This window comes from Ursus arctos, unplaced genomic scaffold (assembly GCF_023065955.2).
Source record: "Ursus arctos isolate Adak ecotype North America unplaced genomic scaffold, UrsArc2.0 scaffold_5, whole genome shotgun sequence".
Lineage (NCBI taxonomy): Eukaryota > Metazoa > Chordata > Mammalia > Carnivora > Ursidae > Ursus > Ursus arctos.
In genome coordinates, this window is record NW_026623067.1 from 84,526,184 (window position 1) to 84,670,362 (window position 144,179).

The window sequence follows — 144,179 nt, forward strand, 5'->3', positions numbered from 1 at the left end:
AACACAGGAGATTCCTGGGTGACAGGACAGCAGGTAACGTGAGTTTCATGTTCACGTTGGATCCCTTTCCTCACCAAGCCCTACAGTAATAAGGTAGAAGTAAACCCAGCTGGATGCTACACCCACAGTGGGTATGCATCACAACTGAGTAACACTGAACTTAGGGAACTCAAATTTTTATAAAGGTTGCAACCCGATCTATAGAACCTTTGTCCCAAAGGGAGATTTTATCTTTATTACACTGGACGGCAAAATATCAGTCCTCTTGTTTAGAGGCAAACACAGCTCTCTCTCCCTTCCAAGGCTATTTGCTATAAAACATTCTTGAAAACAATCCAGGACAAAAGGCTGACAATAGCTCTAATCATAAGATATGCAGAAATGCTAACGACCCATGTATAGTTGCCCCTGAACAAAAATCTCAACCGGGGAACCCACATCTCACATGATATATCATGGGAAGCTCTCTTTAAGAGAACTCATCTGAGAATATGATGTGGATGCCCTGAAGTAGGCTAGAATATCGGACCATAGTCTGACTCCTGGATGGAAAACCTAGTCCCTGAGAGCGAGCTAGGAGGTCATTTTCATGATAAAGTGGAAAAGAATAGTTGTTGACTTGGGAATCAGCCAGGACCTTGTCAAGGTCAAGGACAACTTGAACAGTGATCAGCCTGGACTGAATGCCCATACTTCCCAGAGTTCCCACATAATCTCATCAAATGGAAAAACATCTGTAAGATTCAATTTTTCTGCCTCCTTCACAGGAGTACCAAATTGTGTTTTGTTTTAAGAAAATAGAGAAATGACAAAATTTAGCTGCAGTGAGCTAAAATGAATATTCATTCTATAAAACTGAGAATCAGTATTATAAAATCATGAAAGCTATCATTCTCTCAACAAGTTTAGTTCTGTATTTTTCGACATATACCATTTTTTAAAATACATGTATAGCTTCAATGCCAATATAATTGTATTTATGTGCTGAGAAGCTTCATAAAAAGATCAATAAGGGAAGCAAAGGCAACTCTAATTTATCTACAAAGCCTTATCAAAAAAATGCAATATTATTATATAATAAATATATTTTTTTAAATTTCTGAGCAGTGAATAGTATTTGTACTAGCAGTTGAAACAAATATGACAAAATAACACTGTAAAGGAAATATCTATAGAAACATAAATAATCTGGAAGGATCATGTAATAACCAAATTTCCAAAGTAAGAAATATATTCAGTTAAATGAATAAATTGATTCTAAATGATTAGGTATACATTTCTAAGGCAGTAATTTCTCTAAATTATCCTTTTATAAAAATTATAAATTATTGGCCTGGATAATTATTGTAAATTGTCAACTCATCAGTTAGGTCTTGGTAAATGGCAATAATTACAATGATAACCAAAATGAGAGACCAAATTTGTGAGGCCATGTTTCATTTGAAGGACTGAAGATAAATATGGCAATAAAGTGTCTTGTCTTCATCACATTTATCCATGAAACCATTTGGTATATGAAATATGTTATTGCCCTGTCAGCATAGCGCAGCATGAAGTGGATATCTGGCAACTTTTCAATTAACCCAGCCAATGCAGTAAACCAAACCAGATAATTCAGGTTAAAAAAAAAAAAAAAAAAAAAAAAAAACACTTCTGAATTATCAGATCTGGCTGTCTACATTAGGGACTAATTGAAAGCAGAAAGGACTGCTTGTCAAACACAGTCACTTAAAATTATTACAACTGATTAAACAGATCCCTCATTGCCTAAATTACAAGACAAGTTAAATTTTAATAGCTATAAGGGGAACCTAAGGCAGGATCTTTATAATAAAATGGATTGGCTATTTAATGTCAAATACCAAGCACTCAATCTTATAATCAGCTGATTCAAGTGAGTAGTTCTAATATTTAAGTGAATAAAATAACCAGGCCATTATTGTGGGCAGTAAGAAGATGAAATCAGATAAAATTATACCTTTATAAACTTCAGTACTGAACTACTTTCACCATAACTGCTCTGTGATTTTACTAGAAAGAATAGTAATGGTTACTGATCATACTGTTCAACAGGTTATTGGATCTTAAAGTGATTTATAATACAGAATTTCCTAGAATAATTCATTAAATTCCTTATGAATTTGTTAAAATTAAGTAACTTTATGTTAAGTAAATACAGCTCTCAGTTACTATTATGACTTTTTTTAAGACTACAGTTTAGTAATAAGCCTAGTTTTAGTAATAAGCATTCTTTTAAATCATCTATCTTAACTCCACTTGGACTGATGCACCATTCACTCCCGTTCTTATTCTCGAAAACATCCAAATTTATAGTCTAGTATTTCACTGTTAGGTAATCTTTATAACTATTAAGATAAAAGATAATAATCCCAGACAATAATCTGTTTTTTCATAACTATGAATTCTGTGATTTACGGTTTTTCCAGAACCAATTATATAGGATTGTACAATTGTTGCTTCACACATCCAAAAGGCTAGGCTGTTTATTTACCTGATGATAGTATATTCTGAACAATTTCATGGTTTTTGTAATCTGATAACATTATTGACATTTAGAGCACATTCTCTGTGACTACAATATGAGTTAACCCTTATTTACACTTGAAGCACTAATTGATTTTAATTTATAGTGGACTAAATTAGATGCAGATCTGCTAAAACACAATTTCTTATTTTCTTTTTGAATTTCTATTTATGGCTTGGTTCTCTCTAACATGACACTCTATAGAAATGATCCTGTTAGTTGAGCAGTTAAGTGGAATCTCATTGATTTGTAATCTAAATGAAACTAAAAAGAGACCTATAGTTTCCAGTGCTACTAAATGTCTTCCAGTTGCACAGTAATACAAGTAAGTTAGCAACACTGGAGGCTTTCATGTGTGAGACAACAGAATGTTAAATGCCCTATATTCTTCATTCAATTAGGAAAACTGATTCAGTAGTTTTGCCTGATAGATAAGATTCTTCCTCTGATCTGAATCTTTCATCAATGAATGCCAACTCTGTAACTTGGTGATCAGGAGATTTCTCAAATGGTTGTACTCTTCTATCAATAAACTAAATCTAGTAATCTCATAGAGTCTTCCCAAATCTACCAAAATGATTTGAAATAACATATATTTTTCTGAACAATACAGTAACAATTAAATTAACGTGAGGGAAAAAACAAGATTCTTCATACCAAGCTCACATTACTCAAATTAAGATGTCTTATTTTGATAATAAAAGATAATAAATTTTGGAAAAGTATTTAATACACAATACAATTAATAAGACTTTAGAATACAAAATTGACTTTATTTTAAAAAGAATGGGTTTGCTCTCTGAGACAGTAAAAGTGACAACCCTGACGTATACTTCAAAATGAAAATTTATCAAATAAAGTTACTAAAGTGAGCACCTTTACATGAAAGCACATTTTGAAGTAATGCAATGGACCAGGTTTTTTTGCAAGTACATGAGTAGAAAATACATGTACCATATTACTTCCATGTCTTTCTTTTTTATAATTTCTTTATATATTAAAACAAAATTTTATATAGAAGAGACATGATATTCAACTTGACACTGGATTACTATATATTCTTCAAAAATTAAATTATTCAATATAAAAAGTCATCGTTTTTTACATTATACCATTACATAATTATGAAGGCAGCAACAGTTTTTAGAATTTCAATTCTATCAGATTAATCTTAGAGAAAATAAATGAATGCTTTACTTTCTCAAACTCTGGGATTTTTATAAACTCATCCTGAAATGTAAAGAAATAATTAATCTATTTTAATTCTTGCAAATCTTAGTGGACACTCTAGTCATATTTCACACAGTACATATTATACATACATAAAAGAAGGGTCAGTAACTGGTTTGGGGTCTTTGCTATGGCATCAGGGGCATCATTGGATGTAATCTTCTGTCATTTGTTCTTATAACATTAACTCCCAGGATTGTTAGAAATTCACCACATCCAAGACTAATGAAAAGCCCACCAAAGATTATGTTATAGGACCAAGTACATATACTTCAATGTAAATACCATTTATTATGTGATGAGTAACCTGTCTGAAAAAGGTGCAGCTGCACTGGACAACGGGAGCTAGTACATTCCATTAGAGGCTGCATAACCAACTAGAGATGACAGGGGAAAGAATCCCAAGCTGATGGCTTCACTGGCATGAGCTAGTGCATACCCAGTCAGCCTCATCCTTGTGACATGTCCCAGTTCAGCATGACAGGGACACCAGAAGCTGTTCCTGGAAGTCACAAGATATTTATCATGCTATTAATGTATATGCTCTTTTGTTCTCAGATCTGTAGATATTTTTTAAATTCTAAGTGAGCTTAAACTGGGTGAAGCCTGTTATGTTTGATGTGTTCAGCTATTTGAAATCAAGGACACTCACTGCTTCTCACAGAGCAGAGGAGGACTGAAAAAAACTAACTCCTGTAACATGAAAATAATATCATCCATAAAATATCAAGTTTCTATCCAACTACATAAAGTCCAAGATAACAAGAGACAATATGTACTTAAACACCCAATTAAATTAATAACCTGCTCTACTGGTCTAATACTCTGGAACTTGTCTTTTCAGATTATATTTAATGTGTTTATAGAACCAAACTGATTATTTTTTTGGATGCTATTTCATTCTTAAATTTCCTTTTGGGTTAGCGGGATTTGGGGAAAATGCCTTTGCTAATTTCTAAAAAGTGTCTGAATTAATTCAAAAGTCAATTCAAATACTTTGCGAGATTTACTATGTACAGATTTTATACCTGTTACTGAGGATATATAATTCATGTTTCTCAAGAGCTTAGCTTCAACGAATGGCAATTTTTGAATGTGTGTGCATGTGTGATTTCTGCTACTATAGCTCATAGCCTATGAAATCTACAATTCCATGAAAAAATATAGGGTGAGATGACTAAATATATTTTTATTGTTCAAATACTGATTGATTTAAAATAAGGTAATTTCTCTTAGTTTTATTGAGTTTGCTTTAGAACACTTCAATCTGTTCATTTTCCTATGTATATTATTACAGGTACCCTTCCCAAGAACAAATGAAGAAACAAGCTTACTTGAAAATCAATATTCTGTTAATTCTAGCAAGGATGTATTAGGTTAAATATTAAATATTAAATTAAATGTTTATCTCATCAGGTTTTTATGGTCAAACCTAATATGCATATTTCATGAAACTGATAGAACTCAAAAACTGAGGTCTCTACATGTAAGAAAGCACAACACAATGTAGCTGCATATTTGGGTAGAATTCAAAGACAGGATAAAAATTAATAAAAATTTGACATTATACCTAATAGATGTAAACTTTTTCATAAACCTTCCTTAGCTACTAAAAACAAAAATCCTCCTTAACTTCACGACACCATTCTCTATGAAAATGGTCCCATTAACTAAGTTTTATTTTATAAAGATGAAGCTCCATGCTCTACCTTTGCAACATAAATCAAAGTATATATAAGGTCCTTAAAAACACTATAATCACGATGCAGTGAGTACAAGCTATGATCCAAAAAAGTCAGTTACCTGGAAATTACTATCATCTTACAGTTAGAACACAAGTTAGAACTCTATTATTAGAAAATACAATTCATTATTAAGTTACACACTTGACCTTTATGTGTCTCTTTGGGTTATTCTCAGAATATATTAGTTGTATGTAGTTATTTGAAGTTTTATAGAAAACAGAATAACGCAAGACATGTGAAATTTACAATCTAACATTGCATTTTTGGCTCTCTCTTATGCATCATCTTTGGGATTTAATTTACTTATCAGATGGTACCAAATCAGAGTTCGAACAATATTATTCCAGAAGGAGTGAATTATATTATGCAACTATAATTCTGACAGTAGAGAAAGAATTATTTCTAAATAATTAATGGCATTTTCCCCCTTTCTTTCTTTATCTCAAAGATTGCTCAAGTCATGTTCCCTGAAGGTTTCACTGTTCCATGGAGACAAAGCTGACAGGTGATGGCTAGATATTTTTAATTAGTAGAAACCCCAAAGTAAAGAGCTTTCCAAAGAGTAGCAGCTAGCCCCAGTAAACAATATTTGACACCTGCTTTTTTAAATTACAATGAACACCTGCCATTTGCCACTCAGAATGCTTACTGCTCACTAATTTCAAGTAGAAACTAAAAAGTTAGAGATTTTAAATAATCTTAACTCTATAATCTTAACTTTTATTTGTCATAATTAAATTTTATTCCACAAGTAGTATACAAATCTATTCTCTTACCAAAAAATTAAAATTTTACATTAAGGCTAAGATCTCATTTGACCACCAACTTTGATCTTATTTTGAATATTAACTTAAAAGGTTAGAGGCCTAAAACTTGCCATTTGACTAAAATGATGTTTCTTATAGGGAAAATCATGAATAATTTACCCTGTATCTCCCTAAGACTTTGTTTATAGATGGTTATCCATCCCTTCTCTCAATAAATACTTACAGGGTAGACAGACTATAAGCTAATTAAGAAAAATGCATAATAAGTTAGAAGATAAGTACTATACATTTCTAAGAAAAAGTAATTACGAGTTCCTCTTATGAGAAAGATTACACTTTAAAGAATGGACAGGGATGGCTTTATAGGAAAGTTTTATTAGAAGAAACAATGAGACCAAAGTGAGGAAGCCTACCATGGACATTTGGAAAGAGAGCATGCCAGGTAGAGGCAAGAGTAAATATAAAAGCCTTATGATAGAAATCCTGGCATGTTTGAGGAAAAGCAAAACAGCAAGGGTGGCTGCATAAGGGTGAGGCAGTTGGAAAGGAACTGGTAGGCCTGGCTACAAAATTTGCATGGCCCAATGCAAAATGAAAATGTCAGGTTCCTTGTTTAAAAGCCTGGAAAGGAGAAGAAAAAGATTCTACAGATTTCAAGCGATACATAGCATTAATAACGTGTGAAACCTATGCTATCTGTGGAGCATCTGTAATTATAATGCTAGAAACTAACATGCATAAAAATACTGCGTCTATTAGACTAGATATGGGCAAAGTGGTCATACTGACATGTTACATCAACGTCTACTGACAGTTCTCTCCATTTGCTTAAATTTTAGCAGTTTAGCCTTCTGTAAAATACCCCAATTATTTTGGGGGCCAACAGCGTATACTTCCCATTTTTTATGATTACAGAAATTTCTAGTGTTCCTCAAGGCCATTTTGACACTTCTAATTTTTTTTTCTAGTCATGGCAATTCATAAATACCATTTCAGGAATCTCAAGCTCTGTAGTAATCTATAAGTGAGGGTCCCAATACAATACTGACTATGCCCAGTGTACTTCCGAGTTTAATAAAATCACTCATGCATGTTTTCAAAATGTGTGTTCTATCTCTCCACGGGACTAAAACTCACATCTAGGAAGCAAAAGAAGGGTTAGTTTTGAAAAATTAATATTGTATTATACTCATAATCCCATTCCTTTATTAAGATCATCCTACATGATATATTCCCTCTAAGGACGCTCTTGAAGCAAACTTGACATGATTTTTATGTCACTTTCTGAAGGGATGATCATTTCTATTAACATTAGCTCAATTAATTCCTTTTTTTCTCAGTCAGGCTTTAGCAAAGAGAAGTTCCCCAGTCTAGTCTTTAATTCTAGGTTTCTGATGCTTTCATAAAAATATTACTGATCTTAGACTTAAAGTCATTGTATTTGATTGAATTCCAAAAGCTTGCTTCTCTCCATTCTTGCAAATAGCTTTCAGAGCAGAATGTCCTTAAACTAGATCCTTGTAGATCCAATCAAGAAGATTTCTAGAGACTATCTAAAGTGGTAGGTTTGGGGCAATTTAACCTCTAAAACTGTTGTTTCTTCAAGTATCATATATTAATACTTTGCGGTCATCACATCACAGTACCAATGAGTTCCTGACAGAGAATTCTCCGCATAGCCAACACTCAAGAGATGTCCATTGGTGGGGCGCCTGGGTGGCACAGTGGTTGAGCGTCTGCCTTCGGCTCAGGGCGTGATCCTGGCGTTACGGGATCGAGCCCCACGTCAGGCTCCTCCGCTATGAGCCTGCTTCTTCCTCTCCCACTCCCCCTGCTTGTGTTCCCTCTCTCGCTGACTGTCTCTATCTCTGTCGAATAAATAAATAAAATCTTTAAAAAAAAAAAAAAAGAGATGTCCATTGGTCATGACCATGGCCTAAGTGTCAGACCAAAAAAAAAAAAAAAAAAAAAGGCAAATTTTGGATTCTAGGAACTGGCTTGTTTATATGTCATTATCTTAGTAATAATTACTAAGGAGCCTTAGATTTTGGCAGGAGACCAGGAACTATTGTAATTGTTGGGCTAGTTCTCTAACCCTTTTTCTGATAACACCTTCTTTCCCTAAATTTTCTAAATGTTCTTTCATTTCTGTTTCCCTTGAAAACAAGAAGTATTTTGTTCTAGAACCTTCAATGGCTGTTATCACCTATGGATTATAAAGTATAAATCATCTTTCTCATTATGGTTTTCAGGGACTCCATGGGTAGACCTGCATTTTGCCTTCCAGATTTATATCCCATATGGTTTAGCCCAAATATACAGATGGTCAGCCATTTCCAAGTCTTCTACTTCTGTTCACACTGTTTCCCATTGATTGTGCTGATTGAAAGTATAATTTCCCAAAGGCCCATCCCAAATTAAAATTGTTGATAAAGCCTTTCTCAGTTCCCCATTTTTCAATTATGTAATGAACAACTTTAGAACATTTACTATGTGATACTCATTGTTCCAAACACTTAATCCTCCTGCTAATATGTCACAGATACTATCACCTCCCCATTTTATAGATGAAGAGACTCAGACACAAAAAGGTTAAGTTACTTGCTTAGAGGTAATGAAACTTTCCTGCTTCAATTCTAAGCTCTTAAATAGATGTCCTGTTATTCCTCAAAATAAAACTTTCCTAACTTGTACTTCTTTTTGCTCCCTTAGAGTACTTACTTAATTTTCCTTGAATTATAGGAAATAATAAAACTCCTACTCCAATGGTATTTGAAGCACATGAAATCAGAAACTGTATCTTATACTTAGTGGTATTTCCCACAGCATTTAATTCAGTTTTACTGAATCAAAATGAATAAACAAATCAAAGGTAACTTTCAAGTTTTATACATTCATTATTTTCTATAATTTCATAGAAGTTTTTCAATACAATGGTGTTTGGGGTTTGTTTTATGTTGCTTATTTTGCTTGATGATTTGTTCAGGAAAGTGTTACTGTACAATATTAGACATTGTGCTAAGGTGCTTTGTATTTATTACACAATAATACTATTATTATTATTGTTTATGTACAGAAAGACATGTCAGAGAAGTAATATGCCTATTGTATATGCAGATGTGTATATATTTTATAATATGTAACTTCATAATATTAATGATAATAGATAACATTTCTTAAAAAGACATTAATGTAATATTACATACACTATAAACAGAGAGGTAGAAATTCCAATAAAAACTCTACTAAGCCCTGCTACAAGAAAATATATTGCTGGAGATAGAGATTTTCTTTTTCACAAACGGTGAGTGAAAATTTAAAATAAAAAATGTACTATTATTAATGGACAATTAACATACCACTTCACATGTGTATAGGTTTTCATACTCTAGAAAACAATTTTAGTGATAGTAAGCTCACCTTTGAGACCTCTATTCTGACAGCCAGAAAAAGATTTTGAGTTACTAACAGTGCCAACTCTATAAAAAAATGAGGAATCTTGACTGCCAGTCCCAAGATCTTTCCAAGTAATTCTCCATCCACAAAAATAATTTACAGAAATTTCTAGGGAAATAATTCATTTCCCTTTTATTCTGAAGAAAGCAACATTCCTGCTGGGTGGCTGACAGCAGGTGTTAATTCTGCAAGTACTAATTTAACATAGCAGGTGTCAAATACACTGGGTATTAACTGCATGGTTGCTACAAAGTGATGACAATCACTAAATGAGCTCCGATTAGGTGGCCACTGGCACTTGCAGGCCTTCTGCTCAATTTTATTACTCACCTGAGCTTCATCCATTGGGTTAACATCCCATGGAAGCCTGTCACTCAAGAGTTTAAAAGTAATGAACATCTACTTCAGGGATATGGACATTTTCTCCATCTCCATCATTTCCTCTTTTCAGTCACATATGATGTGACATATCGGGGTAATTATAATCATTTTAATTTTTTAAAATGATGAATAATACTGTAGGAAAATTGCCAGCAGCTGCTTCAAAATTAACTTCTTTCCCAAAATATTGCCAACCACCTGCTCCCATCCCATTCCACTCCCCACTACTTATAAGTAATCTGGAAAAATATGCACACATACACACACTTAAAACTTGCCATAATTTATGAGAAAAATAATTTCATGGGAGAATAATTTAAATTTATGCCTTGTCTTTTAATCTATATTTTTGGTGTTGGTGAAATTTTTTTTCTAATCTACTGTTTAGTTTTTAATATATAACTTCTAGATATTTTCCACAATTGATGACATTTTTATACAATGGTCATGCTAATAATATCTCACATTTTATTTAATTACTTAGTTGTGTTATCAAGAGTAGTTAACTTTTATGCTTCCACATGTTCAAGCTTTGGTTATTCTTTTCCAATAATATATTTGTTGTTAAAAAGTCCACTCTCTGTATTCTTTTTTAAGCCCCTCTCACAAGTCTCTCATTTTTGTACTCCATCCTCACCCAGCAACTTATATTTACTTTGTTTTGTCCTCTTCTTTAAGAATGGCTAGAACCAGAGAAGACAAAGACCACTGCTGTTGGTAGATGGGATAGGCATGTCTGAAATGTTACTAAGTTCTGGAGGAAGTCAACAAATGACTGAGATATGATATTTTCAAATTACTTTCTTTTAACATAAAGAAATTTTATTGTTCAGGTTCATTTGACCTAGCCCTTCAGGTTCATTTGACCTAGCCCAACCTTTGAGTATTAAGCTGCAGCTGATATAACAATATATGGTGTAAATTAATTGAGTTTTCATCTAAATCACCAGGTTCAGATTCTTTGAAACATCTTCTTGCAGATAAAATCTATGCAAAGCCTGTCAGCTGTCAGCTTTTTACTATTCTTGTATAGTTGGTTAACAACCGTGTTCAGAGGCTGAGTGAAAGCTGAATTTGTCAGGCTTTTGTGAAACAAAGAACTCAAATTCACAAGCCTTTCCGTGAGAATAAAGCCACCTACAGGGATGTTTTATACCAGTTTGATCTCAAAGAAGTGAGATGGGGTGCTGAGAGAGGTGCCAAAGACAGGTAAGGGCAGAAGTCAGTGGTAAGAATATCAACGTCCAGGGGAGCAAATCCCAATGTTACCTTTTATTTTTCTTTAATCAACCAATATGCAGTTTATGACCCAGTGCATGACAGCCCATTTGTGATGCTCTTTAGAGAGGTCTTACTTCATGAGAGGAAAGTAAGCCTGATGTCTTTGAAATGGAGATCTAAAAATGTAATGAGAATGTACTCTTCAGATCATAAATGTATTTTATGTAAGATCCTCTTTCATCACGGAGAGCTTATTGTATAGACAAAAAAGAGTGCTATGGAACCCTTATTTTAAAGGACTTCTAAACATAGCTACCCTGTCCCCTCCCCAGACTGTGAAATGAGATGAATTAGCTAGCCGAGGCTTCTTTAGCAGTGGTTATCACATTTATGGAATCATGCCATTATAGCAGGCTTTCTAAATCAAAACGGGAAGCTGAGCCTTGACTGCAGTGTTGGCAAATGGCATATGTGGGCCAAGAAAAGCCTCTAGATAAACTGACTGACTTAGACATTGTTAGCAACTATGCTTTTATATAATAGCTACATAATTTATTTAATATACATTAAATATAATGTTTAATACTTTAATATGTACTAAATATAACATTTAATATATAAATATATGATTTCTATAATATAAATATATTTATTTATATATGTATATATATAAATAAAATCATTCAAACTGTTTAGTCCATGAGGTTTGGATTCATTTATCATGGAACTGGGATGATGCCATAGTGCTGAAGGTCAACTAAGTCAGGCTTCGGCCAGTAATTATGATTTCATCAATAATATCTAGCTGTTATCTATGATAGGAAGTAAGAGAATATACTTCCATAGGGGTTTCATGTAAATACTTTGGTCCCCAGCAAACTATACTCTCTAATATTCAATGAGATACTGAACAAATAATATTTTTGTGAAAAATGCACACTTCCTCTTAATGTAAAAACTGAATCTTAAATGCGGAAATCACCAAAATTCCATCTTCTGCATACAGGATCTGAAATTAGCCACTTCATGAGAAAACACATAATTACTTCTACCTCCTCTAAAACATTTATTTTATTTTCTCTTATTTCCCAAAGCAAGCTCTCATTTGCTGATTTTACTTATTTCACACTAAGTCAAATCTTACTCAAATGCCAACGAAATCTTAGATAAAATTCCAGATTACAGTCAAGGCAATTATTCCTATATAGACATAGAAGTCAGACTCATCAAAACACACAAAGACACAAGGAGACACACTATAGCACACACTTCCTTTGTCAATTTGCATACAGATTTAGGCATAGACAATGATTTCTCTTACTATAATATGGAAAATCAATAGCATAACAAAGAGACCCTTGAAAACAACTGACCCCACAATTTACCTGGTTCGTTTCTTCAATTTCAGAGAAGTAAGTAATTATACAATCCAAGACAGGTTGCTACTTTGTCTTTCCCGGAATATCGTCACAAGTTCCTCAAATCTTTTTTTTTTTCTTATTTCATCATTCATAAATAGTGAAATTTGTCTTTGTGTCCAATTTGGAACAAATTCTAAAATTACATAGAAGATTGTCGGGATGTGTGATGCCCTGATATGGACATCATGATAATGAGTGTGCAAGTATGATAAGAGTTTGCAATTTTTTTATAAGCAATGATATAACCCTTACCTATCCGTGGAAAGGATGTAAGTTAGCTTTGGCATACAGAGTAAAATGACTAAAAGGAAAAACATTTTTTAAAAATGATACTTATTTTTAAGAGTTAACTGCTATAGTTCTCCACTACTGAAAGTAATCTCTTTCTGTAAGCTCACTGAAGTCATTATCACTTTATTCTTATACCACTAATGTTTACACATAAGTAGAACACTCCCCTGCGAGCTCTGTGAAAACAGGATCATTGTCTAATCAATCTCTGTATCCTTCACAGTCTCCGAACCCAATCTCTATTCTCTATATTACAGACTTTCCACAAATATTCAATACAGTTTTAAGCTCTACAGAAGATGGGCAAGTAAGAAAAGACAGGCAGGTAAGAAAAGAAAAGCTGTATAGAAGACAAGCAGGCAGGTAAGACAGGCAGGTAAGAAAAAGAAAAGATGGGCTTAGATCGTTCTCATTAAAAACAACAACAAAAATAGCATGAAAGTTAATGTGTAAAACAAATATTTTCCTCACATTGAGTTCTAGAAGAGCTATGTCAAATGGGTACTCAGGTAAGGGGGAATGGAACTAAATGAATAAAATATTTAATTATTATTTCCCAAGACAAAATACACTTTTCAGGTAGATCCTTTTCACAAACATTTCATTATAAAAGTCAAGGACAACTAAAAACTTAACTCAGGGATACCATTTTGGTGAGTTAACTATTGATAAGGACAAAACTTTGAGAATATAGAAAGCCTGCGCCTCTTAAATGTCAGTCTCAGAAAACTTGTGACAAAGGTTCAAAGTCAATGTATGGATCAATTATTTGCTGGGCTCATTTAACACAATATTCTATTTTGTTGCTAGATACACAGGTTGCAGATACTTGATTCATTCATTTTCCTTGCATTTAGATTTTCGATGAACATTTGCCAACCACTTAAGCTGAGAAATATGAGCTCATGATGGAAATAAATTGCAAATTCCAAGAGCTATGAGGAGATCCAGGAGCATGTACCCTTAGACATAAGAGTAAAGAATTCCAAGGAGTAAATAAGAGACAATTTAGCAGCTCATGTGCATAAGATAACTATCCCAACTATCTACCAACACCCTTTTCCTCAAGGCAGTAAAATTTAGCTTTTCGGACTCAAAGACTCTTTGGAGGACTTAATAAAATAATGGGCCATTAACTTAGGAAAATACACACACAAAATATTCCATATACTTTGATACCTTATGCTTTTCTTGGCTTACTCCACTCTAGCCATGGTAGCTAGCCTCTTTAACGCTCTCTGAACAATCAGAACCACTTCGCGACTTTGCAGTGACAATTCTACTGCCAGGAATGATCCTCCTGGAGTTATCTTCGTGGTGTGCTCTCTCACTTCCTTCAAGTCCCTGCTCAAATGCCCCCTTCTCATATGGACAACCTCAAAAGATCTATTTAAAACTTCATTCTCTTCGCCATCCCCCACTCGCCAGACATACCCTTATTTTGTTCTATATTTTGTAGCACGGTGTAAATGTTATACATTTTAATTGTGATTTTTTTACTATTTTGTATTCCCTAACTGAAAATCAGATCCACAAGGTCAGGAATTTTTATATAGTTTTCTGTTAATTCCTGTATCCTTGGTACATAGTAGATAACCCTAAATATGTATTGGATGAATGAATACTATTTCAAGCAGGCAGTAAATTATGGTGCTAAAGATTTTTTAAGCAAATGGATCTGGATGAATCTTGGTGTAGCCCTTTAGTGAGTCTCTGGGTAAGCAGCTTTATATCTTTTGGCTTTTATTTGTGCTAAGTTACAGAAGGATATTAAGAAAGCCTACAGTTATTTAGGGTTCAGAAAGAGAATGCTGTCTCTTTCCACATACTCCCTCAAGTCTCTTTCAACTTGTATAGAAAACTGATCATCCTAAGACAAATCATATATTTTTGTGCAGTATAATATGACAAGCACAGAAAGGCAGAGTCATTAACACTTGAAGAGAAAGAAAATTACTTAGATAAAGAGATTAAGCCAATCTAAATTACTAAATTGTGAGGACAAAAAAAGATGAAAGTAAATAGAATAAGTAGAGGGCAGTTCCCAGGGAGAGAAATTAAGATGTTATCAGTGAATAAAAAGTTTCAGAGAGGTTCGAACTGTGAAAATTACTAAGAAATGTTGTTGGAGGTTATGAACTGCACCATTTTTTAATGTGTTCTGAGTAAGGACTGGAATGATTGTCTTTTTCCTCGTAGCTGATTGAACTGAATGGTTTGAATGTTGTCCAGCTAATAATGGACAGATACTGACTCCAGAATGCATGTGAGTTACACATACAAAACCTATATAAAAAGCCTAGTACATTGCATGGTCTACTATTACTATTTAATAAATCCTGGTTACGAAGAGGGTAAAAATTATTCATCACATTCCACTGCAACGAGGGCACCAATTTATTCATTTAACACTTATTAAATGCCTATTAGCTTCTGGAAACTATGCTTGTTGTTAAGGATATACTACAGAAAAAGACAGTTGCGGCTCTGAATTTATATATTTTACCTCTGACGTATTTAATTGAGGATTAGAACATGTTTAGAAGTTGAGCGACAAGACTCACGGTAGAGAGACAAGAGTGAGAAGTACAGAGAAATAAAAAGAAAACATTCAAGAAAAGCCCCAGAGAAGGTAAGAGAAGGAACAATCATGAACTTAAGTGGTTTCATCTGAAGGAAGAGACTCATTTGACACTTTGTAATGAAGTTTTTGAATCTTTATTTGAATTATTTGTCTAGGGCTCTGAAGAAGAATTCAACTCTGCAATTTCAGATACAAAGAGTGAAATACTTACTTTAGGTTACTAAAAGAGCAAAACCAGCCAACCAACAAAAACAGACTATTAAAATTTCATCAAGTAGGAGCTGATCTTTAAATTCGTCCTCTACTCAGTAGGAGTCTTGCCCCTATAGACTATGACTGGGGACAGGGGGAGATCCAGAACCTGAAGGCAGAACAAGGGAAAATTCACCGGGGACTTAACAATTAGTGCTACTTTGGTGTATCACCGAGAGCTTTGGAGCTCTTGATTCAAAATGCAGTTCTGTAAAAATTATTATAAAAACAAAAAACAAAAACAAAATGCAGTTCTGTGGAGACTAAGGAGAAACTTGTTCAAGACTGAGCTTGCCTGAATAAATGTAGTGTTTATTCAGGCCATCGGCACTTGTAGTCCTCAGGCAAGGAATTCCCTGGTTGGACAAGAAATTCTTTTACCCCCATTTTACTCCAGATGACACCTAAAGGTGCAATCAGTCTCTGCACATTGCCCAACAGAGGGCACATTTGAATGAAACAGCCCTCCCTGTAACACTGGTCCCCAGAGTTGATATTGCAACTTTTGCTTCCCAAGGGAAGTTTATGGAAAAAAAGAGAGATATCGAGCAAGAAGGCCTACTTCTTTGTGTACTGCTTTAGAAGATAATCTGTAATTATATAATAATAAGTAAATTAAAAAAAAAAAGTCTCCTGAACAGCCCTGGCCCGTAAATTCTCATGGGCTCAGCAAGATAGGTAGTAAAGTTATTTTATTTATACAAGAAATACTTAAATAAATTTCTGTAAAAAAAGATCCTTAGATAAAAGTCCTTTTGTTCAGCATCCCCAGCCTGATTCCCTTCCTTACTCCACAGAGGAAAGTATTTTTGTGAAATTGCTCTGTAATTTTTCTGTTTTTGTTATATGCATTTGGTTCATTTAGTACCCAAATTATAAATATTGTATTTTATGGGAGAATTTCACTACTATTTTTAATGTAAAAATACTATTCTGAGACCATCTATTTAATGTAATATCTTGGGGATTTTTCCAAAGACCCTACTTCCTTATCTGAGTAGTTTTGCCTTAGTATACACGTACATTACCATGGCTTATTTGGTCATCTCCTTTGATGGATTTTTAGATTGGTTTGGTTTCTATTTGTTTGTTTTGGAGCTGAAATAAAACATTATTAGATAGGGCTCTTGTGGCATGTTGGAGGTCATTCTCTTAGCCTTTTCAGAAAACACAGAAATGATTTTTATACCCTTATGATTGGAGTATTTGGACTAACTGAAACTGCCAGTAGCTTTTTTCTGTAGATCAAATCCTCAGCAAAGCCAAGAATGAAGATTCACAAGATCAGATGTTAAAAAGAAAATGTCAAAGTAGTAGAGAAAAAGAGGGCACATGCCACACAGTTACTTCAACTGACAGACTAATTTGTGTGTGTGAGTTGGGGACCTTTCTTGAAACTCCTAGTAACAGAGAATGTGTTAAAAGAAGTTAATTTGTGTCAGTGAAGCTGATGGGGGCTTGTTTCACTACAGAATTAGTATAAAAAGAAAGTGTAAAAATTAGAAGGAAAAAGGTGACCTATGGCTGGCAAAGCCCAAGACATGTGCGACTACTTTATTTTAGGAAAATTGATAGATATTGAGAAGATGGTTTTGGACTAAAAGCACAAACCAAGAAAGGTTAAAATTCCCAACAACTACTTAAGCCTTACACTCTCTTTTCACATGCAAAATGAAGGGTTTGATGAAAATTATAGTATCCTAATTCTATGCTTTCTAAATAAATTTCATCAAATTCATATTTTCTTTAAAATAGCAATAATAAAACCTCTGATTTAAATTTGATATTCGATAATTTTATAACCCTTTAGGAAAACAAGCAATTAGGAAAATCAGATGAGAACTGCAGAGATTCTTTGCAGGTTATCTGGCAATGACCTGACTGGGACTGAGAACTTGTCATTCCCCCCTTTGAGGGGAAGGGATTTGCCCACATTCAGTCTGTCCACAGGAGCTAAAGACCCCTAATGTCTGCAAGTATCCGGCAGATGGCATTTCCTTGTAGTCTCTTCAAAACTGGCAACTAGGCTAAACTTGATGAAAGCCCAAAATATTTACTCTCTGAAAACAAACCTGATTTTACTCTTGCCCCCATAAAAAAGTGAAAGTAATAAAGGAGGTTCCCATAGCTAGTATACACTCCCAAATAAAGTCCCACATAACACATTTATCTCTGCAATCAACAATGAATGCCCCTCCAGTCTGCCACCAGTTGATCCTTCTGTCTGGCACCTCTACCAAATAACCTGTACGACTATTCACAGCAATATATTAAAGCTCCTCTCCGAAATTATTACTGAAACTAGCCTCCTGTGTACTTTCTACTTTTATACAATATTAATCACTTTTTACTTTCTTACAAATTCCTAAATTCTAACTCACATAGAAATATCAAAATATTTGTATAATGCTTTTTTATAATTAGTTTTTCATTCATATTCAATATTCATCAGACCATCCATAATTTAACTCAGTAAGCCACCAAAAGGATCTTGGGACTTGCTCTTATGGGAATATATTTTAAATATTTATGTATTTATCAGATAAGCCAAGAAAGTAAGGAAACTGCCACATACTTTAGGTATGTGTGTATATATGTACGTGTTGAGAGATGTAGTGGTCTATTTGGAAAGGGGAGAGCTGTAGTATGAATGAAAAGCTATAAGAAAAAGTTTAAATTATTCATACAGTTAAAACTCTATTATATCTTCCAGGTCTTTGATGATTGTTACATTATGTGAAAGCATTGTCTTCTTGAAAATGAACAGTCTTTGAGCCAGTTTATAAATTGCATACATTGAAGCCAACACCAATACAAAGAGAACAGATTACCCTGTCTTTCTCCCCTGTCCTGCTTTTACTTAAATAGTCATTCAGGTGGAAAAATGCCAGCCTTCCTGCCCTGGGGCTTGTTGAGTTCACCCACAGATGTCTGGCTCAGATTACAAGTACATACAATGGCACTGATGCCAGGCTGAGCCTGGGAATTTCCTTGACCTCATAGTGAAATATAAAAATTTGATCACATGAAACAGGTCTAGAATGGCTTTTGCTAATTTTAAAGTAGATCTTACCTTTCCTAAAAGGAATCTTCCTTTAAAAAAAAATCTGTTCATCACTGTAGCATTTTTGGGTAGGGAAAAAATATTAAAGGGTGGTGGAAGAATGACTTGTAATGGCAATAGGCAGAACACTCTATTAATCTGACATTGATGGGGAATGATCTGTACACATATGTTAATTTTACAGATAATTGAAGCTTAACTTTTCAAGCACTGAAAGTAACCATTTTAATAGAAATATTTCTAAAACATATTACATACATTTATGCTTTCTAACGCAGAATGAATTTAATATAATTTTACCCTTCCATTAAAGCTCAAAGTGTCTACCTACATGAATGCCAATCTGTTCTGTAATATGATACTGGATAGGATCAGTGTGTCTTGGAGAGCTACAGAACAGGTCACACTTAAGTGTTTTCCAGTTTTTCTGTGTCCTCAACCTGTCAGCTGTAACTTTTACTATTGCCTATGTGCCTAAATAGTAATCTGCAAGCTTGAGTCTAATTGACTTTTTTCATTTTTGCTGAATCTTGGGAAATTAGATAACTAGCCTTATTAGAAAAGATTAGGACTTTGGGAAACAAACTGAGGGCTTCAGGGGGGAGGAGGGTGGGGGGTTGGGATAGGCCGGTGATGGGTATTAAGGAGGGCACATATTACATGGTGCACTGGGTGTTATATGCAAATAATGAATCATGGAACACTACATCAAAAACTGGGGATGTACTGTATGGTGACTAATATAACAAAATAAAAATTATTAAAATTCAAAAAAAAAGAAAAGAAAAGATCAGGAATTATGCAGATATCTTAACAAAAGTACAATATTTCTTTAAAGGAATATCATGAGTTACATATTCATTCATAGATTCACACAACACATATTTATTGGATTCTTTCCCCCTTCCAGATGTGAAAGATAAAAAGAAGAAAATGACATATGTCATCAAGAAAGGGGAACCTGTACTAATAAAATTAAAGGAAAGGAAATACAAAATTTCAATAGTGAGGTTATAGTATGGGTCAAGAACTTCCGATGAAATCACAAAAACCATTAAATAAACATAAAGCAAGTAATATTTTTCTATTTAACAGATGAAGATGATAAAACTTGAGTTTAAATAAGTTGCCAGTGTCCTAAGTGGCAGAGCCAAGATTTGAAACTTAGTGTCTCTGAACCTAAAACATATGAACTTTCCCTTATACTACGCCCGCTCCCTAAGTACCATTTCTCTTCCTTTTTCTCCCCACTTTCCTTCCAGTAACACTCAAAAGAGTATGAAAAGCGGTACCAAAGTGGTGAGATAATTTGCTCAAAGCAGCAATGCTTCTGACAGTCTATCTTTACTTCTTTCCTTTTTTTTTTTTTTTTAAAGATTTTATTTCTTTATTTGACAGAGAGAGACAGCCAGTGAGAGAGGGAACACAAGCAGGGGGAGTGGGAGAGGAAGAAGCAGGCTCCCAGCAGAGGAGCTTGATGCGGGGCTGATCCCAGAACCCTGGGATCACACCCTGAGCGGAAGGCAGACGCTTAACGACTGAGCCACCCAAGCGCCCCTTTACTTCTTTCCTTATAGCACTACACTGACTTGCTCTCACTTATAAATCTAAACTTATTCAATGACTTTTTCTTCCACATCTGGGGTTGTTCATAGCCAAATCATATAGAATTAAAACAGAAAGAAAACTGAAATCTGGATAAGTGAGACGGCACTGACTTCTGTAGGGCAATCTTCTGCCCAACTGGTTGATTATTTATTAACTTTAGGAAGGCAGAAACAGAAAAAGCATACAATGGCAATGCGCTAAACAGAAGGAATGCAGCAGGGTCAATAAATTCCAGGTACAGTGTGCACGCAATCAAGCTTGTAAGGGACCTGGATCGAGCCACATGGATGTTGAGGAGTTACTCTAAGCAGCATGTTCTGTGGAGCTTCCTGTGGTGAGCTACTCAGCCCAGGGAATAAAAGGCAAGGCAGTTTAGAGAGAGCAGAACCCTAATGTCAGGGGCAACTACTTATATTTAAAAAACAGACCCTGAATCTAGGGACTACAGAAAAAGATTAGCAACTGAGAATCGGTATTTTTGGCTATGACACATTTTCTCTGCACTGTTTCCATTATTCTCCAGGCTTAGTTTGCTTACCTTCTTTTTTATAGTAAACATTGTTTGTCTTGATAAAGCATGAATAATAATATTCAAAAACCCAATTTTATAACATTTGTACATGAAACACATCCAAATCTGGGTTTTTCCTAAACCAATTCAAAACATGTTCTAGAATAATTTATGCTTCAAAAAGCAAAGCAAATTACCTAGCATATAAATCATTAAGATTTACATAATGGTTTTGCCTTCAAGAATAGAGCAAGGAATATACACAATTCTGAGCTCAACATCTGGAGCATCAAGAGTCTTCTAAAATTTCCCAACCTTTCTTTATGTTTAGTAGAATGGATGAAAGAAAGTTTCTCTTGATCTGACATTCAGATCTAATGGATATGATCCCAGTATAAAAGCCAACAAATGAGAGAACAATGAGACAATCAGGGAACACTAAGAGGTTGCTAAGGTTCGCCATTAAGTCAACTGATCTTCAGGGACTCTTCATTTCTCGTCAGGTTAAGATGAGGCACCACATATCACCATCATCCAAACTAAACACAGGCATGATAGCCATGTTTGTTAGGAGACACTGTGCAATCACAGGAAACAACACCAAGATTTGATAATTACCTATTGTTCTGTTCCAATTTACTTGAAACAAAGTTCTTTAGAGCAGAGCCAACGAACATTGCTCGCAAAAACAACAGAAATGAGATATCAATCAAACATATTCTGATGCCTCTAGTGAAAGAATGATATGAATAATAAAGTGATTAATAGGAGACAACAAACCTTTCAGTCCCTGTCAGCATTTGTATGCAGCATGCTTGAATAATTTAATGAATTAATATATCCTCCATGAAAGCCTGGAAGCCAGAATTATCTTCAGCAGGGTCACACCTTATTTTCAAGAGTTTCCAAGCTCTGTGTTAATTCCCTGAATTGGTATGCGAACCAGAATTGTTGATTTAATATTCATTGCAGAACTGAAGTCTAAACATTAAAACATATCACAACCTAGTGGACTTTCAGTGAAGCACTAGACAGACAATGTCAGTTTTGATTGAGTTCTTCTTCTATCAGAGGCAATTTAGCACATGCCACCTCACTTAAACAACAACAACAAAATCCTTGTCACCCTGACTGTAATGAAATCTTAGAAGAAAAGCTGTACAAAGAAAACAGAAGATAATACAAAATAAGTTTATCAGAGAAACGTCAAGGAGGCAACCATGATTGTGAAAGGACATTCTTCTTCTTCTACATAATCTTTGAGCCACGCAAAACTTACTGCCAAAAAAGATAACTTAATAATAATGAATCAGGTTGCTTTCTTGCAAGAGATATGCCAGTATTAAAATAGTGTCTGGCAGCTAAGTACTGAAAACATGGCAGCACATTAAAACTGGCCATAAAAACAGTAAATGGTCTTAGAGAGACATTTAAGGAGACAAGCAACAGCATCTAAATTGCCATATGTTAAGATAAGTATTTGAGTGGGCAAGTCAAGGGAGTCTAGCTGAATCCTGTGAAGGCAACCAGCTCTGAATGGGACCTAAGGGAAGGAACTAGATATAACGGAAGGCAGGGATTTCATAATCCAGGTTCTCTGTGCTTCTTCAGCAGTTTCTATTTTAAAACTTTCATTACTATCTTCTACTTCCTGTTAAGTTGCTGTAACTCTGGTTAAGAAAAGTACAGAAGAGTAGGTCTGAGTTCTGGTCTAATTGTTTTATACTAGTCCCTGATCCTTCATAAGAATCAATTTTCTCTCCATTCACACAGTTTACAGGCCATGACTGTACAGTGATACGGAAGGATGCCCTCTGTAGTTGAATGCTAGGAAAGAAAAAAGAAAAAAAGAGAAAAACTTTCCCCCTCAGATTCCCATGCTAACTCTTTCTGAGATGTTTGATAGCTTCCAACTGCTTTGGAAGTTGAAGACAAGTCTTGGCCAGCTTATGAGAATCTCTGCCAATTTTGCAGAGACATCTTTTGGTGGAAAATATTGGGAACTTAGAGAGTACCCCTATTTCTCATGCCCTCTTTGCACTACCAGAAAGCTCTACATACCCCCCCTCCCACCAAAACACTATTTCTTAGAGCTCTCTGAAAACAGTTCATTCCTTCCCTCATGCAACCCCATCAGTCAGGCTGCAGATCCACGTCCCTGCTGACAATCCACCATCTCCTACTAAACAAACAAATCTTTGCCTACTGAATTTCATATGATTTGATAACACTATCCAAACCCCTACTTGTGACTATAACCTTTAGACGATATACTCATATTTATTTAATATCTGGTTTACAATTTTCCTTCCTTCTAAATTCAACTTTTGGCACCATTGGAGATAAGGTCTCCACTGTTGTGGGAGTCTGATTTCATAGTAATGGTCCACCCTTCAGTCTACTCCATCCATCTTCTTTTGTGATTTCATCCTGGGCCTTTCCTCGTCTAAGACATGTGAAAGTTATAGTTTTCTAGTGCAGGAATAGAGAAGTCAAAGTGTAGAAGAGAGGATAAATGAAAGGATTTGTATGTTAAGACTGATGGGATAATATGGAGAAGTGACAGTGACTGATCGGTACTTGGTAAGTGGAAGAGTCAGTCAGATTAGAATAGGGTGTAAAAAAGTGAGGAGTCAGGGACTGGAGGTATTAAAGAAATGGAGAACAGAGGTAGAAAGAATAAGTGTGTGGGAGTAATGGCAAGAACAGGTAATTTTGGTCAAGGATTCATGGGTAAAGACAAAATTAAGAATACCAGGAAGTAATTTTTAATTCAAGTCTCTTCAATTTAATTGCATCTATTTGTCACTGTATTTGAAATGCAGAGAAAAGATGTTCTTTTTGTGATATTGATCCTACTCTACAACCTTTCCAGAAATAGTACAAAGGATTCAAGCTTTATTTTTTAAAATTACTTGAATCCACTCTTTTCTGGAGGGATTTCTACCCTCAAGCCACCAACTAGTTCAAGTTTTCTTACCATAATTATCAAATTCAAAAATAATTTCCTTCTTCTTCTATTCAAACTCAACAAAACAGTATGCTTCATCTTCACCTTTCTTCTTCCCCAACAGCCATTAAAATTTTTCTTCTTCAAAGTACTCAATGATCTCTTATATTACTTTAATTCATCTGTTTCACTTGTGAGTCTCTTCCCCAAGGTCACTTCTTCAACTTTTCTGAGCATTTCTTGTCAGCATTCATGCTGGTTGACATCACAGCTTGAGTAATACCTATATGAAGTAGAATTTACCATAAAGAGTTGTAGGAAAAATTTTCTCTTTCCTGTCTCTCCCCCAAAACTGTGTATACTTGGAAGTAATGTCCTATTTATTATTGTATCCCTTTGTAAAATGGCCTAGTTGCCTTAAAGCTTAGCAAAGAAGTTGCCTGATGAATATTTCATTAACTTCCACTTAATTTTAACCCTATCACTTACATATATTTCCAGATATTTTACTCAAATAAAATGAAATTGTATGACCCTATTTATGCAACAGAAATCAGCCATGCACATTATAGAGGAAAGTTGTTTTTAATTTTTCCAGAGCTCATATCAATAACCTATGTGAACAATTTATTGCTATTATTAAGTTGTAGAAAATGCACAAATCATAAGTGTAAAAGCCAGTAAATTATCCTGTCCAAAGGTAGTCAGTAACCTAACTTTAAACACAATACATCCGGCTCAGTTACACAAAAAATTTGGTAGATCATTTAGATACATATTAAACTTTATATCCTAGTACTAGAAAATAAATCCTCTCCTCCAATACACCAAAATATTCATAATTTCAAACACTCAAAATTGATCCTTTATTAACTGACAGAAAAATCAATAAATTCTATAAAGAAATTTCACAAAAAATATCAAATCAATGTGCAATAAAAATAGAAATTATTTAACACAAAAAATTTTTAAAGATCTATCTACTTGGAACTTTATAAATATGCATTTAATATTTAAATATAGAAATGTATATATAAGCATATATATATATTTAAGTTCTATAATGATAGGAACAATTGCTTTCTGATATAAATAAATAAAAGAAAATTTTTTCTAAAGATGACATTAAACTATCATCAAGGGAGAGTAGGTGGGGTGAAAAGGTGATGAAGAACAAGATATATATATTGTATCTTTCCACCAACCACTTACCATTTATAAGAAAATGTATTAATACATGGAGAATCTGGTGGATATTTAACAAAGTGATCAAAGGCCTCCTGAACGTAAGACACTGAAAAGGCAAATCACGACTAATATTCCTGCAGAAATTGCATAATCTGGATCAGATCAGGGATCAGATCAGAGGAGACATGAGAAAAACAAATTAGGATATTCTACAAAATAATTGCTATATATTTTTCAAAAATGTAATCGCCAAAAAGAAAAAAAAGTCCAATTTCTGGAAAACCTGAAAAGTGACTAAAAGCAGATATTTTATATTTTCCTTATAGAACATAAGATAATTTTTATATCTCTATATTTCATGGAGATTAAATTGCATTTTATTTTATATTTTCCTTATAGAACATAAGATAATTTTTATATCTCTATATTTCATGGAGATTAAATTGCATATACTTTTCACTAAATCCAGTATGTGTAAGAGCAAGTACAAAGAAAAGCACTAACTGGACTAAAGATATAATGATTGGAACTCCTCAGGGAATAACTTGATTTACAGCTGAAGAATATGCAGTTTAACAAATAATATTTTGATGGGGGTGCCTGGGTGGCTCAGTCGGTTAAGCATCCAAATCTTGATTTTGGCTCAGGTCACGGTCTCAGGCTTGTAAGATGGAGCACCACATCAGGCTCTGCACTCCCTCAGAGTCAGCTTGAGATTCTCACCCTCCCTCTTCCCCTGCCCCTCCCCCCTCTCTAAAATAAATAAATAATATCTTTAAAAAACAAATAATATTTTGAACTGTAAAGACAGTGAGACATTTGCTATACATAATGAATGAATAGATTTTTTAATATAACTAAATGTATTTTCATTTTTTGGTCTTCAGTTTCTTCATTTTTTATTTTATTTATTTATTTTTTAAGATTTATTTATTTGTTTGTTTGTTTGACAGAGAGAGAGGCAGCCAGCGAGAGAGGGAACACAAGCAGGAGGAGTAGGAGAGGAAGAAGCAGGCTTCCCAGTGGAGCAGGAAGCCCGATGTGGGGCTCAATCCCAGGACCCTGGGATCATGCCCTGGCCGAAGGCAGACCCTTAACGACTGAGCGACCCAGGCATCCCTGATTTCTTCATTTTTTTAAATTGAAATTTGTATTGAGATAATTTTAGATTCATAAACAATTATAAGAAATAGAGAGCCCACATACATTTTATCCAGTTTTCAACAATGGTAATATTTTACAAAACTATAATATTAAAACCAAGATATTTACATCAATACAGTCTTCCAATCTGATTCAGATTTCTCCAGTTTTACTTGTACTCATTTGTGTATGATATTTATTTCTAAACTAAAGTTATAAAGGCAAAATGTTGAACAGCTCCAATATCACAAAGACTCCTCCTTTTTTCTTCTTTAATTGTGCTTCTCCCATGCCCTTCCTGCCCGTTCCCACCCACTGGCAACCACTAAACTGTCCTCCACTTCTAAAAGTTTTTCATTTCAAAAATGTTAGATAAGTGGAATCATGCATTATATATTCCCTTTGAGACTGGCATTTTTCACTCAGTAGAATGCCAAAGAGATTCATCCAAGTTGCTAGTATATCTAGTTCGTTCCTTTTTATTGCTGAGTTTTATTACATGGTGTATGTGCACATACACACTGTTTGCTTAACCATTCACCTATTGAACATCTGGGAACATTAGAGCTTTTTGGCTATTACAAATAAAGTTGCAACCAACATTTATGCATCAGTCTTTGTGTGAACGCAAATTTTATTTCTCTGGAATAAACACCCAAGAGTACAGTTGTTGTGCTGTATGGTAGTTGTGTGTTTGGTTTTTTATAACAAATGATAAACTGTTTTATGGATTGGCTGCACCATTTACATTCCCATGAGCAATGTATGAGTGATCCAATTTCTTCCTGTTCTCACCCATTTGTTATCATCATTTTTAAAAAAATTATTCTGGGAAGTATGTAGTGACATCTCATTGTGATTTTAATTTTCCTTTCCTTGCTAGCTAATGATGCTGAATATCTTCTTCAGTGAAATGTCTGTTCATGTCTTTTGTCTATTTCCAAATTACACTTTTTGTTTACTTAATTTCCACTGCAGAATTTTGAGAATCCTTTGTATATTATAGATAACAATCCTATGGTGGATATTCGCAAAAATTTCCCCCAGAACGTAGCTTTTCTTTCAGATTCTTCACATGGACAATTTTTTTTAAAAGATTTTATTTATTTATTTGACAGAGACTGCCAGCGAGAGAGGGAACACAAGGAGGGGGAGTGGGAGAGGAAGAAGCAGGCTCCCAGCGGAGGAGCCTGATGTGGGGCTCGATCCCAGGACCCCGGGATCACGCCCTGAGCCAAAGGCAGACGCTCAACGACTGCGCCACCCAGGCGCCCCTTCACATGGTCATTTTTTATGCAACTTTATTGAAGTTTAATTTCTATAGAAAGAACTAAATATATTTAATGTCTATAACTTGAGGAATTTCACCACATGCAAATACCTGTGATACTAGCACCACAATCAACGTAATAAACATAGCCAACACCTCTCAAATTATCCTTATTTGCCTTTACTTTTATTTCCTCTTTTTTTCTTTGTTTTGTTTTCTGTGGGGCAACAGCACTTAATGTGACATGTTCCCTCAATAAATTTTGAAGTATGCAATACCACATTGTTAACTATAGGCACTATACTGTATAACATACCTCTAAAATTTATTTATTTAGGATAAATGAAATTTTATAAACATGGAACTCCCTGTTTCCCCATCCCTCAATTCCTGGCAATCGCTATTGTGTTCTCTGCTTCTGCACTGTGATTTCCTATGCAACTGATAGGGCAAACCAAATGTTTATTTTTGTTATTACTTTGTATGCTTTTATTTTTATCTAACAATATTTCTTTTTTACTTGGATATAGCATAGTGCAGTCAAGAACTTTTTGTATTTAGTTATGCAATAAAATTTGTATTGTTAATAATGATGATGATAGTGATGTTTTGACAAACCTAAAAATGGGCCATGCAAAACTATTCACAGATTTGTAAGTAAAACTGATGTGCTTTTAGTGATTATCTTTTGTGGTATGTTCAACCCATAAAATATGTTTTATTTTATAGTTAGATATACTAAACTGACTGAAAGTTGGTGAGTAATGGTTTATCTAGCTTTCACTAATTATCAGCTCTGTTTCTTTTTCATATACAATCATTTATGCATGAAGAAGAAGTGAAAAAAACCTCCCTTGGCAACTTCTCTCTGAACCACTTCTCCCAATTAGGTCTACGTTGTTCAAGGCACTGTGTTTTTATGGTGAGGTCTTTTGTTGATAAAATGAAAGCCTGCATTTACTACAAGTGTTCTTCTTGGAGGACGGCAGGCCAAAAAATCACTGCTAGTTGGAACAAGAATTTCCTGCCTATCCTCCATTTATGATAAAGGCTAAATCTTTGATGAACACTGTGTCAGTGACAGTGTTGGCATTTAGCAGCTGTGGTCTCCTGTGTGGTAGAGACAGGGAAGATAAACTTCTTCCACTTTAAGGAAGAAAAGGGCAATTAAAGCATTGTTGTGTGTCTTCACTTACCCTGTTGTTTCATACATATTTGCAGATGGGTAAGTACTGTAAATTTCTTCACATAAGTTTCATGTATAATACCATTAGGTGACAAGGAGTCTCCCACATATGAACTAAAATTCCTGGAGCACTTCCATGCTAAACAAAACTTTGTGTCAATGTCAGCTGTTCAAATGTACTTAAATCTTTCCAGAAAGCAGAAAGATGATAATGTGAAATCATGTAAGTGCTTGGGGATCTCCCATAGTCATAAATCATAACTAGAAAACAAAGCAAGCCCTGGGCAAAATTGCATAATAGAGGAAAATGTCTCTTTGTTACTCCCCCAACTTTCTCAGTATGTCTCTTGTCTATTTCTGAGTTTCTGTGTAAAGTCTAACGATCTCATTGTTCTTTTTAATGGAACAGGGACCCAACTCTGGCTTCCCATGAGTATAGTGCTACTGATCAACAAGGCACTTCCTCTGTTCTATAGAACAATGATAATTTTCCTAACTTTAGTTACAGTTCCTCAGGAAGTATGCAGCTAAAATGAAAACACATACACAATAATTACTAAATTAGTAAGAATTATAAACCTAGCCATAGTGCAGTACATCTTATAACTGCTGATGGGTAACTAACATATTTAAAATATAACATGAGCATCTACAAGGAGCCAGTAACTCTAAGAGCTGTTAACAATTAAATAGATAAATATTGAATCTGTTTTTGAGGAGGTGCTATTAAGATAACAAAACTATGTCTATCTAACTAAAAAGTATTCTCTATTTTTCTAAAATATGTAGGAATGTTTCTTAAGTTTCAACAGATGATTTTTTGACACCCCCATGCAATGAATACAGAAAAAAACAGGAGTAATGTGAAAACGATTGCTGCTAATGAAAAACAATGTTGATTCTGACAAAGAGCATACAGTAGTGATTCTTTTTAAAATGTAATTGTTTCTGCTTCTGAGCCTCTACTTCTCTAAAGTTTAAGTTTTCTTTTAAAAAAGACAAATAGCTGAACTCTGTGTACAAAGCATAAGATAATATGGATAAGTTCTAAATGTATATTGTAAATTCACATTCACTACTAAGATGTACAGAAATGTAACATTAATTTCCTATAACAAATTCAACTTAGCTGAGAAGCACCTAATTCTGTTGATATCTAAAAACTCTTACCCTCAGCCCCCCATTCTCTCTATATAAGTTCTAGGAGAGCAGGGACATAGTTTTATTTCTACATATTATAGCAGATGCTCAATAAAGAACTGTATAATAAAGCATTAAAATTTGCCATTTTATAACAATCCTTACTAGTTGATAAGGACTCATTTCTGCTTTAAACTTAGACTGTTTTAAGTATATATTCATTAAAATGTAAGCTTTAACCTGTGGCTTTCCCATTTTGAAGATGGTCTTCTGCCAGTCCTCTAAATGGCAAGCAGAGAACAAGCATGTGATACTGGGTTTACCCTCAGCATATCTAGGATTATATTTTCCACAGTCCTCATGCCCCAGGCTGAACTTGCATTATCCCTCTTCTACAATTCATAGCATTAAATCTATCTTCCAATAAACTAGATTCTAGCATTATAGAGCCTGTCTGAATATTCCAAATTGAGTCTTTGGAAATCCAATACATGTATACCTATATGCAGTGTTCATCTCAAAAGTGTTTTATCTCAAATCAAAGTATCAACTATAAGCTAAAACATCTCTTCATCACTTTGACTTTTTTACTCTAGGTTCTGTCTACTACCTCCCGAAGGGTAGGGAAATACATTTGTTGAATGGCAACAAACATTAGGAGAAATAAAAGTACAGTGAATAAAAATCTTCAAATATTATCCCATGACAAAAATGTAATGGAACATTGTAGTAGTGATCAAAAAGACTAGGAAACATAAATTAAAATTTCTAATGATAAAGAGATACAGAGACTGCTGAAGAGAGAGAAAATAACTGGGAATTTTAGAGAAGTAAAATACTGCGGGCCTCTTCAAATGCAAGTATCTGATGCAAATAATCAATAAAGTGTAATGTATTTGAAAGAATTCAACTTAACAAATAAAGACCACAACTACTGGTACTTGGATATTGTTCTTATACTTTCAACTTCCCTGAAATATGCCTTTTCCATTTAAAAAAAGCACACACACAAATTTTTTTCTAATATTAGTTTTTCCAATTATCTTGAAGTGAGTAAAATAGATTTTTGAAAGAATCTGATTTTATTTTCTAAAACATTGCTTCCCTCATGGACAGCTGCAGGTTGTTTTTTTCTCCCCCCTTTTAAGAGCACTGAAGAAGAAGAAGAGTGTTGTTATTATTTACAATGTATATATAATGAAATCATATGTGTTACAATTTTTATTTTTTTAACGATTTATTTATTTGAGAGAGACAGAGAATGCAGAGAGGGGAGTAGAATGGGCTGAGCATGGAGCCAGACGTGGGACTCGATCCCACAAACCTGAGATCATGACCCAAGGTGAAATCAAGAATTGGATGCTTAACTTCTGAGCCACCCAGGCACGCCCTACAATTTTAAGATTTTATTTATTTTAGAGAGAGAGCGCAAGCGTGGGGGGGGGGGGGGAGGCGGAGGGAGAGGCAGAGAATTTCAAGCAGCCTCCACATTGAGCACAGAGCCCACATGGGGCTTGATTTCATGATCCTGAGATCACGACCTGAGCAAAAACCAAGAGTTGGATGCTTAACTGACTGAGCACCCAGGCGCCACTACAATTTTGTTTTTAACTATTAGGAACCTTAAGAATGGTTTGCTCCTTGTGTCTGTCTCTACTCATATGTTAACTGAAAGAGTAACTAATATGTCAGGCTCCATCACATACAGCTAGAGAAAACATCCTAGGATGGGAAGGCCTCTTACTAATTCTAAGCCACACTACATTGTTGAACACTTATTGCGCTCTTAAAATAATCTGTAATCACTCTTCCCATATCTTCCAGAAAATAAGATTTATATTATGATGCTTTCCTGGCTTTTGAAGATGAAATATTTACTAAACCAACCTTAACAAAAACTTATTAAGAGAAATAGCTGTACAAAACAAAACATTAACATTTTGTTTCAACTCCTCCCAAGCTATGAGTTCCTTTCTGAAAAGGGAAATAAATTAAAATTTTCAACAAAAATGCACTTCAACTTGCAAATAGCCACTGCATAGTCCATTGCAATGATTAAAGCAAAGTTACATGGAAAGGATCAACAGTGGGATAAGAAATTGCAAATTTTGAAAAAAAAGGCGTTATTTGCTAGACGTCTGAAAAACATTCTGCTGTAAAATATACCCTGGCAATACTACAACCTATAATTCTACCATTGACTTAAAAGTATTATACTTTCATTAGGCAAATGATCCATGGAAAGTGAGCCCTTAAAACAATTCTGAACTAGCAATAGGCAAAAGACACGCCAAGTGTGTATCTGGATTGAAGTCCTCTTTTAGGTACTTCATAATTTTTCTGATTGCTGTATGTGACCAGAAATTTTGGGAATATTTAGTCACTGAGAATAAGGAAAGAAAACAACCAAATAAAGGCAAAGAGAAAACCAATATAATGTACAACAATGTACCACTTTCCTCTACGTGAATAATCCACTAATTATGAAAGTTTCTAAGATTTTCAGGACCAAAAGAGTCAATTTTCTCATTTTTCAGGACTTATTTAACAACACTGATTTGCTATCTGTTATAGGGTGTACCTCATTATCTTTCAAATTTGCATAATCACAGAATGCTTGATTAAGGAATGGAAGCTTTGAGTGTAATGGAAATGCATGCATGATTAGCTGTAGGAGGGGATCTGTAATTATGTGATGTATAAATATACATCTATATACTTTAAACCTTCATAATAAACACAACAAAGTCCTGACATTTATTTTAAAATTCTTCTAGTCATAACTTGAAAAAAAAAAAAAAAACAATAGTATGTTTAAAAAAACCATGAAAGGTCTTGATCACAATTTTCCAGAGGTTAAAAATCACAGTATGATATAAAATTAATATTCACTACCAAACATATCGGTGATTTTGGGAAAAATAGGTGGAGCTTTTGGTTCCCCAGGTAGTTTTGCGCTAGAAGACCTACATTCCCAATTCATTAGGCATGCAGAAAGAGTACTGGTAAGATGTTTGTCTGAAATCTCTTCACTCCACTCCATTTAACTGAATTGGAAACTGGCACGTCCTTTATACACTTCCCTTCTTCCATCACTCCCCACTGTCTTCTCTAACTCTGCCCACAAACACATACCACACCATGATTGCTTCCAAATCAATGTGAACTCCCACCTCACCAGTTGGTAAGGAATGAATTACCAATTGGCATATTTGCATAGAACAAGAATGATAAACTGCTTTGAAATCTACTTCCATAGCAGACTTAAAAAGTCAATTAGCTAAACTCAAATTTCAACCAAACTCTAAATACCTTAAGAATCATGATGACAGAATCAGAAATTTATTTTTATGAGTCAAACTATTTTTTCCATGTCCCAGATGACTAGTATTGATGATCTACTTATCTGGATTCAGTCCAGAAACATATTTTATATTTATAAATATTTGTTTCCATAAAATGTGTGATGTAGCATTTATTTTTTTTTTCTATTACTATGCTGAGAAAAAAATTGACAACCACTGATAATGAAAACCTTTTTCCTAAATTATTCTGAAGCATTTCACCTGTGGTAGTTTAAAATAAACATTTAAAATAAATGTATTAATTTAGGCAATGGAAATAATACATATGTAACAAAATGATTTCTTATATATCTTTATAGATTTCCTTTTGAAAAAGGAAAAATTACTGTACATATTTAATTAACTCACTGCTCTATTACCATGAAACACATATTACTTAGTTTTCAGCAGTCCAATATTTTACTGAAGAAAACTTAATAGGAAACAGCCTTAAGTATCATCTTCATTTCCCACCTCACTAAAGGGCTCTTGTAATTTGCAAAAGTGAGAGTGAATTTCTTGCTAGTTCATTTATGTGATTCTCTGGAGTGAGTTGATGCCTATGGTTTATGAAAAACCTTATGTGAAAGATCTACAACCAAAATGAAGAAAGTAAGAATAAAACATCTCAAGTTAACAAATGCAATGCTAACTAGATCTGTAATCTTACACATTTCTGTTTACTTGAAGGGAAAAAATTTTAAAATAAGCAGTGCATAAACTTAGTTTTATTACATCTGTAGTAATCATATTTTCTAATGTTAATACTGAAAAGTAGGAAGAGGAGGAAAGTAGGAGGAGGAAAAGTTGAAGAAGAAAGTAAAAGTGTATGAGAATATTACCACCAATAATGACAAAAACAGTACAAAACACAAAAACTTCAGTTTACTTTAGTATGTATTTTCTTATTTTTGGGTGATTTTTCTGTCAGGTTCTAAATAAAATCTTTTTTATGCATGCAGGCATTTAATCTCCATGTCATCTACATATGGAATCACTGTTATTCCTATATTACAGGTAAGAATGCTGTGACTTTGGTAAGAAAACTTACAGCTATCCAGCTCACTTAATTGCAGAGTTTGAATTAATACCTATTTCTGTCAGAGTCTAATGTTTGTGCTCTTGAACTCTATTTTTCTGTTGTTCATTTTTGGATGGTGTCAGTCTACTAAAATTCATTTTAGTAAATAAAGCATAAATTACTTATGATGTAAATACTTGTGCATTTTACTTTCAGATAAATCTTGGAAACAACTCAGTTGTTCAAATTTCTGCTATTTTTTTCGTCCTCAAATAGCAAGTGTGCATAAAAATAAAATCAGAAGAGTTAAAAGTGAATGACTTAAATTACAGGGAACTGATTTCACTTCCATAATTAATGCAAATGTTTTATCAACTATTACTTTCGCAAAATAATATTTTATTTTAATACATATCAGCTTTGCAAAACTGTCTCCTGTCTAAATTAACGGGCTTTTAAAATGTCTTCCAATGTTTTTGCTAATAAACCTAAGATCCCTTAAAACAATGGTAACTGAAGGGAAAAACATATATATAATTAAAAGCCCTTATTGTTTGGGAGTTAAAATAATTATTCAAAATAAAAATTGTTACCTATTAAGACCATATGCTGTGTAAAATATTCCTGTTGATGTCAACAGGAGTTTCAATGAGGATGTGGGCAACATATGGACCTGGCATTTTGTTAATTAAAAACAATGTTTTGCTACATTGATGTGTGTTCCAAAGAGGGATTCCTAGAGCAAAACACCAAGTTGCTGAGTTCACTGTTTTAGGAGATCAGTGGTTATACAGTTTAATGTTAGATTTGAAACACAAAGATGTAACTTTAAGTTATTCACCTGGTGACATAGCATACAAACATTCTGTTCTTAAGAACAATAGAAAATTTAGTTGAAATTTCTTATTTAGATAAGTGGAATTAATTTCAAATAATTTGCCAGTCTACTGAAAATTGCATGCTAAACTGCAAAGATTATAAATGAGTGAACATTTATAAGAAACATTTTTTTCATCTTTTAAAGTATATGCAGAATTCCTTGCAGTACATTTATTGAAAAAATAGTCCAATTCTCCATGTCTCTTGCTATCCACAATGAACTGATTCCACAAGAGGAATCGATTTCTCTACATAATGACTTAGAGATAGACTTTTGACTTGCTTTGGTTAACAGAGTGGTAAAAGTGAAGATCTTCCAGTATCAAAATTAGGTCTAATAACTTCACTGCTTTCTGTCTTCTTTTTCTTCTTGTGGATTCCTACCTGATCTACACTTCCAGAGGGAACATATGGAGCAGATCTAATCCAGCCCAGTTGTCCCAGCTGAAAACCCAGAAACAGGAAAGAACCTAGCAAATTTCAGGAAAGCTTCACAGCTAACAGGCATATGTGTGGGTGAAAACCAACCAGACATGGCCCAGCAAGCTTGTGTGTGAAATTACAAATGCTTAGTGTTAAGTCACTGAATTTTGAGGTGGTATTGTTATACAGCACTATAATAACAATATACTCCTACAATATTACTTCCTCTCTCTCACATAAATGGTACATCACTTCTTGAATTAGCATCCATTTTCAAAAACCAGAGAATAGAAATTCACAAAGACCACTTGTCATGCAGAATCCAAAGCAAAAAATATGGCCCAGAGTGCTTAGAGCTACCCTGAGACAGCAGAATATAGTTGTTTATAGTTAGATATAGATAGTTACTTAGGTTTCAATCTAAACATCAGCATTTACATACTGCCTCTATCAGTGCACGCCGAGTGGCCCTTCTGCTCCCTCCTAAAATAGAACCCAATTGCTCTTGTTGCTACTGTTACTCCTGACTAAACAGAAATAGTTCCATGCACCTTTTTCAAAGAGAAACTGATGTTTAAATGACTCATGTTAGGTTTTAGATTTTACCAATACAGATCATTGATCTTAAAGCCAAAAGACATTTTCTCTATTACTCCTTGTTAACTTTTGGGTACCACTGCAAAGAGAAAGATATGAGTGGAGGATATGAGGTTTGAGTGCAAAAATATGAGTGAAAGACATAGGCTTGTGTTGTATTTGACAGAAGCAACTGCGAAAATGTATGTTTTTTGAAAGGCTTGTACTACATGTGAATGTGGAATGTCATTAAAAGTTAGCCTAACTAGGAACAAACATCTGTAAGTCATCCAGAAAACAAACAAAAAGATACGAGAGAAATTGCTTTTGCTCTTATAGTACTCAAAATAATCAATATTTTCTATTCTGTGTAGATACATATCATTCATTTGTATTGAAGCAGCAAGAGACACCTTAAAAGACTACATGTGATAAATGTATTTTTTAGGTATTATGAATGGAAAATGCATGTGTATCATTCTACTTTCCAAAGTTGTCTTTTTTTTTATAAAGCTGTTTTTTTTAAAGATTTTATTTATTTATTTGTCAGAGAGAGAGAGAAAGAGAACAAGCAGGGGGAGTGGCAGGCAGAGGGAGAAGCAGGGTCCCGTGCTAAGGAAGAAGCCCATATAGGACTTGATCCCAGGGCCCTGGGATAATGACCTGAGCTGAGGGCAGACGCTTAACTGACTGAACCCCCCAGGCATCCCAGCCACAGAGTAAGTTTCAACTGTTCAATGTAGTGTGTAGCTTTTACTGAAATTCAGGGACCCCTAGATAGGTGATCTGTATAAGACTGTGAGCATGGGGAGCCAACTGCCTGGCACTGTATGGAAAAGAAATGCTGCCATTTTTGTCCCTTCAAACTTCTTGTTCAGTGCAAGATTCTCAATGCACTGAAACTTACCAAAAATAAGAATCTGAAACAAAGTTATGCCTGAATCCTATCTGCCTTGACCATAAGAAGAGAGCAAAGACTGAGAATGAAAGTGAAAGGGAACCAAAGGTATCCCAATAGATGAAAATTGTTTGAAAGGTAAGGTACAAAGGATTTGTTGGGACTGCTGTTAGTAATCAAAGTTAGCAATATATGTCAAGACAAAATTTTCTAGTTATTCTAGACTGATCAACTGACCTTTGTATTCTCTTTCTTACTATCTTTCTTCCTTTTTTCTTTTCCCTTTTTCCTTTCCTCTCCTTTACTTTCTGTTACCTGGAGTTTAACTAGGAGGGAGTCATTTTCATCCATAGTATGTGCTTGTGCTCAGTTCTCCCCTAAAACCATTTAGATCAGACAGGTCAAAGAATCAAAAAAATATTCTTTCAAAACATTTGCCAAGATGTATTAATCTCTCATTGACCCTCAATTTTCAGTGTACTACAGCACTTTCATGGTGTGATGTGTTCCTGGACTCCATGCCCTTGTAAGACTTGAGCATACAGGAAGAAATTTCCCATACAGCTGGCAAGCAGCCAACACAAAAACAGGTCTTCTGGGACACCCAAAAGAGTCTCAGAAAGGAGCTATTACTTTGTCTTAGAAAATTCCAAACTTAAAATTGCCTTTTTTGCATATCTTTTTTGTTGTGACATTGTTGAGAAACTAGATGTCAGCAAACTCTGGCTATTGTGGTTACCTTATTCTGAGTAAAAGTATGCTTATTCAACAGTGTAGAATTCATTACTCTCTATTTGTTAATACACAAAACATATATGTCATTCAAATCTTAGCTCAAATCTAACTAAATTTTAATGATCTCCTTATAATGTGATTACTTTTCTCTCAGATAATCAAATTGAGTGAAATGTGAAACATACAATACCAAAGTCTATCTTTTCTAGATGCAGATTATATATACTGAACACTTCAACTCTCAAGTAGGGGAGTATAATGCCTGCTGAAAGGCAAAAGAAATAAGTTAAGGCTAATCTACGCCTTCGACCTATTTCTTGTGTTTGTAAGAGAAAAGTAAATATATATCCTAAAGCATCTTAAAAAATCTACCAAACCAATTTGCCAAGGAATCAAAATTCTATAATTAACTTTCATGCAATTAATTAGGCAGAGTCCTCTCTTCTGTCACAAATCCCCCTTTGACTTTAACAAATGTACAAACTTTGACTTGACTTGGCCAAAATAAAAAGGTTTCAAAATATGATTCAGTTCCATGTATTCATATATTACTGTTTACTTGAAAGAGGTGACAGATGTATTCGAAAGAACACGTTTGTGATTGAAATTCTGGCCTTAATTGTCAAAACTCTGAATTCTTCAGCAAGTTTTTCAGTTGCTCTGAGTCTCATTTACGTAGAGAAAATCTCAATCTTAAAAGGTAAATTCATGAGTAATGTGTTATATGGCTAGCATAATTGAATAATCCATACAAGTCGATTGGCACTCAATAAGGCATCAATAAATGCTAATTCCCCTCCTTTCCTAATCAGAAATTCCTGAGTAGAAATTATAAGAAGTCTATCTAAAACAATGCCATTATCCAGAAACACATGGAAAATCTAGAAATCCAAGATGGTAAAAAAATGAGGGAAATGAGATGCAGATAAGTAACAAGATTTTTTGTGCCTAGTTTAATAAACCACATGACTGCAATTTGGAGGAAGAACCACAAAAAGTGCCACTTGAGAAGGCAAATGGAATCTCAGGAAAGTGTCTTGGAACCAGTGCCTAATAAAACTTTCAGTCTTTTTTTTATTATAATTTCTTCTGTTATAAATTCACATAATTTCAGATCTACAACTATGTTAAGAACAAAAAAATTATATGTGGATTTATTAATGTTATTCACTACCCACAACAATATAGGACTTAAAAAAATTTATTTTATTCTAGAAATTGCAGCAAAATTCAAAATGTGTCTTTGCTGGTTTTTTATTTTAACTTTATTTTTTCAATTTTGAATGTTAAATTTATGAGTCATTCAGTTTACAGTAAAATAAAACGTTCTTTTTCTTCTTTCTGACTTTGATAGTGTTCTTTTTCAGATGATTTTGAACATGTAGAAGTATATTAAGAAGATGCTAACATTATTTATGAAATGAATTAGTTCTCATATAACTGTGGATCAGAATGAAAGTATCCAATAATGTATATACTTATGAGAGGAGGAGTATATTATATTATATCATGCATCTCATATATTTATTCTTAGATGCAATATACGACAAATATCTAAAAATATAATTAACTTTATAAACCATAAACTTATGTTTAAAAGGAACATGACTTTAAATTATAATGAACAAGAATATTAACACTCATGTAATATTTAATTTTATTAGACACATAAAGCAACATTTAAATATAATTATATTAATAAAGAATACACAAACTCCTTCAAAAAGAAGGACTGTGGTTTCAAAACTTTAATTTTTATCATATTTTGAACTCCGAACTCACAAAAATGTGAGACATGTTCTTTAGGTTTCTCACCCTAGTTCATGAAAACCAAATTGGCTGCGCTTGTGATAAGAAACACAAAGACAGCATTATACTGATTCAGGTTTTTTGTTTGAAATAGAATCCGACTGAGTTATAGCTTATCATAAAAAGGAAATTCGTTTAAATGTTACTTCTCAGACCCTTGCACAGGGGTAAATCCTAACACCAGGAATAAATCAGGACCAGAACTAAAGGAGCATCAAGATTCTTTCTCCCTATTTCTGTTCCCTGCAACTCTCTGGGTACTTTTTTCACTCTTCTGTCACTTTTTCAAGAACAAAGTTTTATGTTTCCCATTCTACATAGCTAGGCACAACTGACCACAGCTTCTAAGTTTACATCCCCTCCATTCCACAGATATACTAGATTATGATTTGAATATCTTTGTTCTTTAATTTCCAGAACAAAGAACTGTACTGGTCCTGGATGATGGGTCTATCCTGGACCAGTCAGTTGTACCTGTGAGAGTGGTATCACATTTTATCAATCTGTATTCTCCTATCTTAACTACGTGTTTGGAGATTCCAGAGCTGCTGGTGTGCTTGTGAGAGGGACTAGAACTGTGTAGTTTCCTGAATACCTAGCCAAGCCAACCAGAAAGATTACAGGTGGATACCAGTGATAAGGAGAAAACCAGGTATTTTGTAGCAGGGGCCCGGTCAGGAAAAGGAGAATTTAGAAAAGCAGAAGCAGTGGCAGAAGGAAAGAGGAAAAAGTAAAGGAAGGAAAGGGAAAGGGAAGGAAAGGAAAAGGGAAAAGTAAAGGAAGAAGGGTTACGGAATGTCGGCCTCTCACTTGAGCATTTCAGACAAAATTTTTTCCAGTGTACTAAATAAAGCCAGTGTTAACAAGCACTGCTCTTCGATATGTGCACCAAAGTGAACACTGGCCTAGAATATGTCATCCTTATTATAAAAAATCAAATGATTTTCTTTTATAAATTTTCATAATAGCATAGATGTTTTCCCATCATGAGCCTGATAGAAAAACAAATGGAAGAAAATTAATTTCTCATAGATTACCTCTCCCAAATTGTGAATATGAGAGACTGGATAAAAACTGGCCACATAGAATTTGCTTTATGTTTTAGATGTAGATCTCAAATGGTGTTAGAATAGAATTCTCAGCATACCATTAGCATAACTTTCATTTCCCTGTGGGCTTCCAGCTGAAAATAAACTCCAGTCAGTTTCCTTATCTCTGTTACCAATAGAAGAGAAAAGATAGCTAATCTTTCAGTACAATTAGGTATAGAGAAAAGATCAAGGCTTGTTCTAAAAGAACCAGATACCTCCTGCCAGAAATTTTATCTTTAAGGGTTATCAGGAATTGTCTTAAAGTCTATCCTCAAATATAAGAATTAGAGAACTCTCTGGGCTGCCTCTGAGGAGACATAAATGGAGTGGCCTGAGAATAGGATAAGTTGTGAAAAACAGCACTGGTCCTACCACAATTACCCTGAATTAAGAAAAGATAAATACAATGTGTGAACCGGTGTTAAATAGCATGTGCTCCATTTTCCCACTGAAGATCAGCCAGGCTTAATGTAGGGTATATCCTGAGGGATGAGTGAAATTATCCTGTAACACTAGTCTTTAGTCCAATTATCCTAGAGCAGTGGCTCCCATAATTTAGCATGCATCCCAATCACTTTGAAGGCTTATAAAAACAGAGCTTGCTGGGTGCCACTCCATGTTTTCTGATTCTAACAAGTTCCCAGGTGAAGATGATGATGCTGGTTCTGGCTCCACACTTTGAGAATAATTATACTAAAACCAAGATGCTCTTGAGCGGTTCAAATAATAAAAGATTTGTTTTTCAAGATTTGTAGTGTGTGCTCCTTCCCTCATGTGGGAAAGCCAAATAGTAATTATAAGAACAACAATAACAATAATGGAGTAAGAATACTCCTTATGTAACTAGAGATCAAGATTGAAGTGTGTTGCTTTTGCACTAAGGTTGGTAAAGGACTATTATTTTAATAGGTATACCTTTTTTGAAGAAAATTAAGAGCTCTAAAAGCATAGATGTAATATCTATACCAACACAAAAATACAAACAGTATATAGAACTATTAATTTGCATATTATATTATTCCTTGGAAATTATATTGCAAATCACAATTCAAACTCCAGGTGGGGAACTTGCTAAAAATCAGATTCTCATGTGTACCCCTAAATGTTAATTATATGACTCATCTCTGGGCTCCAGAATCTCCTTGTTTAATAGACATCCACATGACTCCTGTGTAGGGAGTTAGCAGACCATATTCTGCGATAAATTGTCCCTAGATAACACTGTGAGTTAACAGACTCTGGTTATTCTTCTGTTTTACTAATGTGGAAATATAGTCAGAGAAATAATTAATTATTCAATGTCTCAAGGTTGATAAGTGTTAATTTGAGAACTCTTTTGGACTTTTTGACTTCCATGCTTCTATTCACACATCACAGTGTATTTTTTTTTTTAATGGATTTTTTATTTTCACTTTTGGGGGCTTGAACAGGTAGCATGCAGTCCCCTGAGATTTAGAACTGCAAAGTGCTAAGACATTGTACTATTGTAACTTCATTTTCAAAAGTCTTGTTTTAATGTTATTTTATCCAATTTAAGTTCCAATCTATTCGGAAATCCATGTCTCCTACTATCCTTTATATCTTCTTTTCTCATTACCATATCACATTATCTTAAAAATATGGGTGAAACTAGTATTCATAATGTTCAAGGGTATAAAGAAATCTAACCAATACTGATACAGCATATTATTTATTTGTTGTTACTTTGTTGATATCATTAGCTACTTAGGAATCCCAGACACCAGTGGTCTTCCCAACAGGCTTACAATCAAAAAAGGAAAGAGCATTTTAAGTTCATATACTACTTAGGAATCCCAGACACCAGTGGTCTTCCCAACAGGCTTACAATCAAAAAAGGAAAGAGCATTTTAAGTTCATATAGAATGTAACTGATTCTGTCTATACACATTGAGTAAAACTGCACAGGGAAACACATGGTTAAGCAAAGTCTTAACACTAAAAGAATTTATTAAAATAGAATGAAATGTGAACTGTTTTCTATCTACTCAGAAAAAAAAAAATTAAGTTACATGAAATAGACCTGGGAAAATGCCAGTGGGAAGTACTAAATTTACTTAATAAATACATATCACTTCTATCAAACTATTAAGAAGAGGGGGCTTGCAAGATTTCCAGGGTTTTCATCAGTTCTGTATTTATGATTTGAAATACACTTCATCATATAAAAATGTTTGGAAAATGTAGTCATTTTATTCTAATATGGCATATTAAGTTTCACAAGGAATTAATTCCAAAGTTTAGTCCACTTGCTCTCTTGACTCTTAGGAAAGAAGTTGATCTACATTTAACCCCATTCAGAAATAAACTTTCTATTTTCTTTTCAGCAGCTCAGAGTTCAATGTCATGCATATTCATTTATTCTAGAACTTTTGTTATCAACTGAAACTATGAGTGCAAGAGAAACACTTTCCAGCTCTCACCAAGGATATGGGGTGGATCAAACAGAGCTGTTAAATGATCATTAAACTCTTATATCCCTGTAAGCTCCCTCTGACTGGCTAATGGAAAAAAGCTGGTGAAAAACATTTTTCTCTGTTGTCAAGCCAGCACTATATATTATGAACACTGTTTCAACTGGACTTCTTAGCAGTTTCATAAAAGAAAGCTATAGGATTTTTTTTTCTATATGTCTTAGTTTATGTGCTGCTTAATTGTAATGGAATAGTAAGAGTTTCCTTCTGGCTTGCTCAATGATTTCCCTCTTCTTGAATTTCTATTTTCCATATGTGTTTAATATGTCAAACAATCACAGGTAAGAACCAAAAACCATATTCACCACATGCAAAAAAACAAAAAAATTATGTGCAGACTCCAATCGATATCCATGGCTTGCACACTATGTGTGGATTTTGTGCTTCCCAACTCTAAGCAGACAAACTGGATATGCTTTAATCAGTTTTGTTTTCATAGACTTTAGATCCCCTTTTTTAATTAGCATAATGAACAAATAACTTCTTCCATCTCATCCTTGTCTCCAAGAAGAGTCATTAAACTGATTGCATTTATCTTGTTAAAGAGGAACTTTCATTCCACCCTAACCCTGATTTAGCTTCATAAAGCTGAACACTTAAGGAAGTAGAAACACAAAAAATGCCCAGTTTTTGAACTTTTCAGTTCTAAATCCTTTTGTGAGCTAAAAGAATTTTCCTTACTAAGCAATGCAGTGAGTCTATATAAAAACCTCCATGGAATAAAATGTCAGTTTATAAATCCTCTGACTTTCTAGTTTATGTGAAGCTCTTAGTCTTTCTGTTTCCATCCAACAGTAAGATTGTTACCTCTTGAGGTAGGCTGAATGGAATAAATTACTAGAAAACATTTCCTAGAATAAAACCATGGTTTTATTGTTGTCATAGTTGGTAATCACAGAGTGATTAAAACTGTCCATCCCTATTCCTTATCACGGTTACTAAAATACTGTCTTGCTTTTAGTGTCAACACTGAACACCTATGATACCTAATGAATGCAAATTCTTATTTACATTATACGCTATAGTCATATGATTCCTAAGATTCTGGCAATGACCTTTACTGTTCAATGATATTTCTTACTTAACGCATGGCCTAAAAAATCACTCTAATAATAACTTATACTTTAACTTTAATTAGGCAAATTGTTTTTCTACCTACTCTAGTAGTGTGGCCTAATTCAACTTTTTAATTTCGTATATTACACAAAGCTATTGTACATAGCAAGAGAATTATCATATAAACTCTTTCCTTCCTTTAATGGTATGAATAAAGGGTTACCATTAACCAAATATTTGTGATGAAGAAAATTCAGACTTTTGAAGGGTATCTCTAATTTCCCTGCTCTAACATTTAATTCATTCAAGTTCTTTATTTTTTAAGTTCTTTATTTTTGAAAACATGGTAATATATAGTTTATGCACATACAAAGTTGATCAGCTAAGGTGAAGATTAAGAGACAACTTTAGTAGCTATGTAAACTTGTTTTTCTTGCTAAGAGCTTTTTTTTCTTAGTCATTTTAGATTTTTGAAAATAATTTTTCAAGCTTCTAGAGTTTCATGTGAATTTACTGTTATGTGAGAAATAAACTGTCTTTTTAGTTTAACAAATTTTATCTTCTTAGGGCTTGAAAATAAAATCATATCAGCCTGGCTAGTAAACCTTCAGCTTATGCAGTCAATTCAATTTAATAAACATTTATGTTTAGATCATGATACTTAATGATGTAGGGAATCTCAAGGTGTAAAAAGTATGATCCTAATTTCAAGGCATTTATAATCTTGGAAATAATTAGAAATGTCTCAGTCTAATGATAATGATAATGAGCAACAGTTAGAGACTGTTAATTTGAACAACCACAAAATCTCCTGTTACATAATCATCTATGTCATGGCCAAAATTCAGAAAGTTATTCTGAAAAGGGCCTTCATTGAGTTAAATATGAACAGTACATAGGCTTATAGATTTTGTTTACTTCGTTATAAGAAATGGATAGAGGAAGATATTTTTTCCCCTATGTTGAGAGTGTTGCCACTTATCTTGTTCAATATCCCCATTCAATGTCCCTTTTCACAAGTCTTTTAAACATGAGGGTCTTTGAAAGAACTAATATATTTCCTTATACTGATAGTGACAAAACCAATATGCTTTGCTTTCTTTTTGTGGACTTGAGTCAGCAAGGGGGGGTTAATTATTTAATAATTATTAAAAAAATAAATTATTTTTAAATGACTTTTTAATTATTTTAGTCTGAAGCAGTGATTTTTTAAAAAAGATTTTATTTATTTATTTGACAGAGAGAGAGGGCAAGCACAAGCAGGGGGAGCTGCAGACAGAGGGAGAGGGAGAAGCAGGTTCCACTGGGATCATGACCTGAGCCAAAGGAAGACTCTTAACCAACTGAGCCCACCCAGGCGCCCTGAAGCAGAGATTTTTAAAATGAGCACACAGATGGCCACTGAGACTCTTACAGGAGGTCTACGAGGTCAAAATTAAGTTTCTAACATTACTAAAACATCATTTGCCTTTTTTATTGTGTTAACTTTGCATTGATATTACCAAAACAATAGTGATTTAACAGGGTAGAAATTAGGGTGAGACAAGTGATACACTCACCCTGGGTGCAAAATTTAAGGGAAAACCAAAAAGCTCAGTAGTCACAACAAATAATATATTAGTGCAATATTTTAAAAGCCAAAATTTATGCAAAAATTGATGATAAAAAATAAAATTTTAAAATAAAGAACAATGCCATGCTGAGCTACATTGGGGCTGGGGTAAAAAAGTTTCAATGTTTTGATATTTTTAAACTACATTAAAATTCTGGAAAAAAATCAACAATTAAAAATACATAAAAACATAAATAAATATATACATATACAATTAAAATATATGAAACACACAAAACACAAACACTTTATTTTGCGTCTGGTTCCAATATAGCGTGTCAAGGCACTGGTGATTAAAATTTCTGCGTGTCTTAATACGAATCAAGGCAGTGGCACAAAATTGTATTAGTAATCATTGCATTCTTCACCATCAGGTACTTATAGTAAAAGGAAAAACTTTTATTAAAAATTAATATCTTCAATGAGGCAGAGTAAATCTTAGTTCTTAAATACACATGTTTTTAATAATCTGCATAACAAACTGGAAGTATTCATAAAGCACTACATACCACAGTACCACTGATGTATCCAAGGGGTAAAAAAGTTTTGAAATTGTTTGAGTTGTAAGCTGAACTAGCCACTTTTCTCATTAAATTCCATTTTAACTCAGAAGGGTGGCTAATCAAAAAACTAGAATTATTCAGAGTTGGATATTTGGCAGAAAATTATTTTTTTCTTTTTTTTTGGCAGAAAATTTCTTGAAGATAAATGAAATGAGCCAGTCACATCAAGGAGACAAAAAAAAATGACAAGATTTTTTCCCAATGATAAAATTTGAGCCTCCATACATACAGCATTTTGGAAAAATTTTATCTGCCACAATTTTGTAATAGATTCCATCAAAAAGTGGGAAAGTTGTATACCATTGAGCCAATATTTTCAGAAAGAGAGATTTAAATAACTGCCCACAGTGTGAGACAAACCATTTAATTTTAATTTAACAGGGTATACAAAGTTCATTCATATGGTTTCAGATTCCATATTGTAACTAGTCTTTGAGAGACTACTACTTGGACAACTTGGGTATAATATCAAAGAAAAATGTCCACGGTTACCCAAAAACGTTATTAAAAACCCTTCTCTTCTTAGTTATATATCTGTATGAGGCTACATTTTTATCACATACTTCAACCAAAACAAAATATTCTAATAGGTTGAATGCAGAAACAAATAGAAGAATCCAGTTAGTTGTTCCCTATAAAACAAGATATGGAAGAGATCTGTAAAATCCATGATATCTTTTCTTATATATTTTTGAAACTATGATTACTTTTCATAAAATATGCAACACATTTATGTTACCATGTAATGGTTTATTATTATGTTTAAGGAAACTGATTAAAATATTTAAAAAATTTTTCAGTTCTATTTTTTAATATAAAATATTGTATTTCCCTATGGCCATTGGCAAGACAGAATTGCAAATCCAGAGCGCTAGGGTTGTAAGAACTTGATGTAAAATGTAGGTAGAAAAGTTGGTAGGATAAAATTTACAAAGATACTGTTACAATATACTAAAAAATTTTATTTATTAAACAAATAAGTGACATACTGAGAAGTTTCAGAAATGCAACTCTCTTGGCCACTTGGGACACAGAAAGAAAGTGGAAGCAGGAAAACAAGTAAATGACCGCAAGAATCAAGGTAAGAGATCACTGAGGCCTGGACCAAGTCAGTATCAGCAAGGAATGATAGAAGGATTATATATCCAAGAGATATTTATGAGATAAAGTCTTGGGAATGATTTTACACCAAATTGTATACAGTTAATGAGGAAGAAAAGTGTTTGGTGAAGAGTTTGATCAACTGGGTAGATGGAGATCATATCTCAAATGAAAATACAAGATGGGGTCACATTTGGGTGGCTAAAAAGTAAGCTTTTGATTATGATGAACTTGAAAAGACTACGAGACAATCATAAAAGTAAAGCAGGCAAATATATATTTATATTTGATATCCCAAGGGGAGATCTGGATTTGGAAGCAAGCAATTAGAAGTCATTAGGAAAAAGTAGCTGTCACAGGCATGGAAGTGATTAAGATTACCAAGGGGAAATTTGTAGATTAAGAAAAACACTGAGGTCAAAACTCTACACATTACCAACATATATACTCTTTAAAAATAAAAACAGTAATTGTTTTCACTCTAAAATACCAGCCCAAAGAGCATGTAGTCAAAAGGTCTGCAACATGAAATAAATTCTTACAAATCACTCTAATTTAATTCCTATTCAAGGAGGGGGGCTTTTTTCTCCCCATAGTGGGCCAATATAAATTTTGCCATGCAAAACTTTGTGATTCTTTTGAAAAAAATTAACAAAAACAATTTCCTTGTTTTATTCTTGTCTTTTTGTTTTTCTATTTCTTCTTTCTCCTTTTGTTTCAGCACTAGGGACACACAAATGGACTTCAGCTACAGTTGACATGAGCAGTACCTGTCTGAAGCCTGTTAATGTGTATTTTCTCCCTAGAATCTCATTGTTAGTTTTCAACATAATGCCTTTGAAGTTTCAGAATCACTGTTTCAGAGAGTCATTGCTGTATCTTTACTCACAGAAATTCTATTTACATTTTAATACTTTGTGAGTAGGCTTGGTTTAGATTTGAACCACTAGTTCGTAAACTTCTCCTTTGTGACTTCTACCATATTTTTAAACTTATTTCAGTTTATGTTTTCTGACTGCCCCTATAAGATATGATCCCAGTCTAACATGTTTTATTCATTCTTTTAAGTTGGTTTCCCCTAGAAAATGGAATCTGAGATGTATATATTCATTTATGTGGTTTATTAGACAATGCTCTCAGAAACTATTCCTGTATGGGTAGAAGGAAACAGGTTTGAGGAGAGGGAGAAACTGAAATGTAATAAAATTATAACAAAGACCCTAGCCCATCCCATGAGATGCAAAGGAACTAGGAGAGACTTGCAGTTGTTTCAAACTGAAGCAATGGTAGTGACCATTTGTCTCCTCTACATCACTAGTCATTAGATTTGGGAAATTCCCAGGAAGAGTATAACCTCAAGTAAGACAGCCATTATCAGCAAAAGCCAATCCCTGGGAAGTGAATATGCTGTGAATGACACTAAAGACCCCAGCAATAGCTAAAAATGAGTGCCTTGGTCCTAAAGGCAGTGTCTGAACAGATAATTACATAATCTACTACAGCATTAACAGCAAAAGTTGATTTGTCTGTTCATCTTTGTAGACACACTCACTCATTTACTATGAAAGTAATGCTCAAGAAATACCTTTCCAAAGTTCTGCTTAAGACAAGAAAAAAATGTAAAGATGGGAGGAAGGAAGAGTTTTTAGAAAATAAAACAGATTTTAGAGAAAACAGTCTAGAAGAGAAAGACTCACAAAAGTTATACAACTCATCTAGGCCCTTCTTTTGCCCATCTTGAAGGCAGTATATATATTTCTATCAATTAAAGTGCTTAACATTCTTAAGAGTTTGTAATAATTTTTGACAAAACACTAGAAAAACAAAAGTATTGCAAAAATAAATTTTCAGGGAAAACAGGTATTTCAAAATCTGATTTTATTCCAAAGAGTATTTTGAAAGTAATGTTTGCAACTGAGAAAGCGGTTGGCTGCTCTAAATATAGAGGATGCTTTTACATGACTGTTGTGTTTCACAATATTTATTGCTTTCCAAGATTTGACAAGTTTGCTTCATTTAAGCACTGGTTACCAAATTTAAGTGAGGTTTGAATATATATATTCATTAGCATTTTTACTTATTCAATAAATCAATAAAAATAATGTAAATACTATGAGTAAAGTTCTGCATTGGGTTCTGGTGATATAATTGTGCAACTGACAGACATAGGTTACAAAGTCCCTGCCTCCATTGCAATGATTCCCAAACTATCACCGCCTGATATTTTTGTATGATGCAGTAACAATATATTACCAGAGAATTGAAATAGAAATACACGGCCAAATTCTTTATTATTACACCCATCAAATGTGAGATTACTCTGTCATATTGCCAAAAGAGTTTCTAAACACTTATTTTCAATTTCTTTACTTATTTCATCTCAGATTAGTAAGAATTTGTGGACTGGCAACAGGCCATGGATTGCAATTAGAGTAAGCCTGTTTTATGAAACATCCCATATTTCAGCACAGATGAGGATGCTGACCAATAAACTTCCAATTACAACAGAATGTAATAATAAACACCTAACCCAGACATTTGCAGCCAAGGGAGTCTGCCTGGAGGAAATGATAGCTAATACGAATGCTAAAGTTTACATGGAATTAGGAAAAAAGATAAATTGGCAGGTAAAGAAAGGTGGAGTTTTCTGCTTATAGGAAAAAACTTGTGCAGATATCCAGAAGACTGAAGGAATTAGCAAGATCAAATTCATAAAGGTTCTCACTGGCCCTGTTTTGGAGTTTGGATTTGTCATTAGGTCAAAGGAGAAGGAGAACTTTAAAGATGGAATGACATAATATATGGCTATTCACTGGAATAAATATGGGGTGGTATGTAGCATTTCTAGGAAAGACCACATTTCTGTTTTGATTAACAAAATGGATAACAGTTCCAGTGACTTGAATATAAAATTCGAAAGCAAACCATTCATAGAAGGAAGAAGATGAGTTTAATTTTAAACAGACTGAGTTAGAATCACCTCTGGGATATCTAAGTTGAAGTATAAAAAATTCAGTCTAAAGTATATGACTAAAGCTTAAGAGATGTTTAACCTACAGTTACAGCTATAAATTTTATCAATTTAAATGGGCTAAGAAAATAGAAGACATTACCAACTTAAGAGTATATACAGTGAAAAGAGAAAGAGGTCTGAGAAGACAAAAAGTTGGACAAAGAGCCTTCAAAGTTTTCGTACTTTCTACTTGAAAGGAACACAGTTTCTACACATATAGTACCTAAGTACAGTATTTCCAGGATACAGAAAAGAAAAACTTGATAAAAATGTGTATTACCATCTTAGCAGAATCCATACAATGGAGGTGCACTCACTTTCTGGAACAAACAGCAAAATAAAGTATCATTAGCCTTGACTAAATTAAGAAAAAGAGTCTAGGAAACTCCACTGCTACTGCCTGTTCTTGACATGATTCCAAAATAAAGCATCTGTTTTTAAATCAATGATTTTCAAGGAGAAAACAAAAGCTTTGTTCAGTGGAGACCTGTCAAAATCACTTGGAGACTTTCAAACACCGCGTGCTCACTGCAACTAATTCCCTACACCCCAGGCACCCACAAACCATTGAAATCTGATGTGCTAACTCCAAATATATGTTGTAGTAATGCTGGACTCATTTTCTTTCTGTAATAATATCTTTGAAATAGCAATTTAATTCAGCGTGAAATTTATTTATTATTATTATTTTTGCTATTCTTTATCCTCAGCACCAGGGATATGTGAAGAGTAAGAAATATTCCTTGCTAAATCCATAGAACTCAATAGTGGGGGGGGGCACAAACAGACAAAAACCACACAACAATGTGATTAAAAAATGGGCAAAGGGGGGTACCTGGATGGCTCAGTTGGGCCAGATCATGCCAAGCCCCTGCCTTGGGCTCAGGTCATGATCCTGGGTCCTGGGATGGAGCCCTGAGTCAGGCTTCCTGCTCACTGGGGAGCCTGCTTCTCCCTCTCCCTCTGATCCTCTCCTCCACTCACTCTTCTCTCAAATAAATAAACAAAATCTTAAAAAAAAGGGGGGGGGCAAAGAAACTGAGATTTTTTTTTTCAATGAAAATAACGAATGGCCAACAGGTACACAAAAAGATGCTCAACATCACTGATTATTAAGGAAATGCAACTCAAAACCACAAGGAGATATCAGTTCACACGTGTCAGAATGGCTAGTATCAAAAAGACACAAAACGAGAAGTGCTAATGAGAATACGGAGAAAAAGAAACCTTTGTGCACTACTGGTGAGAATGTAAATTGATACAGTCACTATGGAAAAAAGTGAGGAAATTCCTCAAAAAATAATTAAAAAAATGAAAATAGCATATGACAGAAATCCCACTTCTGGTTATATATCAAAAGGAAATAAAATCAGTACCCCAAAGAGCTATCTGCACCCCCATATTCACTGGAGCATTATTCACAATAGTAAACACATGGAAAGAGCCTAAGTATCCATGAACAGATGAAAAAAGAAAATTTTATATATATATATATATGATATATATATATCATATATATATATGAACGTATATATGTGTATATGTGATACACACAAAGGAATATTATTCAATCATAAAAAACAAGGAAATCTGCTATTTGTGATAAGATAGATGAACCTTGAAGGCATTATGCTAAGTCAAATAAATCACACAGAGAAGAATATCTACTATATGATTTCACTTATATGTAGAAACCTAAAAAAGCCAAACTCATAGAAACAGAGAGTAAATTAGTAGTTTCCAGGGGATGAGGATTGGGGAATATGGGGAGATGTTAGGTAAAGAGTACAGACTTTCAGTTATAGGATGAATAAGTTCTAGGGATCTAATGCACAGCACGGTGATTATAGTTAACTATACCGTATTGTTTACTTGAAAATTGCTAAGAGAGTAGCTCTTAAATCTACTCACATACGCACACAAAATGATAACTGTGAGATGATGAATATCTTAGGTAAATTTACTGTGGTAATAATTTTTACATATACACATATATCAAACCATCAGGTTGTGTACCTTAACCTACACAATGTTATATGTCTATCTATCTCAATACAAAGGGGGAAAAAAAGAAACACTGAAGAAGGAACTTCTTTTTTTCTTTGCTATGTACTTCTTTTAGAAAGATGCAGGCATTGGAATGCAATATAAATATTAACTTTGGGAGAAATACAATGATAACATGTTGTAATTGGAATGGTCGAGTAAGATTATGAATCAGAAAATCAGTAGTTTCTAGTTGTGATTCTGCCCCTCAATAGTTCTGTGATCTTGAACAAGGTTCTTAATGTCTTGGGATTCCAGGTTTCTTGAATGTTAAAAAAAGAGTTGTTGGACTGTTTACCTCTTTTTTTTTTTTTTTAGAAGAATTGAATTAGAGTAAAATATACAGATTTCTAGATTCCACCTTAGAGTAAGTATTCTCCATGACTGAGTCTCCCTAAAAAATTTTACTAGGTGATACCTGTAAAACCAATCCTGTAACAGTCCATTTGATCATCATTTGGGAACATCTGGAATAAATGACCACTGATTATGTATACCTAAGTCACTTCCACTACCCATAAGTTAGGGAACAAATGCAATCTCCTGGAATTTAGAAAAGGTTATGTAATTATATAAAATTCACCCTCACTTCATAATTGTGTTTCTAATTTTCTATATTATTTTCAAAATATTATGTTATTTTACAATTAAATTTATAATGAGTAAACCAAATAGCCCATTAAGGTTTGATATAAACAAAACATAACTAAATATTTTCCATTCTAATAACAAAGCAATATTTTGTACAAATAACCTTTAATTATAACTTTAATATTACATAGTCTCTACATTAAGTAAATTTATTCATCTCTTTCCGAGGAAAGGTGGCACCTTCTCATGGATAATCTTATAAATTTATACCTACTCTTTTAGCCATTCAAATCAGGCAATCCTTTGATGCATACAAAATCTATTATATATAAATCATTGTGCTAATGGCTTTATCATCAATGACTGTTCTCACCTTTTAAAAAGAAACATCATGAATACAAAGTTTTCCCCAAACTAAATGCTCACCATGAATTTGAAAAAAATAAAAAATGCTGTTTATGGACCCACAGGGAAAGATGTGCCAATATATTGCTTTGGCAGAGCACTATTCTAAACACAAACTTCTAAGAATTTAATTTATACAGGAAACACCCATTCATTCATTCCACAAGAAATTATCTAATTTGGGAGGAAATTATTATTATAGGATTAGTTTCCCTTCTTTCATTTCTTGGACTTAACATAGAATTTAATCAAAAAAATTAAGGACACGTGTATGTGTAATGTGCGTGTGAGTGAATGAGAAAAAGAAAAAGTGATACTCTGAATTTATATCTGGCTGACATGTGTATACTCTAAATCTTGTTTACAGACCATGTAAAACCACTAGAAATGCTTTCGGAATATTCAACAATTCTATGAATGATCAGCATCTCTTTCTCATTGAAGAAACATGATAACATCTCTTTTATGAACTCTGATTCAAAACAAGGGCAGAGTCAAACCAATTTATGAAATATATCCATTATCTAATGTGTCATGATGTTTAAACAAAAAGATTTTGGATTGAGCAGGAAGATGAATTCAATATTTTACTGTGGAAACTTTAGACAGTTTTCTATGATTTTTTTCATGAAACAGTAGAAAATAATTACAGTGCCATATACAATAATAATAGTGAAAACTTGATTTGAGTCTGTTCTACGCCATATACCATGTAAAACAGTACCCATTTGTTATCTCAATTAATAAACTTCACAGAAATTTTAGGAGATGGATACTACTGTTATTCCCTAAAGATGAGGAAATGGAGATTTAGGGAGATAAAGTAACAATTAGTAATCTGAGGAAATTACATTTGAATCTAAGCAATCCAGACCATTTAACCATTATATTAATTAACTTCTTCCTGGAGGAATGGATATTTATTAGCAAAAATTCATATGGAATCCTCTAAATGTCTACCCTTTACCACTAAAAATTTTAAGTCAGTGTCATCTAGTAAACACAGGTATCTGTGTAATCACATTTTTTCTCTCTAGGAAGAAAAATGTTCCATCAATAACATCAATATATAGGAATTAAACTTAAAATGCCAGTATATGCTGACAACAGGAGTACTGAAGTATGTTGTTTTATTTTGTTGTGTTACTTGGTTTGTTAGTTTTGTCTTTTAATAGTTATTTTTATGGCATAATAGCAGCCTAAAATAACACATTCTCTTAGTGGGGGCTACTGAGTTAAACTTTCAAATCCTGGGTTTTTTTGTTCATTTTTTTCTTGTAGAAAACATGACAGAAAACTCCCTGTAGTTTTGTTCTTATGCACAAACAACCGGTACGCTATTAAATAGGTGATTAAGATCTACAAAAGTTTTAAAAGTATATTATACGAGTGCATTTTTTTTTTTTATAGTTTTACTTTAGATTCCACCAAGAAATCTCCTGTGGCTCTTGTATTTCATAAAAATTTTGTCTTGAGTTGGCTATGGTTTTCAATTGCTGCTATTCTTGATTATAATTATAGATTAGTGTTATTTTGCCTTCACAATCAGCACTTTAATTTGTTGTAGGTTTGGTTAATTATAAAGTGATGCATATTTCCATTAACAACCTTTTTAGAAGCATAATTTTTTTTAAACGGGCTTTTAGGAAGTGTATGCATTGTGGTTCAAAGATGAATGATTCACACCTCTATTGCTAAAAGAAATGCAATTATAATTTTAAAACAGCACATTTGTACAGTGACACTCCACTGGAAAATAGTAGAGGATATATGGGAGAAGGTCCACTTAAGAAGGTTTCATTAAAAATTACTTGAGAATAACCTAAAAGCAAAAACTGTTTTGACTACTAATTGTTCATAAAAAAAATCAGAAATAGAATATGTCAAACTTATCTTAATTTAATTCATTTCTTTAAATGTATATCATACTTCCTTTCAAAAAAATATAACAGAATTTACATACATAATAAAGCTGGTGAAACGTAATTTCAATGTGAAATTAGTATCAAAGAAAATGTTCTAACCATACTTAATACAATTATTATAATTATCAATTAGTCTTGAGAATGCACCTTTATTTTGGAAAGGATATTAAGAACCATATCTTGTCCAGAATTGAGATTTTTTTAATTAGTTCACTTGTACAGTCTATCAATCTTATAGACAGTAACATTTTAATTATTTATGTGGTATAGCATTAATCAGCATAACAATTATTTCTCAACAATTAGAAATATACAAAATCGGGGCGCCTCGGTGGCACAGCGGTTAAGCGTCTGCCTTCGGCTCGGGCGTGATCCCGGCATTATGGGATTGAGCCCCATATCAGGCTCCTCCTCTATGAGCCTGCTTCTTCCTCTCCCACTCCCCCTGCTTGTGTTCCCTCTCTCACTGGCTGTCTCTATCTCTGTCAAATAAATAAATAAAATCTTTAAAAAAAAGAAATATACAAAATCTCTTTAAAAACTATAAATGTTTTTCAGTATTACTGCCAGGAGACAGTTGAGTATTGTACAGAATTTGTGAGAAAAATACTTGACATGTTTCAAATTGAGGATTTTACTACTTAAGAGATCAATTATAAATTCTTAGTTCAAAATTATATACCATCGTAGTAATTTTTATTTCCTTTATTAACTGCAAAGTTATACTACGAAAAATTGTATTTCTTGTTAATTTGGGTTTTTCAGTAAACTGCTATATGTTTTTCCAGTTTTCTTTTACCTATTTAAGGTTTGATCACTTTTATATTTAAAACTGAAATGTGTATATTAATACTTTTAATACTTTTTGTTACATTTGTTTTTGATATTTCCAATGTAACAATTTTGTATGTAGAACCCGTGTAAAAGCTAGTGAGCCTTCTCTTTGAAACTTCCATTGCTTTTATCCTCAGACAAGCTCCTTTCATCTAATGATCAGTTAAATATTTCCTTTCATTTTTTAACTATTTATTTCTTCTGAAATAATGTGATCTGTACTGAAAATCACACAACCACCAGTGTGTCTGGGCACAGATCAAGCAGAATAAACATGGACAACAGTATGAAAAAGGTCCCAGAGAGCCCCACTCCTGCCATATATTCACCAGGTCTTCCACTGTTAGTTAGGAAAAGGGCCTCGAGGGCTGCCTGCACGCAGGATCCCCCCTCACAGGGCTCAAGGAAGAGTCTATAAAAGCAGGTGCATAAAAGATTAAGATATTTTAACTGAATGATAATACTGGTGCTCTTCAGCAGACTATCAATATTGTATGAGAAGTGAAGTTCTAACTGCATTTGTACTTTACATGCAGCAAAAGATTATTCACATCAAATAATCTGATCAAATAACCCGTTTTTCTTTTGGTTTTAATTAGTGAAGTAAAAAACTCAGTTTATCCTATTATTAGTTCCTAAGGATTTTGTTGTTGCTGTTATTGCTATTTTGTGTGTGTGTGTGTGTATGTTTTTTATTTAGTTTTGCTTTGTTTTCCCCATGCCCAAGCATATTGGTATATTTGGCGGTATTAACTAATATTACAGAAAAATCCTTTTAGAGCAAGATGACAGACCGTTTTCCTACAACTGTAGGCTCTTTTCATCCCTAAAAAGAAAAAAGGAAGAAAAAAAGAAAAAAGAAAAGAAAAATGATAGACAACTCTGAAACCTGTAAATTTCCTCTGTCCTAAGCATTAGTCCAATCCTGATTATACCACTGAGGAAGGGAAGTTTGGGCAATGAGTCAAGCAAAGCAGGATTTTGTTAATCTCTATCTACCACTTAAATGGGAGATGGTGTTGAAAAAGTTACGTGATTTCATAAGCTTTACCGTTTATATCTGGAAACTAAATATAATAACAGTTTTTAAGTATTTTTATAAATATGTTACTGGGTCATTCGGTTCTTATCCCAGATGCACCAAAGAATTGAAGACCCAAGACCAAAAAGGAGAGAAAGAGTTTACTGAGTAGGCAGGTATAGTCACTTTGAAGAGTAAAAGTGGGCCATGCTGGAGTGAGAGTGGCAATAGCACAGAGAAGCTCTAGCTGTACCCTTTTAAGCCTGTTTTGTGTACAGGTAAGTCTGGCTTTGATTGACATTTTTGATTAACAGCTGGTGGTTATATACATTTTAGCTTCTGCATATGCACCTACCCATAATGCACTATTATAATTGTATTTATTTATGTATTATATATTTATGAGTGTCTAATGAGCTTTTGCTGTGACCTTAAGGGCAAGTTGCACCTTTTGTGCACATGCTCAGCGCTTGGAAGTCCCCTTGTGGCTTTTGAGGCCGCTCTGTGCCTAGGCTTTTCCCGTTCTATCAGCCCTCAGAGGTGACTCTGAAAGTGTGGCTGTTAACCTGGGGGGTGGCTCCCAGGGTGTGGCCCATGGCACTCACGTCTAACTAACTGCCAACAAATATATGGGTATGGGTGTGTGTGTTTCATTTATTTAATGTCAGTTGTGATCTATTCTACCCATGAGTGTAGACACTACATATATTGTATAATATATGCATGTGTATACACACATACACTGCATTCTATATATATTGTATATATAGTATATATAATGTATATACGCTCTAGGTATTTTTTATATCTATATGTATATATATATATACACATATATATATTAGAACTGGGGACTTAGTTAAATGATTATTACTATTATTTTTATTAAAAACCTCACAGGGCCCCTGGGTGGCTCAGTCGGTTAAGTGCCCAATTGGATTTTGGCTCACATCATGATCTCAGAGTCATGAGATAGAGACCCATATTTGGCTCTGCATAGCGAGGAGTCTGCTTCAAAGTTTTTCTCTCTCTCTCTGCCTCTGCCAGCTCACGCACGCTCACACACTCACTCTCTCTAAAATAAATAAATAAATAAACCTTAAAAAACAACCAAAAAAAAAAACCCCTCACCTTCCCTTAATTGAGATTAGAGTTTACACAAGTCCCTTACATTTTAGCATGGGCCAAAAGATGGCATGATGAAGGTAGGATCAACTTTTTCATAAGAAATTTCCTGCCCAGTGCACCCTAATTTCCACAATGCTCTCCCAGCAATGCTGTCTCAAATAACATGATAGCTGAGGAAAAAAAGGATGTCACTGTAATGAAAGAGGACTATTATTAAATCAGCATTTAATTTCTTCCACAGGTTTCCCTTATAATCCTCAAAACAAGACTTCACTGGAAGAGATTATAGCTTCCCTGAATAAACCTAATTAAAGAGGGGAGGGATGGCTATCAAAAGCTTTATAGAAATCAATGAACTTTAGGATACTGGTTGTTTCAAAATTGCAGAGTATTTTCCATAATTCCTTTTGGAAAGAAAGCTTGGTAACAGTGTGATTCACTTTCCTATAAACCAGCATACATGCATGGATCATTTCATGGAGAATATCTTTTAGACATTTTATGCACTAGAATCCAGAACACCTGATACAGTAGTTCATGACACCAGCTGTAGCACATACAAATACCTCTATTTGCAATATCACTGCACTGGAAATCCAGATTTCTATAATTTGGTAATATGCAAGCGTGTGAAACCATAATGATCAGATATATTGTTACTTATGTCCTTACACTTTGAGAAAATTCTCTTCATTAGGTCTTGTTTTTGCTTTCTTCAAAGTTTTCATTATAACGTCACCTTTATACCATGATACTGAGTTTTGAATATCTAACTACATATATCCCCTGAAGGAGATTCCACTATACTAAGCCCAAGATTTATGGACCCAACTCCCCATTATATTTGAGTATCACTGGGTGTAGTTAAAGACACTACAGTTGCCCTGTGTCAAAGCAAAAATAAGAGAACAAATGGATACTAGAGTATATGTTCAGAAAAGATTGAGAATGATTAGTTTTCAATACTTACCTAAGTTTTGAGAATGATTAGTTTTTAACACCTGTCTAAAATCACTATTTTTTAAAAAATTGTTTTATGTTGGCTCTAATATTCAAGCCATACATTTTATAGGTTTAATTTTTTTTCTTGTTTGAATAGTTGTCTCTGTCTGAAGTAATTATATAAACAAATTATTCTCTTTTAAATTCTTTGTTTTTCCACTACGATAGTTTTTGAAAGTTTTGCTTTAATTTCCTTATGCCATAAAATTTTAATTTTCTTTCTCAATTCCCTGTTGATGAATTGTTAAAGATTTCCCCAAATTTACATAAGTGAATACCAGTGTTCATCAAATACCAACTCCTTATTAACTTTTATCTAAAAGATATTGATGCGATATGGACCCAATAAATCCCAAAATCAAAACTGTAATATTGTAAAAGGAGAGGAGGTGAGAGAATATAAATACATGTTGATAATTGTTGACGTTAATGGTGGACAATGGGTACAGTAAGGTCCTTTATACTCTTTTCTCTACTTTTAGATGTTTGAATACTGTCATCATTTAAAAAAAAAGCAAAGCAAGTTATCCAAATGAAATGGAGTTTATTAAAAAAAAAAAGAGAAAGTGAATAGGAAAAATCTCAAGAGCAATGAAAATATTGGATTTAACTGTAAATGTAAACTTTGAATGCACAATAGGACCCTGCATACTAAATTTATAGGTTGTATTTTAAGTATCTGAAGTATGCCTGTCAAAGATGGTTTCAAATACCATAAAGACTGTTAAAAAAAAAAATACTGCAAAAATTAGCACATTTAAATTACACAATCCATTTATTGTATCATTCATTTGGCAAATATGTAAGCCATCAAATATTATTACATCTGCATGTGTTCTGGGAAAGGGAACAGACAGAAGTAAGGAGTAGATATAGAATTAATACAAGAATGATAATGCCACAACTGAGAAAAGAAAAGCAAAATAAGAAGTTAAGACTTACTGATTTTGAAGTTAGGAAATATATGACACTTTGAGCATAAAGATAATCTTTGCTCAGGGTCTCAGAATAATTCACTATTAATTAGAACTCAACATAAATATGAGCTCCTTAAAATGCTCTTTACCAATAAGCTTTTATAAATAGCAATTATATATTATTTGTAATTTCTGTTATTTTTTTTTTTTTTAACATTTCACCCGGCTGGGTTAAGTAGTTTTCTTCTCTGACCTACCCTACATGGAAAAGGGCTCTACTGAAGTAAAGAATGAGTAGACTTTTCTTTCAAAGACCTCCTCAACTTAAAACACCAACACAATTATAATCATGACATTTTTCTACCAAGCATAAATAGTGGGTCTCTCTTACTAAATGAACAAACCATTTTAGTGGTAACACTATCTGAGCAGTTTTTATTTAAGTATGCTAATGATCTGGTGTTTGGCTTTTTTTTTTTTTTTAATTGATTTAAATTATATGGACCTCTTCCAGTTACATACTTTAAAGTACTCTCTAGACATGTGACCAAAGATCTCCTTAAGGGGGGGGGCTGATTTGTCTCAGAAGCTTATTGTTCATTTCTCTTAAAGGAACTTCAGGGCTTCAGAAAACCATATGGATTTTAAATAGCCACAAGAGAAATACTCAAAGGTTATAAAGGAGTCTGGGGATGATCTTCTTCAGGGGGGTCTCAACAAAGAGTATTGATTCTCATGTTTCAGCGATGTACTTCTGTCTCAAGGCGGAGGGCTGAACCACATGACTGTGCAAGGTTCACCTCGGCCCTATGGTTGCAAAAATACAGAAAATAGCCTTGATTGAATGGCCTTGATCAAATAATTTTTTTCCCCGTCCAGTCTCTCAAAAATACTAAATTTATATTTGATATATAATGTTCTTTGGTTCACACATTTGTACTTTCTGTGGTAAACTTGGGTTTCAATGATTTTAAAACATAAGGGGCTAAGTGTCTTGACTCAATTATTGAAAGATTTTCTAAATAAAATGCTTATATATGATGCTATAGTTCCAAACTGCATTCAGTTCTAAAATACATTATTCCAAAAGTTTATGAACTTAAGAGTAACACTATTTACGATGCTATTCTTGATTTGAATGGAGAGAAAAATGTGTAATTCTTATGAATTCAGCACTAATCTCAAAGTTCATTCAACCAGTATTTTATTCTTTCAAGCTAGTCAATACTGTTTTATCTCATTTTCATTCTTTTTTACTTTTTTTGGGGGAAGAAAATTAGTTTACCCATTGAACTATCATTACAAATAGGCAAAAATAAGGCACTTAATTCTGGATTCACTTTGAGATTCTCCTTCAATCCACTTAAACTTTCACCCCCAAATTCCTACAAGTTATCTGGTATACATCTTCCATTTTTAATGATAAGAAAGAGTACTTTTTCTTGACATATTTTCTGAAAAGTTAAAATGCAATGCAACTTAAATCTAAAAAGACAGTAACAAAAGGAAGAGTTTCAAGTGTTCTCCACTAAAAGAAATGAAAATGGTGAAGTGAATAGTTGATCTGTTCAACTGGGAAGTAGAAATCAAGACAAAACAGATTTTTACAAAGTATCCTCCTGCTCTTTATCTCATTGCTACTGACACTTGGCAATGTAGGTTATATAAAGTATTTGCCACTTCATGCACAGATCTTAACTGACTGACTTGTTGCCTAATTATAGGGTTAGGCAGCAACATATTTTAGTGAAAAGAGCTCAAAACTTACAGCTAAATGACCGAATTTACATGACACTTCTCCCATTTGCTAGTCAGTATCTTTAAAAAACTCTGTTTATTATATTTAGAACTCATTCATAAACACATATCATGTGTCACATCCTATGCTACCCCCAATAAGACCCAGTTGAAGCCCTTAAGGAACTCACAAGATGGGCCAGTTAGCTATACCAACTATCTATAATGGTATGGTTAAAATAATAACACCCACTGAAATCAGGGGTGGATCAGAGAGCACTTCAATTACACGATGTTCATTTTCTTTCACTGAAAATAGAAATATTCACAGCTGCCCTGGAAAAATTCCCAGAATTATTATGGCAGTAAGAATAAGAATGTAATTGTATGTAAAAGTCCATTGTTAACTAAAAAGCACTGCCCATGTACTACGATATATTAATGACTCTTTTAAAAGTATGGACTAACTTTTAAGATAAAAGGATGAATTTGATTCACCTATCATGAACTTTCACCTCTGTTTCCATATTGTAAAGGCTAAATGGAAGGAGAGTCAAGCTAACAAGTGTAATGCTTCTGACCAAAAATCTGGGATTAAGAAGCAAAGAAAGACTTAAAGAAGAACACTGTAAAAAATATACGTCATAAAAGAGGCTAATGTTTCAGGGGGGAGGAAATGCATTAAAAATGATAGAAATTCCTGAAGAATTTCTTTTTTCTAGATCTGACTGTCCTCAAATAAATATAGAAAATGCCATTTCTACTAGCCTTAGGCAAGACCAGTTGAGTTTTCTTAGGTGACAGTACTGAGTTGCTGGACTGAATGTCCCAACTCCAAAATGACCCTTGTTTTGATTGGATGGTAAGAACTGCCTCCAGGTAAAGAGAGGAAGCAGAAATCAAATTAGTGTCCCTCATTTTAAGCCTAGTGAGGATTCTGGTTGAGCCGTCACAGGAGTTTTAGGGAGGGAGGGCAAGGGGGCAAAACACATCTAGTGGAGCGGCCAATAAATGTTAACTTCTTTTCACTGACATATAACAGGATAAAACTTTAAATCACAATAAAAAAAATAATTTAGGTAGAAAAATAATGTGCACTTTCCAGGCATTCCACAAGCACTTAAAATGACAAAACATAGCTAAATATTCACAATGTCCAACTAATTAGAAATTAATTCACTAGTAGAAAGACCTTTTTCAACAAATTGTATTATTCAGTTTGTAAATCTCCAGTAGAAAGGATCAACACTCATCCATGGATGTTGGCAGTAGGATTTTAGCATTCTGTGTTATTTAGGCATTTAGATCATCAGTCCATGAACCTTTCAGGTCATCTAGCTGTCATCAGGAATTAATCAAAGGTCAAAAAGAGTATGAGTGTTTAAATCCAAAGGCAGAGCTAACCTGCTCCTGTTTTATCTGGGGGGAAAAAAAGGAATTCTCCAAAATCCGACTGGGCCAGACTGGGATATAGAGACAGTTATCATATTCACCTGATTGGGAACAAGAGCAGGGGCCAGCCTAATCTTCTGAACTCTGAGTGACTGTGTATGGATACAAATTATTCCTCTCCAGTACCCCATGTATTTTACTACTGTGTATTAATATAGGCGAGAATCTTCCCTCATGCAAAAATTTGGAACTCTGTAGAACATAAAAAAGAAAAATTGGTAAGTTGATATAACAGAGTTGCTTGTGACCTTCTCTATGCCCCATCTGAATAATTACACTCTTTTTGGAAAATTAAAATAATAAGCAATTCAAAGCATACTCAGACATTTTCAGAATAACTGGACCAGAAAACAGTGTCAAAAATAATTTGTTAGAAGTTAGACAGCGTTTGTGCAGGAGTTTCCTGAGCTCAGCATTTGTTTCACAACAATACACATTTCCCAGCGTGAAGAAAAACAAAAAACAAAAAACAAAAACAAAACAAAACAGAAGTAGTCATGTAAAACTAATGATCTTATCTAGAAAATGCCTTCAAGTAACATCAAGTCTGACATTCACAGCTGGTATTTTTTAATTTGCTTTACATGTCCTAGGTGCTCATGATTTGTTGAGTTCCAATAAAAAAGTCAACTCTTAACTTCAACATGAGATGGAATCTTACGGGAAGAGGTATTTAATTAGGAGTTCTCTTTCTTCAAATTTGAAATTCCATGTCTGGATTGAACTTTTGACATTGTAGCCTTATGACACCTGGAAGATCTGGGTACAAAGAAATTACAGCTAAATATATGGAGTAAAGAGAAAAATAATAGGAATGATCAATGAAAAAATTAGTTTTGATCCCTTTAGTGGTTTCCATAAGTCTTACGCTTTACTAAAACTAGGAACTGATTTAGAGGATACATTCTTAAAGTTTTTGTTGAAGTAAAAAATATGTGTAACCAAATGCACATAAGTACAAATCCTGATGAATTTGTTTGCAAATCAAACTTATCAGTTGTAACCAGCACACAGATTAGGAAACCAATTTCAGATTCCCTTACCCACCACCCCCAACCAATACCACTAGCCTGATTTCTAATGCTATCAATTGGATTTGCTTGCTTTTGTACCTTGTTTCAATGTACTTTGTGTATGACATCTTTTGAGAAATTCACTCATATTGTTATTTGTTGTTTTAGATCATTTATTCTCATTGCTGGGTATTATTCCATTCTGTTCCAGATTAGTTACTTAGTGGTTTCCAGATGTTCTTCTATTATAATTAATGTTGCTTATTAATGTTGATTCTGATCAATGTCTTTTGGTGAGTATTTGGGCCCACCTATTGTTAGAAGGTTGAACTGCTGTATAACAGGGTAGAGGCAAGTTTAAATTTACAAGAAACTTCTAAAAAGTTCTGAGTGATTTTACCAAGTTGCACTTCCATGGTGTAACCTGTATCACATCCTCACCAATGCCGGATGCTATCTTTGTAAGTTTTCCTCTTCTGCTAAGTGTGCAGTGGTCCACATCACATTTTTAATGTGTACCTCCAAGATAAATAACGAAGTTGAGCACCTTTATATGCTAATTAGCCATTTGGCTTTTCTTTTGTGAATTGTGTGGTCAAGAGTTTTGTCCAGTTTCTATTCAGTTGCCTGTTTCTTAATGATTTGTAGGATATCCTCTCACAAACTGAATTTAGATTCTTTTACCTTTTCATTCCCATGGAGTACCTTAAAGAAAAGAAGGGTTTTTTTCAATTATAGTCCAATTTATATACTTTTTCTGATGGGAGTTTTGTGACCGATTTAAGAAATAATTGCCTAAAAAATATATTTGCCTACTCAAAGACTAAGAAGCTGATTTCTTCTAAATGTTTTATTGTTCTAATCTTCATATTTATATCTGAAATTTCATTGAAATACTTTTTAAAAAAAGAAAAAATTCCTCTTCTATTTAGTGCTTCAAGTTTATACACACACACACAACACACACTCATATATTATACGTACACATTCATTCTCTTACAAGCTTTTACAGTGAATCTCCATTTAATTGTTTTTTTAGTAAAACAGACCTCTTCCTTTGGCATGGGTGTGCTTTTAATAATTGTTCAATTTGCAAGAGTCCAGTATAAATAAAAATAAACATACTCTACCTCAGGTCTATTTTAGGATAAATCAATGAAATAGTCAACTCACTAAGGGTTACTATTAAAATGCACATAACATGAAAAAAATTGCTATAATCTCTTAGTTTTCTTTTTAATTTAAAATTATTTTAGGCTATTTGTTTTAACTAAGTTCACACCCTTTGACGTGTAGAAATATTTATAAAATGCTTTTAAAAGTAACTTTTGCAATTCTTTAAATCAGATTATTTTTCTATTACAAAGCAAAAGCATGTTGATCCTACTTTCGATAACTTAATAAAGCTTATTAAATCTTAAATAACTTAATATTTATTGTCAATTCGAAGATCGGGACACTTAGAGATTGAAAACAAAGAATGAAGTAAATTCTGGTGAATACAGCAACTGCTCTTCCTCTGAGAGAGCTATTTTCTGCATTAATTGCATTCATACAGAAGCACACACACAAACAGATATTTACTGAGAACACTTTTTTTTTAACAGTTTTAAAGTAATCTCTATGCCCAATATGGGGCTCGAACTTATGACCCTGAGATGGAGTCCCATGCTCTACTGACTGAACCAGCCAGGTGCCCCTACTGTTTTTATTTATATGTGTGTGTATATATATATGACAATAAACGTTCTGAACAATTTCTTAATTCACCAAATCACACTTTTGCTATTACTACCCCTAGGAAGAGAAGCATGAGATAAAGCAATCATAAGAGAACTTATTCAACCTTGCTTATTAGTGTACTTCCGATAAAAGAGAAATTAAGAACTAACTTGTGAAACATCATTCTCCTTTAGTGTCATTAGCTTTAATTTATTTCCTTTCTTTTTTCATCAAGAAAATGTCAAGTAGTACTAATTACATGATAAAACAGAAATTCTAAACACTGACCACTAGAAATTGTGCTATTTCTCTATGCCTAACTCTTAAAAGGGGTCTTGCTCCAACATTTCCCTGTAGAACAACAGCGAGAAATACAGACAGGATGAGAGTGAGAGTGACAGAGATAGCTGATCTCTTTTCAGAAAGATGAGTACACAAATAAGGAATTCTTATTTTGATTAAGAATTAACTGCATAGTACAAGAGCAAGAAATATAGGTATTACTCTCTGCTGAGAATTAAGTACATTTTTCATATCTTCCTCCATCTATAAAATCCCTTGTCAATTTTGAATTTCACATTCCAAAGAACTCAGATTGTTTTACAATATTATATCTTTTTTTCCTCTGATATCCTATAAGGAATAAAATAGTATGTTACAAAAAAAAACTTCTCTAAACAATTATTAATATTACATTATCTTCTTTACATTCCTGTATTTTCAGGAGTCTAAAAATAACAAAGAAATATTTAATGGGATCACAGAAGGCAGAATGGTAATTACTTTCAATCAAATTTCTGTATTTTCATGATCAGAATTAATTTTAAAGCTTGTCCAAGGTAGTATAGGGCCACCTAAGGCCAGAATCATCTACTAGTCAGATCAGTTTGTGGTCCTTGCATCCTCTGCAGGACTTAACACTAGGCACCAGTCTAAGTTATAGCTGTGTTGCTCCGCATAATCACTAGCACCGTTCCTGACATTAAAAAGATATTGAGCATATATTTACATTAATGACTTTATTGGCAACACTGATGAACATGGATGGATGTTCTCAAAGTACCTGTGCAACTCCACCCAGGACTGGAACCAGCTTTTGTGAGATCAACTTGTGAAACAATTTGTGAAGCCAAATGTGACAAATTACCACAAATTTAGTGGCTTAAAACAATGCAAATTCATCCTTTTATAGTTCTGGAGAAGAGAAGTCAAGAATTAATTTCATGATAAAGTCAAGAGAGCCATGAATCCTCTAAAGGCTCTAGGGAAAAATCTATTTTCTTTCCTTTTCCAGCTTCTTGAACTGCATTCTTGTATTCCTTGACTTGTGGCCCTTTCCTTCTTCCTCAAAGCCAACAGCATTGTAACTTATTTGAATGGTCACACTGCCTTCTGTTTCAGTGTCACTCTTTCTCTCTCTCTCTGAGGACATTCTTCATGCATTAGGTCCCACCAGATAATCTAGGCTAGCATCCCCATCTGAAGACCCATAACTATTTACATCTACAAAGTCTCTTTTGCTATCTAAGGTATATTCAAAGGTTGCAGGTATTTGGACCCAGATATCCTTTTTTTTTTTTTTTTAAGATTTTATTTATTTATTTAACAGAGATAGAGACAGCCAGCGAGAGAGGAAACACAAGCAGGGGGAGTGGGAGAGGAAGAAGCAGGCTTCCAGTGGAGGAGCCTGATGTGGGACTCGATCCCAGAACGCCGGGATCATGCCCTGAGCCGAAGGCAGATGCCCAATGACTGAGCCACCCAGGTGCCCCTGGACCCAGATATCTTTGAGGGCCATTATTCACCAAACCATCATAAATTAAAATCATCAAAAAATATAGATAAATACCATAATATATTTTTGAATCAACTCCCTTTCACACTACTATAATATATTCCTCTGCCTTTTTTTTTTGTTTTAGCAGCATGCTCTTTGATTCATTCTTCATATGGCAACACTTTACCGCATTTTTTTCTATTTAGAGAAGAGAAAAATGACCGGTTCTTTCCTCTAGCACAGTTAATCAAAACATGTATTTTTATTATTCTTATTATCAATAGTTTGAATGCCTAAAACATGTGATACCATACATGTCCATATGCACAGTTCCAGGTTTTAAGAATTTCTGATGTTCTATCAAAAATCATATGGAGCATATACTTATATAACCTGCAAGAAGGAACTTCTCTTTTGACTGGATGTTGATAAATTTGGTGTAAACCAAATTTTACACAACTGATGCTGGGAAGTCTTTTGCACAGACCAGTTCCTGGCTCCATTCAGTTCTCCTCCCACTCTTCTCGCGCCAGGTACCACAGGACATATCTATACCACAACACCACCTAGCCTTTTGTGACTTGGTGCAATGCTGTGCAATCAATACTATAAGCTGCGAAAGTATTTCTAGAACCCATCCCTACACTGGGCAGCTAACAATAACTTAGCCATATATAAAAGAAATGTGAACCACATAATTATACCCTTTTAAATTCAAACTGAATATATTCCAAAATTAACTTTCCCTTAGCTGGATCAAAACAAAAATCAAAACAAAACAAACAAAAAAACAGGAAACAAAAAATCTCTTGGTGCCATCAGTGAACCATGACACAAGGGATAGTAAAAATGAGGGGAAGTCAGAGTGGAAAGAAACAATGGTTTTAAATAACTATGGTTAAAATATCTTGCTTCAACAAAATCTATAAAAACATGTGGCCCTGTGAACCCACTGCCAGGGCTCCTCCTAGGGCCTCAGAAGGGGCCATGAAATGAAAAGCCATGAAGCTCAAGGTACTTGGCTTTATAGGAATTCTGCTTCTGTTACCTTGTAAGAACTTCTTTTTGCACACTACTAACAAATCAGTTGATAATAAATACAGCCTAAGTGACGTACCAAAAAAACAAATAAATAACCCACTTTTAAATGGTTTGAAGTCCTTATCATTTTCTACCTGTGTGAATATCTGCAATCTAATTCATCATTAGCACATGTGTGAACTCCACTAATCTCAACTGCTGTCTATCTTTTGATTATTTTATGATCCTTTCAAGTGCTTTTAGTTAGCCTCATTAATTTAGAAATAACTGGAAGAAAGTTCTCCTTGAATTAGTGCATTATACGAACTATAGAGTCTCTTCTAAAGAAGTACATATTTAGTGACTTCCAATAGCTGCAGTAGCAGAAAATAACTTAACAAATACTCCTGCATAGAGTTCTTATTTGGGCATATTATAAAACAAAAGAGATGCGGAATATTTTAAAAGAGCATATTCTTGTTCTGTATAAGTTTTAGACATTTTCAAGTAAATTAAATAACAGATTATCCTTTTTTGTTGTTGTTGATTAGATATTTCCCATGCAATATTTCACATTACTAATTAGCTTTGACCAACCTGGATGAAAAACCCATGAACTTGACCAAAATCAACCTTCTTTCCTTCCCAAAGCCGCCAGGTGGCCCACACTTGAGCTAAAGCAAGCACTGGAACACAGAACAACCTGAAGAGCCCCTTTAAAGTTCTGCTGTCCTCAAAGAAAAATATTGCCTGTTCTGTTATTCAGCAACACCACCTGCATACCCAACTCCAACCATGACCAGTTCTTCCTAGCTTTATTTACTCCTTCAATCTTGTAGTTGGAGTATTCTTCCTATTACAATAGTCTTTTTAAATAAAGTCTCTTCTTGCTTGCCTATATGTTTTTTACTTAACAGAATGTTAAATTGTCCATTAACTTTTTTAAAATCCAAATTATCTTCAGTCCATATGACTGCAAGTTAAATACTGGTCATTTTAAAATTAATAAGACTTCACTTTCTTTAGATCCTGAAACATGCTTGTTTATTTTATTGAGATACAATCAACATAACATAAAATTCACCAGTTCAACTACTTTTAGATATACATTTAGTTGGCTTTTAGGATATTCACAATATTGTGTAACCACCACCATTATCTAATTCCAGAATATTTTTGTTATCCCCTAAACAGACTCAATACCCATTAATCAGTCACTCCACATTCCCTTCTCCTTCCAGCCCCTAAAGCCATTCATCTCTCTTCTGTCTATACCTATTTGCCTATTCTGGGCTTTCTATATAAATGGAATCATATACTATGTAGCCTTCTGTGTCTGACTTTTTACTTAGCATGTTTTCAAGGTTCACACATATTGTGGCATGTATCCGTTATTTCAGTCCTTTCTATGACAGAATAACATTCCATTTTATGAAATACCATCTATTGTTTATGTGCTCATTAGCTAATGGACATTTGGGCTGTTACTACCCATTAGCTATTGTGAGTAGTGCTGATAAGAACCTTACTGTACAAAACAGAGGGGGGAATGAACCACAAGAGACTATGGACTCTGGGAAAAAAAACTGAGGGTTTCAGAGGGGAGGGGGGTGGGGGGGATGGGCTAGCCTGGTGACGGGTATTAAGGAGGGCATGTATTGCATGGAGCACTGGGTGTTATACGCAAACGGTGAGTCGTGGAACACTGTATCAGGAACTAATGATGTACTGTATGGTGACCAACATAACATAATAAATTTTTTAAAAAAAGAACATTAGTGTACAAGTTTTTGTTTGGACGCTCATTAGCGATTCCCTTGGGTTTAAGGATGGGCGTGAACTGGTGAGTCACATGGTAACTCTATGTTTAACTTTTGAGGAAGGCTAAACTGGTTTCCATAACCGTTGAACCATCCTTTGTTACTACCACTAGCGTATGAGGACTCAAATTTCTCCACATCTTTGCCAACACATGTTCTGTTTTGTTTTGTTTTGTTTTTATTTGGCACTTTAAATTATCATAGCCATCCCAGCAGGTTTGAAGTAAAATCTCATCGCGGTTTTGATTTGCATTTCCTTAATGAATAATGAGGTTGAGCATAACTTTCTTGTATTTATTGGCCAAGAAACATATATCCTCTTTGGAGAAACGTCTGAGTCTTTTGTCCATTTTAAAAATTTGGTTGTCTTTTTATTATTAAGAGAAAAGTATTTTTAATATATTCTGGTTATTAGGCCTTTATCAGATATATGATTTGCAAATATTTTACCCAACTCCATGGGCTGATTTTTCACTTTTTTGATAGTACACATTGATGTACATTTTTTTTCACTCTAGTCTAATTTCTCTTTTTTATTGCTGCTGTTGTTATATTTTTGGTATCATATCTAAAACCCCACTGCCAAATCCAAAGTCATGAAAATTTACCATATCCCAACTTCATTCTTTTGTAGGGGTAACCAATTCATTTGTAGTTTTCCTACAATCCTATGAATGGTCTTTGCATCCTCGTCAAAAACCAATGTACCAAAGACGTACAGGTTTACTGCTGGACTTTCAAGTCTATTCTATTATTCTATATACTATCCTTATGCCAGGATCACATTACTTTGGTTACTGCAAATCCATAGTAGTTTTGAAATTGGGAAGTGTTCTCCCTCCAACTTTGTTCTTACTTTTTTCAAGATTTCAACAGAACTATTCTGGGTCTCTTGCAATGCCATATGAATTTTGGGATCAGTTTATCCATTTCTTCAAAAAAGGTAGTTAGAATTTTCATAAGGATTGCACTGAACTACACTGGGAACTACTGTCGTCTTAACAGTATTAAATCTCTTAATACATAAACCTGGGTTGGTATTTCCATATATTTAGGCCATCTTTAATTTCTGTCAACAATGTTTTGATTTTGGAATACAAATCTTACACCTCCTTGGTTAAACCTATTACAAAATATTTACTGTTTTACACTATTCTAAGTTGAATTGCTTTATTAATTTCACTTTCAAATTGTTCTTCACTAGGGTATTAAAATGCAACTGATTTTTGTATGTTGATCTTTTATCTACAACTTAGCTGAATTCATTTAACAAGTAAATGGATTGGGGAGTAAGAAATAAAACTGCCTCTGTTCATAGAAGACATGATTGTGTAGAATATCTGAGAGAATTGACAAAAAAAACTCTGCAACTACTAAGTGATAATAGTAAGGTAGCAGGATACAAATATACAAAGTTGACTGTTTTCCTATATGCCAGCACTTAGAAAGTGAAATTTAAAATTAAAAACACAATACCACTTACATTAGTACCCACCGAAATGAAGTACTTCAGAATAAATCTCACAAAATATTTACAAGAGCTATATAAGGAAAAAGAGAAAACTCTATTGAATACATAAAAGAAACTAACAAATGGGGAGATATTCATGTTCATGGATAGGAAGACCCCATACTGTAAAGATGTCAGTTTTTCCCAACTTGATCTTTAGACTCAACACAGTCCCCTAAGTCCCAGAAAGTTATTTTGTAGGTATCTTCAAAGTGATTCTAAAGTTTATATAGAGAGGCAAAAGACTGAGCACAGTCAATACAACATTTAAAGAGTAATATCATGTTGGAGGACTGACTCTACTCCACTTCAAGACTTACTATGAAGCTATAACAACCAAGACAGTGTGGTACTGGTGAAAGAATAGACAAACAAATCAACAGAACAGAATAGGGAGTCCACAAATAGACATCCATAAATACAGTGAATTTATTTTTGATAAACGGGCATTATTTTCAACAAATGGTGCTGGAATAATTGGACATTCACACACAAAAAATGAATCTAGACATAGGCCTTACAACTTTGTAAAAATTAACTCAAAATAGACTATCAACCTAAATGTAAAATTCAAAATTATAAAACTTCTAGAAGAATACATAGGGGAAAACTTAGATGACCTTGGGAATGATGATACCATTTTAGATAGAAAAAAGGCACAATCCATGAAAGAAATAATTGATAATCTGGACTTCATTAAAACTAAAAACTTGAGTGAAAAATATCAAGAGAATGAGACAAGCCAGGGACTGGGAGAAAACGTTTTCAAAAGACACATGTGATAAACCACTATTATCCAAATATAAAAAGAACTCTTAAAACTCAAAAATAAAACAACCTGATTTTTAAAAATGGGCCAAAGTCCTTAATAAACACCTCACCAAAGATGACATATGGAAGGCAAAAAAGCACATGAAAACAACAATGCAAATTAAACAAAACAAATTAAAACAATAGTAGTAACAATGAGTCACTTACTAGAACGGCTAAAATCCATGTTAAATGAACGGGAGTGCAAGAGTGGCCCCTTCTCTGAGTCATGCATGTTCTCATGAACTCTCTGGAAGTCCTCTATTTTGGCATTTTAATTAGTACTTCTTGTAAAACAGGATTAAACACCTTCATCCGTGGGATAACCACGACAACTTATTTTCCAATTTTTGGGAATATGATTTCATATTTGTATATATTGCAAAACAATCACCACAACATAGGCCCCAAACTACGTGACCAGGAAGAAGCAGGACCTGTACTAGAAACCCATCCAGAGAACAATCCTTACGACGGGTTGACAGCAACATCACACAAAGAGGAGCACTGCACAAGGAGAACAAGCACGGCACGCTTTTCCACAAGGAGACCCTGAACGCAGAAGTCAGGCTGACCATCATCCCCACGGTCCTCCTCTGCCTCGACAGGTGCGTGCTGACCACCCAGCCCAGGTTCATGGAGCCCACCTACCTTGTGTAAATCCAGCAGCAGGGTCAAGGAGCTAGTGACATCTACTGTGTCCTGAAGGAAGCCGACTATGTCTTCGAGGAGTCCCCGGTGGCAGAAGCGCCCATGTTTGCCTTGAAGGCCTACCTTGCCGGTAAAGGAGTGTTTTGGCTTCACCGCTGACCTGATGTCCCACAGGCGCAGTCAAGTTTCCCTGGGTGCATATTCGACCATTGCCAAATCCTTCCTGGTGACCCCTCAAACAACGCCAGCCACCCTGACGAGGTGGTAGTGACGGTGGCGCGGGCCGAAACACACGTGCTGAAGGTCCTGAAGGAAGCGAAACCAGCGCCGCAAACTTCCGGAGTTAATTGTAGGCAGCTGTCCCAGCAGCCCCCGCGCCGGCCACTGAGGATCCGCCCCGCCCCGAGGCTTCGCCCGCCCCGAGGCTCCGCCGCAGCAACTGGCGCTGGCGTTCTCTTAGCAAAAGCTCGGGGAAGTCCCGACACAGTCTTGCTCCGCCTGGCTGGTTTCTGAGCCGGACTCCATTCCACGGCCCAACATTAATACTTAATGCCATGTCCTTCGTTATTGATTTCAAGATTTCAGAGACAATGGAAATGCTCTGCATCTGAGTTTTATTTGGCTGGTGGGGGAGGGAGAGGGGTTGGGACACCTAACACTTTTTTTTTTCCATTTCTTCAGAGGGAAACTCAATTGTCCCCCCCAAATTCTTAAAATAAAAGCATTTTAGAGGTTTAAAAAATACTAGGATGATAAATAATTTGTGTAAAGTAAAGGTTGGTTAATCCAGTCTACATTAAGGACAGCGTTATGATCATTTTGGAGATCAAAGTTCAAAAACTGAAATATAAAACGTATTGATGCTTATAAGATGGAGATGTTCACTTTATGATGAATGTTGACTTCCGTCATAAATACTCTAAAACCATCATGCTCTGTCTCGTTTTTGTAGACTTTCTTTTTAAACAGTATCATGGAAGTCCAGTGACATACAAAACAAGTAAAATGTATTGTCTCTTTGGCAAATTTAATTATGATAATATGACTAAATTATTTTCCTATTCCAAATCGTATTTAAACTTTTGGCTTCATAACCGAAGATTATAATCTGTTTTATTTTCAAGAATGCATTTTATCATGAAGAAAAGTATATTGTAGCCCTAAAGTAAATTGGAAGTATTCAGTCCTAGGCCCATGTTTAACAAGGCAACCTTGGGTAATGTGGCCTGTTTACTGCAAAGAGAAATGTTATGAATCACTAAAAATTTATGAAACACATTAATTATTTTTCATTGTCTTTTCTTTAAGTCACAGAATATTAAATTATATTGCTTTCTTTAATTTTCAAACATAGGTTAGTTTGTTTTTGAATTTTGTACATACACATTAAAACTTCATTTAGACCACAACTTAAGAATGGTTACACTAAATATTCTGAAGTCACTTGCTATAGTTTTCCTATGAAACCACGGCATGCTCAAAAGAATAATTTATAAAGCTACAAATCTGGGGTGATAGCAGAAAGCAACTAGATTGAACACAGAAATGCTCAAAAATAAAAAGAATACTTTAAAAATAATTATAATGCCTATAATACAATACATATTCACATGCCAATTCTAAACTTTTCAAATATTTTGACGTCTAGAAACTCTCCTTTATGGAGTGAATCAATGTTTAAAGTTTAAAGTAAGACAGTAATATACTCAAGCATAGAAATGACAGAAAACCCAAGAGAAAACTCAACATATGCTCCTGAGATGTTTCTTTTTTCATTTTGAATATTTCATCTTTTTTGTTGCTAATATGTGTGTAGCCTTTGGTAGAATTAAAATTCTTACATAATGTAAAAATAACAAAATGAATTTCTAGTATTTTGTTTTTATTACCATTATTTCAAATATTATATTTCTATATTCTATTTCTAAATTAATTGCATATTCTAAACCCTTAATAATAGTTTAAGTCTGAGCCTAGTTCTCATTTTCTTTAAATCATATTTCTGAATCTTATTTTAATCAAGAAATACATTTTATTGAGTGATACTAGTATCCAATATAACAAACTATGAAAAAGCATCAAGACAGTACAAGCATTTTGAATAAATAGAAGTTATTATAAAAGGCAAAAGAAACACACTAAAAACATGAAGTAATACAGAAAAGAAAGAAATGTTTTTTACGGTCCTTTTTGAGGACCTTCACAGAAGTTGAAAAGTTGAATAAAATAGTAGCTTTTGGCTTTCCTTTGTGCAAGCATCCAGACATTCAGGGCGAAAAAGAAACTCGGTATATTTAAAGCCTATTATCTACTAGTAGCATATGAGAACACACTTTATTTCTCACTTTGAGTTCTACAAAGAAACCAGGATATATGCACTCACACACACAAACACATATATACACACATATAACTACATATACATATGTTAGGTACACATATATAGTAATATTTAAAATGTAGTCTTTCATAATTATCTGTATCTTTGAATGTATAAGGTTTCCATATATATTGCATATATAATAAAGTATAAATTCAACTGATATAGTAAGTAAACACAATAATTGCCAGTGTTCAAGGCCCCACTTCTGAGAGAAATTTTAAAAAGCTTTCCCTTTAATCCTAAATGTCAAGGGATCTTTCTAGTTTCTTCGTCAGGTCTTTCCTTCAGATGGGAAACAATTAATACTTTTTGAGAAGATATGTTCATCCATATTTGTTCAAATGTATCTTTTATGAATCTTATGTGTAGGTAGTCACACCTGGTTACACTAAATATTGAAGGTGAAGGTTTCATGGTTGAACATTAATTTCAGTAGTTGCGATTCTTGACTTTTCAGTGAAATTGAACTTGCTGTTTATCCCTGTGAGAGCACAATTATGATTTCTTGTTGTTGCAATCAATGCTTCATGTTATTTCACAAAACATCCTTTAAAGGAACATATCCCTTCCACTCATCTATAGTGATTTTTAAAAAAGGTAGTCAATTTAAATTTTTGGATGCAATTTGAGAGATGAAAGAATTTGCACCAGACCTAACATTCAACTTTAAGCAACTCAAATGTAATCTACTCTTCAAATGAAATCATAAATTTAACTACATGTGATATTTCTCTTTAAGTTCATATCTTAGTACACATTGTACTGACCTTAAGAGCAATTGCTTACCTGAGTCACAAGTAAGTTACACACACACACGCATACCCTTTTCTTTTGATATATACATACGGCTTTAAGCAACTGGTTTAGTGGTATAAAAATCTGTTATTAGTACCACATTATTTTATTAAGATGGTTGAATATTGTTTTACATGTTTAGCAGACCTGTCATTCATTGGTTAAGATTTAATCACTTCCTGACATGGGAGATCTGACAGATTATTCCTTAAGCTATATGCACAGGAATGATCTTCAGTATAGATCAAACTCTTCTGGGAGAAAGACAACAGTCTGGAGGATGACAAAGTATCCACAGATGCTAAGCATATCTCAAGACCCTGAACATGTCTGTTCAAAATATGCCTGATCTAATGAAAGAAGCCCTTTATATATTTTGGAAACCTTAATCAAAGTAGTTTGGGGGGGGGCAGATTAGATAATAATGTCAATTTAATTCTGCAAATGTTGATAGAATATTTAGTACATACAATTTACTATGGACTGGCCAAGAGAACACCTATCAAACTGTGATCACTGACAGTACAGTGATTATTTTTCATTTTCTATATATATAAGAAGTTCCCTTAAAAATGACTGCCACTGGCCATTAATATCAAGCACTCTATTCTTTCTGTTGCTATTCAAGTTGTTTTTGTGTCCATTTCCAGAGGCAATTTTTAGCATTAGCAAACCCGTTATTTACTTCCAAAAAAAATTACCTCCAAACAAAAATAATTACTAAGTTTCTCATCTCAAATGAAAACCAAAATGATGTCTCAAATGAAACCAGAACTTTAAAAAAGATTGCAAATATTTTGAAATGTTAAATTGAAACATATAATCCCGCAGTAATTTAACTGAAAAATATTTTCTTCAAATTTATGTATCACATACTGTTGACAGGGAGTTTTGCCTCAAATAGTTCACCTGACGAGATGGAAAAATTGTAAACTTGATATTTTAAATTTAACAGTGTGTTCTCATATGCATGAAGCTACAGTAAATAAAATAGAGTAACTTATGATATGCATCAATGGTGAGAATTGTAATGATAGTTTTAAATGTCAGATGTAAATTTGAAGCTTGAAAATAAATTTCCTACAGAGAAATTTACTGAGCATTTGTCAACCATTAAAGCGATGTAAAATGTACAAATCTGATAGAAAATAGCAAAAGAGAAGAGTATGTTATTTTGTTGAAGATTTTGATAAGATTATATGATCTTGCTATTAAATGTTCTTTTTCTCTTACCTTTTAATAGTTGTCAGTTTTCAAACAAATATTTTTAGCAAAGAAATTTTGGGTTTCAAGCTCCAATAGCATTTAATATTCTGGTTGAAATGAATATGGCAACTTTGCTAAACCTTAAGAAAAAGTCTTTTAGAATCCATAAGACATTTAAAGAAGGAAGATCATGACTAGTTACTTCTACTCTGAAAATGGTTTTTATATTTACGGCACACTTGGAAATTTACATTGAGAGAAGCAAGAAAAATGTAACTATGCAGCATGTCTTATGAAATATAGGGTCTCAGTTCTAGTACATAAAGTCAACATTTTTTTTAAGGGGAGAATGTTTGGTTTTTAAGATGATCAAGGGGAGAGGAAGAAAAGCCTTCTGTTCTGTTGCATCCAAAAAAACCAACTACATTGAATTCAAGTAGGTTTCTAATGTAATTCTTTCATTTCACATTTCTGTATCATAGTCTAAAGAAGTAAGATACTACTATGATCTTTAGTTATTAAACACGATTATGTTAACCTCCTGATAAGCTATTATTTACTAATACTGCTCCCTACACCCTCACCCAAATAAATGAAAAATCACCATACACAAATTTGTGATGTCCGTCATAATTCACTTTGATTGAAAACCTTTTCCAATATTTATTATTCACATTTGTTAGGGACATTAATACATAATTATCCTGTGTCAACTGGGAATTTATGATTCATATATAAATTTGTTAAGGAGATTAGCTGCATAGTTATCACGTGTTAACTGGGTGACTGCATTTTTGGTTCTATTCTTACTGGACTGTAGTGTACAAAGATTGTAGCATATTTAAATACAAATTATATGATCTTTGGCAAGTAATTTAACCATTCTTATTGATGAGTTTCCTTATTTATAAAATAAAAATAAACATAGTACCTTCCCATAAAGTTAAGTAGATGAATATATGTGTATCAGTTGGTTCTTTTGTCATTAAACTGATAAGAAATTCACTTTACAAATTAATTAATATGAGAAAAATGACACCCAATAATGTCCTCTAGAAATCTAGAAAATTTCTGGTGACATAATAGAGAAACATGGTTAAACCTCATTGAAAATAAGTGCCTCAGTTTCTTTTTTGTTTGTTGTATGTTTTAACATAAAATAAACCTGGGAAATCAAAATGTTTATATTCTCTACAAATGTGAAATTTTTCTTAGGAATAGTCAAATGTTCTATTAATTGTAAAAAGAGATTTTCCATAGATTGAAGGCAAGATTTATCTTCAACCTCTATATGAAATAGAAAAGATATTTAGAAAATACAAAATAATGTATAATGATGTCAGATTGATTTTGCTGCTCGGCAACTCTTGCCTGAAATCTTCCTTTGCTGGATATATATTATTCTTAAATCTGAGGTTTATTTTAGGGTTGTCTTCCTAGGATAAGTGGCTTTTAAAGTTAGTGACAGATTGCTGCAGATGGAGAGGCAAATTACTGCCACACTGTTGTTATCTCTTAATTGACCAGTAATAGGGGCTATATCATCATGTTCCTAGACACACGGCTTCTTCTGTGACCAGAATACAGTTAGCAATTGCAGCAGTGCCCTTACATAGAAAATATCCAATTAACTTTTTCCATTCAACATCAGCCATAAATCCTCTCTTGTGTCTGAACACTTTTGTTTCTGTCCTACTTGGCAATATTGCGGGGTGGGAGGTTGGCTAGAAAGGATGACAAAAATCACTGAGAAGCCTACACTCTTGCGGAGATGGAATGAGGCATTTCAAGTCACCTGGGCTGCATGGTAATCATTGCCTTCTACCCTGTACAATGGCTCAGTCTTCTTTCTAGATTTACAAAGCAAATAAAATTACTATCGGTTCTCTGATGCAGTTGTGAGGCTAAACTTGTGGAAATGATAATCTCACTAAGGCTCAGCCTTTTCTTCTGCCTTTAGGCAGAGTCTCTTATCAATTTCTGGGACTCTACTCCTCAGGCCCATAAGAAGGAACATTTTTATTAAATTAGTTAAAAGATCCTTCACTAAGAGCTCTAGGAATATGGTTTTAAATTTCACATTCATGAAACTTTAATCTATTTTTCCAAAACAGGACTGCAGTGATGGAATACTCATGCAGAGACTGCCAAGCCTCCATATGGGAATCCGTGCCTGAACTTGGTTTGTCAAACATTTACTTATAATTAACACAACTAATAATATTTAAATTGACAATTACAAGCTCATAATGATTTTTCTGTATCTATAATGTAATTTTTCCAAGAGGGGCAATAGTTGATCCACACATTGATGAAGCTAAAATCTGGTTCTCCTCTAGAAGATTCAATTAAAAGAACATCCAAAATAAGCCTCAAACTGCCCGAAATGTCTGGCATCAATTCATGGGATAAAATTAAAGAGTATAAATCAGCTTTGTTGAGGAATATGGAAAGCTATTTTTTGTATGTTAGCATTTTATTATTGTTGTTAGAAACAATGACATAATGTTAGTGAAACAGAGATCAAAGTTAGTCCATTCTACATATATGGGGACTAAGCTCCCATGCAAAATGATTATTTATATTTGATTCTCTACTTCTATTAATTTACTAGGTTACTTTGAAAAAAAATGAGTATTATACATAATTTTGAGGAAAAAAAACAACTAACAATTGTAAAAAACTTCTCAAAGCAGCCTCTCCAATGCATATTTTCTACCACAAAATCCAAATAGATTTAATGAATGTTTTACTTGCTGGTACATATATTTAAATGATATACTAATAATTGAGAAAGAGAAAGGTGATCTTTGACATCCAGGAGTTCTCCCGGTAATGTCAGCTAGACTTTGGTGTTAACCATGAACCAGCCTGGCACTCACAGTTAAATGTGAATGTTCTCCTCTTGAACCTAAAGAATTTCAAAGAACATCAACATCAGACAAGGTTACTCTGACCATGGTGAATCAAAACAAAAACAAGACCACTAAATAATCATGTCTGAACACAAACAAAGAGAAACATTGTCTATCACAAAATAACAAACATCTCCCACTGCTGGTTGTTAATAAATTACACCTTTACCTTCTGTCTAGTCATCCCTCCCAATATTTAAAAATACCCAAGCATAGATTTACCTTAATTCTTGATAGCATACAATCTGTATGAAGTCCCTATTTTCTTAAGCCCTCCCTCAAATCATCTAACGCGCTCTTACTGAGACTTCCCATGGTCCCCCAAGGAGTGTCTTCTTTGCTGCAACACAAAATAAATTCAACTTGTTAAACTATAGATGTGTTCAAGCTGGTCCTTGGCCAGAAGTGATTGGCATGCTATTATTTGGAATTTCATCTTTGTAATAATATGCTTATGTGCCACTACAACTTTTGTTTCATCAAATAAACCTATGAATAAAATTATGGAAGACTAAATTCAGTAAGACATCAGTTTTCCGAGTAAACAGTCATCTTAGGCAATAAATGATCAGATTAATTCAAATGGCTTTTTTGAGATGTGCTTTAAATTGGTTCTGTATTTCCTGGGTCATATTGGGTTATGCTCTAAGTGTCATGGTCTATAGGACTTACGTATAACTTTCCCACATATGACTTACATTCTAGTCAGGAAAACAAATGTGCATAGCCTTATGGTTAAGGGCTCATTGTGAGCACTATATGAAGAAGGTTTAAAGGAACATAGAGTAGAATGATGTGTAAGTTCTTGATTCAAGAGTTGTTACAATATACATTTTGGCAATCTGCATTGCCCTCATTCTTTTACTCAAATACAAACTACTAAACAATAAAATATTGTGGGAAACTATAAAGTTCTAATACAGTTGTTAAAAGATACACAGTATAAGGAGAATATACACAGAACACAAATAAATATATTAAGAATCAATTTCATAGAAGGTTAAAAATCAATCAATGATGTACATCTATTTGGGAAGAAATGTGAAATAACCAAGGGATTAACAAATAGCTCTTTTTAGTTATTTTGCTAACATTACCCATTTCCACTTGTGATCTATTACAGAAACCAAATATGGGAGAATTAATCATTTTTGTGATTTTTTTCAAAATTTATAGAACCAAATGTTTTATTTAATGATTAACATTTTTAAAATTTTATCTTCCAAATTACATTTTTGGCATTTAATTATACATGGAGTATACTAGAAAATGTTTGAACAAGTAGCACTAATCAGTAAGTAATCCAAAGTAGCTATTTTACAAGAAACTTGTATAAAAATCCTCAATAAGCAAGCAAATTTTAAGGATTTCTTTTTGTCAAATAATACAGAATTGCTTCTATGGAAAAGTTAACCTGTATAAACCTGTTTTAATATGTGTATACTTTTAAAATCTGTTTTCGTAGTCAGTTTATGTTGCATTTCAATTACAAACAATTGTAATGACTTAACATTAGTAAAACTGAATGGGCGCTAAAGAATAACAATTACTTTAGTCTCTTTAGAAGTGGAGAAAAATAAAATTTTTCTTGTTTTTTCTTATTTTTCATAATCAAGATTATGTTTACAGAAAATGGAAGTAACTCCCCTAATACATGATATTCTGTTTGTCACAAGAGAAACATCCTATAGGTACAAGATGTAAAATGGAAAAAAATATTCAGAATGACAGCTGATAACATTCAGAGTGTGATTCAGTCACTGCACTTTATTTTTGCTGCAGATTTTTTAAAGCTGACAGTAACATTTATTTGTTGCAAGGACTTTGTCACCATTTTTTTCTGTAAGTAATTCTGCCAGCAATTTTCAGAGTCTGTTCTTAGCAAGACAATCTATTAAAAACTAGATGTTGTTTCAGAGGAAGTTGGGATTTTGCAACTTTACTCTTATCAATGAGCAGAAGCCACTAAAAGAGAAAGATCTGAAAATGAAATATGAGAAGCTTCAAATAGATCAGCTGAATAAACTGTATTATTGATTTTTTAAGCTTTTTTATTATCATTTTGGTCAGTTTATATGGTATTCTGAAACTCTGTTTTTGCTAATGCTATAAAAATTCACTTCAAGAGCATGATAGAAAGTCAGTAATACTTTAAGACTTTTATCACATTAGTAACTTTCTTATGATATTAGAAATTCAATAAAGGACAGAAAAGTCACTGATCCTATAGCTAAATTGCTAATATAATGCAGCACTTACCACTATGACATGAAATATGCATTTTACTCTGATGCTTTAAAGCTTTCAATTTTTCTTTTCTAGCCCTTTGAGGCACTTTTCTTTTGGCATATTTTTTAACAATAAATATACAATAATGTGTAAAAGTTCACAAATAGTAAAACGGCAGGACACTGATTCTTCTAAAGAGAAGAAAAATGTCATCTAAGGATGAATTGTGCAGCGGGGCTCCTATAGCAAGAACTCATGTTGCCCTAGGATACTTAAAAAGACAAAGCAGGGTGCCTGGGTGGTTCAGTCCATTAAGTGGCCAACTCTTAATTCAGCTCAGGTCATGATCTCAGGGTTGTGAGATCGAGCCCCCTGTTGGGCTCTGCACAGGGCATGGAAACTGCTTAAGATTCTCTCTCTCCTTCTTCCCCTCTCCCCATCCCTTACCCCACTCACAGGAACTCACACACACACTCTTTCTCTCAAAAAAAAAAAGGAAAGAAAAAGAAAAAGAAAAAAAGAATAAAAGCTACCAAAACATTAAAAGACTGAAGTTGTGTTCAGCATCTGCCTTCGGCCAGGTCATGATCCCAGGGTCCTCGGATCTAGCCCCACATCAGGCTCCTTGCTCAGTGGGGAGCCTGCTTCTCCCTCTCCCTCTGCCTGCTTCTCCCCCTGCTTGTGCTTGCTCGCTCTCTCTGTCAAATAAATAAGTAAAAAATCTTAAAAACAAACAAACAAACAAAAAACTAAAGTTATAACAAGATCATAGTTCAGGTTTTTGTATTTACTAATGGAAATAAGTATTGACTAATTGAAACTCAACTGGGGTGTTTTGACAATAACTTAAAGGATTAGTATCATATAGTTAATACTCTGAACACATAACACAGTGTCTGATACTCATGGGCTTTGCTTATTAGAAAAATGGGTGTATATTACAGAAAATTCCATCTGGAGTGACAACTGAAATTCTTTCTGTCTCTATTAAAAAAATATTTTACTTTATTTTTTTTAAATTTTTTATTATGCTATGTTAGTCACTATACAGTACATCATTAGATTTTGATCTAGCGTTCCATGATTCATTGTTTGTGTATAACACCCTAAATCAACATTTTATTAAGTGCCTAACTTGTGCCAAGATGCTTACAAGTAATGTGACCTGTGCCAACACTAATCTTTTATTACATCTTTCCGGTAACCAAAATCTTAAATATACAAAATGTAATATTCATTTATTCACTCTTTCATTCATCAAACATCTATGGCACACTTATTACATATCTTCAAACAGGCACTTTTCAAGGAGATTGGCATACAGTATATTTTTTTAAGATTTTTTGTTTAGTTATTTGAGAGAGAGTACATGCATGGGGGAGGAGCAGAGGGAGAGGGAGAAGCCACTGAGCAGGCAGCCCAATGTGGGACTCGATCCTAAGACCTAGAGATCATGACCTGAGCCAAAGGCAGACACTTAACTGACTGAGCCACCCAGGTGCCCCATGATTAGCAATAGTATTGAAAAAGACATACAAATGAAGTGTGTGAAATATAATGAATTATTTCAGGTAAATTCTAGGAAATTGGTGTAAAGGCACAATATGACACCAAATGATGGCATTGGTGACATCGTCAAGGAAGACTTTGCTGAAAAGGTGTCATCTGAATGGAGACCTGAACAAATGAGGAAGAACCACTTATAAAGTAAAGGAAAACAATCAAACAAAAAATTAAAACTTGGAAATTATGTTTTTTGCTACAAAGATGTAATGTATAATGCTGTTAAAAAATACCCATAGTTTTAAAATTGTTTGTATCCACCTGGTTATCAGAGCTCTTTTTTATGGATCCTTTTTTTTTTTTAAAGATTTTATTTATTTACTTGAGAGAGAGAGGGCACAAGCAGGGGAGAGGGGTAGAAGGTGAGGGAGAAGCAGACACCTACTGAGCAGGGATCCCCATGTGGGGCTTGATCCCAGGACCCCGGAACTATGACCTGAGCCAAAGGCAGACGCTTAACCCTTTTGAGGGACCCAGGAACCCCTCATGGATCCTTTTTAATTTAATGATTAATAATAGAAAAGGCATAAAATTAGGGACTACAACATAAATACCTGAAGGGAGAATGTCACCATGAAGCAAGCTGATTAATGCAATAAAGCCAGGGACTGCAAACATGTATTGCTGATTTGAAATCACAGAGTGGGACTGAGGGAAGACAAATGGTTGAAAGCAATTTTATGAAGCCCTTAGGCCCTCTTGGGTGTCTAACATGTAAATTTCCTTACTTCAGCAGGACATTAGGACTTGCTCTTTGGAGAGAATGAACCAAAACCAATATAGCCTTGGTGACACCAAGCATGGCTGAGGAAGGAGTAATGGGTTATACTGATAAGAATGGCACCAAAATAAATACGTACGTAAGGAACAGTAAGAAGAAAATGTTACAAAGGAGCAATGCTTTGAAAATACTGGGGGGGTGGCGCGGAGGCGGGATAATGTTTAGTCAGAGAGATATGCATAGAAAACTATCCATCAAAGGTAAGAGTAGAATAAAATTTTTTTTTTCAGTTTTTGAATGTTAAAAAAATTATTCCCATGCACTTTTTCTAAGGACTAAAGAATGTGGGTGCTATGCTCCACAAAATGACATAGTAGCCAAGTAGCAAACAACCGAACAATAGCAGCAATAAGAGCAATGATATCAAGAACAACAAAATGAAACATAAGATGAAAAATATATGGGTGGGGGAAAAAACTTAACAAAGGAATTGACAAGTGGAGTGATGATTAAGTTATATACTAAGATTTAAGAATGACCAGGCAACATTGGTGGAGAATACCAATCCTCAGTTGCATGTCATCTTATACTCTATTGAAAAGTATAGATGCCTTATTAAAAAAAAAAAAAATTGAAAAGTTTATAAGAAATAAATTCAAAATGTTAGAAAATATGACAAACTTTATTTTTTTCATTAAGTATACCAACAAGATTTTTCAAAAAGGCAAAAATGATAAATGGTAAGCAGACCATGTAAGAACCTGGGAAATCATTTTAAGAGTGCTACTGTCAGGAGTAGTGATACAAATTTAAAGTTTTCCAGAATGATATATTACATAAATTAAAATCAATGCATGAACAGACAGCAACTCAATGTGAAAGTAAAGAAAATTCAGAAAACTATCCAAATACATGAAGAAGTTAATATATGATATGATATAAAGAAATCTACATATGATAAAGAAGGCATATCAAAGCAGTAGAGAAAAGAATAAAGTGGAAAAGAAATGAAATAATTGGTCAATCTTCTGGAAAAATATCTCCATCAAAAATTTTGAAATCCACATGGATTAAATTAGAAATATTAAACATATACAATTTTAACATGTAACCAAAACAATGGGAGTCAGAAAACAATTCAATAGTTTCTTTAATGTGTTGAATTCTCTAAATAAATGAAAGTAACTTTAGGAAAAATATTTTAAAAGGACAACTTCAGGCAAACAAAAATATGTACTTCCAATACTAGTAGAATAAAAATGAATACTCTTTTGACTGTAGAAAATTATGAGAAAATGAAGCTCACTGAATAAATATTAATATTTACAAAACTTTAAAAATTATGTATTGTGAAATTTATAAATATAAAATAGAGTGTACAGTAATCTTACAGATCATTCAGGAGTAGGGTGAGTATATAAATATGTATAATGCATTCAGATTTATTTTAGACTTTGGTAAGTCAAGAATTCATGCTTTAAATCTGGATGTACTAAAGCAAATAGAAGAGGAAATTTATTTTTAAATTACAATCAATCCAAAAAAGTAACAAAAACAATAACAAAATGGGTACAAACAAAGGAAGCAGTAAACATAAATTTAAAATTAAATATATCAGTAATGAGGTCAAATGTAAATAAATGTATATGCTTCAACTTAAAGGAAAAGGTTGTGAAGCTGGAAATAAAGAAAATTATACAATAATTTATCTTTTTGAGGGATATAGATAAATACAGAAAGATTCAATGTGAAAGAATGGAAAACAATGTGTTGTATGAACAGTAAGCAAAACAGTTTGGAGGCCACATTCATACTACACAAATAGACTTTAAGGTGAAAATGCTGCCCATGATAGAGATGTCAAAATGGTAACAACTTGATGGAAAGATAATACAACTCTTTAAGGTGATGTCTAATGTATGATATAGTCTGAAAATACATGAAACAAAATAATTAAAGATGTATTTATTTGTAGAAATACAAATGCCCCAGAATACCTAAAATCTACAGGAAGTGCTTCTCTTTGTTTTGAAAAGAATATGAATTTTAGTAAGCATATAAATGATTTGAACAAAACACACGATCATATTGACGTATGTGAAATAGTACACCAAAAGCTGTGGAATCCATATTCTTTGCAAATTCAAAGGGAATATTTACTAAAACGTGGCATTATATTAGGCAAAAAAAAATATATATATATATGTTTTCCATGATCATAAGGAATTAAGTTAAAAATCAAAACCAAAATCAGTTTAGACAAAACCAGTCTACAATTTCCATTTGGGGCTATAAAGAATTTGGAAGTTGTCAATTCCAATTTCATGACAGGAAAATTGCTAAAGAAATGGCCAACAAATCTCTTCAGAACCATCAGAGAAGTCAGGTGACAGGAGAGAAATCACTGCTCTGAAATTTGGAGAGACATGTGAATACAATCATTTCAGCTTAACAGGAACAGAGGCTGCTAAAGATAGTAACTGGTAGAAATGTTTAAATAGCAATTGGGGAGTTGTTCGAAGTCGAATGTGGGCTAGCTTCCTTTTTTTTTTTTTTTTCTTTTTTGAGAAAACCCTGCATCCCAGACATGAGAAACCCCCACCCCAACATATGTGCACACTTTTGCTAATTTTACCTCCAGGAGCTTCACCAGATACTTTCAGTGAAAACCAGAGAAAAATTACCTACTGCTTCTGGCATGAGAAAGGCAGAAGACAGCCATTCTGAAATATATAGAGAGCATTCTGTTCTTCATAAAAAAGACCACCCCTCAAGAGAAAATATTTAACCAGAGCTTTAACTGACCTGAGAGAAGAGCAATTAATCAACTCCATCCCCCATTAGCCTTCTTGTTTCACAAAAGAGGAGGGGGAAAAAGACTAAAAGATGTTTCTGAAGGTCACAACCCAGGTACTCTAGGCCATGAAGAAAAAAAACAAAACAAAACTGTTAGTCATAAGATTTTATAGATCATTGTATACCTTACAACCACATCAACATGGCTCCAGTACAATAGTATAAGAATAGTGGATTAAACCCTAGAGCTGCAGGACACAGACTCTATTTAAAAAGGAGTTTCTAGGGAAACCCAAAGACAACAGGGGAGAAAAATAAGGTCATTAGAGGAAAATGAAGTCTTTGATACCTACAGCTACAGCAAACATTAAACACAGTGTAACTCCTTGCCAGAAAACAAAAATCTCACAAAGATCTTCTTATTACTCAGTATGTTTCTGACTTCCAACAGAAAATTATAAGACATACTAAAAGCTAAGAAAAACACAGTATAAAGAGATAAAGCAAGGATTGAGAATCAGATATGGCAGAGAATTTGGAATTATTGGGCAAGGAATTTAAAATAATTAATTATGCTAATGACTGTAATGGAAAAAGTAGACAATATGCAACAACAGATGAGTAAGCCAAGTGGAGAGATGATTACTGTAAGAAAAAATCAAAAGGAAGAGCTAGAAATAAAAAAACAACAACAACACTGCAACAGAAATGAAGAACGTCTTTGATTGGCTAATCAGTAGACAGGACATGCCTGAGGGAAAGGATCTGTGAGCTTGAAGATATATTAATAATAACTTCTCACACTGAAATATAAAAAGAAAGCTGAATGAGAAAAAATAGAGCAGAGTACTGGAGAACTCTGGGACTAGCACAAAAGATGCAGCATACATGAAATAAGAATACCAGAAGGAGGACAGAGAAAGTGACTAAAATATTAATTTAAGTTTAATGGCTGATCAATTTTTTTGAATTAAAAACAGACACAAAACCTAGATTCAGGAAAGTCAGAGAACACCAAGCAGTATAAATATATATATTTATTTATTAGATATATAATATATGTAATAATATAAATTTAATTAAATATTATATATATAATCTACATCTAGGCATACCATATTCAAACTTCAGAAAACCAAAGGAAAAAAAAAGAACCCTGAAAGGGCCAAAGATAAGAGCATCTTACCTACACAGAAACAAAGAATGACTTCACACTTCTCAGAAACCACACAAGTAAGAAAAGTGGAAATATTTAAAATGTAGAAAGAATAAGCCTGCCAATTCAAAATTCTGTATCTAGTGAAATTATTCTTCAAAAGTGAAAGAAAAATACTTTCCCAGAAAACAAAAGTGAGAAAACTTATTTCCAGTAAACCTACCTTGTAAGAAATAAAGTTCTTCAGAGAAAATGAAATTGATAAAGTCAGAAACTCAGATTTACATAAAAAAAGGAAAAGCATTAGAAAAGGAATACTAAAGTCAAATTGTATTCTTAACTGAGGTAACAGATAACTCTATTTAAAGTAATACCAACAACAATGCACTGAAAGATTATACAATGTGAATAGGTGAAATGAATAAACAGCAATGCTATACCAGAAGGGCAAGAGAAAATGGGAATATTCTGTTATAATCTACTAGCACTGTCCTTGAAGTGATACAGTGTATTTTGAAAATGGATTTAGATTAGTTGTAATTATATATTACAAATATGTATAAATGTATATTGCAAATGTATATTATGACTCTAGGGCAATTGATTTTTTTTAAAAAATGTAACTGATATACTAAAAGAGGAGAAAAGAACAAACTATATAAAATGCTCAATAAACCCAGAGAAGGCAGAAGAAGAAAATTTAAAAAGAATCTAAGAACAAGTGCAACAAATATAAAACAGAAATATGATAGATATTAATCCAACTATATCAATAATCGATTGAAATGAGAATGGTCTAAATATACGAATTAAAAGAATGAGAGACTAAGAGAGTGAGTAATTAAAAAACAAAAACAAACCCAACACTCAATTCCATGCTGTCTATAAGAAATCTGCTTTACATTTACATATAAAGACATAGAGTACAACTAAAAGGATGAAGAATGATGTACCATGCTCTCACTAAACCAAAGATAGCTAGAATAACTGTATTAATTGTAGAAAAAAAGATTTCAGAGCGAGAAAAACTGCCAGGGACAAGGAGGGCATTAAATAATGATACGGTAGTCAATTCTCCAAGACAGTGTAACAATCCTTAATGCATATGTACCTAACAAAACAGTGTCAAATACTGGGAGCAAAATGGATAGAACTGCAAGGAGAAATACAGGAATCTACACAAATATAGACAACTGATCTTTGACAAAGGGACAAAGGAAATTAATAGAGAAAACATAATCTTTTCAAGAAATGGTACAAGAACAACTGGGCATCTGCACTGAAAAGAAGAAGAAGAAAGAAGAGGAGGAGGAAGAGGGGGAGAAGGAGAATCTACACATAGACCTTACAACTTTCACAAAGTTAACTCAAAATGGATCATGGCCCTAAACTTAAAACACAAAATTAATAAAATTCCTAGAAGGTATCATAAGAGAAAACCTACCCACTCTGAGAAGGTTAAATCCTGTGTGATTCCAACTATCTGACATTCTCAAAAAGACAAAACTATAGAGTAAAAACATTAGTGGAGTCAGCAGCTGTGTGGAGGTGAAGAAGGATAGATTAATTAAGCACTGAGATTTTCGGGGTGGAAATACAATTCTACATGATACCATAATGATGGATACATGATGTTATATATTTGTGAAAACCCTTAGAATTGTGAAATGCAAAAAGTGACCCTCATGTGAAGTATAGAATTTAGTTAATAAAGATTAATTAGAAACAACAAAATTTTAAAAAGTTGTATATTTGAAATTAAGAAAGAAATAACACTCAAATAACGTATGGTCAAAGAAAAAAAGCACATGAAATCTAAAAAAATAATTTTGATTTGAAGAATAATAAAAATATTACATATAAAAACACATGCGAGGAAACTAAAACCATGTTTATGAGGAAATTAATTTTGGTACATATTTTATGGTTTACAAATTAGAATAAAATAGCCAATTAAACCTAGAGAATCTTAAAGAAAAGAAAAAATAAAGAATATAGGAGAAAATAATAAAATGGAAAACGAACGTAACACAGAGAGCATCTACAAAGCTCAATGTTGGGATACTTTGAAAAGAAAGACAATGGGACACTCCTTCAGACCCCACACACATTAAAATTAGGGAATAAGGGCACCTGGGTGGCTCAGTTGTTTAATCATCTACCTTGGGCTCAGGTCATGATCCCAGAGTCCCAGAATCAAGTTCCGCATCGGGTCCCCGCTCAGCGGGGAGTCTGTTTCTCCCTCTGATCCTCCCCTCTCTCGTGCTTTCTCTCTCTCTCTCTCAAATAAAATCTTTCAAAAATAAAATAATAAAATAAAACTAGGTAATAAGATGATATTATGATGAAATTTATGACTATACATTTGAATATTTAGCTTATACGGACAAAATTCCTAAAAGCAGAAGTTAACGAAATTTTTAAACAGAGAAATAGAAATTTTGATTGATTATATATCTGTTGAATAACTGATTCAGTACTTCGCAAAGACGAATGAAAACCCAGATAACTTCACCATGAATTCTCAAAAGGAAGAAATCAGCTGAAACCTTTTGTACTTCTGGCCTCCTGAAGTGTGAGGGAGTAAGTCCCTTTTGTTTTAAGCCACCCAATTTGTGGTAATTTGTTACTCCAGCCCTAGAAAACAAATACAGACTCCTGAAGTTCTGGCAACATTGTCTGTTTTTATTTAGGTTGCAGTTATTTAAATGTTTCTTTGATTTCTCTCTCTCTCTCTCTCTCTCTCTCTCTCCTTCTCCCTGTCTCTTTTTCTCTCTCTCTTCTGCTAAGCATTATATTTCAATGAAAAGGGCAGACAATAATTTACACTACATATAATTACAAAAATTAATAATGAGATATTATTATTATCATAGTCACAGAATGGGGAAGGCTTTCCTAAGCAAGAAACAAAACTGGAAAAAAATGCAATACAAATAATTGATAATTTTGATGATACAGTATTTTAAAGTTTGCATTTCTCAAAATACCAAGAAGCCCAAAGTCAAACAATGAACCAGGAAAAAATATTAACGACTTGTTTGCAACACTCATGCACACATGCACACACATACGCAACTATAGACCCTTTAAAAAAATTCAAAGCCTTCATATAAATAAATTGGTAAATATGTGAAAACATGCTCAACACACTTATGATTAAGACAGGCATATGAAAAGTCTAGTAAAAATATTTATACCTATCAGATTAATGTCTATGTTAACAAGAGCTGGGGATGAATTATTCTCACCTATTTTGATTGGAATGTTCGTTTAAACTTTATGCAGGATAACTTGGTAATGCCTTTCAAAATGAAAATAACATACTCTGAGTCAACGATTCCACTTCTACGAATTTAGTCTTCATTCACAACTAAGGACTCTGAACTAAACAATATCCTTTACAACCTTATGAAAGTTTGATGTATGCATCCATTTTTTTAAAAATCTGTGTATATATTTTTTAAATATAAAGTTTAAATACTCAAATGATGGATCCATATATTAACTTTATTTTATAGTAACAATTATTTTCCTAACACTAATAAACACTGTACACTTATTAAAACACTCCTAATACTTTTTTTGATAAGGTGATGATTTTAGGATAGTGGTTCTTGAAGGGATTTACAAAATTACAAAGTAATTGACAATAAAATGTATTTCTTCTCAGGGAATATAAGATACACTCAAAAAAATTGTAACAGTTAAATATATCTTACAGGTAATTTAGGTTTTTTACAAGCACAGTGAAATAAATTTTCATAAGCTACATCATGAAAACATACCTAGCTATAATTCCCAGAATCATAGACAAATCTGAAAAATTGTTCATATTTTTATCTACAAAAAATAATTACTATCAAGTAGTTTTATAAAAATTTACAAATGTATTCAACTTAACATACATTATAATTTTCCCAATTGAAGCAATTTATCTAAGAATTTGAAACACACTCTAAGCTGTGTAATATATTTAAAATAGTTTCCATTAAGGGAATGTTTCTGTTACATTAAATTAATAACATACAAGTCCCTTAACTCGCAATGGTTGCACATTTTCTTTCAAAATTCATTAAGAAGTCATTCACATTTTTCCCACGTAAATAACATAGATATTGTTTAAGTTCCAATACAAAGCATATTTAGCTCAAGGGAGCTATATATATTCTTTAAAGATTTATTTATTTGAGAGAGAGCGTAAGCAGATGGGGGGAGTGGCAGAGGGAGAGAATCTTTTTTTTTTTTTTAAGATTTTATTTATTTATTTTACAGAGATAGAGACAGCCAGCGAGAGAGGGAACACAAGCAGGGGGAGTGGGAGAGGAAGAAGCAGGCTCATAGCGGAGGAGCCTGACGTGGGGCTCAATCCCGACGTGGGGCTCAATCCCGACGTGGGGCTCAATCCCATAACGCCAGGATCACACCCTGAGCCGAAGGCAGACGCTTAACCGCTGTGCCACCCAGGCGCCCCAGAGGGAGAGAATCTTAAGCAGACTCCATGTGCTGCCTTCAGCTCAGGTCATGATCCCAGGATCCCAAGATCAAGCCCCTAACCGCATCCAGCTCCGTGGTCAGTGGGGAGCCTGTTTCTCCCTCTCCCTCTGCCCCTACCCCTGCTCGTGCTCTCTCTCTCTTTGAAATAAATAAAATCTTAAAAAAAAAAAAAAAAATCATGTTTTACACAAATCCCTTTGCTTGCAGAAACTAGTGCTTTTCTGAAGATTAGTACCATTTTTTTCAACACAGGATTTTCATAGAAACAGAGACACTCTGGTGTGGTGATACAGTAGGCACAGGTCATTGTTTGAGTATTTTAAGTCAATTGTTCCTACAGGTCAATAGTTATACTCCTTTACCTGCCTCTATTGCCCCTGTCTGGATCCTTCTTTCTTCACCACACTGAACATCATATTTTGCTAAGGATCTGATTTAAAAAGATTTAGGGAAAACAAGAGTCCTTCTTGGCTTTCTCCAACCATAATTTAGAATGTAAATGAGTTAGTGTTAATTCATTCAGTTTAGGGTAGCTGATACCACTCTGAAGCATAGGACTTCTGCTTTTGCATATGGGCTTAGACAGACACTTTGGAGTTAGCCTTTGTGTATAAAATAAAAAAGGAGTAAAGGAAGGAAGGATGGGAACAAGAGGAAAAAAGGGGGAAAAAAGAGAGAAAGAGAAAGAAGGTGGAGGAGAATTTTAAGGTCTTTATTGAATGGGAAACTATTAATAAGAGGAAGACCTCCTTTAAAAAACTGACTGAAAAGATGAGTTGCAGCTGTCAATAGTAAGCATATCTAGAAAACTATAGCAGTGTCTGTAAGCTCTTTCCTACAATTTAGACTTTTCCTCCAATCTAGCGAACATCAACATAACTATCAAACAAGGTTCATGCTTGTTTCCTCCCAGAAACAAAGAGAAATCTGTGGAGCGACTGTCTCATAATGGTATCATTGTGATCATCTTTACAAAATACAAACACAGGCACATGGAGAGGGGAAATCAAACTCCAGGTAATATATACAGTAAATTAATTTTAATTATTTTTGCTTGCAGGTGATAAAGAAACTGAACGCAATTTGCTACATGTCAGATTACTGGCTTCCATAAACAAGTGTCAACAATAAACAAAGCTGGACACTAGTTAAAGTGATAAGGACAGATTTTCATCAGTAATGTGTTATTGCAATCACGGAAAGGGCCTACCATGAACTGTGAGCTTCAGTCTACAGGGGTGACTGGGACCCCTGAAGGGAGAATGCAGGAGTAGGGAGGGCGGTGAGCAGGGCTCAATGGAGTCAGGGAAGTGGAAAATTATAAGAAGCAAATGTGGGATTGATCCATGTGAAACACATCTGCATTTGCTAACTAGCACTTCCGGAAAACAGGCTCCTACCCTCCCACAGAGACTGGGAGATGGGGCCCCTACGTTTGGGTGCTGGCTGGAACAAGCAATAAATCCATTTGTCAGCCTTGTGTTTTCTCAGGCAGACATTTTAAGTGATACTAGGGTCATCTGAGGGATGTAGCTTTGACGTATTAGAAGCCTCATGTTTGCTCGTGTATTTATAGACCAAAATTGAGGCCTAGTCAAGAAAGGGCTCAGAGGAACCTGGCTAGAGTTTGGTCCGAAGAGAATCTTTTTCACAAATTAGAGAAAGAAGTATCACATGGCTGAATTCAGCAGCTCAAATGACTTCATCAATATTTATCTTTCTCTGCTTCACAGCTCTATTTCCTTCTGTTTTGGCTTCTCTCCTTAGCAAAACGACTGCTCGTCGTGATTCCCTGAGCTCCAAGCTTTTCTGGTTACTTCAGTAATTCCAGTGCAGAAGAATGTTTGCCTTTCTCCTCATCACTCAAGCAAAAGTTCCAAGAGTTTGACACTCCACGAATCATGTTACCATCTCTGAGCCAAAATACTCTGAGTGAGGAATGTGATGTCATTGTTGGCCGGATCGTGTCACATGACTAACCCTGGATTCAGAATTGTAATCACTCCACCTAAATTGCGTGGGCTCAAAGTAGATGAATAGTTGATCACCAAGAAAATACATTCTGTTTTCAAGTAAAAGAGAATAGATGCCCGTCAGCTAATGGAAAATAGCCACCAAACTAAAAAAGTACCCCTTATTATTTTTCTTACTCTTACATATACCATTCAAAAAACACAGATTGTTGTCTGCGAGACTTTGTAAGGCACTGGTCCAGGCAGAGAAAGACATTGCCTCATATGAGAATGCACTAATTGTTCCAAGGAATTATAACTAGGCTATCCATAATTTATAAAAATTATATTTTGTATTTTTTAGGAAAGTGAATATTAAAATTTTTTCCAACATAGTGTTCTGTAGTTCCATAATTCATATTGCTTTTCATTCTTACACTTAGATTTGAATGGGTATTAGTCTGTAATCTTAACTAATTGCTTTTCTATACTTGAAAAGAAATATTTATAAATGAATAGGAAATCAAAATCCACATGACATCTGTTGTTCACAGCCGGAACATTACTCATTCACTTTTATTGTTCAAAATCATTTACATTTGACGTAAGGACAATTAACTACACACATCATGAAAGATAATCACATAATTAAATATTCTTCACAGCATCAGAACACTTTAAAAATATTACTGTAGGAAGTTGGTTCACATTGGGAGGGCAATTTTAACAAAGTAGTAGAAAGAGTGACTAATTTTTTTTAAATGCATTTCTTTTCCAGGTGTGAAAATAATCTTCAGGTTAGAAGGAAAATAACAATGTTTCCTTAGTTAGAACGCCAGTAATTCTTTTTAAATCTTACCTCCTACTTTTTTTAAAGAAATGTTTTTCTGTTTTGTTTGTTTTTTAAGTTTTTAATTTTAATTTCAATATAGTTAACATATAGTGTGGTATTAGTTTCAGGTGTACAATATAGTGACTCAACAATTCTGTATATTACTCAGCATGCCTGATGATAAGTATACTCTTAAATCCATCACCTTTTTCACCTATGTCCCCACCATCTCCCCTCTGCTAACCAGTTTGTCCTCTGTAGTTAAGAGTCTTCCCTGGTTTCTCTCTCTCTTTTTTTCTTGTACATTTTTGTTTTGTTTTGTTTCTTGAATTCTATATATGAGTGAAATCATATGGTATTTGTCTTTCTCTGACGGACTTACTTCGCTTAGCATTACATTCTCTAACTCTATCCATGTTCTTGCAAATGGCAAGATTTCATTATTTCTTATGGCTGAATATATTCCATTGTATATGTCGTACATACAACACCTTCTTTACCCATTCATCTATCAATGGGCACTTGGGCTGCTTCCATAATTTGAGTATTATAAATAATGTTGCTATAAACATAGGGGTGCATATAGCCTTTCATTAAGTGTTTTTGTATTCTTTGGGTAAATACCTAGCAGTTGTCATTACAGGATCCTAGGGTAGTTCTCTTTTTAACGTTTTGAGAAACCTCCATACTGTTTTCCAGAGTAGCTGCACCAGTTTGCATTCTCACCAACAGTGCACAAGGATACCTTTTTCTTTACATCCTCACCAACAGCTGTTGTTTCTTGTGTTGTAGATTTTAGCCATTCTGACAAGGATGAGGTGATATCTCATTGTAGTTTTGATTTGCATTTCCCTGATGATGAGTGACACTGCACATCTTTTCATGTGTCTGTTGGCCATCTGTGTGTCTTCTTTGGAGACATGTCTATCTATGTCTTCTGCCCATTTTTTAATTGGATTATTTCTTTCAGGGATGTTGAGTTATATCAATTCTTTATAATATTTCAGATACTAAAACTTTATCAGATATATCACTTGCAAGTATCTTCTCCCATTCAGTAGATTGCCTTTTACTTTTGCTGTTTCTTTTGCTCTGCAGAAGCTTTTTATTTTGATGTAGTCCCAATAGTTTATTTTTGCTTTTATTTCCCTTGCCTCCGGAGACAAACCTAGAAAAAAGCTGTTAGGGTCGATGTCAGAGAGTACTGTCTGTGCCCTCTTCTAGGATTTTTATGGTTTCAGGTCTCGCATTTAGGTCTTTAACCCATTTTGAGTTTATTTTTGTGTATGGTGAAAGAAAGTTGTCCAGTTTCATTCTTTTGCATGCAGCTGTCCCATTTTCCAAACATAATTTGTGGAAGAAACCGTCTTTTTTCCATTGCTTCTTCTGGCCTCCATTGTTGAAGATTAATTGACCATAAAATTATGGGTTTGTTTCTGGGCTTTCTATCCTGTTCCATTAATCAGTATGTCCATTTTTGTGCCAGTACCAAACTGTTTTGATTACTACAACTTTGTAGTATAATTTGAAATCTGAAATTGTGATACCTCCAGTTTCATTTTTCTTTTTCAAGATTGTTTTGACTATTTGGGGTCTTTTGTGGTTCCATACAAATTTTAGGATTGTTTGTTCCAGTTCTGTGAAAAATGTTGTTGGTATTTTGATAAGGATTGCATTAAATGTGTAGATTGTTTGGGGTAGTACAGACATTTTAACAATACTTGTTCTTCCAATCCAGAGTGTGGAATACTTTTCCGTTTGTTTGTGTTGTCTTCAATTTCTTTCATCAGTATTTTATAGATTTCAGAGTATGAATCTTTCAACTGCTTGATTAAGTTTATTCCCAGGTATTTTATAATTTTTGGTGCAATTGTAAATGGGATTGCTTTCTTAATTTATCTTTCTGTCATTTCATTATTAGTGTATAGAAATGCAATGTATTTCTTTACATTGATTTTGTATCCTGCAACCTTACTGAATGCATTTATCAGTTCTAATACTTTTTTCACGAAGTTTTGAGGGTTTCCTATATAGAGTAGTATCATGTCATCTGCAAGAAGTGAAAGTTTTACTTCTTCCTTGCCTTTTATTCCTTTTGTTGTCTGTTTGCTGTGGCTAGGACTTCCAGTACTACGTTGAATAAAAGTGCTAAGAGTGGACATCCTTGTCGTGTTCCTGATCTTAGGGCAAAAGCTCTGTTTTTCACCATTGAATATGATGTTAACTGTGAGTTTTCATAGTCCATACTGACAATATGACTCTTAACACCAGCATTGTCAAATTTAAGCTATATTGCCTGTGATCCTCAGAGGGAAGCTCAGTGAGTTTCATTCAAGATCCCTAATGATGTTTGGGAACTACAATTAAGTCATTGCTTTTCTCGTCTCCCATTCCTTATTCTTTCCTAATAGTGCTTATTTCCAAGATTTTAATCATATACCATGTTATTTTTCTTTGGTTCTCTCTTAATTTGTAGTGTTAAACAAAATGCCACATCACAATATAAGTCTAAGAAGTCTCAAATATAGTTTTCCAAGTTATTAACATCACTAAAAATTTACTTCCTAAGGAAAACTCTTATTTTTACTCTTATCTTTCCAAACATTTTATAAAACAAAACACAACAAAAATGGGGGAAAAAAGATGTAAAGATGCAATAAAAGAGTATTCTAAATTATTTTATCTATCATTAGTAAAAATATTTCTTGGCTCTCCCTCAACATATCAATAATAATAATAATAATAATAATAATAATAATAATAATAGATTTTAAATGACAATAGTGCAATAAATAAGTTTAGATATTTAGAAAATACTGGCTTTATATTTTTGATACAATATATCATGGCTCTAATCTTTCTGGTTTGATGTATTAATTGTAATAATGATCATAAGTAAAAAATATAATCAACAAATTTATGTAGATCAAACAGAGCAAGTTAATCATGGGTTGTGCTCACTAAAAGATTATAAATATTTTCAAATCCACCCACCAAGAAGACATAGAAATATTATTTTTTGTTTTGTGTTTTTTTCTTTAATTGCCTAGGAAGTTTCTAACTTTCTTGAGAACAATTCCCCCTAAAACTTTAAAAATGGCTGGTTAAATAATATTAGTTATATAGATTCATAACTGTTGAAACTCTTACTTTGGGATATTAAAAAGCTTATATATGAATTTTGAATTTTTGAAAGTCTATAGACAATGGAGTTTTTACATGTGAAACAAATTATGAAGTTTTGGAGCAACAGAACTCTCATTTATGTTGGGACTGCAAAATGGTACATCCATTTTGACAGTCAGTTTGGCAGTTTCTTACAAAACTAACATATTCTCACCATACTGTCTACCAATGGCACTACTTGGTGTTTGCCCAAAGGAAATGAAACTATGTCCATACAAAACCTGCAGACAAGTGCTTATAGTAGCCTTTTCATAATTGTCAAAACTTGAAAGCTACCCAGATATACATAAATAGGTAAATGGATAAACTGTGGTATATTCAAAATGGAATATTATATAATGATAAAAAGAAATGAGTTATCAAATGAAGACAAGATATCAAGGAACTTCAATGCATACTGCTAAGTGAAAGAAACCAATCTGAAAAGGCTGTATACTGAATGATTTCAACTGTAAGATTTTCTGGAAAAGGCAAAACTATACAGATGATAAAAAGATTAATGATTGCCTGAGGCTTGGGGTGAGGTAGATAGGAATGAATAAGTGGAACACCGGGGTTAGTTTTTAAAAACTTACTTTTTTTAGAGCACTTTTAGGTTTATAGCAAAACTGAGAGTAAGGTACAGAGATTTCTTATATCCACCTGCCTCCACACATACATTTCCTCTTCCATTATCAACAGCATCCACAAGAATAGTACATTTTTTACCAAGGATGAACCTACATTGACACATCATAATTACCTGAAGTCCATAGTTTACTTAAGGGTTCAGTGTTAGTATACTGCATTCCATGAATTTGAAAAGTGTGTAATGATATATATTCATCATTATAATATCATACCAAGTATTTTCTTTTTCTTTTTCTTTTTTCCAGAGTATTTTCTACTGACCTAAAAAGTCTCTGTGCTCTGCCTGGGCCTATTGCTTTCTGTTTTGAAAGTTTGTTAACCATCAACTCAACTTCTTTAGTAGGTATAGACCTATTCAGATCTTTTATTTCTTCTTGTGTGAGTTTGACAGATTGGGTCTTTTAAGGTTATCAAAGTTGTGGGTATAGAATTGTTCATAATATTCTTCTGCTTATTCTTTTAAATTCCACAAGGCCTGTAGTGATGTCCCCTCTTTCATTGCTGATATTAGTAATTTGTATCCTTTTTTTTTACTTAGTGTGGCTAGAGGCTTATTGATTTTATTAATCTTTTCAAAGAACCAGCTTCTGTTGATTTTCTTTTTTGATTTCCTATTTTTAATTTCATTGATTTCTGCTCTAATTGTTATTATTTCTCTTCTTCTATTGCTTTGGATTTAATTTGTTTTTCTTTTTTGAGTTTAGTAAGATGGGAACTTAGGTGATTGATTTTAGATCCTTCTCCTTTTCTAATATGCAAATTTGAAGCTATAAATTTCCCATTATGTATTGTTTTCATTTTGATAGATTGTGTTTTCATTTTCATTTAGTTCAAACTATTGTTAAATTTCTCTTGAGATTTCTTCTTTAATCCAGGTATTATTTAGAAGTGTGTTTTTTAATCTCCATGTATTATAGAATTTTCCAGTTATCTTCTGTTATTGATTTCTAGTTCAATTCTATCATAATCCAAGAGAGACAACATTATTTCTATTCTTTTAAAAACATTAAAATGTGTTTTGTGCCCCAGGATGTGGTTTGTCTTAATGAATGTTTCATGTGAGTTGTGAAAAATGTGAATTCTGCTATTATGGAATGAAGTAGTTTATATATGCCAATTACATTGATGGTGTTGTTCATTTCAACTTTGTCCTTACTGATTTTCCACAGGAGATTTTTGGGGGCAGTCAAACTATGCAGTACAATATTGTAATGGTGAATACATATTGTACATTTATCAAAAATTATGGAATATACAACATGAAGAATAAACCCTAATGTAAATTATGGGCTTCAGTTAATAATACATCAATTCTTGGTCAGCAAATGTAATTAATGTACCACACTAGTGCAAAATATCAATAGGGGTAGCAGGGGTTTGTGTGAAGGTGTAGATGGGAACTCTCTGTAATTTTCTTTGAATGTGTCTGTAACCTTATGACAGCACCAAAACAAGTCTATTAATTTTTAAAGGTAAAATTGAGAAATATATAAAAAAGAAAAAAAGTACATAGTGGATTCATATCCCATTAAACCTTTTCCTTTTGGAAATTATTAAAGAGTCTAGATGTGAATTTCTAATTTGTAGAAGTATGCACGTGATGATGGAATTTTTACTTGTGAAATACATATTAGAGGCATTTCCGAGGATCTGGTTTTAAATTCTTTTGCTTTAGCACCAGTTTCTTTTGAAAATGATTGCTTTCTTATTATTTTTAAAACTGACCTCAAAATCATTAAAAATTATTTATTTTTAAAATATTTCATAGTTATCCATTTACTAGCATACACATTCTACCACAGAAAACATTGATAATTTTGGAACACTTCTCTTTGGGTAGAAGGAAAATAAGTCATCTAGCCATAAGGCTGAAATTTTTTATACTTTACCAAATATATCTTGGTTTTCCTGAGATAGTCTCAACTTAAGCCTGTTGTCTCAACATCTTGTCCAGTAAGTGCCATCTTTTATGTTCAAATGAGTTTAATTTGACAATATATTATATAGTCACCACCAATAAGAAGTAGTAAGAGTGACATATGTGAGATAATATCATCCTTAGTTATCATTAAGAAAGGTGTTGTCAATGGCTCTAGCTTGTGCTTCACTCATGGTACCATGGTAGGATTTTTGTCATAAATGAGTTTTACCAGATCTTACTAGAAACCCTGAGAGGAAGTTTGATTTAAACAAAGAGTATCCTTAATTCACATGTTGTTTGCCAACATTCCTTAATACCTCTTTCCAGCTAAAATATGGCTTCTCATCTAGTTTCTTATTTTTTTGAAAAGGGTTTTATGTGGGTTCAACCTTGAGACTAAGAAATCTTACAAATAATAATTTGTTATGTTGTGAAATTACTGAGTTCTGGATATTTACATGTATATATGTAATAATAGTAGGAATAATTGGATGCATTTTCTTAGACTTATTTCCCATTATAATGCTGAGGAACTGTTGAGCATTGACTTACTAATCTAATTCTCTGTAATAATGCTATAGCCCCAAATTTCTGGGTCACTATGTGAACCACAGTTTTGCTAAGATAATGGAACTTCTGTTTTTAGATGAGTTTTAGATAAGGATCAATAAGCATGTAGGCAATTTAATGCAACTATTTGGCTATAAACTGCCTCAGTAGACATATGTTTCTTTAATACATTCACTTTAATGTGGTAAAAGTAATTCTATTTACATTCATATGTATTAGTTGCTGTTTTTATTTAGCAACAAATTTTAAGGATTGGGAATACTTTTATTTTGCCCTGGCTTTCTTCCACTCCCTGAATTTGTATCTGCTTATTCATAAACACACAGGGAAGACAGCAGGCAAATAATGATCCATCCTCGATTAAACATTATACTTTTGCATCAAGGATAAAGAGGGTCCAGGGAAATTAATCCTTTGCCCTAGGAAGTTTATTAAAAATGCTAAATCAGGAACCGATGGCAGCTTACATAGCTTGAAGTAATTCTCTAGGGGAAATCTTCTAAAATCCTATCTGTTAAGGTAGATATGGTTCAAGAAGAGGCAAAGACCAAATTTTTAAAAATTGCATTGTTGTTAGACAATGCTGATCTGAAATATCAAAGTTAAGAAACTACAGAAAATTTTTACATAATAGACATTATATGTCAATAAGAAGCTTTTGGTACTGAGCTTGAATAAATTTTTTTAACTTAAGAAGAACTTAAATATCTGAAACTACTTCTGAAAATAAAAAAAAAATTAGTATCAAGATTGAAAAACTGGTGCTTAGTTAAATATTTACGTTCATGCGCGGTTGGAACATGCCTCCTACAAATATCTACTGCACAAATGACACAGATTGAAATGTTTCTGTACATAAGACATGGTCTTAGCCTTAGGATTTATTTATTAAAGAGTAAGGAGATAGAAAAAATATCCCTATATGGTATAATTAATTGAGGTATGTGGCAAGTATCATAAAGTGTGATATGTACAAAAATATATTTCACTCTGCAATCATTCCATCACTAGTATAAATAGCAAGTTTTAAAAATTCTAAAGAACAATTTCAGTTTCTGCTCTGATATGTAAATATCTTAGAAACAATCACTCCCATATTCACAATAAGAAACAAACTAAACACATTCATAATCGACAGTTCTTGTTAGATCCAGCAGAGCATTGAGGTCACATAGCAAACCACTGACCCGAAAACTGGAGACACAGACATATATAGACCTATTACTTTCTCACAGGGAGCAAGTAATAGACAGAAACCCTGAATCAGTAATTCACAGATGACTAGAAGGTAAATGTGGAATAGCCTGTGAGTTAAAAACTCCTGACGGTCCAGTCTTAGGAAGGGACACTGTACTTTCATGAGCTCCCTCAAGAAAGGGGGTTCTTGCTGAAGGTCCAAGAAAAAATTACCTCCTACTTCCAGTCATGGAGAATTAGAGGGAGATTAACAATTTTGAAATAGGCCCAGACCATTACATTCCCTATAACAAATTGCCCTCAAAGGAAAACACTTTACCAGAGCCTTATCCAACTGAAGGGAAGAGGAAAGAGACAACTCCAGCACCTAGTAGCCTTCAAGTCTCACAGGGGGAAGATTTAAAAAAAAAAAAAAAAACAAAAAAAAAAAAACCTAAGAAATGCTTCTAAAGGTCACAACCCAGAGACGCTGGCACACCCCAAAATGGACAATTAATTATAAAATCATTGAATGTTTTTCCTCCCCAATACCTTACAGCCAATTCAACAGGGATCCAGTAGAGCAACAGTGGATTTTTACTGAGAGAGCTTCAATACAGACTCTACTTAAGAAGGAGTTTCTAGGAAAACCCAGAGAAACTGAAGACAAAAATAAGCCAGAGAGGAAGTTGAACCCTCTCATCCTTTCAGCAACAGCAAACATTAAATGCAGCATAAACTCTAGCCAGATAAACATAATCACTTTTCACAAAAAAGCCTATTTACCTCAGTTCTTATTTCCTGATACACCATGTTCAGCTCTCAGCAAAAAATCACAAGACATGGCACAAAGGCAAGAAAAAGCACAGTCTGAAAAGACAAAAGTGTCCAAAATGAGATAAGGGAGATATTTTGGAATTATCAGACAGGAAATTTAAAATGACTATGTTTAATATGCTAAGGGCTCCAATGAAAATAATCGCCAATGTGTAAGAACAGATAAGTAATGTAGCAAAGTGATGGAAACCCTAAGAAAAAATAGAAGAAAATCCAAGAAATCGAAGACTGAATGAAAAAATCAAAGAATGCCTTTGATGGATTTATTATTAGGCTGAACATAAATGAGGGAAAAAAATCAGTGAGCTTGAAGATATATGAATCCAAACTGAAAAACAAAGAGAGAAATTGATTTTAAAAAACACAAAAAACACACCAAGAAACAGAATATTCAAGAACCATAGGACTACTATAACAGATGTAGCATAAACATAATGGGAAATGCCAGAAGAAGATGAAAGACTGAGAAAAGGGTAAGATAAGTATTTGAACTAGCAATGGCTGATGATTTTCCAAAAGTAATAACTAATAGCAAGAAACCCAGAGAACAGCAAGCAGGGTAAATACTAAAATATCTATACCTAACTTATAGTCAAACTGCAGAAAATCAAAGGCAAAGAGAAAATCTTGAAAAAAGTCAAAGGAAAGAAACGCTCTACTTACAGAAGAGCAAAGATAAAAATTACATCAGACATTTCTTCAAAGCCTATACAAGCAAGAAGAGAGTGGGATAAAATTTTTAGTGTTGAAACAACAATGATCTAGAATTCTTCATCCACTCAAATTATTCTCAAAAGTGAAGGATAAACAAAAACATTTCTTTCAAACAAAAAACTGAGGGAATTTGTCACCAGTAGATCTGGCTTATAAGAATGGTAAAATAAAATATTTTATTTGTCTTAATCTTAATTGATTTAACAGAGCTATTTGTTCAAAATAATAGCAACAATATATTAGGCAAATATATTTTATAAATAAAATGAATGAGAGCAATGTACAAGGTTAGAATTGGGAGTACTTAGTTATCAGGAGAAAGATCAATCGCAAATAAATAAGAATGCTAATTTGTTAAATGTGGGAATTTGACAAAGGTAAGAGGTAGTAGGTTGGTTTTGGAAAAGAAGACTCTCCTCCTGAGGCAGGAGGAAAAAAAAAAGCAATGATGTGAGTGGCAAAATTGTGGAAGCCTATGGAAATCACCTCCATCCTCAAAAAATTAGGTAGGATGCCTCTCTGTGGAAAGAGAAGAATGATATTGAAAATGCCATTAAAATAAAGATCTGAAAAAGAATAGAAAATTTAAAAATACTTCTATAGGTGAAGAATCCATATGAGGCAAATAAACAGATTTCTGGGTAGCAATTAAGAACTAAGAAAAATTAAATAAATTATTGTGCTGGATGCTTGTCACATGTTTCCGTGAACATTTCCAACAATATTAGGCTGAACAGAAACAAGAAATGAAGGAAAGACACAGGCAGAGTATTGTCTTAGGGAGCCCTGTTTTTTATTTGTTCATTTACTTAAATGTTAATTATCTCAATTTCTGCTCTCTTTATTGATGCTCCCTTCTAACTATTTGATTTCAGTGGTTAAGATATAGGGGAAGGGGGGCGCCTGGGTAGCGCAGTCGTTAAAGCGTCTGCCTTCGGCTCAGGGCGTGATCCTGGCGTACCGGGATCGAGTCCCACATCAGGCTCCTCTGCTATGAGCCTGCTTCTTCCTCTCCCACTCCCCCTGCTGTGTTCCCTCTCTCACTGGCTGTCTCTCTCTGTCAAATAAATAAATAAAATCTTTAAAAAAAAAAAAAAAAAAAGATGTAGGGGAAGGGAGGAAAAATAAAATAGGATAAAAAAGAAACAGAGACATATCGTAAGAACTAAACACTCCTATCTCTAGTTTTTCTGGATGATGGATAGAAAACAAAAGAAAAAAGTAGTGTGATAAAGTGTCTAAATTTTTGTTTAAGATTTTAATGGTCTCTTTTTACTGAACCAATAGGAGCTGCAAGAGAAGATCGCTTTCACCCTAACAATGAAAAAAAAGTCCAAGCAACCTGCAAAATCATAATTTTTATGAATCTATCAGATATAGGATGCCACTAAGTAATAAATTAATTGAACTGCAAAGTGTGACAAGTCACTACTGAAAGAGGTGAGGCACAGGAAGTCTTCTACCTTCAGAAGACAATGGGAAAGAGGGTGTTTACCAAAAGGTAAGAAGAAATTGACGAAAATGTTAACCAGTTTTTAAAGGCCAAATATGGGGCAGGATGACAGTTTGGAAAAGCTAGGATCCCAAACCCAAGGTAAATTTATAGCCTTCCAAAGGGTGCTCATAAGAAGGCATGGGGACCAAAGAACATCAAACAAACAAAAAAAAGAAGATGTGGGGACAAGGCCCAAAATCAAATAGAGCCCTTCTCCCTGGCACAAGATGCAGGAGGTGATTAGATGCTGCTGGAGAAAGACACAAAACCATGCACATTTCCTTCAGAACATGCTCTTGTTGGAGCAAAAATCTTAGGCTACTGGTGAAGGACAGCACACTCTCTAGCTCTCAAAAACCAGGCAAAATCCATGCTTCTGGAGGGTCAGGTGGTAGGAGGAAAACATATCTGCATTTGGGGAAATAAAAGAACACTCTCACCAATAGGATGCAAGTAAAGATCCACTGTAGATGGGGAAAGTATAGGATTAGGGTTGCTGGGTTCAGCAAATGAAAATGTAAGACTTCTTATTAAACTTAAATTTCAAATACAAAACAAATATTTTTAAATATGTTTATTGCATGGGGCATGCTTGCATAAACAGCATATTCTATAGGACATATTATACTAAAAATGATTTATTATTAGCATGAAATTCGTATTTAAGGTAGAAGCAAAGACTTCTGCCCATGAGGGAGGAGGAGGAAATTATCTTGTGCCTCAATTCTGTTTCTTCTACAGTCAAAATTGATGTAGGATCTGACCAGTGTTCAGCAGCTGATCTGCCACTGTCATTTTCACCTGAATTATTGGGAAGGTCCTTTAACTTTATAACTGTTTTGTAACTGGTGTAACTGCTTTCTTCCCTGTCTGCATACAGTCATTTCTCAAGACAGCAGTCAGAATATTACTATTAAGACCTACGTCTTAATATCTTGGCTTAAGTCCTCCAATAGTTTCTAATAGGAAAAAAGGCTCAGAAGAAAAGCCAAAGTTCTTTTTTTTTTTTTTAAAGATTTTATTTATTTATTTGACACGGAGAGAGAGAGCCAGTGAGAGAGGGAACACAAGCTGGGGGAGTGGGAGAGGAAGAAGCTGGCTTCCAGTGGAGCAGGGAGCCTGATGTGGGGCTCGATCCCAGGACCCCGGTCATGCCCTGAGCCAAAGGTAGATGCTTAATGCCTGAGCCACTTAGGTGCCCCGAAAAGCCAAAGTTCTTGAGGCTTACAAAGTCCTGGAAAGTCTAATCTTTCTCGGAATTCATTTCCTCACTCCAGCAATAGGACCTTTTGCTGTTTGTTGAATTTACCAATCATATTCCCATCTTAGGGCCTTTGGGCTTGCTTTTATTTCTTTTTCTTCCTTTCTTCTTTTCTTTCTTTTAGATTATTTTAGAGAGAGAGAGGGAAGGGGCAGAGGGAGAGAGAGAATCCTGAAGCAGAATCCCCAGCTGAGTGTGGAGCCTGACTCAGGGCTTGATCCCAGGATCCTGAGATAATGAACTAGATTAGAACCAAAATCAAGAGTCAGGGGCTGAACCCACTGAGCCATCCAGGCATCCCTGTTTTGCTTTTCTTTCTGCCTGAAAGGCTTTTTTCCCAATTATTAACATGTGCTCTCCTCTCATCCTTTGGATCTTTTCTCAAACGGCAGCTGTTAACTGAGGCCTTCTGTTATTTTGTTTACTATAATTCCATATCACCATTCCCACCCATCACTCGCGATACCCATCATGCTTTATTTTTAATCACCTAAGACACCATATATTTTATTTATTTATTTTGCTATTTTCTATTTCCCCTCACTTTACAGGGGTTAGAGATTCTTTTTGTTTTATTCATGGCTGTGTTCCAGAACTTAGAAGAGCTCCTGGAAACATAATTGTTCAATAAATATGTGTTGAATAAGTGAAGAAATACATAAATGAATGAGTGAATTAAAGCATAAAATTAAGCAAATATTGCTAACAAAGTGAAAATGTACTCTTTTAGAATATATAATACTGTTTTAGAGATGTTGATAAAACATGGTATTTTTATATGTTGTTCCTTCTGAATATTCATTACATTAGAATATGACTTTTCTTGATTCCTTAGGCTGCTGCAGTAGCCCTCGATCTCACACTAAGTTTCTATATTGATATAAAGTGCTGCCTCAGATGGGACATGCTGTAGCCTTTTAATACCAACATTCATCATACTAAAATATATGCATGGCCTATAACTCCTGTGGAATAGCCTACAATGTGGAATAGGAGTGATCCCGAGGCAGAGCTTAAAATAAGCAAATAGGTCAAATGTTCAACTTACCTGCAATATTTTTAATTACTTGGCATATCTTTTTAAATGAATGTTCAGGCCCTATCAAACCATCGTGACACTAAACTTAAATGAGAGGAATACCAGAAGCCCCATGTGTTTCATCTTTTTTAATGCTCCAAGTAAAATGAATCTTTTGATTTTTTTCATCCTGAAAACGTCTCTAAAGAGCCAATGGTTTAAATGCAAAGTTCTTCCCTTAAGGAAAAGGTTCGAAGTTTTCATTTTCCAAGAGTAAAATATTACTTTCTCACATGAAAGTTTTGTCTATTTTATTGCTAGAGTTGAAAAAAGAAAAAGTCTCAGAACTTCTTTAATATAGCCCAATTCATCAAACTGATTTTTTCTTGCTCTAGGTTATTTCTCATTGATATTCCCTTTGGTTGCTAGAAATTTCTAAATTAGTGTTTCATACATCTAGGTGGCACACATTATTTAGCTAACTATTACCTTTCATTTGTATTCATTATGTGTGTATGTGACTTTATCATTGCTCAGCATTATAATAACCATAAAGGAGTGATTTATATTGCTGTAGATACAGAGATAAAAGTATTTCATTTAAAAATCAGCATATTTTCTTATTATAATCTGTTACATAAAGGAACTTCATTAAACATAAAATGTCACTATGAACATGTTTGTGTTTATTATAATATTAGTGAACAAGAGCTTTTAGTATCTTCTTGTTTGGTTGTTCACATTTTGAAAATCTATATGTCTTTTAAATTAAAATACTGCCTTTTATTGTTGAAAGAGCGGTGAGGTAATGATGATGGTAACAACTGCGTATTCTAGGTAAATAAAGTTTATGTACTGTATAAATTAAGTATGCTGCCAAATTAAAGTGGGAATTTAGACCCCAGGATGAAAATTTTTTCTTTTTCTTTCTTTTTTTATATCTTGTTTTTTCAGAATGTACAAACTTGTTTTGAATTTTATCCAGTTACAAAATATAAACATGCTCTACTCTTATATTCATCTCTTTAGTTGATGGAACCACAAGATTCACTTTAGGGAGTATTTTCAATTTGGACTAATTTTTATGTGAATATATGTTCCATTTATGTTTTGAGGGAAAAATGGACATACTCTCTATCAATTTCACAAATGAGAGTTTGTAATGATTAACACAAATCGTTAAAATACAAATAATATAGTTCATTTATTATTAAAAAGAACTTTTCTGTCCCTACTTTTTACTTTGTAAAATTTAACTATATAAATGCTCCTACCCAATGATACTATTGCTTACATTAAAATGGGAGTAATTATATTTACATTTAAATAAATATATTTAAACACAAAACATCATTTTCATAGTTCTGGAATTCAGTCTGTGATGATTATGTTTAAGTGTGAACTTGACTAGGCTAAGATACCCACATATTTGGTCAAGCACCAGTATAAGTATTGTTGTAGAAGAAATTTTTGGATGAGATTAACATTTAAATCAGTGAACTTTGAGTAAAGTAGATTAACCTCTGTAACCATCAGTCTCATTCAATCAGTTAAAGGCCTTAAAAGAAAAAGACTGAAGCTTCTCAAAAAAGAAGGAATTCTATCTACAGAATGCCTTCAGACTCTTGCTACAACACCCACTTCTTGGATTCTCCAGTCTGCCCTTCTGTCTTGCAGATTTTAGACTTGGCAGCCCCCACAATTGCATAAGCCAATTCCCTAAACTCTCTCTCTCTCTCTCTTTCTCTCTTTCTCACTCTCTCTCTCTCTCTCTCTCACACACACACACACACACACACACACACACACACACACACCCTACTGGCTCTCTTTAGCGGGAGAACCATGACTAATACACTTTCAACAATCTCTATTGCAAATGTGTTTTGCTTTTTGACTGTTGCCACCTCTCCTGTAGACTTTTCCTCGCCCTTTTTCCCTCTGGCTCTTCCCAAGCCACCAGAGCTCACCACTTTGGCTATATAAGCTTTTGTGAGAGAGAAAGAAGACTTGGAATTTTTGGTGGTCTTATAAATTCAGGGGTGGAATAATGAAAGAAACTAGAATGATAATAAAACAAATGATGTTACTCAAACCATCCCAGAAAACAATCAGCCTGGATGGAGGTAAATTTAGAAGTCAATTTCAAAAAAATGGATTATCTTTAGATATAATCACTGTAAATTTTAAAAAATAATCTTTTGTAATCTTTAAGGCTTTCAAGGGGGGGCATAATCTTATATTAGTGTAATATAGTTAAATCATATTACAGTTTTCCTAAAATATAGCTAAATCAGCAGCCCTTAATAAATAGCACTTCTGATGATGTAGAAGGGCAATGACTTTGAACTATGAAACACTTTGGAGCAGGTCGGTGGAATGGATTCACTGGAGGAAGCAGGGTGGGTGCCTTAGGGAAGGGTAAAACCCAGAACATCCTAGGGAAAGGAAACTGGGTAAGAAAAGGGTACTGAAAGGGAGAACAGCAGATACCAACAATAACAGTAACCATGATAATAAATAATAACACAACTTAAATATTTAATCTATAGAGAACTTAAACTCAATAGCAAAAAAGCAAGTACAATCCAGTTAAGAAATGGGCAGAAAACATGAACAGATATTTTTCCAAAGAAGACATACAGAAGGCTAATAGACACATGAAAAGATATTCAACATCAGTCATCATCAGGGAACTACAAATCAAAACCACAATGAGGGCACCTGGGTGGCTCAGTCAGTTAAGCAGCTGCCTTCAGCTTAGGTCATGATCCCAGAGTCCTGTGATAGAGCCATGGAGTCAGGCTCCCTGCTCAGTGGGGAGTCTGCTTCTCCCTCTCCCTCTGGCTCTCCTCCTTGCACGCGATCTCTCTCTATCTCTCAAATAAATAAATTAAAAAAAAAAAAAACCACAATGAGACATCACCTCAGACCTGTCAGAATGGCTAAAATTAACAACACAAGAAACAATGGATGTTGGCAAGGATGCAGAGAAAGGGGAATCCTCTTACACTCTTGGTGGGAATGCAAACTGGTGCAGCCACTCTGGAAAACAGTATGGAGATTCCTTAAAAAGTTAAAAATAGAACTACCCTATTGTACTACCAGGTATTTATCCAAAGAATACAAATATAGTTATTCGAAGGGGCGTATGCATCCCACTGTTTATACCAGCAATGTCCACAACAGCCAAACTATGGAAAGAGCCCAGATGTCCATTGACAGATGAATGGATAAAGAAGATATGGTATATATATACACATACAATGAAATGTTACCCAGCCACCAAAAAGAATGAAATCTTACCATTTGCAAGGAGATGGCTGGAGCTGGAGTGTGTTATGCCAACTGGAACAAGTCAGTCAGAGAAAGACGAATACCATACAATTTCACTCATTTGTGGAATTTAAGAAACAAAACAGGTGAACACAGGGAAAGGGGGAACAAAGAGAGGGAGGCAAACCATAAGAGACTCTTAACTGTAGAGAACAAACTGAGGGTTGATAGAGGGAGGTGGTCGGGGGGATGGGCTAAGTGGATGATGGGTATTAAGGACGGTGCCTATGGTGAGCACTGGGTATTGTATGTAAGTGATCAATCACTAAATTCTATTCCTGAAACCAGTATTACACTGTATGTTAACTAACTAGAACTTAGATAAAAACTTGAAACATCAACAAAATAAATTAAAAAAAAACTTCTACAGCTCAAGAAAAAAAAATAACCTATCCTCAGAAAAATAAGGAATTTTGCTTCTTCCTTTTGGTATTTTATTGTCTTCTAAATGTAGGATTCTAAATGCAGGCCAGCAATATTAGCATTTCATTCTTGCTACATTAGAGTTTATATGCATTTAAGGACTAAGCTGAGAATTAGACAAGTTTAATAATATTCCCATTAAAATATATGGTGTAAGTTTCAAATAGTCAATGTAAAATGAACTCTAGGAACACAATTTATTTGTAACTTTGAGGCCTGCCTCAATGTGTCATCAGTCATATTGAAGACAATGCAAAGTTTAAATATCTTGCCAACATTTTTGTTGATCTCTTATGGATCTGGATTCATAAAGACTTTCCAAGATGATTTAATTATTTCAAACCATAAAAAGTTCTGCCAATATTTACCAAGGGGTTTTAAAACTGAGCAGTATTGTTTCTGCTTTGTGATTTTGAAAGTTTGATTGCTATGGGGACACATTTTCACTTAGTTGATTGATATGAGAACTTTTTGAAACATGATAACATTTCATTTAGACCATGAATTATATCAAATTGCCCCTTTGTAAAGCCAATACAATTATTTTTCAAAACACAAGAACATCTGGAAAAAGTTAAAATTTTTTGAACACACATAGTCAAATAAAATAAATTACTATTTACTGAATATCTATTCAGGAGGAGGGAGCAAACACTAATTAAGCAAAATATGAGAAGAGTAAACTAGAGGACCTTTATTTAAAAGCCTAGACATTACAAAATAAGAAAACTTTAGGAGTTAGCAAGTCTTCAAGAAATTTTAGAATTCAGCATGTTCTCCAAATGTCCTCTTATTATCACGTTTTCACTTTTATATTACCTAACAACTTCATTATTGTTAAATTAATATTTCCATTTAAAGCTAATAAGGCATGTAATCACTACCTATTTTAGCTCATCCTAGAAAGTATCATTCTTAAAATCAGATTCTATGTGTTAATTGTATTTTTGAATATGTATTTGCCTGATTGTTTTTTATGTGCCACTTAAAATCATCTTGCTTATCTACTGTTGTATACATGCCACACATTGTGAGAAACTGTTTGAGAGGAATCCTGTCTGAAAAAAGCTCAAGAAGATAGCATCAAGCCTCCAGAATACAGTATTGCATTGCTTAGCATGGAAATTTGTTCCATTGGATTGCCCTAGTTTTTTAAAAACTCCTCCTTAAACTGAACTAAAATCTGTCTCCTAATGGTGCTACATGGAAACTATAGATAGATACAAAGTGGGTTGAGTCTACCTTATTTGAACATTTTGCCAGGAGTAAAGTGACCAGGAATTCCTAGGGATTAAAGTGATTTCTGCCTTAGAAAAATTTTATTATTAATTACTATATGGATGTTAATTTTTAATAAGTTCATATTTATTTATAGTGATCATAGGGTTTTTTTGGTTTTGGGGTTTTTCTTGTTTTTTGGGGGAGTTTTGTTTTTTGTTGTTTTTTTTGTTTTTGTTTTGTTTTTTGATTTTCTCAGCTCATATGCTTAATCAGACTAGTGTAGAATTTTTTTCAGCACATGTCAAGGTTCCCAATTCTCCTTCTGTTTCTTAAAATGGAAATCCTAAAAAAACTTGCCCACCTACAATTGGGTTATTTACAATTCTGTGTAATTTCACAAAATTCTGTAGTTTTATCTTCTATTTCTACTGATTCTACAATTTTGTGTTATATACTTTTGGTGTTTTCATCTATAAGGTAATTTTATTTATAGACACACTCCTGCCCAACCTTAATCTAACATTGAGGTTTGAATCTAGGTTGTCAGGAAAACAGGAAAACCATTAGAAGGAATAAAAATAAAAATCATCTAGATACAAGTAAAGTGGAATTAATAAAGTTATATTTGTTAAAATATGTCCTGGCTGAAAACATTGATAGGTCTTAGTAAATATTGTAAAATTGTCCTGATAACCAAGACTTTTAAACACATCTCATGTTGCTAGAATTCTGTATAGGCTTTAACACATAATTAATTTCAATGAATCAGTATGTGTATGTGTACAGTGTATATGTGTTTCCATGGCTAGAAAAAATATGTGCATGTATTTCTTTTTTTTTATTTAAAGATTTTATTTATTTATATGACACAGAGAGAGACATCCAGCGAGAGAGGGAACACAAGCAGGGGGAATGGGAGAGGAAGAAGCTGAGCAGAGAGCCCGATATGGGGCTTGATCCCAGGACCCTGGGATCACGCCCCGAACCGAAGACAGACGCTTAACGACTGAGCCACCCAGGCACCCCTGTGCATGTATTTCTTTCCACCCATGTGAAATCATAACTTTTTCCAGTTAAAATTTCCTAGGTCAATCAATATCCATTCAACAATTTAGCAGACATGGAAACTTAATTTAGTAAGATGACAGAGGTTAAAGATAATGTTTTGAGTAAACCTTCTGGTTTAACACTGTTGAGTAAATCAGAACTACACTCAGAATTACTTGTATTAAAAAATTACATTAATTCCTCTTAGAAAATTTCTGATTTTATATTTATGAAGTTAACACTCTCATTGACTTTTAATAGTTAAGAAGACTTTCAGGAAAATAAGGATTCATAAATCTCAGATAAATTGTTTAGCAGTTTTTACCCTAATACCATATTCTTATAATTTCCTGGCCAAATAAACATAGGAAAAGTATTACTCTTGATCAGTTAATAGGCTCTTGAAGAGCAAAAGCTTTCTACCACTGTCTCCTTTAGGAAGCCCCAATTTGTGAATTGACAGTGTATATAGTGGGAAAAAAATGTAAGACATGTTCTCATCACAGAGCTTTACCATTACTAGGTGATTTTACTTCCTTTACTTTCCGGTGAAAAGAGAAGCTTTGCGGTGTACATTTTTTGAGGGGCTCATATTACTAGTATGCAATATGCTCACATTCTTAACTTCTTGGCTTCTGATTTATTTTTTCCAAGTCTCCTCTCTATGTTCTTTGAATTCCATTTCCTTTTCCTGCATCTAGAATTTAATCATTCTCGTCTTTCCTTAGTTTAATTCACATAATTAAAAACACAAACAAAAAGAAAAATAAAGGAAAGCAAACATTAAAAACTTTATCTCTTATTTTTTATTTCCTTTCTTTCATCCTGTCATGATATGAGTTTCCCAAGGGCATAAAAGTGTACAGGTGATTGATAGTCGTGTGTTTAATGAACAAATAAGTGCTTTCCCTTAAGGTATCTCTTATCTTAGTAATTTCCTACATATGAGTTTAGAATAAGTTAATCACACTTATATGGCTAAATGTCATATACAGAAAAATGTCCATAAAATATTAATAAATTTATTATTTAAAAGACTAAAACAAATTTAATCTAATGGGAACAAAAATTGCTTAAATTTGAAGAAAACATTTTACCCTTCAACCCTATATTATTTTCTTTTAAGAGTGATATTTCACTCTTAAAGAGTGATATTTAAGAACTGAATTTCAGTATTCAGTTATTCATGTCTTCCTTGTTTCTTGCAACAATTAAGAGTAGAAAAGAATAAGTTAAATTTAAAATATTAGAATATCCATGAATCTTAGAGAAAAATCTCCTGTTGAAATATTGTTTACATAAGAAATCACAAAATTGCAGATATTATATGAATTATATTTAAAACATTATACACTTGAACATGGTATGGTATTTCCAAATGAGATCTACATGTTTTTTACTAACGTATCATTACTATAAAATAAAGTAACACACAAATAAGAAGTCCAGTATGAGGGGCGCCTGGGTGGCTCAGTCGTTAAGCAACTGCCTTTGGCTCAGGGCATGATCCTGGAGTCCTGGGATCGAGCCCCACATCGGGTTCCTCTGCTGGAAGCCTGCTTCTTCCTCTCCCACTCCCCCCTGCTTGTGTTCCCTCTCTCACTGGCTATCTCTCTCTCTGTCATATAAATGGATGAAATCTTTAAAAAAAAAAAAAAAAGTTGTCCAGTATGAGGAGTTTTGCCAGTTTTACACAGCTATCTAACCATCGCCCAAACTGAGATTCAAAAATTTCACCCTAGAAAGTCTCTTCATGTGTTTTTCCAATAAATTCCCTCTCCCTGCCTCCAAATTGAATACTTTTATTTCTAATGCTATAAATGGATTTTGGCTGTTCTTAAACTTTATAAGTAAAATTACATAATATGTATTTTTTTGTGGGTCAACATAAAGTGTTTGAGATTCATGTTGCTACTGCATGTACTGGTAGTTTTACTATAGTAAAATAGTTTCACTATTATTTTATTATTGTGGAGTACTATTCCATTGTGTAACATGCCACAATATTTTTATCTCTTCCTTTTTAAAGACTTATTTATTTTTTATTTTTTAAAAGATTTTTGTTTATTTGAGAGAGAGAGATAGTGAGCCAGAGAGAGAAAGCAGAAGCAGGGGGAAGGGCAGAGGGAGAAAGAGAAGCAGACTCCCCACTGAGGGGAAGCCTGATACGGGGCTCCAACCCAAAACCCCAGATCGCGATCTGCAAGGCGGATGTTTAACCAAATGAGCCACCCAGGCTCCCCAGTCTTTTCTTTTTTTGATAGACATGTCAGTTGTTTCCAGTTTGGGCTATTATGAATAAGGTTGCTATTAAGATTCTTGTACAGATCTTTTGGTGGACATACATTTATAATGACGGTGGTAGTGATGAGTATCTAGTAATATAACTCCTCATTCACAGGGTACATGTATGTTTAACTCAATTAAAAGCTGCCAAATACTATTCTAAAGGGGTTTTATCAATTTATGTACCACCAACCCTACATGAGAGTTTCAGTTGCTTTACATATACACCAATGTATATTGTAAGAATTTAAGCCACTCTGCTTGGTAAGGTGGTCTATTTTTAGTATTTTAACTTGGATTTCCCTGAAAGATAATAGTGTTGGTGCTTTTCTATTGTGAGGTTGTTTTTTTTTTTTTTCATTTTCCTATTTATTTTTTACCATTTTACTTATTGTGAGTATTTTCTGCAAAATCTAATGCTGCAATTTCATTATCTTCTCATTTTATTTCTAATAGAAAGTTAGCAATATTCATTTCTTTGCTTCTCTGATATGATTTTTCTTTTCTTGGCACCATTTAATATCTACCTTTCTCTGTAGTTTGCACTAGTGAGAGTATAATAAACCTGGGTGTGTTTTCTCTCTACAACCATGATTGAAATTCATTGAATTTATTGCATATATTTTCATCCTTCATCAAATTGGAAAGTTCTCAGCCATTTTCTTTTCAATAATGTATTCTTCCCATTTTTTTTTCCTTCTTCTGGAACTTAAATTATAGGATTTTATGCTGTTTGAAAGTATCCTAAGGATCTCAGGCTCTCTGGTTTGCTCTTATAACTATTTTTCCTATTTTTCTACTTACGTATTTTTTATTTCCTCTCTTTAATGTTAGTCATCTTTTCTTCAGCTAGGTCTAGTCTGAATTTAAGCCTATCAAATGATTTCTTCTCTTCTGATATATTTTTCATTTCTTGCATTCCATTCAATTCATTTTTGGTGTTCATATCTCTGCTGAAATTTCATATCTCTTAACACATTTTCCCACTTTTTCAAATACATTATTTGATTATTTACACAAAATTATTTTAAAGTCCCTGCCTGATAATTCTAACATTTGGATCATCTCTAAGACTGTTTCTATTCATCATTTCCTTTCTTGAACTTGGTCATATTTTCTTGTTATGGGGGAATGTATCTTATATTTGATTTTCTACTGAAAGTTTTATGTAGAGTTATAATGGAGACTTTAGTAAATAATGTTAATATCCAGAAAAAGGCATATCTCTTTCCTGTTATCCCAAAACAGTGAGTCCAAGTCAATATAACCTGTATTTATTCTGGGTCCAAGTTTTGTACAGCCTTAATGTGGTTCAGATTACAACTGTTTTCAAACATTTAGAGGGTAGAGCGAGGTGTAGAGATCTGAACAACGGGAAGATTCCAAAGATCTTCCTGTTCCACGGTTAAACTTCTAGTTTTCAAATATGTGGAAAATCTCATCCTTCTCTACGGCTTCACTACCAGATTTTTTATTATCTTTGATCTCTAGTCTGCCCTGTGTTTTCTGAGCCTGAGTAAATCTCTTCCAGTTTAGCTGCCCCTTTCCTAGCTTCTGTATGACTAGAGTTTTGTATGTGTAGAGTTCTTCTCCCTAACTATTTTATTGAGATATAATTGACATATAGTATTGTATGAGTTTCAGGTATACAAAATTCCTTAGAAGCATGTCTCTCCATTTTCTTGCCATCCCCTCAGTATTTTGTAGGTGAAAGCCCAGAACACCCAAAGCGTTTCTCATGCTCTCTCATCCTGACTGACCAGAGCCTTTTTATAGCTGAAGATCTATGGGGCTCTCAATGAATTTCTTTCAGGACTCCTGCCTCCTTCACCACCACCACATAAATGAAGAATAACAAGTAAGGAGTGAATGTAGATGCAATTCCCTCTATTGTAGAATGCTCTGGATTCTATTCTGTCATACCAGCCCACACAGCACTGTTAAATGTTTGTTAAAATCCAACTAATGTCTCTTCATTTACTTCTCTTGAGGATTGCTCTTCCTGAATAGTTTTCCCAGGGATGAGAATAGTTGTGAGTTTCTTCTCTCCGGAGTGGAACTCCAGGCTTTCTGGAATATATTTGTTTTCACTTGTGTGTGTGTGTGTGTGTGCGCGTGTGTGTGAGAGAGAGAGAGAGAGAGAAAAGTCAATTTTTATGAGGAGTTTTGCAAAACCATGATTTTTTTTAAAGCAATATATTCAGGTTATCTTTGGGTATTAGAGAGGGAGTAACCATCTGATGTGACTTCCTTATATTTATCAAAGCTTATTGATGAAAAATATTTTAACCAAAAGATATCCATTACTATTAACCAAATAAATAGAATGGAAAAATGGAAAAAAAGAAAAAATATATGTAGAAATTATATATGGCTCTGCCTTTATTTAGGTGATACATACACAAACAGAGACATGTAGAAAGACTTGGAAGATGTTCAATGAGACAACTTTATCTTTCACATTTATTTCACTTATCGTCTTACAGATATTGATATTTTTATCAACACATCTATAAAAATATTGATCTATACATAATTAAAAATGATATGCTAAGCATACTAAGATGATAATGGCTAAATATAGAATATCCATAAATGCCCCCTGCATTCTATGGATATAGAATATCCATAAATGCCCCCTGCATATGCTATTTGCATTTATTACTATATTTAAATCTTACAAAATTATATGAGATACGTATACTTGCTATTTTGATTTTATGACTGAAAACTGAGGCAGCTGGGAAGGCAAGATTTAATAAAATCAGATGATTTTATTACTGAGTTTTCCCTTAAGTTGAATATGGCACTGCCTTCAACTCTAAAAAATAATTCTTGAAGGCATGATAAAGATAATTTAAGATAGATATACTTTATAGAATAATAAATTAACTTGTGTAAATCTAATACAGGCATGAACAAAATTGCTCTTAGTAATTTTGGGGGGGGGAATTATACATTAGATTAAGTTAATTAAGCATGGTCATTGTCATACAACATAATTTTTAGTAAACCTATTATATTAAATGATAATACGTGTATGTCTACTCTGTCCCACTTTCTCAAAGGTTTATTTTCCACATCAAAGAATTATATTGAGCCACTAAAGTGTATTTCTCTTACCAGAACACTTGACCTCATTGTCAATTAATAAGATCAGTTAAAAGCTTTTTTTTTACTTTAAACAAGGTTGTAATTTTTAAAGACACATGCAAAGAACTGAACTTCTGGTAAACTATCTTAATCATTATGTGAGTTAAACTTCAGCTAGGAAAGTCAACTTGCCTTTTATAATGTTCTATTATATGTATGTAGGCATAGTATACACAAAGTAACAGCTAGAGTTGAAGCAAAATAATAACCTCAATGATAAGGTCTAAAGAGATGGCAATGGGGAGAAAAATATATTAATCAGAAATGTTCCATTTTTAATAATATACTACGCTACAGCCCAAATTTATGTTTTCTCTTTTTCACCAGTTCACTTAGATCAGTATTTCTCAAACTTTTGCAATTGAGGTCAACATAATGTTCTTCAACATGGAATTGGAACTCAACCCTATTGTAGGTAAATTTGGGTGACAGAATAGTTCCAAACTAAAATGGATGAAATACCTCCTGTTAATATGATAATATTAATGAAACTAATAATTTCATATGTTTAAGAGGGATTTCATGGTTTATCCAGTGAACTCTAAAGGATCTTTTTGAGACTTGGTAATTGACCAAGTGAACTTTAGTTCTGATTCTTTATTCAGTTTCTTTTCTATATAATTATTTCTCTATAATTATTTAAAGTTCAAAACTCAGAGCTAGAGTTTGGGGAATGGCAGCAAGTGCTTGGTGTCTTCACCATATGAATCTGAATATTTGGCATGGACTCAGAAAATAAGGAAATGTTTATCCCTGAAAATGTTTAATAACCTTATGTAATATACTAACATGATGTATGTATTAGATTTAAAGTTTTTAATGTTGAGTATTTCAATTTTCAAGAGAGATCCTAATAAGGCTTTAATCAGTCTTTACTTATATTTAAATAGTGAAAAGAGTGTCTTAAATCCTGTGGCATAGTTAGATCTTTAAAAAAAAAAAGACCCAATAATGCATCACCAATGTATACTCTAAGAAAGAAGTAATGAATCAAGCTTTTAGTTTTCAAATTACTCATATCAGAGATTGTGCTTTAAATAACTGAATTTTTATCCTTGATGTTAAAAGGAATGATTTTTATCTGGGAAATTATAGGTTATCTGGGAAATTATAATTCCTATAGGAATTACAGGAATAGTATCCATAGGAAAATATAGATATTAAATATATTCCTGATCCGGCAATGTAGCAGATCACATGAAATAACCGATATTGTTTTTTGTGTGTATTATCCATGCCCTCAATAAATATTTTGTCTTCTCTTAGTACCACAATGCATGGGAGTATTTCTCCCTTGGCAGTCAGAGTACTGACTTGGTACTTTGGATATCATTCTACTATTAAGTAAATAATTTTTGAGTGGACTCATTTTTTTTTGTCTTCTACAAAACTGAGCCATATTCGTAGGCTGAATGATGCTTCTTTAGTTTGGGGCTCTTGCCTGCCATTAGTGACAAAAATTTATCAGTTTATACTGTAAAACATTTCATGATTATTCAATAAACAAGCCCAAAAAACAATAATTTTAACAACAATCTCTGTACTTTGTTCTAAACTATTATGAAACCTTAATGAGTATTGACAACATTGTAAAACACACAATAAACAGGAAAGAAACTGTGAACACGTAGCTGGTCCAGTGCATATAATTTTAAAGGTACACATTATTTGCTCTTTTTATAATTTTTGAGTTACTTATGCAGAAATATTTTTTCACATATTTCCTTATCTCAGAGCATGCAAATTTACATTCTGTACTTCCTGAGTTCAGTTTACTATTTGCCTCCATATTTGTCCATGTGATATTTTGAAAATATGATTTTTAATATTATCATTTCAGCATATTATATGTTTTAATGAGTAATTTTAAAGTGATCTATTTATTTAGTGGATTGGAACTATAACACAATATTTTCAAAAGGTCACAAATTTAAGAAATCTAAATAATGATAATGATAAATAACATCAAATTAAAGAGTCTTTTAACTGAAATGCTAACCAGGATAAAATGACCGGTATATAATTTATATTGGTTGATGAAACTTCTAAAAATGAATACTAAGCATGTCATAGAATTTCTATGAAAATCAATCATTTATTAGTGTTTCAAACTTGTGCCACAAATATAAAAAGGTAGTATCTCTTTTTCCCAACTGATATATATCTAAGTCAAGGTCCTTCGGTAAACTAGAATAACATGCTTATTCTTATTATCTTAACAGCAAATTATTACTGAGAATTACCTACATGTTTAATTCTTCAAGTCTCCAAATTCTCTCTATAACTTAATAAAGTCTGCCATTAACTAATTCATTGTGATTTATTTCTAATTTCTATTGTAATTATTATAAACAATTTTGTTTAATATTTTCAAAATTGCCTCTGTCATTTATACCATATAACTCTCCTTCATGGTTTAGTTGTGTTAATTCCAAGAGTCTATCAGGGAGTCTATTTCCCCATACTGCCAGGAGTAAATTGACGATACACACAAGTTTTTTGTCACCAGGTTAAAATCTGTATCTTATTACACTAAAATATTTCAGGTATATAGAATACAAGATTTTAATATGGGTCATATTTTAGAAAATTGTATATGATATGGAATGATCTAGATACACTGGAAAAGTGTAACGCTAAAATACATAAATATGCTTCAATGAAAGCTCTCTCATGTACATTTTATACGAAGTTTACACTTTGATTTTATATTTTAAGGTTACTCTCTCGTATACAACTGTGTGGGAATAGGTATTTGTGTAATGGTAGACATTAAGCAACAAATCTTCCAGGGACAAACTTATTTTTCCTAAAATTCAGTTCAGTAATTGTACTGAATGAGTGACTCCAACAAAGCTGTGATAGGACATTCCCTACTCTTGTGGCTTTTTTTTTTAAGGTTTATTTATTTATTTGAGAGGCAGAGAGAGTGAGAGAGAGAGAGAGAGCACATGTGTGAGTGGGAGGAGGGGCAGAGGGAGACGAAGACAAGCAGACTAAGCAGGGAGCCTGACCATAACACGGGGCTCCTACCCAGGACCGTGAAGTCATGACCTGAGCTGAAATCAAGATTCAGATGCTTAACTGACTGAGCCATCCAAGGGCCCCTACTCTTGTTGGTTTTACGGTATTATAGTTTCTACAGCAGCCAGCCAACATGTTTCATTTCCAAGGAAAGGTATTTAATACATCATAATGAGTTTGGTTTCCATAAAAGAATTTGGCCTAAGAAAAGTAAAGCAAAGTTCTTCCCATAACCATGCCACACAAATGAAATATTAAAGCCAATAAAAGGTGCAGTGTTTTAAAATGTTGAAATTTAGTCTAAAAGCTAAAATGTGGTCTGAATTTTTCACAGAGCTAGAACAAACAATCCTAAAATTTGTATGGAACCAGAAAATACCCCGAATAGCCAAAGGAATGTTGAAAAAGAAAATAAAAGTGGGAGGCATCACAATCGCAGACTTTAAGGTATATTGCAAAACTGTTATCATCAAAACAGTAATGGTACTGGCACAAAAACAGGCACATAGATCAACAGAACAGGATAGAGAACCCAGAAATGGACCCACAACTGTATGGTCAACTAATCCTCAACAAAGCAGGAAAGGATATCTAATGGACAAAAGACAGTCTCTTCCACAAATGCTGTTGGGAAAATTGGAGAGTGACATGCAGAAGAATGAAACTGGACCACTTTCTTACACCACACACAAAAATAAATTCAGAATGGATGAAAGACTTAAATGTAAGACAGAAAACCATCAAAATCCCAGAGGAGAACACAGGCAACAACGTCTTTGACGTTGGCCACAGTAACTTCTTACTAGACACGTTTCCAGAGGCAAAGGAAACAAAAGTAAAAATGAACAAATGGGACCTCATCATGATAAAAATCTGCACAGCGAAGGCAATAATCAATAAAACTAAAAGGCAGCCTACGGGATGGAGAATACATTTGCAAATGACATATCTGATAAAGGGCTAGTATCCAGAATCTATAAAGAACTCATCAAAATCAACAAATAAACAAAAATAAACAATCCAGTTAAGAAATGGGCAGAAGACATGAACAGACATTTCTTCAAAGAAGACATACAGATGGCTAACAGACACATGAATAAATGCTCAACATCACTCATCATCAGGGAAATTCAAATCAAAACCACAATGAGATACCACCTCACACCTGTTAGAATGACTAAAATTAATAGCACAGGAAACAGCAGATGTAGGTGAGGATACAGAGAAAGGGGAACCCTTTGCACTGTTGGTGGGAATGCAAACTGTGGCGGGTGCCACACTTGCACCCAGAAGACAGTATGAAGATTCCTCAAAAAGTTAAAAATAGAATTACCCTATGATCCAGCAATTGCACTACTAGGTATTTATCCAAAGACTACAAAAGTGCTGTTTCGAAGGGGCACTTGTACCCCAATGTTTATAAGAGCACTATCCACAATAGAGAACATATGGAAAGAGCCCAAATGTCCATCGACTGATGAATGGATAGAGAAAAAGTGGTATAGATAGACAGGTAGATAGATACAGATATAGATACACACACACACACACACACACACACACACACACACACTGGAATATTACTTAGCCATCAGAAAGAATAAAATCTTACCATTTGCAACAATGTGGATGGAACTAGAGGGTATTATGCTAATCGAAATAAGTCAGTCAGACAAAGACAAATATCGTATGACTTCACTCATATGTGGAATTTAAGAAACAAAACAGAAGACCATAAGGGAAGGGAAGGAAAAATAAAATAAAATAAAAACAGAGAGGGAGGCAAACCATAAGAGACTCTACAGTTAAGAGAACAAACTGAGGGATGCTGGATGGGAGGTGGGTGGGGGATGGGCTAAATGGGTGGTGGGTATTAAGGAGGGCACTTGTTGGGATGAGCACTGGGTGTTATATATAAGTGATGAAATTCTACTCCTGGAACCAATGCTATACTATATGTTAACTAACTTGAATTTAAATAATTGTTTTTTTTTAAATGTGAGTTGAGAGCCACTTGCTTTTCTAGAATTCTTTCATAAAGTTAATAGAGTAAATATATCCCTGGAGACACGAAACCCAGAATCCTATTATTTTCTACAATTCAATAGTCACATGCACTTGAAAACTGAGACGTAGTTGTTAATTTCACGTTATCATTATTTTGAGTTAGCAATCTAGTTTATAGTTTGTATGTTTAGCATAGATCACAGAAACATCATTTTTTTTTCTTGACTCAAAGCATCACAGAAGAACTGATATTCTCATCCCCATTCTAGAAATATGTAAAATAAAGTGTGGATTGTTGGTTTAGCTCCCTGTACATAATAATTCAGTTAAATACCAAGAAATAAGTAGTGGTTAATGATACTTGAGATATACTTATTGAAGCAATTGAGCTAAAATGTAACTGACATTTTATCAGTGTGTTTGGTTGAAGATCACGGACTACATCTAATAATTCTGCCCTTTCTTTGATTATACGGTGATATGCAGCAAAGCAAAATCATAGTTATAATTATTAAAGGGACAATATCATTAGGTAATGTTGCCCCGTCCCACTCCCAACATAAGAGAAACAGAGCAAAAATTCTTTGACTTTCTACTTTAGCCAGATTCTCTTTGCATGATTTAGCATTACTAGACACCTGTTTTTAAATTGTAGATCTCCCCATTTGGCCTCAAAGTTCAAATACCACTTTGTTCCTGTTTTTAACTTAACTCATTAGTTTTTGACATTTTTCTGCTCTGTCAGGAAGTTGCCTTGACCCCCTTTTTTTTCTGTTTTGTTCAATTAGCTCAAAGCAGTTGATTTCCCAGTCATTCTTCCTATTCTGTAAGTGACTCAGTGGACGATACTTGGATTAAGAACATTCATGTCTTTTATAATGGTGGTTTCTCCTTCTGCATAGTATCAGTTAAGTATATGAGTGTTGTTATCCATTTAAAGCTTATAAAATAGGTCCCTTTGAAAGATTTCTTTCTACTGCAATTGATATTTCTCAGAAAGTATATTGAATGGATCTTTAAGGGAATTAGGACATTTGAAGTAGCAATGGCTTTTCTTGTTGTGAAAGGGGATAATCCAGTATTGCCTATATAAAACGTTCAAGGATTACGTTTCTGTACAATTTCTCCTATTCATTTTTTATTTTTATACTAAAAGAGAATCTTCTTGTTATTTCTACCAAACAAGGGGAGAAAAATAAAATGATTTGCCAAGTTGAAAAAACTATCTCAGCATTCAGCTTGTGAGTTGGCTCCATTGTCAGAGGACTGCAGCAGGGAAGGCAGACGGGCTGAAATCATAACAGAATTAAAAAACATTTGGTTGCTTGAAGCACTGTGATGTTAATTTACTACTCAATAAATACAACAAGTTTCCACTGAGGCTTGCAAGCCTAGAGAGAGAAGCAACATGAAGGTACCTATGTGAACAGTTGCTTAGCTAATTATGAACAATGGCTGATTAGAGATATGCAGGGTGATTCTTATACAAAAGTTTTATTCCCCACACTTGTACCTCTGAGTCCAAATGTTGTTAGTGGTATAAAAACCCAATGATTTACAAGATAACTTCTGAATGTATAATATTTTCAAAATATGATTAGTGCCTATTAAAATGATAAATATATTACAATTTGACAGATGGGACTTTAATAAGCTGGGCTCTCATAGGATTTCTGATAGTCTGCTGTTTGTAGCTATGGATAGCATAAATCTCATGACACACTTCTCTTCTTAGCATTCTCCAGTGGCTTCCTATTGCAATCAGAATAAATATATCAACTTGCATTCTGTTTGGCAAGGTACTATATATTCTGACTGATGCCCAAATGTCTGATCTCTTTTCTTTCCTCTCTCCCACTCGGTCGTTACATTTCATTCCCATTGGCCTTTATTGTGTCCCTTAACATGCTCAGGTCTTTTACCCTGTGATTTCTTCATTATGGATTGTTCTTATACTAGATTTCCCCAAACTTGGCTTCTGCTTCTTTCGGGTCTCCAGAGAGGCCTTCTCTGACCACCATGGGTAAAGCAACTTCTTCATGTACCTCTTTCCTCAAGTTATTCTTTATACATTGCCTAGCTCTTTTATTTTATAGTCTCTAATCAATATCTAAAACTTCATTTGTTCATATTTTTATTTTCTGTATTCCCTTCACTAGAATGTAAAGCTCTAAAACCTAGGGCTCCATCTTGTTATATAATAGACACACAAAGAATTTGTTCACACTTAATGAAAAATAAAGCTACTACTAATTAATGTATTCATTTATGAAATTATGAGGTCTCATATATACTAATGAAAATGTACACTATTAAAACTATTATTGGGGCACGTGGGTGGCTCAGTTGGTTAAGTGTCTGCCTTCAGCTAAGGTCATGATCCCAGGGTCCAGGGATCAAGCCCGGCATCAGCCTCCCTGCTCAGTGGGGGAGCCTGCTTCCCCCTCTCCCTCTGCCATTTTCCCTGTTTGTGCTCTCTTGCTCTCTCTCTCAAATAAATAAATAAAATCTTTTTAAAAAAAAAAAGAAAACACCTATTATTAGGGTAGAGAGTAGGAGCATAGATAAAAATGCCACCACAAATTTTCTGAATGTACTTCTAACCTCTTATTTAATCTACCAGATAATATATTTAAAATACTAGTATAATAATTTTAACTCTTAAATGTATTTCTGTGTTTCTTTTTTTAAGTTGAGATATAAGTGACAAAATGAAATATGGTCTTGTTTGACAATTTTTGCAAGAGCTAGGCATTTTATCTCTCAAAAAGGAAATGTATTTGAATTTGAAATAAGTGCTTTTTATGACATTTAAAAGACAAAAAAAAAAAAAGACCTAAAATACGAGGACTTAAGGGCAATAATAACAAATACCAATGCATCTGCTGAGCAATGTGATAGGCTCTCGCTATTTGACATTCTTTGCCAATATAAATTGAATTAATCATCACAGTAGTTATAGGTCAGTGTTCTGTTTCCTACCTCACAGTCTACAAAACTGAGACATGTTAAGTAACATATATTTATAGAGGTAGTAAATGTTAGAACTGGACTCAGAAGCTACAAAGGCTTGCCTCAGAGGGCAAAAACCTGATTTGAGAATAAGAAAAAAAAGAGAAAGCATTCCTCATTTCCCTTCAAGGAGCAAAATCCTAAAAACAACAACAACAACCACCAGTTTATAGGCACTTAAATCCTAAAATCTCTGCTATCTGTTTTATTCAAAATGCATAGAGTAATGTTTACAATTAAGTAAAAACAAAACAGCTTTCTTTTGAAAAGCAGAATTTAAACTTAGTATAACCATACTCAACTCCTCTTCTATTGATGGCACATTTGGCAAGCAGATAAGACACCTTTTTCTTTCTATAAGCCTTTTGAGTCTTTTCCACTTGTTGCACTGAGATGTTTATTTGGATAAAACTGCTAAATTGGAATTCTACATGAACAAATAACAAATGGATACTTATAATTAATAAAGCATTGATGGATAATGCAGTATTTGCCACCTCTAAATAATTCTTCATCAGTTTTATAGCAATATTATATACTCAAATGCATATTTCCTCTGAATATTTTCCTTGCCATGGGACTGCAAATTAAGTTTATCAACACAATTTACTCTCCATGTAATCATAAAAGATTTTATTTTACAGCATGTATTTCTTAATCCATAATTTACCTGGCCACATAACCACATAAAACATGGTGTGTGTGTGTGTGTGTGTGTGTGTGTGTGTGTGTGTGTTTCCTGTTTCCATAGAGCCGTGAAAGCCACCGTATATACATTAGTGGATAGAATTAAAACCACATCACAAGTAATTCCTTTTCTCCTATAATTCACTAAGCCCTATGTTCATTAAATTTATTTAAATTTATTTAATAGAAGTGTCTCATTGATCTCTCAAAACAACTCCTTCCATTTTCCCTAGGAAGCTGCCTAAAGAGAACAAGACTTTATGTTAATTTCTTTAAAGTAAGCATAAATGCTCATCTGTTAAATGAATAGGGATGACACTACTTCTGTTAAAAAAATTAACAGAATGAAAACATATTACAGAAAAATATATAAATATTTGAACATCAAGAACATCAAGAAAGGAGAATATAAAAGTACATAATTTGGGTAGTAATAGTAACACAGGTAGACTAATCTAAATCAGATTTTCTTTTCCTTATTTATTATTCTTTATATTTATATTCCTACATCCCTGCTAGAGGTATATTTAACATCACGTCTACACAGATGTATTCTATAGATCATATCTCCATTAAGGCAAGCTGGTTAAGTTTGAAAATATGAGCTTTGGCTTGTCTTACCTACAAAATCAGTCAATAGAACTTATTTTTCTGTTCAACCTCAGGTGGGAAGAGAGGAGGACAGGTAGGGAGGCAGTGAAGTCCAAGAACAGAGTTTTCTTTTGGCTCAATTGGTAACCACGTCTGAACACCAGCTACTACAAAATCTCTGCACTGATCCCACAGTGGATTTCTACTCCAGTCCCAACTTAACAAATCTGACAAATCAAGGTAAAAATACCAACATGATATGAAGACAATTAATGGTTTTTAGAATTGTTTAATTATTTTGAAGAAAAATAATTATTTTAGTCTTCCTTAGGTTTGTTTCTTCGATGTAGAGCTTGAGCCAGGGCTTCTAGCATGTGATTTATTCAGAGAATGTGCTTCAGGAAAGCCTTTAAGAGAATAAGCGAAGAAACTTAGTGAAGGCAAAAGAGCTGAGCAAGACTGTGGATCCAGAGAAATCCCACTCTTCTGAGCCAAAGAAGGGGATACCTCTTGAGCAAAAATCAAACCCAAGAAGTGTCCTATGGTTTTATTCTAGGGCCATGCCACTGTAGGAAGGCAAAGTGACCCAGGCAAGACAGCTCCCTTAAGCCTAGAATGGCTGACCAGCACCATCAGCATCACAAGGAACTTGTTAGAAATGCAAATTCTCATCACTCACTCCAGATCTGGGACTGGAACGGGATTTAGGCATTTAGCAATCAGTGTTTTTGCATACCTTGCAGAATATTCTGGAACTCTCTGAAGGTTGAGAATATTTGGCCTGAAGCAATTCCTTAGATAGTTTTGTAGAGAAAGAAAAGCTATTTTGAACCAGTAGCAGTAAACTCAGAGCAGGTATGGGATGGATCTTCTCATCTTGTGAAAGGGATCTGCATGAGGCACTAAGAGCATCCACCAAACTTTCTTCATACTGTCACCTATTTTTTTTTTTTTTTACTACAGACAAAGAATATTTGGGGAAGTGAGCATGAAGGCAAGAAAATAGAGCTTTACAGAGTAAGACCTATATCACCAGTAAGAATTATATCAATTATCTGACATTTATATCAGCCACCATTTTTTATTATACTGTTGTCTTTCTAAAAAAATTTGAAACATAATAACATCACTGTTGAATTAGCCATTGGAGGAAACACATATAGCATTCAGTGATTACAGTAAAACATTTTGAAATCGAGAAGGAATAAATAATTAAAAACCAATTTTAGAGATAGCTAAAGATCAACTGAAAGGCAGTCTCCAGCTAAAACTAAGCTTTATACACACAGACCCACACAAAGGCCTCATAAAATTATAACAGTTTGTGACCTTATAAAATGGGTTTGAAGAACATAATTCTTAAACAGGCTAATATTCTCCTTGAAACCAATACATAATTTGTTTTTTATACTAGCTGAAGGAAGAAAAGAGAGAGAAAGAGGAGAAATGAGTTTACTTCTCATTAAACTAGTTATTTTGCCCTCTTCTATGTGTATCTTCCACATGATCAGAGAAACCTCTGATATTTCACCATTATTTGTTATGAACTCAAGGAAAAGGGGAAGAAAGTATCAGAGACCTTTTACTTGTAGTCCTGAAGTAAGATCCTTACCCAAAACAAATTCCATGTTGCTACCTCCCACTCCCATTGGTGATGATAAGCAGTATACAGGTAAACCAGTACTATTCTACAGCTCAAAGTACAGGCAACAGCTGAAAATGCTACTTGATCTGTGCTTGCTGGTTACTGTGGTAACAGTATTATTATATGCTTTAACAACAGGCATTTGGGACTATTTGTCATGATGGTCTGCTAGTTTTACAGAAATTATTACGTTGCCTTAGAAATTTTTCTTGGGCTAGGAACTCTAAATAAGCCGAGGAGCTGACTTGTCATCTGACCAGCAGAGCCCTGGCCACTCAATCCATTTCTTGGCTTCGTTCGGGCACAGACAAGCCAGTTTACCAAGAAGAAGCCCTATGCAGGAAAAGATAAGACACACTGAGTATCTGCTAGTGCCACCATATGCTGGGCCCCATCTTTGATAGCAAGTAGATTCTTGATTGAAAAACATTCTTAAAACAATCAATACCCTTCTTTTTAGGTGGCAGTTGTTTGAGATTGTTACTGTTGCATTTTGCCAAACTGTAAAAGGATAGGGAACCTAGCTTGGTGGAGAGAAGCAGCATGAAGATATTAAGAGCTAGGCCTATTGAATTAGCAAACAGACTGAATGAGACACCTATTCTAGGGTAAAAGAGGTTGCCCATATAAACCATAATAATAAAAATAATGTTTGCCTGCCCTTGACTTCTATATAGATATGTCTCCTCAAGAACATATAGAAGATACAGACATCTCTTTCCCTAACTCATTATCTATAATCTGGTCATTTCATTCTTAATCCTTTAACTTCAGCTATACTACTTCAAATCACCACAAAGAAAAAGATATGAGAGAGTCAAATGAGCAAATGTAATGAAGTTACTCAGTAGTTCTTACCATCTTGACTTTCTGGACATTCCTTTCAGAGACCAACAAATGATAGATTAGATTTCTCTCTTCCTACTTTATTACTTTGGAGAAGTATCCATGTCCATGTGCCCCAAGAAATGCCATTTAGAGGCCTTTAGACTAAGCAATGTAGCTGAGCCTGTATATTCAATAATAACAAAATAACATCAATCGTCCCTTTTTTGAGTGAGTAGGTTGCAATCTGGGAACACTAGGAGCTAAATCATTCCCAGCTGAGACCTTCATCTTGATCAGGATATTTACTCACAATTTGTCAGTTGAAATAGAAAAGACCTAAAATCCCCTTCAAATGCTAAGTTTGGATGAATCTTATACTCTTTAAGAAACAGCAGAGTCTCTGTGACTTAGAACAAGATAGGTTTCCATCTCTTTATATGCAATTAACTATTAATTACCAATGGGGGAGGAGGAAAGAGATGGGATAAATCTAAACAGAAATTAATCAAAAAGACTGTTGCTGAAGAGTAATAGGTATTTTTGTTTCTGTTATTTTAGTTTTTTAGCACATGTTTATTTTCCCATTTGTGGTTTCCTTAGACCAATATTAAAATGAATTTATATTTTCTGAGTGCATTTCAGTAGGTAACCAGAAATATTCTAAATAGAATAGATAATATAACATGGCATTTAAGTAGGTGAGCAAAATTCAACAGTTGGTATTTCTCAAAGTAAATTCCATGAAATCTGTACATTTAAATCACTTTGGGGAGCTTAATAAAAATGCAGTCTCAAGGGCAATATCCCAGAAATTCCTACTACCATCTCTGAAATTATAGATCAGGAATTTTTATTTTAACACACTACTCAGCTGATTCTTAAAGATACCAAACTTTGTCAATCTATATGCTCTGATAATGCAGAATCAGTATCATTTACTTCTAAAACTAGATTGTATCATTGTTAGTCTAATAATTAGCAAGTTTTAGAATTATATTCTAAACATATTTCAACTAAATTCATTAATTTCCTCCTTCATTACAATTATAGTTTGTCTACTATGCGCTAGACACGGTGAAGCACTAGAAATAAAACAGGGAGAAAGATAAGGTGCTTACATTCTACTGAAATAACTGAGATAGTAATCAAATAAATGTAACATCACAACATGAATAAGTTCTATAAGGACAGTTACACTGTAAGGAAGTGTAACAAATGGTATAACTTGACCTTGTCAGAGAGGTCAGGGTAATCTTTCCTATGCAAGTGATGATCAAACTGAAATATGAAGGATGCATAATGACTAAATGGGTAAAAACTACATGCAGGGATATTAGGTTAGGGAAAGTTTAGATTATACAATGGCCATGTGCTAGTAAAAAGCATGGAACTCTTACGAAAGAATAAAGGCTACTACAGTTTGTAGAGAGAGCAAGGGGAATATCATCATTAATTAAACTGGAAATGTTGGTAGAAGCCAGAATATGCTCACCCTTTTTATTCCATGTAATAAAGTTGAGTTTGTATTCTAATGTGATCGGCAGCTATTAGATGATGACACAGGGATGACATGACCAGATTGCTTTACAAAAACTATTTGTAGATGCAGAATAGAAAAAGCTTAGAAGAGAGATTAAAAAAAAAAAAATTCAAAGGTTTGTTTTTGCTGTGCAACAAAACACCAAAAAACTAAATGGCTTAAAACAATCATTTATTTAGCTCACTATTCTGTGGGTCAGCAATTTACATTGGACTCAGCTACACTTGCTCCTGCATGTGCAGTCACCTGTCAGTCAGCTAGGCATCTGTATTTCTAGAAGTTAGTTGTCTGTTGGCTGCTGCAACAGGGGTGATTGGGCTATAAGTCATTCATACTCCAATAGGCTAGCGAAAGCTCCATCATTTGGTGCCAAAGGCAGTGGTCTCAGGAAAATAAAGATAGATAAGCCTTCCTATACAAGTGTTTTTTCAAGTCCATCTTTATGAATATCTGTTAACACCCTAGTAACCAAATTAAATCACATGCCAGAATTCGGAGTTAGAATGGGAGGGCAGATGGGGCGCCTGGGTGGCACAGCAGTTAAGCGTCTGCTTTTGGCTCAGGGCGTGATCCCGGCATTATGGGATCAAGCCCCACATCAGGCTCTTCTGCTATGAGCCTGCTTCTTCCTCTCCAACTCCCCCTGCTTGTGTTCCCTCTCTAGCTGGCTCTATCTCTGTCGAATAAATAAATGAAATCTTTAAAAAAAAAAAAAAAAGAATGGGAATGCACAAAAAATTACATGGGAAGGGGGTGTCAATGAAAAAAAAATTACTGTGGCCACGTTTCTAATCTACCACAGCAGGTTATAGTAAACATGAGGTGATTGCTAAAGTTTGTTAAATGACTTGTAATTAGGAGTGCCCAGTGGTTTTCTTCCTAGACTAGAGAGATACTTAGAAGAAAAAGTAGACAGAATTTGATGTATTGGATAGAGGGAGTAATAGTGAATGACTACTTAAAAAGAGCCTACATTTATCTATTGTACAAGTAGAGATATGATTATACCACTCAATGAGATGGAAAGATCTAGAATACCATGTTTGTGATTGTAAATGAGTTGGCGTTGAAACTTCTAGGATAACAAATTAAATAGGCCTCTGGAGCTCATTAAATACGGGTCTGGAGCTCTTATTAAAGATCAGGCTTTTGATAAAAATTCTGTGATCCGTTAGTAGATAGTGTGTAATTGAAGCTTTACATGTTCTTGGCCTAAGTTGGTAAAATTGATTAAGAAAATAAGAATGTCCGGGGGGAGAAAAAAGATTGTGGAGGAGTAGGGGACCTTTTTTCAGCTGGTCCCCTGGATCGAGCTAGATATCTACCAGATCATCCTGAACATCCACGAAATCAGCCCGAGATGTAAGAAGACATATCTGGATCTCTACAAACATCTCCGGCACTGAGTACTGAGGTACACGAAGCGGGGAGCCGTGAATCGGCACACAGATATCGGAAGATAAACGGAAGGGGGAGGGAGCTGCTGCACTCAGGTGCCAGGAAGCAGTAGCCTCCTGCACTGGGGTGCGGGCTGTATTCGGGGACCTGTAGCCCCTGAGAGAGCAGACTGAGACTGGGAGCTCGGGAGCTCCTGCACAACCAGACTAAAAATTTGAGCTCTGGAGAGTGCAAACCACACTGAAACAGGGAGCTCAGGAACGTGCTCAGGAACCGGGGGGGGTGGGGGGGGGGCTGGTGGTGTTAGAAGCACAAAGGACAGACACTTGCCAGCCCTGGGAGCGAGGACTGGGAGAATGGCTGTGGGGCACACAACCCGGGATGCTGCTGGGTTTTTAGCAGCACCGACAGAAACAGAGTTAAAGTGCCCGGGAGAGCTCAGTGGAGAGCAGACTGTGATCTCTCTGTTCCGAGAGAGGTTTGCACATGGCCATTGTGGCTCTGACTCTCAGAAGAGTCACAGAAAACCGCAAGGGAAAGCCGCCAGAGAGCAAAAGCCTGGAAATACCGGTTCGCATTGTGCCCATCCCTGCCCCCTCTCACAGGGGACGGGCAACTCTGCCCAAACAGGGTTGCCTGAGTATCAGCACGGCAGGCCCTTCCCCCAGAAGGCAGGCTGAAAAATCAAGAAGCCCACATCCCTAAGGTCCCTATAACACAAGTGCACATTACCTGGGTCCTGGTCAATAATTTGGACTCTGTACATCCCCACAACCTCTCCTCATCAGTATGACAAGGAGGAGGAAGCCTCAACAAAGGAAAGAAACAGAGACTGTGGCCTCTGCCGCAGAACTAATGGATATGGATATAATGAAATTGTCAAAAATGGACTTCAGAGTAACGATGGTCAAGATGATGTGTAGGCTTGAAAAAAATATTAACGGAAATATTAATGAGAATATAGAATCTCTAAGGGCAGAAATGAGAGTGAGTCTGGCAGAAATAAAAAATGCTATGAATCAAATGCCGTCTAAACTGGATGCTCTGACGGCCAGGGTAAATGAGGCAGAAGAACGAATTAGTGAACTGGAAGATGGGATGATAGAAAAGAAGGAAAAAATGGGAACTTGGCTCAAAAAAATCCAATCTCAAGAATGTAGATTATGGGAGATTACTGACTCAATGAAACATTCAAACATCAGAATCATCGGCATCCCTGAGGGGGTGGAGAAAGAGAGGTCTAGAAGAGATATTTGAACAAATATTAGAACAAATTGTAGCTGAGAACTTCCCTAATCTGGTGAAGGAAACAAGCATTTGTGTCCAAGAGGCAGAGAAGACCCCTCCCAAGATCAATGAGAACAGACCAACACCACGTCACATAATAGTACAATTCGCAAATAGTAGATCTAAGGATACAATCTTGAAAGTGGCCAGGGGAAAGAGAATCTTCATGTACAGAGGGAGGAACATCAGAATAACGTCAGACCTTTCTACAGAGACCTGGCAAGCCAGAAAAAGCTGGCAAGAAATATTCAGAGCACTAACTGAGAAGAACATGCAGCCAAGGATCCTTTATCCATCAAGGCTGTCATTCAGAATGGATGAAGAGACAAGGAGCTTCCAAGACCAGCACAAACTGAAAGAATATGTGACCAACAAGCCAGCCCCACAAGAAAAATTAAGGGGGGGTTTCTATAAAAGTAAAAAGACCCCAAGAGTGATACAGAACCAAAATTTACAATCTATAGAAACAAAGACTTTACTGGTAGCATGAAATCATTAAACTCATATCTCCCAATAATCACTCTCAATGTGAATGGATAAAAAGACATGACCCATCCATGTCTGTCTACAAGAGACTCATTTTGAATCTAAAGAAACATCCAGACTGAAAGTGAAGGGATGGAGAACCATTTTTCATGCCAACAGACCTCAAAAGAAAGCTGGGGTAGCAATTCTTATATCAGACAGATTAGATTTTAAACTAAAGACTGTAGTTAGAGATACAGAAGGATACTATATTATTCTTAAAGGATGTATCCAACAAGTGGATATGACAATTATAAATATCTATGCCCCCAACAGGGGAACAGCTAGATACACAAGCCAACTCTTAACCAGAATAAAGAGACATATAAATAATAATATGTTAATAGTAGGGGACCTCAACACTCTGTTCTCAGCAATAGACAGATCACCTAAGCAGAAAATCAACAAAGAAACAAGAGTTTTGAATGATATACTGGACCAGATGGACCTCATAGATGTATGCAGAACACTCCACCCAGAAAACCGAATACTCATTCTTTTCAAATGCATATAGCACTTTCTCCAGAATAGACCATATAGTGGGTCACAAAACAGGTCTCAACTGATACCAAAAGACTGAGATCATTCCCTGCATATTCTCAGACCACAATGCTTTGAAACTGGAACTCAATCACAAGGAAAAATTTGGAAGAAACTCAAACACTAGGAAACTAAGAACCATCCTGTTTAAGAATGATTGGGTAAACCAGGAAATTAAAGAAGAGCTTAAGCAATTTATGGAAACCAATGAGAATTAAAACATATTGGTCCAAAACCTATGGGACACTGCTAAGGCAGTCCTAAGGGGGAAATACACAGCCATCCAAACCTCACTCAAAAGAATACAAATGTCTAAAATGCAGTTTTTATATTCTTACCTCAAGAAGCTGGAACCGGAACAGAAGAACAGGCCTAACCTACGCATGAGAAGGCAGTTGATCAAGATGAGAGCAGAGATCAATGAGTTAGAAACCAGGAGCACAGTAGCGCAGATCAACAAAACTAGAACCTGGCTCTTTGAAAGAATAAATAAGATCGATAAGCCACTGGCAAGGCTTATTCAAAAGAATAGAGAAAGGACACAAATTAATAAAATTATGAATGAAAGGGGAGATATCATGACCAACCAAAGAAATAGGAAGAATCATTAGAAACTATTATCAGCAACTATATACCAGTAAATTAAACAACCTGGAAGAAATGGATGTCTTCCTGGAAACCTATAAACTACCAAGTCTGAAACAGGAAGAAATTGATTATTTAAACAGACCGATAAATTATGAAGAGATTGAAGTAGTGATCAAAACCTCCCCCAAAACAAGAGTCCAGGGCCTGACAGATTCCCTGGGGAATTCTACCAAACATTCAAAGAAGAAATAATACCTATTCTCCTGAAGCTGTTTCAAAAAATAGAAACAGAAGGAAAACTACCAAACTCATTCTATGAGGCCAGTATTACCTTGATCCCCAAACCAGGGAAAGACCCCACCAAAAAGGAGAATTATAGACCGATATCCCTGATGAATATGGATGCCAAAATTCTCATCAAGATCCTAGCTAATAGGATCCAACAGTGCATTAAAAGAATTATCCATCACGACCAAGTGGGATTCATCCCTGGGATGCAAGCGTGGTTCAACATTCACCAATCGATCAGTGTGATAGATCACATCAACAAGAAAAGAGTCAAGAACCATATGATCCATTCAATTGATGCAGAAAAAGCATCTGACAAACTACAGCATCTTTTCCTGATTAAACTACTTCAGAGTGTAGGGATAGAGGGTACATTCCTCAATTTCAAAAAACCATCTATGAAAAGCCTACAGTGAATATCATTCTCAATGGGGAAAAGCTAAAAGCCTTTCCCTTAAGATCAGGAACACAACAAGGATGCCCACTCTCGCCATTATTATTCAACATAGTACTAGAAGTACTTGCAACAGCAACCGGACAACAAAAAGGAATAAAAGGTATTCAAATCAGCAAAGAAGAAGTCAAACTGTCTCTCTTCGCAGATGGCATGATACTCTACATGGAAAACCCAAAAGACTCCACCTTCAAATTACTAGAACTCATAGAACAATTCAGTAATGTGGCAGGATACAAAATCAAGTCTCAGAAATCAGTTGCATTTCTGTACATGAACAATGAGACTGAAGAAAGAGAAATTAGGGAATCCATTCCATTTACAAGAGCATCAAAAATCATACGATACCTCAGAATAAACTTAACCAGAGAGGTAAAGGATCTATATGCTAGAAACTACAGAACACTGATGAACGACATTGAAGAACACACAAAAAGTTGGAAAAACATTCCATGCTCATGTATTGGAAGAATAAACATAGTTAAAATGTCTCTGCTACCCAGAGCAATATACACTTTCAATGCCATCCCGATCAAAATACCAACGACATTTTTCAAAGAACTGGAGCAAACAGACCTTAAATTTGTGTGGAACGAGAAAAGGCCCCGAATCGCCAAGGGAATGTTGAAAAGCAAAAACAAAGCTTGGGGCATCATGTTGCCTGATTTCAAGCTATACTACAAAGCTGTGATCACCAAGACAGCATGGTACTGGCACAAAAACAGACACATAGACCAATGGAACAGAATAGAGAACCCAGAAATGGACCCTCAGCTCTTTGGGCAACTAATCTTTGATAAAGCATGAAAAAAACATCCGGTGGAAAAAAGACAGTCTCTTCAATAAATGGTGCTGGGAAAATTGGATAGCTACATGCAAAAGAATGAAACTTGACCACTCTCTCACACCATACACAAAAATAAACTCCAAGTGGATGAAAGACCTCGATGTGAGGCAGGAATCCATCAAAATTCTAGAGGAGAACATAGGCAACAACCTCTACGACATCGGCCAAAGCAACCTTTTTCATGACACATCTCCAAAGGCAAGAGAAAGAAAAGATAAAATGAACTTATGGGACTTCATCAAGATAAAAAGCTTCTGCACAGCCAAGGAAACAGTCAAAAAAACTAAGAGGCAGCCCACGGAATGGGAGAATATATTTGCAAATGATACTACAGATAAAAGGCTTGTATCCAAGATCTATAAAGAACTTCTCAAACTCAATACATGAGAAACAAATAAACAAATCAAAAAATGGGCAGAAGATATGAACAGACACTTTTCCAATGAAGACATACACATGGCTAACAGACACATGAAAAAATGTTCAACATCATTAGCCATATCAGGGAAATTCAAATCAAAACCACACTGAGATACCACCTTATGCCAGTTAGAATGGCAAAAATAGACAAGGCAAGAAACAACAAATGTTGGAGAGGATGTGGAGAACGGGGATCCCTGTTACACTGTTGGTGGGAATGCAAGTTGGTACAGCCACTTTGGAAAACAGTGTGGGGGGCCCTCAAAAAGTTAAAAATAGAGCTACCCTATGACCCAGCAATTGCAGCACTGGGTGTTTACCCCAAAGATACAGACGTAGTGAAGAGAAGGGTCACCCCAATGTTCATAGCAGCATTGTCCACAATAGCTAAATTGTGGAAGGAGCCAAGATGCCCTTCAACAGATGAATGGATAAAGAAGATGTGGTCCATATGTACAATGGAATATTACTCAGCCATCAGAAAGAATGAGTACCCAACATTTGCAGCAACATGGACGGGACTGGAGGAGAATATGTTAAGTGAAATAAGTAAAGCAGAAAAAGACAATTATCACATGGCTTCACTCATTTATGGAACATAAGAAATAGCAGGGAGATCGGTAGGAGAAGCAAAGGAAGAATGAAGGGGGTGTAAACAAAAGGGGGAATGAACCACAAAAGACTATGTACTCTGGGAAACAAACTGAGGGCTTCAGAGGGGAGGGGGGTGGGGGAATGGGATAGGCCAGTGATGGGTATTAAGGAGGACACATATTGCATGGAGCACTGGGTGTTATACACAAACAACAAATCATGGAACACTGCATTGAAAACTAAGGATGTACTGTATGGTGACTAACATAACATAATAAAAAAAAAAAAAAAAAGGAAATAAGAATGCCCAGGCTTCAATCCTGAGGAAATTTAATAACAAGTAGGAAAATAAATGTGAAACAAAGACCAAGAAGCAGTCAGAAAGAAAGGAGGAAATCCAGAGACTACTTTGTCTTGGAAACCTCCTGAATAGAATATTCCAGAAGGAGAAGTGATTAATGTCCTGAAAATAGCTTAAGAGAGCAAATAAATGATAAATGAAAATTATATTATATTATAATATATAATATATAATATTTAGGTTATAGGGATTTGAATACCATTTTCAGATTAGGAAATTAAATTCCACCGGATTATGACCTTTTTATATTTACACAGATACAAATTAGAATCAGAATTTTAGCAAGACCTTCTGGACCTGAATATAAGTCCTTTCCATGTTTCTTCTCACACAACTGTATGATTATACTTTGGTTTGTTTCTGTGTTTTTATTTATTTTGCTTGGTTTCTTCTTCTATTGTAGTCTGCTAGGTCACCATATTGTGGCTTCACGCTGGTCATGGAATCTACTTGGGATTCTCTCTCCCTCTCCCTCTGCCCCTCCACCCATTTGTGTTCCCTCTCTCTCTCTCTCTCTCTCTCAAACAAGTAAAATCTTTTTTTTCTTTAATTTAAATTCAATTAGCCAACATACAGTACAGCATTAGTTTCAGATATAGTGTTCAATAATTCATCAGTTTCATATAACACCCAGTACTCATCACATAACGTGATAAATAAAGTCTTAGAAAAGGGGGGGCAGAATTAACTTTAAATGCTTGGGGAGTCTGGAAAGCAGGAAGTGCTCTTTGATTGTAAACTCCTTGTTTCTATATGAAAGAAACCAAATGAGGCAATTGTAGAAAAAAATTTCCTTCTCAGCTTCTTTCCCAATGTAGAAGTTAAACAAATGGTCTGTTTATGAGTCTACCTACATTCCAAAAAATTTTTTTTCTCTAAAATTTTCTGTTCTTTATCTTTTTATCCTTTATCCTGTATTTGTGTTTCATTCCCTCTCATCATCCCCCATATAAACCATACCTCCGTTTATTTTTTTTATTTTTTATTTTTTTTAAAGATTTTATTTATTTATTCGACAGAGATAGAGACAGCCAGCGAGAGAGGGAACACAAGCAGGGGGAGTGGGAGAGGAAGAAGCAGGATCATAGCGGAGGAGCCTGATGTGGGGCTCAATCCCATAACGCCGGATCACGCCCTGAGCCGAAGGCAGAGGCTTAACCACTGTGCCACCCAGGTGCCCCCATACCTCCATTTATTTAAAGATAGCAAAGTGCTTTGAATTTCTCAGAAGTGATATGCCATGTAAATGGGAACAATAGCAAAAAAAAATGTGTTTCTCCCTGGGAGCCCCAGTTGTAATATAAGGCAGCAGGTTTTTATAATGAGCTACAAAAGTCTCTCTTAAATAACATTAGGCATTTAATGAAAAGCCACAAGAGCTTGGGAACAGGCAAGATTTCAGCTGATTGTCTATACTTAATGCATTATACCCATATAGAGAGAAAGAAAAGCGGGAAGAGAAAATTAACTGCTGTGTTTACTTCAGATTTTCCATTTTCTAAAAGGTAAAGACACATTAGCACGTTTTTGTTTTTGTTTTAGAAGGGAGACACATCATCCGTTCTGATCTGATTTGGAGCAGAAATTTAAGATGTATCCCAAACTAGGAAAGTCCTAGAATAAATAATCCTTAGGGTTTCGAGGGTTGTATTCCCAATTGTCCTAGAGTCAATTGATAAGCTGATGATTATGGTCACCTGAAATAGTTTCCTATGGGGCTATTATCAGGGAAAATAACATTTGTTTGGGAGCCAAGTTTTAAAATCTACTCCTAAGAAGGAGAATTCTTTTTTTTTTCCATTAAAACAAAGAAGCAATAAGGATAGTATACAACAATATTCTTTTCATATTTTTTTAAAGACTTTATTTATTTATTTGAGACACAGAGAGAGAACACAAGTCGGGAGGAGGATCAGAGGGAGAGGGAGAAGCAGATTCCCCACCGAGCAGGGACCCCAATGTGTGGCTCGATCCCAGGACCCTTAGGTCATGACCTGAACCAAACGCAGATGCTTAACCAACTGAGCCACTCAGGTGCCCCTCTATTCTTATCGTTATAAGTATATCAGTGATTATCACTAGAGGAATATTTAAGGATGTCACAATTGGTGACTACTCACATTTGGTGCTGCTCACATCCACGGTGGTGTTAAACATACTAAATGGAAAGGACAGCCCTCCATAGCATAGTAATTATCCAACCCAAAATTTCAATAGTGCCAAGATAGAGAAGCCATGGCTAAGAGAATTTACAGACAACCCAGTCAGCCAAATGCT